This window comes from Centruroides sculpturatus, unplaced genomic scaffold (genome assembly GCF_000671375.1).
Source record: "Centruroides sculpturatus isolate CEXI.00-Female unplaced genomic scaffold, Cexi_2.0 scaffold1667, whole genome shotgun sequence".
NCBI classification, from domain to species: domain Eukaryota; kingdom Metazoa; phylum Arthropoda; class Arachnida; order Scorpiones; family Buthidae; genus Centruroides; species Centruroides sculpturatus.
The window spans coordinates 28,537-153,349 of record NW_019385794.1 but is presented as its reverse complement, the minus strand read 5'-3'; the positions used below and the strand labels follow the sequence as shown (position 1 = coordinate 153,349).

General features: G+C 31.6%; 4 protein-coding genes and 2 long non-coding RNA genes across 7 annotated transcripts in view; 3 read left to right on the top strand and 3 right to left on the bottom strand.

Moving 5' to 3' along the window:
* The first annotated feature begins 11,801 nt into the window (after positions 1–11,801).
* LOC111642173 (patched domain-containing protein 3-like) lies at positions 11,802–14,198 on the top strand. Its single transcript, XM_023388461.1, has 2 exons — positions 11,802–12,164; positions 12,982–14,198. Exons 1-2 carry the CDS (start codon positions 11,930–11,932, stop codon positions 14,196–14,198), a joined length of 1,452 nt encoding a protein of 483 aa, XP_023244229.1. The 5' UTR covers positions 11,802–11,929.
* A 10,674-nt stretch (positions 14,199–24,872) lies between these two features.
* On the bottom strand, positions 24,873–26,548 carry LOC111642174. The gene is made up of 3 exons (XR_002759517.1): positions 25,900–26,548; positions 25,528–25,617; positions 24,873–25,404 (listed from the first exon to the last, which is right to left on the bottom strand). It is a non-coding gene; the product is annotated as an uncharacterized LOC111642174 (long non-coding RNA).
* Positions 26,549–38,728: 12,180 nt separating this feature from the next.
* On the top strand, positions 38,729–40,423 carry LOC111642172. The gene is made up of 4 exons (XR_002759516.1): positions 38,729–38,930; positions 39,613–39,843; positions 39,938–40,063; positions 40,142–40,423. It is a non-coding gene; the product is annotated as an uncharacterized LOC111642172 (long non-coding RNA).
* Positions 40,424–41,031: 608 nt separating this feature from the next.
* LOC111642170 (ras-related protein Rab-9B-like) lies at positions 41,032–43,863 on the bottom strand. Of its 2 annotated transcripts, none has more exons than XM_023388460.1 (2): positions 43,570–43,863; positions 41,032–41,811 (listed from the first exon to the last, which is right to left on the bottom strand). In XM_023388460.1, the coding sequence occupies exon 2, from the start codon at positions 41,806–41,808 to the stop codon at positions 41,134–41,136; it is 675 nt and encodes a 224-aa protein (XP_023244228.1). In that variant the 5' UTR covers positions 41,809–41,811; positions 43,570–43,863; the 3' UTR covers positions 41,032–41,133. The 2 variants fall into 2 exon arrangements, with proteins under 2 accessions (XP_023244228.1, XP_023244227.1); XM_023388459.1 differs by lacking the exon at positions 43,570–43,863 and adding an exon at positions 43,145–43,469.
* Positions 43,864–49,677: 5,814 nt separating this feature from the next.
* Positions 49,678–52,141, top strand: LOC111642169 (protein sprouty homolog 2-like). Its single transcript, XM_023388458.1, has one exon. The coding sequence runs from the start codon at positions 50,074–50,076 to the stop codon at positions 50,917–50,919; it is 846 nt and encodes a 281-aa protein (XP_023244226.1). The 5' UTR covers positions 49,678–50,073; the 3' UTR covers positions 50,920–52,141.
* A 14,067-nt stretch (positions 52,142–66,208) lies between these two features.
* LOC111642168 (eukaryotic translation initiation factor 5B-like) overlaps positions 66,209–124,813 on the bottom strand; it is an 85,742-nt gene continuing 27,137 nt past the window's right edge. Inside the window, exons 3-9 of the mRNA XM_023388457.1 lie at positions 73,022–73,183; positions 71,948–72,079; positions 69,984–70,115; positions 67,481–67,557; positions 67,100–67,403; positions 66,723–66,884; positions 66,209–66,642 (exon numbers count right to left, since the gene is read on the bottom strand). Coding sequence (XP_023244225.1) covers positions 66,535–66,642; positions 66,723–66,884; positions 67,100–67,403; positions 67,481–67,557; positions 69,984–70,115; positions 71,948–72,079; positions 73,022–73,183 — 1,077 coding nt within the window. The 3' untranslated portion in view covers positions 66,209–66,534. The remainder of the gene's footprint in view (positions 66,643–66,722; positions 66,885–67,099; positions 67,404–67,480; positions 67,558–69,983; positions 70,116–71,947; positions 72,080–73,021; positions 73,184–124,813) is intronic.

The window sequence follows — 124,813 nt, the reverse complement described above, 5'->3', positions numbered from 1 at the left end:
AGTCTGCAATCTTGTACACCAGTATGATAAGTCCTATTAATAGAAATACACTGATATAGTGATAAAAAGAATAACCTGTACTCCCTTTTTGTTTTATTAAATTTTTACTTTGATTCTTGAGCGTTTGTGCCCATTATCATTGGTGTGATAAGCCCTTCCTATTATCTGTCTTATGGTTATAGATATTTTAATTAATTTAATTATATTTAAGGCTAAACGCAATTTCTGTAATGACAATACTGTATTTATAAAATGTTTAATAGGTAGAAATATAGATCCGTATGACGCTATTGGGACGGTAAGAGTTATCCCCCGAATGAAGAGGTGGCGACCCCCCTCTGTGCGAATAATAAATGTCTTATTTATTTGTCGAAACCGTGTCTTCTTCTTCTTGTTTCTTCAAATTCTATGTCACGACTTGGTGCATTTATAGACACTTAGCAAATAATTTCATCATCCACTTTTAATTCATACAGATACGCGTTTCGGGCTTTCGCCCCTCTTCAGTCTGTTACATCGATAGGTTGTGACTTGTGTATACAGTATCAGTCAGGCACCATAGAATTAGAAGAATAAATGTCTAATGAACCATACCCCTACGCGCGACCCTTCCCGAGATATAGCGCTCCGAAAATTATTCTATGTGACCGCCTGTTTGCCACAATTTACCCTGCGAATGAGCGGGTCGGCGAACCCCCAAGTGTGCGCGAGCGCACGTTAATTTTTTTTTTTCGCGCGGTAGTCTTACTTTTGACCACGGTGTCACGTGACCAGAAATGACGTAGGCGAATTTTCAGGAGCTTATATCTCGCGAAGGGTCGCGAGTAGGGGTATGATTCCTTTGACTTTATTGTTCGCACAGGGGGACTACAGTTTTGGGGGTCGCCACCCCTTCATTCGGAGGGTAAATCTTACCATTGGGACTTTAACGGAGCTGCAGAACATATTGATAGAAACAAAAAAGTCAAAGGAACCGTGCCTGATGGAAATTTGTAAAGAACGCCCACTAGGGGGTGTCCCGGGCTGCTAGTTGTTCAATAATACTGTAAATTTAATTGTTTATCTGTTAAGATTCATATAAATTAGAATTCCTCTTGTAAAATACCTTAAAAATGTTGTGTTAATTACAGCATAAATTGTCGGTCGGTAGAAGTGGTCACCTTATTTCCGGCACGTCGATTTGTAACAAATTCCTTCTTATCGGAATTATAAAAGAAACAAAATTTGGCATAATAGCTTGTGCATGAGGGGGATTGATGCAATTAAAATTTGGTTGTTAAAGTTCAGAGGGAAGAGATAGAGGGAAATCATGCGTCATATCTCGCGAGGGGTCATACTTAATGTAGATTTTACTCGTTATTAGTATTTACAATATACTTTTAAAAACTCATCACTACAGACAGAATTAAGCCTTATAAAAATCCAGCAATGGGTTGCTTAACTTTCCCGGCAACATTTGTTGTGATATTTTATTTAAAAATTTTAAAATATTTTTAACTATTATAAAATGGCAAAAAGTTTAATTTTCAGGGTATGGATGAGGTTTAAAAAATTATAAATGCTAACGAGTAAAATCGTCATTAAGTTCGACCCTACTCGAGTTATACACACGACCTCATCTATCTCCCGATCCGTACTTTTAAATCACAAAATTTAACAGCATAAATTCCTTTAATACACAAATCTCCTTGCAAAATTTCAGAAGTTTCCAACAGAAAACACACGAGTTATTCAAGGTCCCCCGAGTCAAAAAAATGTAAAAATCTTGGTGATTAATCGCCATACTTTCCCTCTATTAACACTCTATAACAGATGTCTCGAAAAGTTTATTTAGATTGCAGTCTTCCTGGAATTCTAATTTATTTTATTTCTCTATTACATTTTATGCAATGAAGTAATAATAAATTCTAATTGATTTTTGGGCTCAAGCAGTAACATACAGTAATACCCCGACTTACGCTACCCCGACTTACGCGAATCCGGAGTTACGCGATTTTCAAATCTCGTCGATTCGTCTTTTGTTTGAGCGCCACGCAACTCTTAATTACTCATTTCCCCCCCACACTATTGTTCGGCTTACATGTTCGGACGTGTTCGACATATAGCTACAATTTATTTTGTGTTATTTGTATGTATTTATATGCAAAATTATACCCCGACTTACGCGAATTCGACTTACGCGGTTATCGCTCGGTCCCACCTATCGCGTAAGTTCGGGGTATTACTGTATATATATATATAGTATTTTGGTTTACCATCACGTGCTATCAATGACGGATGTAGAAATCTTTAAAGGGACTGAAATAAACAATGTTCCTTACAAAATTGTTTACTACACGAGATACTCGGCTGTACTTGTGAAAAACATGAAGGAGAGGCCTGCAGTCCCTTTAAATCCGCCCTTACATGTAAGTTAATATTGCGATATTTCAGAGTATTGTTTGAGTAAAACAGAAATTAATACGAGTAAAATATACAGAATAATAAGCCGAAATATGAATGAATATGTAAAGATATTAATTAGAAAAGCAAACAAACCATGTCAATATTGAAACTATTTCTAAGATTTCTCATAATATATATTTGAAACGTTATATTTTTACGCCATCGCTGTAATACACCCCCTATAACACTGTTGATAATTCCGTGTTATATGAATTCCATGTTGTACGAGTCACTTAGATTTTACAAATACGTGTGCCGGGCTGTGAACTCCCTGCTCACGTATTTGTGACTCGTACAACATGGAATTCATATAACAAGGAATTATCAACAGTGGCGATCGGTCAACAAATGACTTCCCAGAAAAGGCACCTTGAAAAGTACAGAAGTACGAAAAATTCGGAGGTTTCTCTCTGTACGTATGGATGTTAGTGTGTGAGTATGAAGTTCACGATGTTGTTCGCCCTGTTTGAAGCTCAATAACTCCTTTGCTTTCCGTCAAAACTTTATAAAGAGGTTAGCGTATTAGGGGAATTCCTGTCCCGCCTATACACCAGGTAAACTAATGCCATTTTTTATAATTTTTATTTACGGATCATCCCTTTAAAACAACATGGGTAATAGCATATATACCAAGTTTCATTGATGTATGTTCGTCAGAACCACACTTCGTATGTATTTAGGGCCACAAAAGTCACTAAAAATAATTCTACAAGTAAATGACATATAACTGTACTCGTTTCTACTCATAATTTTTTTTAGTATAATGTGAAATAAATATATATCTTGAAAGTAAAACGATTTGTCGAGGGAATATGAGTTCCTCTTTCATTTACAGACATGGGTTGGCTTATCCTTCCAATATTGCACGCTTTATACAAATAAAATATGAAATAAAAACAAAAAAAATATTTGCAAAAACTTAAGCATTTACTTATAGAAATATAAAATGAAATTAGTAGACAAGAGATAAGAGAATAGGTAATTTGCTAAAAAACGGAAAATTTTTTTATAGTTCTAAAATTTTCCTTATAGAAAATTATTATAAAATAAAACAATAATCATATTGTATGTTACAATAGAAATAAATACATTAATTTTTCATATATATATATTTTTTAAATCAAGTGAATTTACATCAAGTAAATTACATATAGCTAATCGATTTTCGTGAAATTTAAATTCAAAATTCGATTAGAAATATACATTAGAAAGCTCAAAATTTCCTTTCTTTCATAATTTTCTAGTGTTTTTCTTATTGTCAACACAGTAGACTCTCGATCATCAAGCCTATCAATTACCAGGAATATCTTCCAATATGCGCTTTCGTTTCCATGAAAAATGTTAATTATGTCATATCTTTTTTACCTGTTTACTCGGGTTTATTTCTATTTACAGATTTGAATGTCTGCATTATTATTTTCCCTCCTCCCTCTAAATCGAATGGCTATAGGCTGACACATTCTTACTCAATAGGCATTCCCTCTATGCATCCTTCTGTACAACGTATGGTTGAATTTTCGAGAGTCTGTTGTATTCTTACATGGAATTTGTATACTACTTGTGCTACAATAGACCACAGAATCGTACTTAAATAGTTCTATTGTTACATAACGAAAGCAATAATCATACCGGATTATTGAATAGTGAATTTAGTAGAACTGACATACCGTATAGACATTAATCAAAATTTATGAAACAATATAACTTAATAGAACAATAGTTTACCTTGAGTATGTTGCTGATTATACTTGAAAAATGTTAACCATTCGTCCAACAGCTATAACTCATTTTATATTGCTTAAAATTTCACTTAGAAGAGTGGATTTCACGAAATATAGGAGAAAGTAAGGATTTACTTCTATAGTTATTAATTCGTTGAATTAAAGTGTAATTAATACTGTAGTAATTTAAATTATCTTGGATCTAGAGATGTAGTTTTGTCAGAACAGTGCACAGTTTTACGTCAAGTAGACGTCATTCATGTAGTTTTTTTTAATACAAAAGCGTAAAATGACGTCAAATTGACATATATTGGGCCCGCTCCTTAGCAGTAGTGGTTTTAAAAGTTATCTGACGTCATATTTAAAGGAAAAATTAAATTGACAACTCAACAATTCTCATACAATTGCTCAGTAATCGTCAGTTAAAGTAAGTAAGGATTTTGACGTATTTAATGAATTAAAATGATTTAGAAAATTCAAAATGACTAATTAATGAATAAAATTAATTTCGTAAGGTGTATTTTAAGTTAAGTTTTCATAATTTTTCGGATAACAGAATTCCGAAATTGTACACAAAAATTCATTACTCAATCATGTACAGTCGATTCCCTTATAACACTATTGATTTTTCCGTTTTATATGAATTCCATGTTGTACGAGTCACTTAGATTTTACAAATACGTGAGCTGTTCACAGTTCGGCACACGTATTTGTAAAATCTAAGTGACTCGTACAACATGGAATTCATATAAAATGGAAAAATAAACAGTGTTATAGAGGGATCGACTGTAATTGAAAACTTGATAAATTCTGAAATAAGAATATTCGAAATAAAGAATATTTAGAAAAAAAATTAGCTTAAATACTAACATAAAGGATGTTTTTGAAATATTTGGCCAATTTTAATAGATTTATACACAGGGTTTATTTCAGGGGAATTGCGGGAGGATTGAATATTATCTCTCTATAACCTCATATAATATTTGTAAAAACACAGTAAACATTATTGTTTCTATGTATATACAGTATATAAATTGACTGATAAATTGCATTTTTCATCCTAGATAATTGTTTCATTTAGAAAGTATTCCATAGAATATTTTCTAAAAGAAACAATGCTTATACAAGAGTAAATCCTGGATAAAAGTGGAGGAACGTATCCAGGATATGAAGCATTAAACTATAGTGAAGTCTATTTCCATGCTTTAAATTTAACTATTTAAATGAATCAGCAATTAAATAGGCTTACAAATTACAATTAATTAATTAATTAAACAGCCCATTTTAAAATAAACTTTTCTAACATAATAAAATTTAATTAATTAATCGAGCAAAGAATTCACCACTTATAAATTACGTTTTATATTATTAATTTAATAGTTTGTGGGTGTTAGGTGTATAATAATTTAATGTAAGTTATCTTAAAAAAACTACAATAAATATGTTTAATTATTTAAAATATTTAAGCTTAAAAGAAAGAAGAAAATATAGGGGAGACCGGGGCAACTTCGGCATGCGGGGCAAGTTTGTCAAGTGCTTTTTTAAAAAAACAAATTAAAAGGAGACTTTGGTTATAGGTTAGGCAGTTGAGTTTTATTGGTGGCTTGTTGAGTGTAGTGTTTTTATTGTTCTCCAACAAGCGTAGTTGAATTATCAAGCAAATTTTCATTTTCGTTGAATTCCATATAATATTTTTTTTCCATTTATATTGAATTGGCAGGTTTTGTTATAATTCCATGATAACGAAAGTTACTTTTCCTGTTAGAAGGATGTAACTTCAACTTATTCACGTGGCCAGATCGTGGCTTGGCATTCTGTTCTCAGGGTTGTACTTAATGTTTCGAAATCATGACTAGCGGGGTAAGATCGGCAACATAAAGCCACATTAGAAGCAAAGGATAAAAATCAAACAGATGATAAATGAAAACATGTTTGCATTTGTTATTCATGTATATATGTCTTTGAACTTGCATTTCGTTGTAATAATATTAAATGGGTGTTGGATTTGTATTTCTTTGTTTTAATAGTGAATTCCAACTTATACATTGTTAATAACATAATTTTATATACGTGCCTATCTTGCCCCATTACTGTTGCCCCTATACCAGGGGCAACTTTAATAAAAATAATTAAAATAATTACAACTTTACAAAAAGAGAGAAGTTGCCGATCTTGCCCCTATACCCGGGGCAACTTCGTCAATTTCTCTCTTCTTGTAAAGTTGTAATTATTTTAATTATTTTTATTTCCAAACTGATTTTAACCAGTTCTATAGTAAGGTAACATTCCAATAGACAATATGCAAAGCTTTTTTTTTCAGTTTACAGCAGTATTTATTACACAAAATTTAAGTAAAGCTTAACATGCCGATCTTGCCCCGGTCTCCCCTAATTGTCACTCTTGAACAGATTCACATGCTTCACATTTAATACACAAAAGATCTGGTAAATTGTTTTACTGTGGAGAAATATTAGTTTACATAGTTATTTCCACGTCTTAAAATATTTGTAGATTTTTATTATTGTAAATTTAAGGTATAAAAAGTTAATTTTATAGGAACGTAAACAATTTACCTTTCTTTCTATTGACTTATGAGGAAAATTTAATAAAATAGAAATAATAGGAAATTTATTTCCATAAACTTGACTTTCTACTTTCAAATAAAAGTGAAATTAAATACAGAATTTCTTTTTTATTTAGTAATTTTTGTCTTTATTAATATATTTAAAATTTAACTTGAAATTTTAATCGTAATTTTTCTAAAATTATCTCCAATAAAATTAGTTTTCGTAATTTCATAAATATTACGTGCAAATACTAAATTATATATAATTATTTACGGAACTTAATTTTTATATTATATAATATATTAATATATGTAAAATTATATAAGTAATTGTACTTAATTTACTTTTTTTTAGTGAAATTTAAGAAATTTGGCAGACGATTTGGAAGTAATTTACTTATAAAACTATAAAAATTTTACGAAATGTTTTGACCTAATTCAGACGTTTCTGTTTAATTCCTTTAAATATCACAATTATTTTTAATAATTGAAGGCTTTGGATTAAAAAAATAAATTGTTTTAACAATAGATTTAATATAAAATTTAAAAAAATCCATCTATATAAGTCTGACTTTTCCCAAAAAGCTATTTAAAAATCGAACCTCGCGACATTAAGATTGGATAAATACTGTAATTGCAGCATTAGACGATAACACAAATACATTACGTTAATTTCGATACAGTGGATTGACGGTCTGATAGGATATACAAAGCAACACGTGGGAGATTTGCCAATGGAGGATGTCTTCTATGAGGGATTTTTATGGATATTGGCTCATATTTAGGTGTTATACGTGTGAAGAAAGTCAGAAATCTTCACGGGATCAGCCAGTTTCGAGGCTCAATGTTTTGTGGTATTATCCACTCGGCCGTTGGTATATTCTTAGATTGATTAGAATGAAATTTACGTGATTATACATTAATAAGTAAAGGAAAGAAATGAAAACACCACTTATAAATTTAGATTAAGGATACCCCTCTCATGACATTAAATATAATGCAAATAATGTAACATGATATAGATTAAAAGTCCTGTTTCGCATCGTGGTGTTTGAGGAATGAATGAAGATAAATGCAAAATAACAGAAATGGTCATTCATAATCCTTCTGAATTTCAATTATATTATCATTTATTTATCTATTTGCTTCTAGGTAAATAGCAGCTAAGTTAGCAAACCTATTATATAATGGATTTTTTTAAATGAAACGTTTGGTTTATTTACTAGCCTAGAATATCCATTGTTTTAATCGCTCTAATATATTCCTTTATTAATTTTGAATAAGGAAATTTTGATTTTTTTATTTATTTATAAAATTTTTAAGTTTTGCTTATGTCAGAGCTACCGAACGAACCAGTTACTCCAGGTGTTCTAATCCGTGTAGTTCTCTCTGATCTCGTGTCACAAGGCATGTGGTGAGTTCGTAAAACAACGTTCGATAATTGCATTGTCTTTATAAACTCGTATGTGCCGACGAGTTTATAAAGTGTTACAATAATTACAATACCTTGTGTTACAACTTACTGCAATCCGTAAGTTGTAACACAAGGCCCGAACGTGACGTACTTGGATCGGACAGAACATCTCAAAAACTGGTTAAATTCCTTATGTTTAAACATTTCTATTATTACAACATTATTACTATTATGCTGTAAATAAATGTATGAGGATGTAATCATACAATAGATTGTAGTTTAAGAATCTATAATTTATTTCGTCGAATGCTATTGCACAAACCTGATGGCTATAATTTAAAATAATTATTTTAAATTATTGCAAAGTACAATTTTGAAACGTAAACTTTATTTTTAGTGAAAGATAATACAAGGTAAGATGAAGTTGTTTCATTTCTCCATTGTTTATACTCCTTGATTAAGAGTATAAACACTGCTTTAAATTAATAATTAAAATATTGTTGTTCGTGTACGCACGTCTCGTATCTGTAATTTGCCAGTGTATGTGCGTGTAATTTAGTGTTTTTCAATTTTTTTCTTTCGGCATCCCTACTTCATCAGTGTAAAGTTATTGCGCTTTTTGTACTATGTATTGCGGTAGCCCAGAAGTGTTCTTGTAGCATCTTAGTGTACGAAGCACTCAGAGCTCACCTATGGCCGAGTGGATAAAACTATTGAACGCTGGTACTGGTCATGGGTTCGCGTGTCGCCAATGGTCTTGCCAACCGAATTTTTTTGATTTGTGTCACGAGTCTAACACCGAAATAATGGCTATTATCCCACAGAAAATCCTCCCAGGATGGTGTTTTGTGAATTATTGAATGAATCAAATTCTAGTATATTATGATCGTCATATAACTGAAAGTTTTGTCATATAGGTCTGAAATCGTCCCGAAAATGCTGAAACAATTTTTCAGCAGTCTTGCAGGCGCTTGTTTTTATGGTAAAATGTAGAAAGTAATTTTAAGAAGGGTTTATTAGGAGAAATTAGCTGATTTGTCTCATACTATCATCCGACCATGCTCAAAGAAAATATGTTTGTGGCCTTTTCTAAGTTCGAAGGTTGGATATTTCACTGCCAATTACCGAAAAAACTATATGAGTCTAAAAGGTTAGCATTCATTTAGGAATCGCAGGCGACACACCATAACGATATCCATGTAAATAAGTCATTAAACAGTTTGTTGATTGTGTAACGTTAACTTACGTTGACAAGTATAAAATAAGTAGAATATACGTACAGTTACTGGGTAAACTTTATTGAAAGTAACAAAGAACAAAGTACCTACACGAGTGACCAGCACGAGGTCTAACACAAAAGTGGTTCTGGCGGAGAGGTAGACTAAGGATATATTCCACGAGCAGTAGACAAGGCTCAGCGCTATCTATCGGCAGTCAGGCCACCCATCTAACCACACGCACATGTGACAGATTGTACAACAATCGAGAATGCTTTTATACTTATGAACACTACTGTAAAAAGGCCCATTAGTGGATCAGGGGATAAAATCATCGAATACAAGTAGTCGGTCATGTTCAGCATCGAGTTATCCGGTATTTCAACCCGTGTATAACACTCGTACGTTCTACACGTGTAGCGAACTCGTGCGTCAAAATCTCACAGAACAATTTTGCAACCGACAGATAGCACAACAAGGATATCACAACTATGTTTTCCACACAAAATCCACTGGATTTTTCTTTAGGTTAACCTTAAAGCAACAGTATACAAAACGTACGGTACCTAGCCATTTGGTAACCGGCAAAATGTTATTAGGATAGTGACATCAGATATGATATGTGCCACTCTAAATCCTGCATCCCTTTCGTATTGCTGTTGAGTGCAATCTTTTTTAACATATACTATAGAAAAATAAAGCTAACTGTTTTGGTATTAAATTACGCAGTGCTGGTTTCTATTCTTTATAGTCAGTGATTCTATATACTTCGTGATAAATCTTCTTAAGATAATACTTCTTTATTATTCTCGTTGTCAGAAGATATGAAAAAATTTACCTATTGCCTTCGACCTATAGAACAATTTACACGTGCAATTTTATTGAACGAATTAATTTATTTTACTGTAAACATCTCAGTGCAACTAATGCATTATATGATGAAGACGTACAATTCTGTAAAGAACTCTTTTGTCATTAAGATAATGTTAATAAAAACACACTGTATTCTGAATAATGTAAAATAATATTACATGTAGTGTAAAGTAGTATTACATGTAGAATGTAGTGAAATATAGAATATTTCACTACATTCTAAGAAATCTGTTATCATAATTATATAATAATTTTAAGTAATTTTTGGAGTAGTCAATACTATTGTTAGAAATATTTTCGCGAAATATAAACGTTCTTTAACACAAAAATATTCATATTTTAGGCAACGAAATTAAGAGAATTCTTCAAGACCATTGAAACTTTAAAATGAACGTGGAGTGTGTAAGAGAAAACCTTTGCAATGTTTTCAAGAAGATCGGAAATATGGTCGGACGACATCCATATTATTTCATCGCTTTACCTGTACTTCTTTCCATTGTTCTGTCTCCATTCATTGTAAGGTCATTATCGAACAAACATTTTTATAATATAATAACTACTGATACTGGAAAAATAGCTGATACAAAGAAATTTGTAGAGAATACTTTTGCATACGATTCAGCTGAATTTTCAGACCAAATAAGAGCACCCGATTTCCCCCGCTGCCTCTTGATTTACTTCTTGAAGAAAGATGGCGGAAACATGCTCGATAAAAATGTTTTTACAGAAATAAGATCTGCCGACGAAATCATACAAAATGTAACATTCGACAGCCACGGGAAACAAATAGGTTATTCTGATTTGTGCGGTTTAAAAAATAATAAATGTTTCCAAAATCCGATTATCGAAGTAATGTCGGAGGTAGGTATAGACTCAATAGTTCAAAAAAGAAAGAAGTTAAAATATCCCATAGATATAGATTTATTATCATTATCTTATAAGATTTATTTTGTAAATTTGGGAGGAGTGACACTGGATAATGACAATTTTGTAGACAGCATCGAGGCCATGTTGTTACTTTATTCGACTGATGATAAAGACGAAGAAAAAAGGAATTTATTTGAGAAATGGTCTTTTTCTGTGTATAGCGCGATTCAACAATACAATTTCACCTATGTGATTGTCTTTCCAAATTCTCCTTTGTTTGTAAGAGNTGCACGAATTTCCTAAATTCTCTGCATGTATTAATTATTTTAAATGTTTAACAGAGCTATTTTCCTTTTACGTTTTCAAATACGAATCATTGTACACGTGTGAAGTGTCGAAACAGTCAGTGAGGAGTCAGAGATCAAGTTCAAAAGTATACGCTTTGACAGTCCTAAAATACAATTCCAGTACAGGGACTGGAAATCTTTTCTCAGTCCAGTCTATAGGAACTTGATCTATAGCTCCGTTTCATCACTTAAACTACAAGGTGTGATACATCTGTACAATCAGCAAACTTAGGAATACATTAGGAAGCATTATACCAGATAAGAAGCGCGAGAGTATTTACAAGAAATTGTTATGTACTATACATATATTCCCTATTTAGTACTTGGTAAGGTAATTAGATTATATATTATAAACTGTTTAATTACAGTGTAGTTATATTAATTATTAAAACATTATTACAGTTACTGAGATTGATGATGCATTCTTGTTGTTGGGATGTTGGAGAGTCACCAATCCCAAGCATAAAGTTGTGAAGCGCATGGAAGCGACATACTGTGAAGCAGGAATTTCTATTATGTTAACTTCACTTACCAACTTCATTTCTTATTGCATAGGAATGATGGGTCCATTTCCTTTTGTTAGAATATTCTGTTATTACGCAGCTACTTGCATTATATTCACTTTTCTGTATCAGATAACGTTTTTCGGGGGTTGCCTAGCGTTAAGTGGATACAGAGAAGAGAAGAATCTTCAGCCATTCGAATTTATATGTGGTAAGTAAAGTAATTTATGTCCACGATAAATTTTTGTTATGAATTTTGTTATAAAAGGTTTTTATATTTTTAATTATTATAAAATGGCAAAAAGCTTAATCCTGACGGTAGAAGTGAGTTTTATAGAAAAGTTGAAATGCTTATAACGAATAAAATGTTCATTAAGTCCTACCCCTTTATATAACATACGATACATAACAAACACCCCTTTATCTCCTCACATTGTCGGTTTTTAACAAACAAAATTTAATAACATCAATGCCTCTGACATAAAACATTACAAATCGAAAAAGAACCTGAACTGACAGGCAGTTTTTAGGCTCACACTCTCTGTAATCGGGAACTCTCTATCGTTGCACATATCTATGAAAATAGTGGCCGGATTATCACGAGTTTGGCTTACATTGTTTGAAAATAATAGAATAAAATTTATTTTAAATTTTTATTATGGCTAAAATTTAGACAGAAAATGATATATCTGATATGTATTCAGGAGACACATCGGACAGATTCGATATTTGCAGTGAGGATTTTACTGTTGTGATGTAAAGTATGAATACCATAATTTGGCAGCTTTTAGTGCAATAAAATTGTTTACAGTTTCGTGAGTGATAACGTCTAAACATTGTTATCTGAACTCGATTTTCAGTTATTAAAGCTATATTAAAATTTGAATAAAGCTATATTAAAATTTTGAACAGAATATTGTAACTCATTAAATATTAAATCTTTACCAGCAGTTATAAGAATACTTAAAATTTATTTTTAATTCAGACTGCTATTTTATTAATCTAGTTTATTGATTCTATTGATTTAGAACAACCGGAGGAAAGTCCTCGGAAGAACAATAGAATACGAGAAGAGGTTTCTATGGTTTTTTTTAGAGATGTATTAGGGAAAATACTTTCGAATCCAGTAGCAAAGGTCATCGTAATTTTCATCTACTTGACTAATTTATCATTTGGAATATGGAGTTGTCATTCAATTACACACGGTATTCAGTATGAACGTTTATTTCCCAAAGGTTCTTTACTTAGGAAAAGTTCTCAAATTAGACTCAAGTACTTTACAAGTCACGCCTATCCTTTCCAAATAATTATTAATGAAACTTTGGATTATTCAGATAAAAAAGTGCAAGAATCCATAGAAAATCTTTTGAAACGATTCGAGCAAAATCCTCATGTTGCAGAAGAACAATACACCGTATCATGGTTAAAGTTTTATATGGAGTTCCAGAGTAATCCTGTTGCAAGATTTTCGTTAGGAGGTTATAACATGTCGAACAAACAAGACTTCATCGATGGTCTTCGTAACGTTTTCTTCAGAATACACGCAGCCAAGTCACTATCTAATGACGTCGTCTTTAACGACAATGGAACCGACATCTTATACAGTCGATTTTTTGTCATGGGTAAAAATTTGAATTCTTCCCAAGTAGATGGAGACACTTTGAGAGAATTATGGGAAATTGCCGAAGATTCCGAGTTTCCCGTACTAGTGCATTCTCTTAAATCGAGCGTACTAGATCAAGGCATTGTAATTGAAAACACTATTAACCAATTGTTTTGGATCACAGCAGTTTTGATAACTGCGTGCTTCTTATTGGTCGTTCCTAACTTCTTTGTTGCTATTACTGTCGCCATTTCTGTCGTTTCTGCAATAATAGAAACGTTGGGTTTCATGTCGTTATTGGGAGTCAATCTGGATATCTTCTCTATGATGAGCCTTATACTGTGCGTTGGATTTAGCGTTAATTACCCAGCTCACATGTCTTATGCTTATGTTATGTCGTCCAGCAAAACTTCGAACGATAAAATGAAGGATTCTTTGTATCTTGTTGGTTTTGCCGTCCTTCAAGGATCTTTATCTACAGGACTGGGAATATTGACTCTGTATTCTGATGTATACGTGCTATCGACATTTGTCAAAATTGTCATTCTAATTTCTATAGAAACAGCATTTCATGCATTGTTTTTCATCCCTGTTGTACTTTCCATCATCTTTTCCGTGTTCAAAGGCATGAAGAATATTTAACAATTAATACTGTTACTTCGTTTTATAACTTTATACTGTATTAATATGTTTAATATTAATATATGGATATAGTATTGATATATAACCTTGTTAATAAAATTAACTGTTTTATACAAATGATGTTTCCTTTTATTATGGTTAAATAGAATTTAAACAGTTAATAACATTTTTTAATTTCTAGTTAATTATATAATGTCTGTATTTTCATCAGCAGCCCAAACATTTGATATAGCATTTCGTAAGATTTATTATTTTTCAACAAGTTAGCTCACTTACATACTCAGTCAGCTGAGATTGCACGAATTTCCTAAATTCTCTGCATGTATTAATTATTTTAAATGTTTAACAGAGCTATTTTCCTTTTACGTTTTCAAATACGAATCGTTGTACACGTGTGAAGTGTTGAAACAGTCAGTGAGGAGTCAGAGATCAAGTTCAAAAGTATACGCTTTGACAGTCCTGAAATGCAATTCCAGTACAGGGACTGAAAATCTTTTCTCAGTCCAGTCTATAAGAACTTGATCTATAGCTCTGTTTCATCACTTAAACTACAAGGTGTGATACATCTGTACAATCAGCAAACTTAGGAATACATTAGGAAGCATTAATCCAAATAAGAAACGCGAGAATATTTACAAGAAATTGTTATGTACTGTACATATATCTTGATTTTTCGGATGAGCAAAGAATTAGATAGTATCAACATCGGCACAGAAATGAACAGCACTGCACAAGGTACAATAGCCTAATTATTTCAAATGCACGTTTGTAATTTTAGTTACTACTTACTGGCAATGTTACTAAATTTCTGATGCACATAGCAAGATAGTCAATGAGGGTGGCATTATTATTCAGGGTGGCGCCAATATCCTATTTTCTTTTCCTCTATGAAGGAAAATTTGGAATAAGTAGTGATTATTTAGTACAGTTTCTTGAGTAATGACTAACCAAGTAGATAGTGGCATTTTACTCTCGGTAAGAATGTCTTTTTAAACGCTTGACTGAATATTAAAACAATAACGGCGTATAGCCGTTCACTATAGTGCCTCCAATTGGCCTATTTATAAAGTAGTATGGATTAATTAATGAAGACATTCCAAACAATTATAGTTTAGAAAAATGGAGTAAATACTCCTATATACAGGGTGGTCCATTTTAATACGTACACAATTACTTTAAAATACGCACCCCACAAATAATTATTGAACCAAAAATATTAGACATCAAAGGGGTCACAAGATGTGCTATCTGATTCATTATAGTTAGCTCTAGAATGGATGAAACAGGGTAAACTTCAATCCTTAAATGGAAATTCCCAGACTTTATTGCACATTAAGATTCTATATTAAAAAAAAGTCTAGTAGTAGTAATAGTCTGGCCACATGAAGTGTTAGGTTTTTTTCATGTTTGTAAAACCTAAATCGGGAGGTATACTGTCTCCACCCATCGTCCACGTGTCTGATTGCCATATACAAATAAACCAAACCAAACGAAAGCTTACTTATAGCAATGTTAAAATAATTTAATACATGAGATTACACGGAATTATATATATATATATATATAAACTTTTTATAGTTGTAAAATTTTCTTTATAGAAAATAACTCTGTCCGTAATCCTCATAGAATATGCAGTTTTGCAATTATTGTGTCACGTATGTTACTACATATGCAACAGTATTTCGTAGACAATAGAATTGTACATAAACGGTTCTATTACTGGAAAGCAATGACATTAATATTTCTATTGCCAATTACAAAAAAATTTCATCATATAATTACATAAGTAAAAGTTAATCTAGCGAAGCCAGAGTTTAATTTCTAAAAAGGAGTTTAAAGTTTGAAAATTGTTTTTGTGGAAACTACCCAGATATACAGGCAACTATTCATTTCGTATATTATATATATATATATATTTTCGTGACTTTATAATATTACACAATTTTTGTGTGCGTTTTAGCGAGGACTGTATTTACGTCGTTGGAATTCTTCACACAATTTTCCATTCCTTTTTTTTTAATTCCTGCTTCTACAAAAATACAATCACAACGACTGATAATTTGGAACCTGGATGTACGGATGTTATGTCCATGAATATATCAAACTTATCTTTTCAAAATTCATTGGATCTGGACGGAAAAGTTCACAATCAAAACAGTGACTCAAATAGGGATATTTTCCAGGGGATAAATGCAATGTTGGAGAACACGCTTGACTTGTCAAATCTACCAGAACAATATGGGAAAACCACCCAAAGCTGTCAGTATTCAGTGGCAGACTTGTTAGGCTTGAATGGAAACACTCATTCAGTTTTTCAAAGTTCCAATTTACATCCATCTTATGGAATGTCTAATGTGATGTTAAATTCTATGCAAAGTGGATTATCCAACATAATGTCTTCAAACTACAACACAAACAATTCAAATTTAAGAAGATATGATTATGGCAACGTTCAATTTTCTGATAACCCATTAAAAGCAAGATGTTACAACAAAGCATTGGAATAAATTCCACTGGTCTCGGAGCAATTAAAGCTTCCTCTTATCAATGCGAACAAAGAAGTCCCACTATTGAGCAGGCCATTTTAATGGGATGCGATGATTACCGAACAAGTCGTAGTACTTCTACTGATTTTGCTACTAAGAAAATAAAACCAGCAGTGAGTTGTTTAACTTTCCCGGCAGTATTTGGCGTCGCCATCTGTTTATATTTTATGATATTTTATTTTTTAAAAAAAAACATTTGTATTATTAATCAAAATAAATAACTAAAATTGTACGTGGCGCCATCTTTTATGATCATTTTGTTATAAAAATTTTATATATTTTTAATTATTATAAAATATCAAAAGATTTAATTTTGAGGGTAGAGATGGGTTATATATAACACTGTAAATGCTAATAACAAATGAAATCTTCATTAAGTCTGACTCCTCACGCGATCTGACAGGCGACCACCCTCTATCTCTCCATCCCCTTGACCTTATACAACGAAAATTTAATAGCATCAATGCCCCTTATATACAAGCTATCGTGTCAAATTTCGTTTCTTTATCTTCACCCAGTTCTAAGATATTGATTTTTTTTAAAATTGTTTTTTGGTATATTTAGAAATAAAGCGCTAAGCATTTAATAGCATTCTGATAGATTTACATACTTTTATGGAAAAATGTTAATGATTTATTACAAGTTTATAAAACAAAAAGCAATCTTAAATGGAAGTAATTGTCGTAAATCTCCCCTTACACTCTCATACTAGAGTTATTATTATCGATAATTTCTATTATCAATGATCATAGTGTAAACTAAGATCCTTTTTAATACGTTATGTAATGTCGATTAGTGACAATCAATGTGTTTTCTATTCTCATAAATAACCATTAAAATCATTTTAGTAGTAATAACGAAATAATATATGAATCTTCTCTTGCATTAATGTATAAAAAGAATAAGGTAATTCTAAGTAGATTGTATAGTGATGTTAAGAGTGTGCAGTATCTGCGTGTAAAATGATTAAGACTTAATATTATAGAAATTTAAGACAGTCTCTGCAGTTAAAAGTAGGCCATCTACTTCGAACTTATGTTTGAAGAAGTAATTCTTATTAAAATCCGGAAGACGAAACATAAAGGAAGAAAGTGAATTGAATGCATATTTGCAATTAAAATATAGAAGCGGAAATGCCAATGCGAATTGTTGGTGTTTAAATTACGTAAGTACAATTAAATTTCTTTGTAATTGCAAAACCATTTATTAGAATAATGCGTTATATACAGTAGAACCTCGAAAACTCGACCTAATGTGGACCGAAGGGTGGCCGAGTTTGTGAAAATGCCGAGTTATCGGGAATGGGGTTAAAAAAAATAAGTACGAGTATTTCCTCAGAAATACTGTACTGTACTTGTACAGTATTTACTTGTACAGAATATAACAGAGAATAAACTGCCCAAATACCCTTAAACAAAGGAAAAGTACGTCCTTTATGAAGGCATAGAGCCACTACATGAAAATGAAAATTAATGAATACACTGTGTACATATTAATTTACCTGATAAGACAGACCTCAGAAAAATACTTTATGAGAGCTTTTATACTTTTATAAAGCTGTCTATAATGAAAATTAATTAACTAAGGATTTTTTCGCCCTGCCAAGGTGTGGACCAGTTATCCGGAGTGCTAAGTTATCGAGGGACGAGTTTTCGAGGTTCTACTGTATCACACATAATTAATATAAATGATTGACTTTAGACAGTAAAAATAATTAATAATAGAGTATCTTCATTTATACTATCGCAAACAATAATTAATGTTGTGGGTAGGCTCTACGAAAGTTTGGTATATAAGAACAGGTGTTAGAGCTGGCCTCTATATCCCATAGTTTGCATTTTTGCTTTTTTTCGAACAAAATTCCCAGTTAACCTCATTCTCGACAGCATAGAAGATATTTATATTAAGAACCAGAAATTATTAATCATATTTTTAATTTAAAATGTATACTTTTTACTCCAAATTAGTAGTTCTGCCCGTGTACATCATACTCTTCCGATGTACACTGGCACACATTTATTGTTTGCGATAGTGTACAAGTATTGTTTGCAATAGGGTTATACTGGTCATCCATAGATTTTGAATTAAATTTATATGACATGCAGTGTAAACCGGATTTTAGTATATAATTAATCGGTCCTGCTGCCTGGAAAGAATAAACTTTACGTGTAAATATTTACACTTTACGTGTAAATATTTACACGTAAAGTTTATTCTTTCCAGATTTGTTCTCGGCTTTTACCTATCTAATTCAGTTCTCGGGAATAAGGAAAGACAGATAGGCAAATGCATTTAGGAACGAATATTTTCGTAACAATAAATTAAACGAATAAAGTCATCATCGTTGAATCTTATGGATTCTAAACGTGCTGTATTAAAATTCTCATATTTACACGTAAAGTTTATAGACAAAAGAAAGAATAAACAGTAAATATAGTGTATAATGCACGATTTCACACTAGACTATTTTATTTGTTATTTTTTTTTAAATAAAGTCTTTCAGATTATACAGAGGTGTTTGCAAAAGTTTAAGAAATTTGATACGTATAAATTAGGGCTTTATTAAAATTAATTATGTTGTCAATTCTTATAATCAAAAAAAGTAAAGATTGATTACCACAGAAGACAAAACATGAATTTTTGCGGTATTCTCTCACAGGAAGAATTTACAGCTGGAAGGAATTCAGTTAAAGAATAATCAACAAGGAATTTTCTATAACAATGGACTTTCAGTATGTTGGGTAAAGTAAGATAAAATTACAAATACAGTCGACCCCCTATAACACTGTTGATTATTCCGTTTTAAATGAATTCCACGTTGTACGAGTCACTTAGATTTTACAAATTTACACAGCCCGGCATACGTAATCGTAAAATATAAGTGACTTGTATAACATGGAATTCATATAAAACGGAATTATCAACACTGTTATAGGGGGTCGACTGTATTAGACATAATACAGCATGTTTTATCTTAAAATAAAATGATAAACATGAATTATAAATACTTGAGTATACTGACTTTAAGTTCGTACATTTAAAAACATTAAAAGATAGATGAATTTGTGAAATGCAGAAAAAATTTCGATATTAATTAATATCTATTCGTAGTTAAGTATTGTTAGGTTAATTAATAATACCAATTTTATTTACAACTGTTCAGTTCTAAGAAATGAATAATATTGTAAATAATTACACTAAATGAATAAGCATCATTTAGAGTGGCATGTAAAGTTAAATTTTATTTATTATTTTTTTTTACAGCTTTATCTGATTGTATGTTATGAGCAGAAATTACTATAGTAAATCTGATTAATCCCTGACACGTTGTGGATGACTGAGGATAGTATCTTTTAATTAATGTGAATTAGTAAAGATGACTTTCCAACAACCAAAAGGTATTTGTTTGACTTGTTTAATGGAACCTTGTTTAAATCTTTCCTTAATTTATGGTTTACAGTTACATACCCCGTGTAATTGTGAACCAAAGAAATCTTCAACGTACGTGCAGAAGTTGTTGAAAAAGTGCTATTTCCGAATAATGGAATTTTTTATATGGTTACATTTCATAGTGAAATTATGGCAAGCAATTCCAGTGTTAAATAGATTTGCTCCTTGCTCCGGTCCATATTCGTTAACAAAGAGTGGACTTACATTAACCAAATTAGTATATGCTTCCGCAATATTCGCGGCTGCTTCGGCATTTACATTTATTAAAAAAAACAAGTTATTTCTTAACATTAAACTAAGGCACCATTTCTTTCAAAGTAAAAAAGCATACCAAGCAATTAACAACATGTCTCTGCTAATGTCCGCAATTGTCATAGTATTTGAGTGTTCTGTAGCAATATTCAGTATATATCTATTTCCTATTTGGCAAAAATATAAACATTACAAAGGCGAGGAGTTCTTTTGTTTTATACAGTTTAGTATTGGTAGTAAATTCCTCTTTGGAGAAATAACATTTATCCTGTCGTTAGGCGCTATATATTGGTTTGTTTTCGTTAAAGAATTCGATGATTTGTCTGCAGAACTAACATCAATTCAACTGAATGATTACAATTTACGACGAAAAGTGAAACAGTTCATGCTACGTTATGAAGAAATTTGGAGATTAGTATCACAATTGAATAATAGAATGAATTATCTTCTGGTCATTGTTCATGTTTCTGTCACTTTTTCAACCTGTTTTTCTTATTACACGTATCTATTTATAGACACAAACGAAGTAATCAAGTATATTGCATTGGTCTTCGTAATACAGTCCAGTTTGGTCTGTATACTCTATGGATTATTTTCCTCCTGTTTGGCATTTTCGGTATGTAAGAGAAACCAATAGTATTTTATAAATTTTAATTACTTAAAAATAGTAACGTTTCGATTTTACAGATAGAAAATACCTTTCAAGATATTCGGTATATCGCTTTTTGTAATCTATCTCTGGTATACAAGTTAAAGGTAATTATGAAATTACCCACTATATTATAATGTATTCGTTTATTTTTACTTTCGTCTGATAATATGATACTTATAATACTGAAATATTTCTTTATAATTTTTAAAGAAAAAGAGTTGCTTAACTTTTCCGGCAACATTTCTTAGCATCATCTATTATCATATTTCATTTGATAAAATTTTTTATATATTTAACTGTTAATAAAATGGGTAATAACTTAATTTTGAATTCAGGGATGGGTTTTATAGAGTTGTAAATACTGATAACAAGTAAAATTGTTATTAAGTCCGACCCTACTGGAGATACACACGATCCCCTTTATTACCCCACCCCCTCGACTTTTAATTACCAAAATCTAACACCATCAATCTCCCTAATGATCAAACCATTCTGCAAAATATCATAAATTTTTGCCAAAAAGCAAAGGAGTTATCAAGCTTAAAAGAGAGTGAACAAAACCGTGTACGTACAGAAAAATTACCCGAATTCTTTTGCATTTCTCCACGTTTCACGGTCCCCTGAGCCCAAAAATGTAAAAATCTTAAGTGTCAGTTTTTGCCCAATTGCCATACTTTCCTTCTCTTATATATAACAAGTACACAAAGCGTACAACTGTACACTCATCTTCCAAACTATGGAATTTTATAGTTAATAACTAAAATCAATAACTTTGTAATTTAATAAAATAAACTAAATATAGAATATGCAAAACAGCTCCCAGATTTCCTTACATTTTAAATACTTATGTAAAGATATTATTTACAGATTCTGAATTTTATGAAGAGATTTGGGAATGTGGCATTGAGAATTTCAATAGGAGGATTTTTCGTCATCACTAAGAAATTTCCAATCAGAGTGAGTTTTTGAACACATTTTATAATTAATTATCAATTACTATTATCTACTTTTTTGATAATTTCTTGCTTAATATTTCGTTATCTTGGCTTTTCTATCTTAAAAATATTCTGGTTATTACAGTTGGTGAAATCGTTGCATTCTGTATTCTCTGGACTGTTAAAGATGAGAGATGTATCGTACCAAAAAAGAGCATGTGATGAACTTAGAATTTTTAACAGAACAAATATTACAGCAATTGAAGGAATGTGGTGATAATGTAACTAATAGCACATTTATGCGAATGTTTTCTGCAATATACTAATAAATAAAACATACTTCTTTAGTATGATGTCATTGAATTTTCTGTATTGCACATCACGACTTTGATTTTTATATACTGTACTTACTGTATATTAAAATAAAAAAGTCTTATTAATCAAATTTATGAGAATCAATACAATAAAATTCAAATAATTTTTATTCTAGAAAATAAATGGCATTGTATAGTTCCTGTAACGCTAGATTTTTTAGGATTAGTTTATGCGATAGCGCATGAGAGACGATATTTCGTCATTAGGAATTTTTTCGTAGTAAATGTAAAATCGATTTTCACAGCTTATTACTTTTCTTAAAACATAAGATCAGTGATTTTTAACCGGGCGCCGCGGTGCATTAAGATAACATAACGACACTTTAGGATCCCGCGAAATACATTTGCTGAGCGCGCCATTACACTTCTTACATGTATTACTAAAACTGCAAATAACATAATAACTACAGTGATAAAACGGTATGGTGCTGCAAAAAATATTACCAGATTTGGTGTGCCACTATAGGAAAAAGTTGAAAAAACTACCATATGTTTGAAGAATAACCAGATTTACCTTAATAATTTGTTCTCATAATATACAGTTACCTAATGAGTCAAAACAGCTCCAGGAATTTTTCAGGTTGTGGTCAATTGAGATATGTTTCTACCCTCACTCACAGTCGCCCCATTGTGGGATTGGTTGAACCCATTAAGGGCTTGCTGAAAGAGGTCCTATTAGTGTCCAAAGGTGGATAAAGTTAAAAATGAGGTTACAAAATGCTGTGAAAATAACCTACAAAACTAACTTTAATGCCCCATGTTGTATAAAATGTTTTAAATCTCTACAGTTTTAGTTTTAAATCTTTTAAGTACAGATACTCCACTGTTTTACCCCCATTATATTATAATGTATTAATATTTATGCAACAGAATCTTTTTACTTAAATAATTTTAATAGAAATTTATGAAAACACGAATATTATACACTGATTGTAGTTTAAAAGTTCAGCTAATTGTTTAACATTCTTCTAGTAAAGTTTGTAAATATCAATAACTTACAGTGGCATGGTGTGCTGTGTTCAATAAAAAGGAAATTACTAGATGAATATTAAATAGTTAATTGCCTATTTATTACTAATTTCTAAAACAATAGACAATCTTTAATGGAATTGCTTCTCGTTAATCTTCTTATACCTCGTATTAGAGTCATTATTATTTAAAACGTTTATAATTAATGATCGTAAAATAAACAAACTGCATGGGAATATGTTAAGTAAAAGGCATTAATTACAATCAGTGTACAACATGTTCTTTATTTTCATAAATACCAACTAAAATCATTTATATCGAGATAGATATAAAGATTCAGTTACATTAAAACATGTGAATAGTATACTATAATTTATAAATACTATTACAAAAGAAAACTAAATACAATTGCACGTTTATTTTGAACTACAGAACTAGCAAGCTACTAGTACAAACTACAGAAGATAAGTTTGCAATTGTATATTTCACACGCAGTAATATGACATTTCAATTTAAATACAACCAAATAAAGACACAATGCAACAGTTGAGTACAGTAGACCCCCTATAACACTGTAGATAATTTCGTATTATATGAATTCAATGTTATACGAGTCACTTAGATTTTACAAATACGTGAGCCGTTCACAGCCCGGCATACGTATTTGTAAAATCTAAGTGGCTCGTACAGCATGGAATTCGTATAACACGGAATTATCTACAGTGTTATAGGGGATCTACTGTATTCTACGAAATGAACGGCTCGAAGAACTCAAAGAAAAATATAAGATAGATTTTTATTTTATTTTACAATTGATCAAGCACTAAACGCACTTAATTAACTGCTACATTTTAACAACTTAGTCACTAAAGTAACTATTTTTTATTCTTATATAGCATATACAATTTACAAACCATGTCTAAAGAAACGTTATTAAAACACTACAAGGATTAAGAAAGTATTTTAATTAATAATGATTCTGTTGACATTTATGAATAAAAAATTTTGCAGAACTAAACATGAGAAAAAAAGTTTATTATAATTTCAGTGTGGTTCATGTTACATTTGCATATTTTTTTATAAAATATAAGTTTTGTTTGTTTGATTGTGCAATAATGCATTTTTCTAATAGCATTAAAATGCATCTTGTTACAATTTCTAACTAGGTATAGGTACATTTTAATTTTTACTGTTCTGTACTACTTGACTGTAACTTTTTACATACTTCTTTCTAAAGAAACGTTTTTATTATAATTTAAAATCATTCGGTTTTTATTTCAAGTAAAAGAGATATATTTTTAAAGAGTACATGAGACATAAATAGTAGAACGGGCACTGAGTAACTATCAGTATAGTGAAATAAACAAACTTACACAAGGACTATAGTGTAAGTTTGCTATTTGTAAACGCATGAAGATGCACAATAGAAAATTTTAAGCTAATTTTGAGCTAGATTTTTAAAAAGAAAAAGAATGTTTAATTGAATTGATGGAATAAGGAAACAACAGTTGAACAGTTTACCAATGGAGGCGTTATCCGATGGAATATTTATGGTAATGTGGTCCCTATTGTAAGCTAGATGAGGAAAACTGCACTATGTGGCCGATTCCGAAATTTTTTTTCAAAGAGTTTTAAATTTTCTTTTTTAGTTTTTACCAAACAAACCGTAAATTGTTTTAGAGCCAGAAAGTATACTTCAATAAATACAGTGAAATGTCTTTATAACTTGAATCTCATTGGTTTAACTGATAAAACTTCTCTCACTGAACATAAGATCAGTATATAAAATTGTAAGTCGTAATGTGAAATCCAATGACATCATATTAAAGAACCATATTTTAACTCATTAAAATAATACATTGTATGATAATGTTTTCTGCTTTATCAATTACATTATCACCACATTCCTTCAACTGCTAAAATATTTGTTCTGTTAATAATTCTAAGTTCATCACATACTTCTTTTTGGTACGATATATCTCGCATCTTTAACAACCCGGAGAATACAGAATGCAACGATTTCACCAACTGTAATAACCAGAATATTTTTAAGATAGAAAAATCAAGATAACGAAATATTAAGCAAGAAATTATCAAAAAAGTAGATAATAGTAATTGATAATTAATTATAAAATGTGTTCAAAAACTCACTCTGATTGGAAATTTCTTAGTGATGACGAAAAATCCTCCCATTGAAAGTTTCAATGCCACGTTTGCAAATCTCTTCATAAAATTTAGAATCTGTAGATGATATTTTTACATAAATATCTAAGAAATGATAAAATATAAGAGCATTTGTGCATATTTACTTGGTTACATTCAATTACAATGCCATTAATCTTAATTCATTCTGTAGTTTGGAAGACAAGTATACAATTGTAAGAACGCCGATTGGGGGGAGATTTTTATTCCCTACCATCGGGATGGTCTAAGGTCTATGCGTATGTGGGTGGCGGCTTTTTAAAGGCAGAAAAGACAAGTGTTTACAAAGGTAAACCGTTTATTCCGGACGATAATGCTTACATAATTTTTGTTGGCAAAGGTCCTTAAGTTCAGAACTTCGGGTTGTCTTCGTAAGTTGTTTTCGGTGTCGATCTGGTCCTACGCTGGAGGGGCCCCGTGACTGCGTCGAGTGAGAAGTTCGAGATCTGAAGTGACAGCACACAAAAGATGAAAGGAAACACGACAGCTGTCGACAAACGAACACAACAGGTAGTCTAGGTGGAAAAGTCTTAGTGGAAGTTTCGTTGTCCTTGATTTTTGCGTTTTTATAGGGTTTTTGCGATCGGCTTCTTGTCAATTGGATAGTTCTTACATCACCGTTTTCCAATTGCTCATACACCTGTCTCCAGGTGTAAATGGAGCTTCGTTAAGTTCGTGGAAAAGGTCGGCTGGAGATGGTTTATCCGACACCATCTTTTCGAATCTGATCGCGTTTAATTGTTGACTATGACACCTTCGCTCATCTAGACATTTTTTTATCTAGTTTCGTTTTGCTTTCTAAACTGCGTCTTAACTTTTAATATTTTAAATTTTCTTCTTTTTACATCTAAAATTTGGTTTTTCCGTCAACTTTTGATGAGCGTCGACGTCAAAGTCGGGTGTCGCCGATTCGACACTTATAATTTGCTTTCCTGACGATTTAACATAACAAATTTTTACATATCTTTCCTTTTTTTGGGGGGGGAGGGGCTATTTCCAGGGCCTCACACAATTTTACGTGGTGTCGTTTGTGAACTTGTGTATGCATGTTTATGAGAATTATTTGTAGTAGAAGTTCATCAGGCCGTTGAATTAAAATAAGATTTAAATTCAACTACAAGCAAATGCCCGATAGAAGTTGTTATATCATCGGTATAAATTGTTTAGTCATAAATGAAAAATACATTTTTTTACGCATTACAACATTTTAAACACGAGACGAGAGAACGAAGAAAATAATGAGTAAACGTATAGACGAATAAATTCATCATTACCTTCAACTTGTATTCAAAAGGTAGATTACTAAGAGCGAAATGTCGAATATCCTGAAAGGAATTTTCTATCTGAAAAAGAAAAAAATTGATATTTTATATTATGGAAGTTTACAAAAAACTATTGGTTTCTCTTACATACCGAAAATGCCAAGCAACATGTAATTAATCCGTAAAGAATACAGATCATACTCAAGACTATAGCAAAGAACAGTGCAATATATCTGATTACTTCATTGGTATCGATAAACAGATATATATAATAAGAAAAACTGGTTGAAAAAGTGGCAAAAACATAAATTATGATTAAAATATAGTGGATTCTATCATTTGCTTGTAATATGTATTTCCAAATTTCTTCGTAATGTAGCATAAACTGTTGCACTTTCTGTCGTAGATTCAAGTCGTTATGTCGAATTGATGTTAGTTCTGTAGACAAATAATCCAACTCTTTTATACCAACAAACGTAAATAAAAACGCAAATAAATAAGTAATAATTATTTGTCCAATAAAGGTATTAGTGCCTCCACTAAACTGTATCAAACAAAAGAACTCCTCGCCTTCAAAATGTTTATATTTTTGCCAGATAGGAAACAGATACAAATTGGATATTGCTATAAAACATTGAAATATTACAGCCAAAACAGATATTAGCAGGCACATGTTGTTCAATGCTTCATATGCTGTTTTACTTTGGAAAAATTGATGCTTTACTTTAAAGTTTATATTCACCTTGTTCTTTTTAACAAATTCTAATTCCGAAGCAGCCACGAATATTACGGATGCATATGCTAATTTGGATAATGTAATTCCACTCTTTGCTAAAGAATATGGACCGGAGCAAGGAGCAAACCTATTTAGCACTGGAATTGCTTGCCATAATTTCACTATGAAATGTATCCATATAAAAAATTCCATTATTCGGAAATAGCACTTTTTCAACAACTTCTGCACGTACGTTGGAGATTTTTTGGGTTCACAATTACACGGGGCATGAAACTCTAAGCCATAAATTAAGGCAAAATTTATACAAGGTTCCATTAAACAAGTCAAACAAATTTCTTTCGATTGTCGAAGCGACATCCTTACCGATTCAGATTACAGTTTGCCTTTCTCTGATAGCCACAACGTGTTAGCAATTACTGAAATTTACTTTACTAATTTCTAATCATAACGTACGATTAAATAAAACAACAAAATTGCTCCACAAATGTAATTTAAAGTTTACAGGTTTTTGCCAAACGGTGCTCATACAACAACTCTAGTCATTTGAGATCTTACATTTCTGCAAAAGCCTTGTTTTAACCTGAAAAAGTTTATATTAAACAAAAGGAAATAAAATAATAAATTCTTATAGACTCACTCGAAATAGACTCACAAGAACATTTGCTATCACAAAAATACAGAATCAAATTTTATCTATTACTGTAGCAGCAAAAATTGATGCTTTTTTACTTCAGATATTAAATTAAATTATAATTTATAATTGATCACATTCACGAGTAGCTAGAATGATGGTGACTATGGTGTTTTGTTTGAAGAAAAGAAAGAGGCACTTATAGAAAAAAGAGACCAGCTATATTCATTAACATTAGTATTCCCATACTAATGTTTGGAATACCCGCCTCACAATATAAAGTATTGTTTGCGATATTAATAATTCTACTTTATAATTAATATTGTTTGTTTTTTTCTGAAGTCTGCCATTTACATTCATTATGTATGATATATAATGCATTATGTCTATGAATAACAAAAAAGTATGTAATAATAATTCCATTGTGACGTATATAAGATGATTAACGAGAATTGATTCTATCAAGCATTGTGCTTTTTTGTATAAACTTGTAATAAATCGACTAAGTGCTTAACATTCTTTAATTAAAATATGTAAATTTATTAAAATGGTACCAGTTACTTAGTGTTTTATTTCTAAATATAGAAAAAAGTTTTATAAAATATTCACAACTGCATATTTAAGATTATAAGTATATTAATTTTTAGGGAGACATTTTATAATAGGCACGAAACGAAAATGAAGATCATTTTGGAATGTAACGTGTGCGTAATTTAATATCATTGGCATAAGCTATAACTGAAGATTTATGTTGGCCATGTACAGTACGCTATTAACATAAACTGAAAAACATTTTTAATATTCATTAAACATTTTTCTACTCTAGCTGATTTTTAATGTATTTATGTGTGATACTATTATTGAAACAATAAGTTTTGTGATTATGTATATATAAATTTATATAAGAAAACGTAACTCATGTCGTGATTTCTGCATTTTTAAATACCGCGTAAAATCCAGAAAGCTTTGGTTCATGTAAAGATTATGAATAAACAACATTAAAACCCGATATATTATGAACTACCAACCAACGCTATGTGCCATCAGGCTAGATAATCGGCTATAATCGGCACGTTAGGCGCCATCTCTTAATATTAATAACTACAGTTGACCCCCTCCTATTACACTGTTGATAATTCCGTTTTATATGAATTCCATGTTGTACGAGTCACTTAAATTTTACAAATATATGTGCCGGGCTGTGAACAGCTCACGTATTTCTAAAATCTAAGTGACTCGTACAACATAAAATTCATATAAAACGGAATTATTAACAGTGTTATAGGGGTGTCAACTGGTATAATTTATTAAGAGATGGTGCCTAACATCTTTTTCTTCTTCTTCGGAGCGGGGAGAGTTCTGCCTAACGTCTCCCTCTAGTACCAAATAGTTTCATAATTTATTAGTATTATAACCTATATCTAGTCCAATGACATACAGCATTGGTTGGTTTGTAGTTATTTAGATTAAAATATATCCTCTATTATTCAATGTTTTTAAATATCCTGATTCGATATAACTAGAATTTCTACTAATCGTGGTCTAATTGCTTTCATTTTATAATGATATCAATCGGATACTGTTTTCAGTATTGGCTTATCTGATAGTGTTTATAATAATTGGCACCCACGTTTATACTCTTCAAAATTGACACCGCGAACAAATGCGCACAGCCACTTGTTCATTGCAGGACTGGTAGAGGTGATAGACGTATACAAATGATTAAAATAATAAACAAAGATATGTAACAGATACCTGTTTATTCAGATGCGAATATGGCTCCCATGGGCAGCTATATTGGCCGCTAGTACGAAATCAACGTAAGCTGAGGTTTTAAAGAAACCACTTCGTCCCACAAATGATAAAGTGGTACTAGTGTATCTCAAAGCAGAAGACAAAATAGAAAGCGTAATAGAAGATATAGAGAAAGGTAACATTCCAAACTGATCTTCATTTTGGTTTCGTGCTGCTTTTAAATGACTACTTAAAATTAATTTAATTATAATATGAAATATGCAGTTTTGAATATTTTATAAAATTCCTTTTCTATATTTAGAAATTAAACAATAAGTAACTAGTAGCATTTTAATAGATTTACATATCTTAATTTAATGGAAGAATGTTAAGCACCTTAGTCGATTTATTACAAGTTTATACAACAAAAACACAATGTTTAATGGAATCAATTCTCGTTAATCATCTTATATATGTCACAACGGAATTATTATTACATATGTGTTTTTGTTATTCATAGATATAATACATTATACATCACACATAATGAATATAAGTGGCAAACTTCAGAAAAGACAAACAATATTAATTATAAAATGGAATCATTAATATCGCAAACAATACTTGATATTGTGAGACGGGTATTCCAAATGTCGATATGGGAGTCGGTCGTGGAGCTGGTCTCTTTTGTCTACAAGTGCCTCTTTCCTTTTGTAAAAAACAAAAAAAAAAAAAAAACACAGTCACCATTATACTAAAGACTCACGAATCTGATTAATTATAAATTATAATATAATTTAATATCTGAAGTGAAAAGTACAAAAATATCCAATTTTTGCTGTCTTTTCTTACAGTGCAGCAAGAATTTAATGCTGAAACGAATTCAGTTCAAGAATAACTTACAAGGAAGATTCTATAACAAATGACTACCAGTCTGTGGGGTAAAGTAAGATAAAATTACAATTATTAGACATAATATAGTATGTTTTATTTTGAAATAAAAAGATATACATAAATTGTACATACATCAATATACTAATTTTATGTGAATAAATTAATTTACTGTACAAAAGATAAATCTATGAAATGAGAATAGAACTTATTTACCAATATCTGCGTAAACATTGTTAGGTGAATTAATGAAGCCATAAAACTTTAAAACGGATTGGTGTTCAGCTACTTAATAACATCTCAAATGACTAGAGTTGTTGTATGAACACAGTTTGGCAAAAACCTGTAAACTTTAAATTACATTTGTGGAGCAATTTTGTTGTTTTATTTAAGTGTACGTTATGATTAGAAATTAGTAAATTAAATTTCAGTAATTGCTAACACGTTGTGGCTATCAGACAAAAGCAAACTGTAAACTGAATCGGTAAAGATGTCGCTTCGACAATGGAAAGAAATTTGTTTGACTTGTTTAATGGAACCTTGTGTAAATTTTGCCTTAATTTATGGCTTAGAGTTTCATGCCCCGTGTAATTGTGAGCCGAAGAAACTTCCAACGCACTTGCAGAAGTTCTTGATTAAGTGCTATTTCCGAATTATGGAACTTTTTATATGGCTACATTTCATAATGAAATTGTGACAAGTAATTCCAGTGCTAAATAGGTTTGCTCCTTGCTCCGGTCCACATTCTTTAGCAAAGAGTGGAATTACATTATCCAAATTGGTACACGCGTGTTTATTATTCTTCAATGCTACATTAACAATAAAAATGCTCAGCAAATAAACACATAAAAATAAAACACCTTAATTTGCTGTTGAGAAAATATATAATTGAAAACAAACGTTTTCAGCCCGATTAACAGGTCATCAGCAGGTCAAAAACGAAAATGGAACAGATACGTTCCATTTTCGTTTTTGACTTGATGATGTCGTTGTCTTGATGATGTCGTTGACTTAATGATGTCGTTGTCTTGATGATGTCGTTGACTTAATGATGTCGTTGACTTGATGATGTTGACTTAATGATGTCGTTGACTTGATGATGTTGACTTGATGATGTCGTTCCATAGAATACAAATATTTAAATCAACATTTAGAACAAAAAAATTATTTTAAAATATACAAGAAAAACGGAAGAACACATAAAATTAACACAAAATAAAATAAAATTCTAGCTAATTCTAGCCCGAGTTTTAAGTGAACTTTTTAACTATGTACAGTACTTCCACGCCGACGGCAGGCTCTCAGCATCATTTGTCCACCAGCGTGTATATTAAACCTACTCACGCCAGCACTACCCGCACGGTCGATGGATCCTTATCGATATAAAATGGCCGCATTTCAAACTTTGATAAGAAGTGCTTATTTATATTGTGATAGAATCGGTGAGAGGAATAAAGAAATTGATAGGATATTGCAAGTAGCCCAGACCCTAGGTTACAAGAAAAGCACTATTGTACGATTACTCAAGAAATATGAAAGAAACAGGGAGAGAAAAGACTTAAATACCGCTCCCAATAGGCGGTTGAAGTTTACATATAATATTAATTTGAATAGTATTATGAAAGAAATCGCTAATAGGAAACAAGCAAGAATGGTTTTAAAAAGAGCCCCAAATTTATATAATCTTTTAATGGAATTCAAATCAAGTTATAGGTTTTCGATAAATAATTATACTTCTTTTTCTACATTTAGATCCGTGCAGAAGGTGTGTAAAATGGCAAAAAGTAAAAAATGCGAGTACGTTCGGTTCGAGTAAGGATCTCTTTGCTTCCATCTGTCCATCGACAATAAGATCCCGTTCTAGAATAAGATTTGTCATAAATTATTTGCTGGATCTGGGCCGAGTTGGCTAATTGTAAGTGTCTATGGCAACTTTGTTGTATTCTACACCAAACACTTGGGAGATATTACGGTCTCGGTTTATAAATTGGCACAATATCTGACCGCGATTTCATAATAACACGCAATTAATAGCCGGACAACAGAAAAAAATGGAAATATTTATGTACGGTATTAGCGTGGAAATGTATTATATTTTGATGCCATTGAGATCGTAGCTACAGAAAACCCACATTTTTAGGGTATCGGGCATACATAGCCTGTATATTCTTGTCCAAGTACTCACAATCATGGGGTGTAAGTTGCTGGTGTCTTGACACAGCGAAAGCAATAGTATAAATGAACGTAGAAATTAAATTATCCAGTAATCTTACGTGATTACGAGGACGGGAACATCCTAAAATATGTAATCGAATTTACAATGACATATTTGATACATACATGACACATGGCAGAATGCAATTAATATGACGAAATTTACTAAAATTTTAAACAGAACTTCATTTAATAAATATATTTAATATGTCTTTTTTGAAAATAACAGAAAAAGATTTAGACTAGTCGATTTATAAAAGGCCCTTCCTCTATCGAATAAACTTAAAAGCACGGAAATCTAATGTAGTTTGAGAGTGGAATTAAATAGTTATTGTGTTGTAAATTTTCTCTTTGCATATTTAGGGAGGGATTGGATGTGGACGTGCGAAGATTCGTCAGTCCACACAATTTGGATTATTTTAAATTTCGAGGCAGCAAGATGAAGAAAGGCCTCTCGAAGCAGTTCGAACCCTCGACCGGTGCATTCGAAGGTTTGGACGTTTTTGAAAATAACATCAAGCCTGTTTATAGAAAAGCTGTGATGAAGGTTCGACCAATCTGTCAGATGACCTGCCAATGTTTTAACAGGTAAATTATATTATAGTTTGTATTTAATAAACTAATGTATATTGTATGTACGAGCTGTTTAACGGGAGGTTATTCTGAGAAATACGAGGAATCATCGTCTTAATTTTTCAATAAATAGTAATAAGTTTAATAGTTTCTTACCCTCGTGGGAAATTACACAAAATGTTTTCTAAGTGTTACCATTTTTAGATATTCATCGTAATTCAATTTGAAAATTATATATTTATTGTATTTCTTTCCTTGTTTAGTGAGAGATTGGTCGAAGATGTGGAGGATGAAGGAGTGAACAATAGAGAGAGCGCGGTTCCTCCACGAAACACCAAAGCAGACGAAGAGCCGGCAGAGCACGAAGACTGCATAGTGCAAGATAATCCTGGCCATTACAGGGATAGAAATACATTGAAGAAAGTCGGGTCGTTCTTAAATGTACTTTTACACAAAATTTGACGAACTGATTTACCCTGTTGTGATACAAAATGCATAATTCAATCATCGTCCCTTTGAGATGTAATTTTGGATTTTCCTGATCAATGTTTTGAAGGTACTTGTGACGATTTTCTCAAAATTTTTTAAACTTTAAGAGTAGATCTGTTCATTAAAACAACAATTTCCTTGATACGAGTGCCTTCTATTCTATATTTATGTAATTTTTTTATACTAAGCTTTTTTTCAATTTGCATTTTGGAAAGTTTCATTTCAGCATTGAAATTACTATTCGACAACAAAGTGAAATTGTAATGTTATGTCATTGATTTTTATTTTTGTAATTTTAAGTTTTTAATGCTTCAAATTTTGCAATTTTGTTTCATTATATATACTTTTGGGACAGCCAAAAATTTATGTTTTTGTTAAATTATTAATATAATGATCTTTAATTTTATAATTATAAAAAATCAGTGTAAAGTAATTTGCATATACAAATGAAATCATTTGCATTTTTGTTAAATTCATAACAATCCTTAAAAGCAGTGAAATGTTGATTATATATACTTTTGGGACACACTGATATTTACAATATTTTACACATTTATTTTTATGATCGGCAGCAATAAATTTCTCCCGTCCACTCTTTAACTTCAAATTTTAACCCCTGAAAATGTATCTAAAAGATTCAGTTATGTTACATTACAAAAGTTATTGCAAACACTTCAGGAATTTATATTTTCAATATTATTTTATCCTCTATTCTCATACAGCCTCGATATTTCAGATGTTTACTCTTGGTTGTTCTACAATATTGAAGCCTTTTTGCTCTTTTGGTTCTGTTAGAGAAAAACGGTGACGAAATTCTACAACTCGGTGCCTAAAACCAAACCATTTAAGACAAAAATAGATAAGAATACCAGAAATCCATTTAATTGAGATCGAAAAATAGCGCCAAATTCACTCTATAAACACCGTTTACATTACCACAAATATGGCGACTGCCACAATGCATTACGGTATTGTCCAAACGTTGTGTTTATAGACCTTGCAGGAAGACTGATGTAGTAAGAAATTAATCGATATAGCTATAGAAAAGAAATCAATATTGTGGAATAGTTTCAAACCTTATTCTAAGGACATTTTTCTATTGAACAAATATCAGTTTTGTTTCGGCCATGCCGGTAATCCTCGCGTTAATAAGCTGTTCTAATAGACATAAATGTAAAATAAAGACAATAATACAAGTTATACTTGAGTAATTGTTTATTTTTCAATTTTTTCAATCTAAATTTTAGACACGCCAGCATGCAGTGTGCTCCTGCAAGTGATATAATTTACTATAAAATAAGTGCGCTGTAGTTGTGGATTATACTTTTAAATGATAATATTAATGTTACAGCTGCATACAAAATATCTATTATATATATTTCATACAAATGGAAAAATCCTATGAACATTCCTTTTGTAGTTTTTTTATGGGTTGAATAATATATACGTTGCGTAATTTAGATAAATATTCTAACTTCAATATAACCAGAAACAAGAGATAATTTAAAAATCTAGAATGGGAATATTAATTACTACATAAATATGGGATTTCCACTGCAAAATTAAAAATTGCTATTACATATTTTGTGTCTAGTTGCAGCAATTTAATACATGTCTAATGTTTCGGTAGTTGCAACACAGTCTTGCACAAAAGAATAAGAAATAGATTTGAAAACAGTAAAAATTAAAATGGGAAAATGTTTATAGAATAGTTATTAGGACATACACATATAAAGAAAGTAATGGGTAAAAAGTAAATGATAGTAATGAAAGAAAAAGTAAAAAATCACGTAACAATTGCAGTAGAGTCTCTATAATTTGTCACTCGTAAGTCGGATAAGAGCAGTAATCTGACACTTCGACGAAAAAATTTTCCTATTACCACTTAATGTATACGACAGAGAGACCGGTGTACAGTACACTGTGTGTATACAGTCTGTCGCTAATTGTTTGTTGCACACGCGGTTGCCACATAAAATCGTAACTAATCTGTGAACCATGTGCGGTTTTTTACTGTACAGTGCGTACATATATGGAAAATCCAATAATTCGACATTCACCGGTCCGAAATATGTCGGACTACAGAAACTTTACTGTATTTAAAGTATGGAATAATCTGCCGGTAGAATGTGAAAAGTACTAAATTGGAAAAGTATTTATGTGGAAAAGTGAATGAAAAGTGGCGAATTACAGAAAGTGGAGGCACAAAATAATTGAAAAAGTGAAGAAAAAAACGGTAAAATTCCTTATGCAATGGAATTTTACCGATATTTTCATGTACAGTACGTGTAAATATTGATTGTACTGTACGTAAACCATTTAAAGTGAAGAGTGAACTGCATAATAAGTATTAGTTTATTATTTATTGTCAAGTTCTTGAACAAAATCGCAGACCGGCTGATAAAAACTATTGTAAGGCTGAACTTCATACCGGAATTTGAAGCGGTTAATAAAGTTTTTATGGTGTGAAATTAATTCGTATTAAATGATTACAATAACCGATTTAGTAATTATATAAGCATAAACATGGACGAAAAGCGTAAGAAATAATTAATAATGACTTTGTTCGTGTATTGATTTTTTTTCGATTTCTTATACATTTCCATTCATTAGTTTCCTTTGTGTATAGATTCAAACTGTAAAACAAAACAGAAAATGAGATTTTTAAATATTTGTTTATTGATATTTCATTTTTTAAATGCAAATCAACAATTAAAGTCTAAATTGCGTGCTTATCTAATTTTAAGCATTGCAGAAATAACCACATCAGAATGTAATGATAACAAACGTACTCATTTACGTGAATTTAAAGGTGAATATAAATTAATATCTAGATGCTTTCTACGCTGTAGTGTTTTCTCTACTTTAATTACTTATACAGATCACAATATTAACCCCGAAAATTATTAAGAGTATAGAAAATTCATTAATAGATACAATTTACAAGGTATTATCTTGTTGATAACATTATTAAATTAGTTATGCAATTATTTTATGTTAAGTGTCTATTGAGACTTGTACAAATTTTGAAATCTGCACAAAAATAACCTAACAATGTGCAGAAGTTCAAAGGTGATATAAATAAAGTTATTGTTAATAATGATTTGTACATATTGCAGATACGAGCCGCTTAACGTATACGACCTCAGGCTCATCTATTGATATATATATATAATTGAGATGGATTAATAATAATAACAATAATTTTCAGAGCCCAAACGGTTAACAATTTGTCAGGATATTTTTTTTTTTTTTAAAANTCGTACAATAATTAAACAAAAAACATTATACCAGTAACTAGTCTATTCAATGCAGTACGAATTTGGCGTTAGCCTTGTCCCTCGGCATCGGAATTTTGTAGTGAAGGGGGCGATACTACGTTGAAGGGGGCGACGATTCGTTAGAGGTTGAGAAACACTGGTTTAACTGGTTTGTTATACTGGTGTGTTTTCAGATAATATATTCCAGTTATTGAGATGTTTAATAAGTAACTAATAATTTAAATATTGCAATATTGTATATTAAATATATATTAATCATTATTATACATAAACCTTTATACTGGGTTATCTTTATTATGATTGAATAGTAAATACATGAAAATTTCTTAAAACTAAATGTAAGACAAAATAGTTTAATATAAAAAATAGTGAGACAAGAAAATATTCTCTCCTCTTATTATTTATAATCATAATACAGTTGGTCAGGACATGGAAAATCACTTGTACTTTCTCAGCTGCTTCAGAACATTTGAAGTATTGTTTTTTGCAACATATTTCTTTCTACGTACTGTCTGCATTTTATGCTGAATCTTGATTGGATGATACCACTCAGTGCTTAAAAATTGAATCACTGTCTGTTGTCTTTTCTGAGTGAATTGTTTATTTGATATTCCAAATGTAAGCAGAATTGCAGTGTAGACATTGTGCAGTGAGCAGAGCATTCTGCTCACTGCATGATGTCTGTAAGCAGAATGACTCATTTTCCTCAGATGACATTACTGCTTCACTAGCACTATCTTAAGGCACAATGTCCATTCCAGTTCTCCCACAGTAATCCTGCATAGGTTCTGTTTGATCAAGTCTAAAGTTTAAAAACTGATTATAATCATAAATTGAAATAATCGATTTTTATTCTTTTCTGATTTATTATATTTATTACCTGTTTTAATTAAATTAAAGCAATTTTTAATAAGATTTGAATTGAAATCATTACACAAAAAATAACATATTTGAATGTTTTTCTATGCTGATTTTATATAATTTTTTAAAATTTTAATTCTTTCCACCTTACGTATTTTTTCTCAGCCATTATGGGTTTGACCAAATCCTCAATTAATTGGCCAGATGTTGAGAGATAGATGCTACAAACAGTGGTAGCTCAGGACTTGAATTCAGTTCATTCCTAGAAAGAGTTTGAATTCCAGAGCTATTTTTCCCATAAGGAATAATGTAAAGTAAATTAAAAAATCATAATCTAAGCTAAAATAACACAATGTCCTAATTAATGCATAAAACAATTAAAATAATAATAGATTAAAAACAATGAAAAAAGTAAATAATGCAATAAAATTAAGGAAGTGAACTGAACGTGGCTGTGTTCATTCAATTCTTATTCTCAAATTCATATCAATGGCTTTAGAAAAGTAATAGATTTTCATTCTTTGTGGTCCAAAATAAAAATTAACACAATCTGTCAACATTGCCACATTATGTGAACCCATTGTATTCAAGTTCCAAGAAAAGTTTGAATTGGCAAAATTTCCTCAAAAAAAGTGTTCAGATTTCAAGTCGTTCAATCTCTGGGGCATTTGAGTTCCAAGGTACCACTGTAAATGAGTTAATTCATTCGAGAAGATATCTGAACTGACTTAGACTTAAACTTCAGACCACAAAAGTTACAGGCCTTTACAGCCTCATCATCCAGTTGTTGATTTTCTATAACTGTTTTGATAATAAGAAAAAATTAATTGTATTTGGTAAATTTATATATATTCCACTTTTAGGAAGAATATATAAAATTACCATATAACAACAAATTAACTTAAAGTATAATGTTCAATTATGTAGAATACTCTAAGAATAAATTTTTTGTAAATATATAATAATAAAAGAAATGAACTAAAAGGAATTTTCAAGAAAAATATTTAAGGAAGAAAATAAAAGTGAAGCAATTTTGAGAAAAAACATTGACATATCAGACGAAAAATGATACTAATTAAATATATAATTATCTTTTTAGACTTTTATTTCCCTCATTTCTTTGTGTATTTTTATGTCACCTGGAATAATAATCTGATTTAATATTACTTAAAAATTAAACATATATAATATAATAGATTTTTTGTTCTTACCAGGATCTCAAATGAGTAAAAGCTAATATTGAATAAATATACAATTACAGTATATATAAAATTTTATTATTTATTATGTTTAAATATTCAAATATAGAACTTAATTAGTTGTAATACTATGTTTACTGAATTATATAAATTTTTTTTCCAGATATTTAATGATAATTTAGTTCATAGTGATTTACATCCAGGAAACATTCTTGTACAAAGCCTACCAGTTTATGAAAAAGTCAATTCTTTTATAAAGAGACAATCTAATGTTTTAGCAAAAGTTAAATATTCATTACAAATTGTTATATTAGACTGTGGACTTACATCGTCATTGAATCCTGTTGACTTTGTAAAATTCTGTAAAGTATTTAAAGCAGTGGCATTAGGAAAGGTAAATATTAATAACTTTGTTATGATGATGATGATGATGATAACGATTGGATTAATTTAATACAAAATTTAATTTGTATACAATATTACATTAGGGAAAAGAAGTAGGTGAAATATTTTTGAGGTTTTCTGTCCACGAGTGCAAAGAACCAGAAAAATTTATGGATCAAATGAATGAAATAGTTACAAAAGCCAGAGAAAGCACACTTTCATTAAAAACAGTAAGCTTTCCTTTTAAATATTTTATAAGTAAAGATCTATAAATATTACTAACACATTCTAATCTCTATTTATGCTAGATCAATGTTGGTCAATTACTGAATAGCGTTTTTAATCTGTTGACAAGTCATCGTGTCAAACTAGAAAGCAATTTTGTCTCCATCATGATTGCGATAATGATAGTTGAGGGAATGGGTAGATCACTTGATCCCAATTTAGATATCTTGCAGGAAGCAACCAATTACCTCCTTTAATACAATAAATGCTTAAAAAAGTTTTCAATTTATTACTACAAATTATTTAAATCTTTACAAAGATTTTTATAAATATATATGTTTCGTATTTTTATATGTAAATATGTACTGGTCAAATTTCAATGTTAAAATATATTAATGAAAAATGTTTACTGATTTATCATCATAAAATGAATTAAGTAAAAAAAAAACCATCAGTAATTTTCAAAATAAACTAATCTCAGAGTCTCACTAAAAATTTTTTTGATATTGACCGTTGTGTGAGCAATTATAAATGATTCATGAATTTGTGTAGTGAAATGAAAATAAACAGTAGCTTAGCATTTATCAAGGGATGAATTAAGAGTGACATCATAACAAATAGCTAGTCATTAAAATTTCTTAAAGATAACTATGAAAAAAGCAATTTACATATGCAATTTTAATAGTTTTTAATAGTTAAACTTTAAGTTTGTTTGTTTTTAGCAATAAGGAATATCTTTTGCTTTTAGATTTAGTGAAACAAACAAATTTTAAGGAAAATATTACAACTTTTGAATGACAGTGATGAATTTCAATTGATATTTTACAGTATTAATTAAAAACCCCATTATTAAAAATTAAATATAACCTTTATTTTTTTTTTTAAATTATTACAAAATTTTAACATTTTAATAACATTCATTTCAAATATAATTTCAAAACAAATGCAAAATTTGAAAAAAGTAACTCAGTGTATAAAATTACATTTTTTTTAAAGTATTAAATAATAATATAACTTTAATGAACAGTAAATAACAATAATTGTCTTTGGTAAGAATTTGTGATTATTATAAAATTTAATTACAACAATTTGAATTTTGTGAATGATCAGTTAATATCACAGTTTCACCTTCAAACTGTTTCTCATTTTTGTTTTCCATTTTCAACCAGTTTTCAACTGCTAATCTAAAAGCCAATGGCACATTTGTTGCATCTTTAGCACTTGTTTCTACAAACGGCGGACATCCGTTATTGGTTATCCACGATGTCAGGAGTTCAGTAGTGACAACCTTCTTTTCTGAGTCTAAATCTATTTTATTTCCTATAACCATAAAAGGAAAATTTCCTGGATTCCGTATATCAGCATAATATAAAAATTCTTTCTTCCATACACTCAAATTTTCAAAGCTTTGCATATTGTCTACACTGTATGTTAGTATGCAAATATCGGTACCACGATAGAAAGGAATCCTCAGACTGTGGAAGCGTTCATTGCCAGCAGTATCCCAGATTTGTAATTTATATACATTATCTTTGATGTAAACATCCTTCTCTAGGAACTCCACACCGATAGTACAGTACGTATCAAAATTAAACTGATCTTTGACAAAACGACTCATTAGACAAGTCTTCCCAACATTACTATCACCAAGTAATACTACTTTCAGCAGGGGGCACTTCTTTCCCGAGTGATTATCATATTTATTTTTGTTTGATATCATTTTTGAATTTCGTTCATTAGATACTTTCATCGTCTGTAAAACATATTTTTAGTAAAACTTTGTTTAATAATAATAATTTTATTTAAATATAGAATAATATCAGGTTAATTTTATAAAATTTAGAGATGGGTAAATACTACAAAGTATTCAAGATTTCAAATATAATGTTAGAAAAAATACCATGAATATCTCCTATATTGTGCCATATAGAAAAAAAACCTCTGCTTTAATTTACAACAAAAAAAAAAGCAGACTAGATCCTGAGTGTTCAAATTTTTCTTTTTGTAAATAAAACCCTGCAGTTGACAAAAATGAGATCAATTATTGTTTGATCTACTGTAGTTGAGATAATAGTACCTAAAAAGGCACTGTAAAAGTCAAAATAAAAAGTTTTAAATTTCATTTCTTAGAATTTAGTAAATTGTTTTTCTTTTTACTTTTTATTTTACTTTGTTAATACAATATATAAATATAAATAAAGCAAGTTAAATAGCAAATATTAAATGAAATTATTAACTAAATAATTTATATAAGATCAATTAAATTCATTGAGTACAGTATTATGATACTTAAAATATTTGATTTTGAGAAAAGTGATATTTGCCCATCTCTAATAAAATTGTATAAGACATAATAATGTTAAAAAATTACTAAATCAAAGTGAGAAATCAAAAGCCACCATAGATGAAGAGAGAAAAAATTGTCTACTTTGTTACTAAGGTTGTTATTGATTTTCAATAATATAAGTTAAAAATATATCTTGCCTAGACTATTCCGAATTCTTTAATATCATTACTATTAAATGTAAATTTGGCTATATAATTTGCTATTCCATAAAGCCGCTTAACAAAAATGGAAAAAACCATCATTTACTTGTATTTTTTGAGGCAAAAGGCAAATCTATTAGTTCAATTAAAACTCTAGTTCCAACAGCCGTCCCAATTCCGTTAAACGAGTACCGGTCCGATACCAACAAACCTCATTAATGATTAACTTAAAATCATAATCTGTTTTACGAAATTATTTTTAAGTATCTAATAGTATATTTACATGAATAAAAATTATAACAATCGACAAACCTTTTTATAACAGTGCCCTATAACAATCTTCACGAATGTTAACACTGTTATAAAGAGGTTTGTGGATTGTTGTTTTAAAAACACAGTGTTAAGATTAGTAATCGTTTTGTAATAAAAATTATTCCCAATTGCCGGTAATTCTAAACACGGTAACAAAATATATAGCATTGACATAAATTATAACATCTAATTTGTTGTTGATGTAGGCAATATTCAGAATTCTAGAAGCAAAATTATAGATGTACAGTACAGTACTTATTGCTATATGCTAGTTAATAAAAACTCACCCACATTAACAGCTGAAATTTTTAAATAAAAACACATATAGAATTTGATAGAAGGTATGTTTAGGTGTACATATGGAGGTAAATTATCTAAAACTAACTTCAATTGCTTGCATATACACAAATTAGCTAAAATTCTGGGTAGAAATTCCTTTTAGGTACTATATTTTCTACATTTAATATGAAACTCCCATGATATAAAAATTATAAGAGTCTACCAATAATTTTAGGCATACTATCCCATTGGAAAGTTTCATTTTCGATTACAAAATAGTCATAGAGAAAGGAAAGTAATAAGATGACAGGAAATTGAATACATAGAACACGTTTTGTTAAGGACGACCTTGAAAATTATGAAATAACTTCTAAATTTATATATTCTACGCGTAACTATTCATTCGATTTAAAATAATAATAATATATTTTACCTGTTAATGACAAAGAATAGCGAAGACGAAAAGCCAAAAATGAAAGTAACCCCCACGCGCACACCACCACTAACAAGTTTAATATCGATTTCTATAAATTGTCTATCAGGTGCGAGTGACTAATAAAATACATCAATTACAATGAACTAACATAAGTAAATAACGTGATAATATTCCTATAGTAACAATACTACAACCGATACGATCCGCGATGCTTCTGTAAGATTAAAAACAAAGGAAACAATGATTCGAAGATTTGCCGCTAGATGGCGCCACGCACAACTTGGTTTTATTATATTTCATTTTTCATTCATTCTGTTTATTCCGTTTAATCGAAATTGATTTATTTTCAACTTATAAAAAATAAAAGCCAGGCTCACAATAGGCCGACCGGGTGGTGAAGGACGGGCCCGACATATCCAATACAGAAAAACTTGGGGTTGCTGGTCCGGATTCGATTCCGGCTTCCCCAGAAAAATAGGCAGTACTGTAGTGGCTTAACCATCTCGACCCAATGGTATTATTGGTCTTACTTATATAAGTACGGTATATTGTGTTACCATTATTTTACTGGAAAAAAATTCGATACAGTGTATGAAATCTGATATTTGGAATTGGAATAAAGTAAAAGGAAGAATCGGTTTTCATAGGCCATTGTCCTACAACTTCGCGTCCGAGAAATTTGTGTTAATTGAAGCTATTGCTATTTAATATTTAGAAATTTTGATAAAAACATAAATTTTAAAATATCTTTGTGAAGTCAGTTTTCTTAGATGCATTGTTTTTACTTAAGGGTATCCTCAACAAATATCAAAAGTGTAAGTATTGATGCTATCATCATGATTGGTCTTTTTGCTTTTTGCAGCTATACACGACCAATATTTGACCTAATTATTTTTTCTATCTAATGAGGAACGTTGTTGCATTTATTAAATAAATAAACTTTAATAATGTATGTTGAAACAGGACTTAAAAACAAGTAGAAATGCTAATTTCTCATATTTACGATCAACACATTGATTGTGATTATTTTCAAATAAGCAAATTATTTTCAAATAAGCAGATTTTTTATAATAAAACCTGTTATTTAAATATGTAATTTTGAGTTGTTGCGAATTCGGATTGTCTAAAAAACTTTATTTACCTACGTAAATTTCTCGGGGGGTTAATAATCACTCTTTTATTAGCTGTTTATCATTGACAATTACCAAGATTAAGAATTAAAAACAAAAGATATAAATAATCCAATCATTTTTCTGGTTTATTTCGAGGTCTGATTTACATTTATTCTTTATTTAAAGTGACATTGCAGTGACACATGGTAGTCTCTTCCGCCAAAATAAGAAAAGAAAAAAAAAAACGTGTGATTCATTCTCCTAAAATTCCAGTTCGATGAATACTTCTACTCATGAATGATTATGCTTTGTATCTTCGGATTATCACTAGGAAGTGACAATACGTACCAAATGTTTTTACTTCCATAAATCGAGTCTTTTACCCTCGAATAGTTTTCTTTTCTCTTGTAGTCCGCGCTATAGTTCTGATCACTTTATCTTTCTCTTGGCATGGAATATTGGCGTTGATTTCACAAATCATAACGTGCAATAACTACTTATGAACCATATATATTAACTACTTTATTTCATAAAGTATTCGATTCTCTATTATTTAAAGACTCTGTCGGAGCATCTCGACTTCTCTTTATATATTAGAGACAACTTCTTGTTACTACATTCAAAATATCTTCCCACTCTTCCTTTGGCCTGCGTTTTTTATCGTCTTAGACCGCAAGCCACAAATTTTCTCAGTGTAAATTACTTAAAACGTTCCAAAATTATAGTACCCTTGCATTGTTTTAAATATAAAAATAATATTCATTTATATTTTTCGTAAACTTGCGTTTCGTGACGCCAGATGGCGGGACGCATTTTCATCCCTTGGTGTTTTTCAATAAACGTCAGAACAACGTTACAGATCAATAGTTCCTGTTGTTGTATCTGTTAGTTCGTTGATATCCCTATTTATTTTTCCCTATAAAATATAATTGAGACGTTTTTTTCCTTTATTTCTCTTTCTTATACAATTTATTCGAGAGAGAGAGAAAAAAATACACGCTAAAGTTCAAGCTTTCTTAAATGATATAAAACACATTTCTTATCTTCTATTAAAAGTAAAGCAATAATTAAATGTTTACTGGAAATTTTTGATAAAATTTTAAAAATCGGTAGTATATTTACAATTAAAAATAAGGTAATATCGGCAGCGATACTTTAAAGAAAATTCGTGAAATAAATGAAGAATTAAGTATTTTTATGGCATTTGACATCACACTTTTTACAATAAAATGTATTTTTTCTCTTACTTAAATCTTCCGTGCCGATTCTTTAATAACAAAAAACATTTCCCGTCACTTACGTGTCATCTCACACTTGGTTTTTTTTTCAAATGGTCGTAGTTTCTCCAAATTTTAACCATTTTTTCTCTTATAATCGCAGACATCTGGAAGATTTTAAGAAATTGAAACTAGCCCTTAACTAAGAAAATTTTCCAGATTTGCTTCCTGTCAACGGGGGTTTGCGTATTCTATGTAGGAATCCGGATGTGCCATCTCTCCGCCCTTATTCGAATCTGTTTATATTTATAGACCTAATAACTTATAATTGCTCGATCCATATTGTTTTAATTAATGTTTTCTCTATGCAATCCGAATCTTTTTAAATGTTTTTTTCATCGGATAATGCGGGAAAATACCCCACTTCGTGGAATAAAAAGCTTAATTTAATCGAAAGAAAACAGCAGCAACAAAGATAACCCTTAAAACTTATATAATTAACATCGCTTAAGCTTATATAACCGAGGGTATAATTTTAAACAACTCCTTAAAATAGCAAAAATAAATATGCGAGGATAATTTACATTCTGAAACTGCGTTATATCTAACTAAAATGATAGGTTTTGCTCTAATCGCCCGCTTTAAGATGGTTCCAAACCAGCGTTTATGTTTAATTTCTTATGGAAAACTGATATGAAAGTACCATTAACTACGATATTTGTAATATTTGTAGAAAAATAATCAGTTTTTAATTAGTTCCTATAATTAGCGGTGTCGTCTATCCTCGTATACATCTACAACTATTTATACTTTAGTCCAGTACGATAAACATAAACCTGTATTGGGTTATTCATTCCGAAATAGGGAAACTAAACCTATTGGTTGTTGATCCCGACGGGTGCCAACTGAATGTAGTATAGTATAACATTATTCGAAGCAGAGACCTGCATGGTGAGAAAATGACGCATTCTTTCTAATTTATCGGGTAATTTATAAATTTGGGTCGATGTTTAACGCGTTTGAATGATTCCAAGACAAGGAGATTGCCAGCAACGTCGACGTTATAAGCGAAGGTTTCTGAGATGGAAAGATAACTAAAGTAATTGTACTTTCCACCAAACGAAAATTTAATAGTAGGCAGTTTTATGTTTATTTTATCGAAAGAGGGAGATAGAACAAACCGGCATTTTATTCCCTTCGGTAATCCTAAATCAAATAAACACGTCCTTACTTTTATTGCGAACAAACTTCTTAAATATCCTTGAAATAGCGGAAGCTGTTTCGTTCGTTCCCCAATCTCGACAGGAAGCGGGCTAGAGAAGAGAATCCCCCTTTCTCGCATTTCTTCCTGTTTCCAATTTAAAACCTCAATATCGACTTTATTATTATTATTATTATTGTTATTACATCCTATGAAGAACGAGTTTCCGATAGGGAAATTTCTCTTTAATTTGTAATTGTTTCTGGAAAAGTTAGTTATGGTAGAAAACAATGAATGTAAATAAAGACGACTTCCTGTTCCATAGGAAACGCCTGGCCTACAGGCAAGGTATTGTGCATTTATGAATGAACGTAAATTAAGGCAATGGAACGATTGTCTGTAATTAGAATGACTTGTTTCGAGCGATGTAAAGTGTAATTTACATCGTTTACTCTGTATTACAACGCACGAAGAGGAATTTTTGGCCGTGTGCCCCTATCTGTAATTGCCAAACTCTACTGTATGTAGTGTGTATGTATAGGCGGATGCATTATCAGCTCACCTATCGATAAAACAGGGTTATATTTAAAATTTGTTTTGTAAACATCCTACTAAACACGTTAGTAGTGTTTATAGAAACGGTCAATATTCATTTTAAACAGGATACGGCCGCGTATAAATGCATATTTTGCGATATAATTCGTATTGTTTTCGTCAAAGAAAGGAAGAGTGTCGAATGTATGCCCCATATTCTTACTATCGATAAAGGGAGAACGTTTCTTACCATTGAAAATCGGAGTAAAAGTGTTTACTGCTATAGAAAATAAGGAAAAACCCGAGTCTTTCATACAATTGAGTTAGGGGAGACCATGTTTCCTACCATTATGAGAAAGCCTAGCCTAGTTTTGGGGGAACGCGGGAACATAAACTTTCTCCGTAGGAAAGGAAACTGTGTTAAACGATGGAATTATCTGTATACCTTTCAATCGAATTTCTAAGATATTCCTTTCTTTAGACGGTCAGGCGATTGTCTACGTAATTAAAACATCACACGCTAGAATGGTTCCTTAGACCCGTGACCCGTGACACTTTAAAAAAACTATATAAAAAATCACACCGAAATTATTTTTAAATTATCAAAAAAAACTTTTAATTTCTCACTCAACCTATAAAATATGTAGAAATGAATGATTTCCCTACATCGACGGGGATAAAATTCTTTGGCAGCACGAATTTTCGGTAGCGCGTTTAAGGTCCTTCCAGTTTTTCATGGCATTTTTTCCCTACGACCCGTACGTAATGGCCGCCCGTAGCGTAACCACCGTCCAAGCAACCATGACCTACGAGCCGAGCCAATGCTTGACGTGATGGCAAACAATGGCCGGATATAAGATTCGCATGCACTTCCGGCCAGCGACTCGCTAATCCTACCAAGCAAGACATGCGAACAGAACAAAATGGCGTGTGGAATACTCTATCCGAAATATTCTAATCAAATTTCCAGGCTAAGAGAGGCGCTATATTATAATTAAAAACGACACGCGGTAATTAGCGAAACGAAGGGGGGAGAAGAGGAGGAAGGGGTGGCGTAACATCGTTTCGTAAAACCATCCGGGCCGAGACGAAAAATTAACAGATGTCGAACCGAACTGGAATTAGTATTTGCGTCACATCCGGTCACAGGAAGTCGTTTCTAGTTCGGGTACCCCTAGCTAATATTAGTATCGGAGTGGAAGCCATGTGGTGCACATATAACCTACATCTTGCACGGATTAACAAAATATTTAGACGGGACGAGACGGGTTACAATAATTAAAAAATTAAAAAAAAAAATACTTCGATTTCCTCCCGAATCGGTAGCGCGGAATCGCGTCGATAATGGTTCGAGTTTCGAAACAATTGTCGTGGTGGAGCCGACAGAAACTTTTTAAGTACCGACAGAAAAGGGGGAAAACCCCCACACTACTGTATTTTACTTCGCGTGTCTTTAACTGTCTCGTGCACCTGCTGTCCCATGACGTCATGGCCAAGTTATCCACGTGATTTCGATATGCCAATCGCCGAATATATTCCGATTGTCTATTGTTCGACGTTCATTAGACGTATCGAGGTGCGTGCCGTTTTTCACACGCATCGTACGATACATGTCGTGTCGGTAACACATCCAACAGCAAAAGGACGCTATCAATGCCTGTTAAAATTTAAATTTTCCGCCTTATAAAAAATATAAATGTAAAAAAATAATAATAATAAATAAATAAATAGACAGCCATACGTTGTGTTTGTAGAGTGACGCGTAGACGGATGTTACGACCGGTTAACGCGCGCGCGTGTGTGTGTATATGTATATATAAATATGTTTTTTAAAAAATTGAAAGGAGTGTTTAAAAAAAGTAGGGCGAAAAGTTCGAAGGTCACTCGGAGCGGAAATACGGAAAAACGAAGAAACATTAAAGAGCGGAACGACGTTAGAAAGCGGCGTACGGGCTATTTGCCAAGTTTAGTATAAGTTACGTTTTCATTGAGGAGAGCGAAGGAGAGAAAAGCTCGGCCACCCCATTCATAAAAACGTCATCGAGGCAGCGACGTTTCTCGTTGGCCGAGACTGTTCCTAAGGAGTGGTGCGATCGACGTTACACGGGAAAGATAGTCGGCAGTTTCCTGTGCAGCTGCACAGTTCGTTGAGCATGGGATAGACGTTCTAATACACAAGAGTGGCTAACTATTCTTTGTGTGGAGTCGGCGTCCGGCATTCTAGTCTCTAGGAGTACGCCAGTTACAAAGCGTGTGTACGATCATCGATCGAGTCGGCGCGTCGTACACGAGGCCTAACTAGTCGCAAGGTAGACGTCGGTCAGGAGCTACGTCGATGCCATGACGACGACCGGCTCCGCTGGCAGAGTCTTCGACACGGTAGGTGACGCCGGCGGCGAGTGATCGCGCGGCCGACGGAACGTGGAAAAGGCCCTCCATGGCCCAACATGGCGGAAGGCTCTCCGGATGCAACGTGGAGACGGCGCAGGCGGTCGGCGGCGCCGGCGTCATCAGCCTGCTGCAGCCGCGGCCGGGCATGGCCAGGAGACAGAACGACTACATCGAGACGCCCCTCAGGCCGCACTCGCGCTGCAAACGGCAGCGGGCCGAGTGGCCCGCCGCCAAGGATTCGGACGATTCCGGCTCGGCCTCCGACGGTTCGGCCACCGCCTTGAACGCGTCGGGCCCGCTCCGACCCAACGCTCCGGCGCGCGCCAAACAGGCGCTGTTCGGCGGCGGCGGCGGGCCGCCCGTCACCAGCCAGCCCTCTGCGGCCGGCCCGCACGAGGAGAAGGCGCCGCCTTCGGCCCGATTGCCCGAACCCGGCATCCACCGGGACTCCATCATCTGCCGACAGTGCGGACGCTGCAAGTGCGAATCGTGTCGGAGCCCGAAGAGGTTACCCGCCAAGTGGATCTGCAACGACAAGTACCTGTGTTCGGCCGACAACTGCATCGACTACTGTTCGTGTCTGTGTTGCGTCAAGGGCCTGTTCTATCACCTGGCCAAAGACTACGAAACGGATAACGAAGCCTCGTGCGCCGATCGGCCCTGTTCCTGCGTACCTCACGAGAGGTGCCCGCGTTGGAGCTGCCTGGCTTTGGCCTCGCTCTTTCTGCCTTGTCTGTGTTGTTACTGGCCTCTGAGGGGTTGCCTCAAGACCACCGAAACTTGCTACGCGGCCTATTCGGGCCGCGGGTGTCGATGTTCGCCCGGAAGGACGGTGCCACCCATCGAAAAGATACCGGAGAAACTTCTCTTGGACACAAACTCCGACTGTTAACCGTGCCATCAACGTTCGCGGGATGAAACGTCGGGGGAACGGGGGAATTTCCCTCCCCCACCGGGTAGGTACGGACGCGAAATTGTACAGAAGCAGTTTACGTGCGGAAGGAGAAACGCGACCGGCCCGCCACCGTGTATATAATTCTGAGCAAAAGAACATTAAAAAATAAATAATGTCGGGCCGGACGCCCCCTCGTCAATTTTGTTCCTAAAATGGGTTTTCGGTGGATTCGCACGTCGTGGAAAAGTTGCAGGTTTTTACGCGGACGGACGAGTGTAGTAGAAAGGAGGATGTCGAACCCGACCGGATGTAACGCGTCCTACCACCATTATTAACAGGACGTGTCGTCTTTTTAACTAATTTATTAATAGTAAAACAACGATTAGACCTATTACGAATAGGAACTATCGCGTACGCGCGTATATTTTTTTCATCGAACGTCTTTTAGATAGACATTTTCGATGAACGTTGCCTCCGCTTAACTTTCGAGATATGTCTTATCCTTCTAAAAGTCGTGTTTGTTCCAAGGTCTAAGATAGCGCCCGACGATAGCGGGAGGTAAAAATCCAATATTATTATTATTATTATTTTTATTTGTATTTTTTAACTCTCGTATATAAATTGCGCTCTAGTCCCGACTACAATTAGATTTTCTCTTATATATATATATATATATAAGTATATGCGTTAATCGGACCGAAAAGAATCCGCAACGGGGGAGGGACGTGGCGAAAACTGTCACTGGGACGAGCGGTCTTGCCGCCTTTACACACGATGTGATTGATATACGATTGTCGAACCCTCTCTCGCATAAACGGATGCGAACTGTTGTAAAGTTACGTTAACGGAGGACGAAAAACTTACCATTTTGGAGTTGGATAGAATACCCGTGACCCCGACGACCCGCGTAGAAAAAAATATAAAAGATTTATATATGTGGACCGGCCGAAATTTCCACGGGCCTACGTATTCTGTAAATATGAAAATAATTCAAAAAAAAAAGAAAAGATAACTCTACGGCCGGTATTTTTATCATTAAAACAAAAAACAAAAAAAAAGATATTTATTTTGTCTCGATCGGCTGCGAGTTTCTATATTTGAAGAGAAAAATATGTTATATATTTATTTTCGAGAGGTACAAAAAGAAAAAAGAAAAAAAAAGAATTAAAAAATGCTTCGACGAACCGAATTTTGTCAATAAAGATTACTTGTAGTCTTTGCTACAGTTTATTTCTGTGTTGTGTACGTGGAGAAACGCGTCGCTCGTTCGTGGAACTTTTTGGCGGAGCGGAGGTTGTAGACAGCTGGCACGCGTGGGAAGTCAGACGTTGGCTTCATTCAGGTGTGGCCGCGCGTAGCCGCCAGCCGCCCCGCTCCGGTGAGCGCACCCCTCTTTTAATATATATATTTTTTTCCGAAATGCGCCGTTAAGTTTCGCCAACGCATCGCGTCCGCGCGCGAAAGCGCCGCAACCGATTACAGATTATATACAATCCAGACGCGCGCGACCCTCTCTCGTTTACTGATTGATTCTTCCCGGTAGTTGGTCCCGACCGCGCTAAAACGGCCGCGTAACGTCCGTCTTCGCTAGTTACGGTGCGGGCGAGATGCCCCACCCGATCTAATTGGGGGAAAGGCACGAGTCGGGTTAAAATGAAATCGTATATTTCCGAGATGATGTTTAAAAAAGTATAGATGATTGCGAAACGTCTTCTTCGAATTTAAAAAGCTTTAAGAGCTTTCTGTTTTGAAAGATCGGTTTGATCGATTACGAAAGAGGTCACTTGTTTACAAAGTACGGAATTTTCGAAATGTGTTTAGAGACCTTTTCGAGGTCGCTAAAAATCGGTTAGTTCCCCCTTTTTTTCCTTTCTCCTTTTAATCTGTAGGCCTAACCTTAAACTCGATTATTCGTATTTGTGTCGCCGTGTCCTTGCCCATATTACGTCTTTATAAAAATTTAAACACGTGTAAAACTCGCAAAATCTTCACCTCCGAATGGAGAAGAACGTGGCACGGGAGTAATTGGCGTAATCGATGGAGGTATTTTTTTCCCCCTGCAGCGTTATTCGCTAATTCGAGATCGATGTGCGGAGGTAATTATTTGTTATTAAATTTAGGAAGGGCGACCTAAATATGAGCGATGCGCGCGATCTTTAACCCGGACCACACCAGGTGGTAGAGCGAGGAGGGAGGACGCGAGGAAAGAAGGGAGAGCGGTCGGGATATCCTGTGGGTGGAGGTGACCTCCCGGACTTCCTGTCGCCTCGACAACCATTCTAGCCTCCAGCCACGATCGCTTGAATTGGACTAACAATTGGTCGGTTAGTGCTGCGACCATTAGCACTTTCTACTTCTGCGATTGTTCTTTTGTCATCGAAATCAATCCCTAAATAAATAACCCGAACATTTTCATTTCCCTTTTACCGTAATTCGCCATACTCTATTTTTATATACCGGCATACAGAGATCGGTGTCGTCCTCCTCTTAAACACTCATTTTCCATCAAAATTTCTTACTTCTTACGCTTCTATTATTCTCGTTCTTTTTTTTTTATTTCGTCCCCCTCAAAAAATAAAAAATTGAAATTTTATTAAATTGCAATTTGTTACTTTAAAAATTATTTTAGTCGTATTTTATTATTTTATTTCTATCGACTAATTTTAGGGTAATGTTTATTAGGAATTAATTGGGATTTCAGAGGAAAAGGAAGTGATTCTTCCTCCGAAATCTTAATTCCTACTAAATATTACCCAAAAAATCTATTACCGAGAGCTTTCTTGGTATGTTTTTTTACAGATTTTTAAAAAAAATGATGATAATTGTACAGAGACTGAAGTTATATTAAAAAAAATCCCATTTTCACCTTTAAAAACTTCATTATTTTGATTATATGCTTTATAAATATTCGTTTTTTTAATAATAATTTACAAGTTTGAGTTTTTGTGTTTAATTTTAGTAAATATTAAAAACAAAGTGGAAAAATCTCTTAAGTAAAGTCCATAGTTTCGTTCGATATTCTCAGATTCTGTGTTCGTAACGATCCTAATTTAATCCCGACATGGGAAAACAAACAAGATGTAACAGAGAATTAACCGGTAAAAACCAAGGTTTATCTGGCTAATAAAACGTCGAGGAACGTAACAGAACATTATATATACTTTTTGAAAACACGAAATATTTTTTTGAATTAGGGGGTTAAAAAAATATAGCGGGTAGGATTGGTCATCCGCGGATTGACGTCACACGCTCAGCACGTGCGCGATCAGACGAATCGTCTAGTCTTTGTGAAAGAGGAGGCCTAACAGGTCTCGGCGGCCTTGAGAGTGTGATGGCTTTGACGGATGTTAACCCCTGCATTGGGAGGGATACAGAATGTATTTCTTTTACAATGTCCCTCTCGGCTATCTGTTAAAACGACACGCAGCGGTAATGTTGTGGAAACCGCGTACACCCCTTTCACCTCTAACATCCGATAATTCTTTTTCTATATATATATATATATATATACATGATCTACCGGAGCCAAAGAAACGTTAACGATTTGCGAAATCTTCCTTAGAAAAATTCACGTGTTTAACAAGAAACAAATTTATAGTCGGAAGGGAAATTTGACCTGATTTTTTTTTTTAAACGTTCGATTATTCCGACTTTTTTTTTTAACGGTAAAAGTAAAAATGCCGGAAGGTTTTAAGGACAGCGCATTCCCATCGAAGGAGTTGTTTTCTTCTTCGTCGTCATCTCGTGTTTGTATCTGGGAGTGACTATTGAATTGCACTTCCCCAATTAAGGATCTCTGACATTGGGAACACATGTTGATGGCAATCGCCAGACGGTAAATTAATGACGTCGAATAAGTCGATAGAAGAGGAGGTTTCGTGTTCGCTTACACCCGATCGAAGTTTAGAACAGGGTGTGACCCGTCCTCGCGCGTTTTTCTCCCTCCTTTACTACGTCATTGGAAAACGGATTGGAATCTTTTTCCGCCTGTATCTACCAGAGACGAAAGTCCATCCTATGCCAAGCTAATGACTCAAACTTGTTGGAATTCGATTAGATATCGGAGTGTATTTTTTTCGTTCTTTCTCCTGTTTACACACGTAAACTTTGATAAAAAAAAAAAAGTGGATGTCGATAATGCCTTTCGAACATCTTAACGAAATCATAAAACTATAGGAACCTTAGATCGGGAATAGTTTATCCAATCACTCATCCTCCAAAATAAGCATCAAATTCTCATCTCGTTGAAGGCATCGTTTAATTCGAATCACGGGAATATATCTTAGGTTGTATCTGGACCGGAAGTGGACAGGGCGGGTCGACCTTCCGGGCTATCGATACTTCGATTCCCATAGGAGAGAGAGAGAAAGAAAGAAAGACTCGACCTTCGAAACGGTTCCAGTTAAAGAAAAAAAAATCCGAAGGTCGTTTCGAGAGGGAAATTTCCCTATCGTCGACTTCATTCAAAAATACAGCAGCGGTGTCACCTGTTTCTAGGAACGTTACGCCGTACGCGTGATCGGCGTCACGTTTCTCTAAGTTGGATTTAATTATCTCATATTTTTCGATAACCTCATAATTTCCCAGTCGAAATTACGGAGAAGGTTGACGAGGACATCCAACTCGACCACTGTTCGTCAGTCTTTCGACCCGACGCTTGGAACCATTCCAATATTTCTTACTCGGAAATTCTTATCTAATGAATTATATAAATAGTATTTTACAAATTTTAATTCTCTTCTTCCTGTTTTCCCTTTCTCGGCTCGTTTCCCCCCCCTTCTCGTCCCTCGCCGAAACTACGAAAATTTCCCTTCCAATTTTCTTAAATCATTTCGCACGTGCGTAACGGCACGAGCATCTTTCTGGAATTTCCTATCCGCGTGACTAACCGACATTAATTAATATGTTTTTTCGAACCGCCAAATTTACGAAAATTATGATTTAAATTCTAGCGCGTGAGAAATGAACATTAAAATGTTTCGGATAGAATTAATTACGCTCTCGAATTTTCAAAACATGCTAAAACTCCCGTCGGAAATCGTTGCAAATTGCGTTTTAAGCTTCCCCCCTTTTTTTCGCTGGTGTTTATTTTCTACTGCATATTAAAGATTCCAAAGTAACAAAAACGAGCCGTGTAATAGGATAATTTTAAATAATAATAATTTTTATCCCGATTCTTTTCCACACTTACCGAATTTCAGTGGCCTTAACTCCATTACAGAGTTAATTTCCCTCTTTTTTTCCCTAACTGTTTACAGCCATTTATTCATTTCCTAGTACTCATTTTAATGTTAAGAAGCGAGTAAAAAAAAAGAAAGTTATTTTTTAAAAAGAGAAACGGAATTAACTATTGTAAATCTTACTTTTAAATGTTTTTTTAAAGCATCCAATTAAAAGTGTATTTTTAGTTTTTAACGCTAAACAATAACAATTATCGTCCGTAAACCCAACCCCGATTAGATAAAACTATTGTAACACTTCGTACCGATTTAAATTATTATTATTTTCCTTTTCTGTTTAAAGCTTTGTCGTAACTCTCTCTTTTTTTAAATTTCATAATGGGATTTGCGTGCGTAATTCCGTAACAGGAATGGCGCGTGCTTTTCGTATTAAAGTGCGCTTGATGTAACTTTTTAAGAAGAATCGATGTTTTTGGCGTAGGCTTGACCACGTTCGAGGTTAGGCGCCCCATTATCCGTTACGTCACATATGCGTCACAAGAAACTTGAAATCAAGGTCGGTATGCCGTACAGTTTTATATATGTACGTATATACTGTAAATATATATATATATATATATACGCCAAACTGTAAACAAATACCGTCGTGCACTAATTGGTTCCCGGTGGCGTTTTAACTAACTAGAGTGTTAGGGAAAATCTGGAAAATTATCACCTTTAGTATGAGGAAAAAATGAAAAAGTATCCTGGTTAGTTTAAAATAAAAAAAATTCTGAATAATTAATTATCTCGGTTAATTTAAACAGATGAAAGAATCTAATTAATATAGAATTAATCTGGAAAAGTATATGTCCCCGGAAAAATCTGGAAGTATGTGTGTTAGGATAGAGAAAATGTGGAAAAGCATTCGTTATTATAGAGAAAAGCTAGGCGAATTTGGTTAATCCGAGCAAGTTTCTTAAAGTAACTATTCCAGAAAAATCTAGAAAATTATAGGCGTTTTCAGATTAATGTAAGGGATAAATATATTAAATTAATATAACAAATATTTCTGTCATCTAATCGACGTATAGAAAAGCTTCTAAGTATAAATATTGACCAATTAATATAGAGAAAAATCCGCTGTTGGGATTCTCTGGAAACTCTGGAATAATTTATGTATTGCTGTTAATATAAAGAAAAATGTGTAAAATTATTTATCGCCAAATAGTCTAGGGAAATATCTGTAAAATTATCTTTAGTGTGATTAATATGTGGGTTAATCTGGAAAATTATCCGTCGATAGATTAATATAGGGAAAAAGTATCGGAAGATTGGCATATCATAACGTCTAGACGGATTTTTCCGAGGAAGAAATAGTCGGACATCAGTATAAATTTTACAGTTTATCCGGTAGTCGAGAATGTTTAAGAACGTGACGAAACACCCTCGACGATGTAAGGCCATAAAATATTTCTCCACTCGAGGTTAAGTTTCCGAAATTTTCGAATTATTTGGAGAATTTCCACCCACGAATGATCGAGTGGCCGTTGCGAAATCGAATATTAATAAATATTTCGTGGTCGTAGATTATGGAAATTCGAATTGGTGACGCGTAGAGACGACTCGGTTCCGGAAGAATCGGGGAAATCGTTTAAAACGCGCAGCACGCGTCGAGGGAAAAAATAGGTGCGTAAAGAGAGGAAACTCGTAAATCTATTTTTTGACGCGGTAGGGTTTTTGCCCTAATCGTATCGTCTGTTATAAATATTTTGGTTTGGAAGGACGGAAACGTCGGATATTTTCGCCACGTTTTCCGTGTCCGAGCCATCGTGACGGGAATCGATTTCCAGAATTCTTCTCTAATCGGTGTCAAAAGCGATATAAAAGCGTAACATTTAACACCGATTACGGGAAAAAACGCTAGAAATATACCAACGTTTTCGTAAGAGAAGTCGCAATTTGTCTGTTTTATAGGATAAATACCAGTTTTTACAGGGAAAAAGTCAGTTTATCCTATTTTATAGGACGATATAAGAGTAAACGCGCTCCTGTTCCGATGGAATTTTTAACTAACGATATAAAATTTTTGGTAGGGAGGAGACGAAAAAAAAACAAGACAAACACACGAACTGGTGGTTATTAAACGAATCCCCCGCATCTTAGACAGCTAGTCATTAGGATGACATCACCCCCGACTGCGGGACCGAAGCTTCGTTTCCTTCCATTAATCAAGCCAGACGTTCACCAGGTGTGCTCCGAGTTCGTTCGAAATCGGCGGGAGAACTTCGACTTACTTAAACCTAGCAAAAATAACACTGGAATAGGAAAAAGTGGGTTGGTGAAAGAAGGAAGGAGGAGAAACGACCAAGATCCGCGTCGAGTAGGCGATTCCTCCCCCTACTCGGGAGGAGGAAAAAGGAAAAAAAAACCGTTAAGGAATGTCGTCCTGCCCGTGGTCGGAGGTGGACTCGGACGCCAAAAACGGTCCCCGGGGTGTGACAAAAGAAAAGAACGAGTCGGGGGTGGACCGGAACGCATTCCAGTCCACGCTGCTTTGGGGCGGGACGGGGAGGAGCCCGAGCCGAGGGGGGAGAGACAGAAAAAGTGTCGTTGATTTGCGGGAGGCGACAGGTCAGAGGTCGTCACACGCGAGGACGCCCCACATAAACCATTCCTAATGGGCGAAGCACGCGCTGGTTTTAGCCACCTTGCCCCGGGCCATGGGTCACGTGTAAGCGCGTGCCTTGTTGCTAGGTGCCGAGCCCGCGCCGTTCGGCCGTCGTCTCTTCTATTCTCTCTCTCTCTCTCTCGTTCAATCTTTGCTCCCCCTTCCTTTTATCTGCGAGCTTCCGTCGGCAGAGACGACCTTGGCAGGTCGTCATGGCGACCGACTCCCCCATTTTTCCTCTTTTTTTTTTTTAATTTTTCTCCCAAGAAAACTGAAATTCTCGGTTTCTGTTTAACCAGTGCATTTATCTGCTAATAAACCGAGATTACTTCGGGTTATAAGATCATTTGCATAAAATTATCTGATAGTAAATTGCCGAGACAGCTTTTTTTACGCGTCTATGTATACGCGTATCGAACGTTTTGGAAATGTTTCTGGACGATGTTGGCATCAGCGATTCTTTACGCTTCGTCTCCGAACGTGCCCATCTACTATATATCTATCAATTTAAACTACGGATAATAAAACACGTCGATACTTAAACGCGCAGAATCTTAAAAAATAACTAAAGACGGATTTCCACCGCAGAACACGTCCTCGAACGCACTTAAATAAAGCGATTTTTGGAAAAACTTCGGCGTTAAATCAACAGATACGATTTCCGGTAAATAGGAAAACCAACCGGATATCCGGTAATTGGAGACAAGATACGTCAGACGTGTACGAAGTCGAATTTACAATATCGCCACGTCTCTCCTGGCCGGAGTCACATTTTCCATTTTTCGCGCTTCCACTTTTATCAATCATCACGAGTTTTATTTTGTTCACTTATTTCTTGTTATATATATATATATATTTATTTATTTTGAAATATATATAACTTAAGAAACACAATCAAATTCAAATATTTTATAGAATACAGCCTATATAACCTTCAAAGAAATATGCTGTGTATATTGTACTAGTCTTTTTATACATGTTAAAGGCGTGAAACCAAATGTTTTTTTAATACTAAATTTGAAAATAAAAATAGTTTTTCTTCGTTGAAAATTTTTCTGAAAACGGAAAACTTTCCCTGAAAAAATTTCGATTTTTAGAATAAAATACTGCGGTTTGTCATATAAATTACCTAGACGAAACTGAATAGCGAAACGAATTTTTAAAGCGCCACACACGGAAAAAAATTCCTTAATAATAAAAATTTTTATTATTTATTTAAATTAAAAAGTAAATAAAAATTTCGAGGGCATATCTGAAAAAGAAAATTAAAAAATCTAAAAGAGTTATACGTAACAATATATCCATTTGTTTATACGTATCTTCGAAGAGGATAAAAAAAATAAAAAAATAAAAAAAAACTCCAACCTCTTCGTTATAATAATTGAAATATGGGCCAAGTTCGTAAGCGCGCGAGCTGGCTCGGACATGGAAGAAATTCTTCGAAACGCGATGTCCCACCTACTTCCTGCTAGTTTGGGTTTATCGCTGCTGGCTATCTAGGAGAACGCGCCCACCAGCCTGCCAAATGCCTGCAACGTCCCTTCTCCATCAATGACTGCCGAATGCTCATTCATACGCGTTCTCTAGTCCTGCTGGGCATATCCTCGTTAACGAGGACGCACGGCGGCATTCGGAAGAAAAAAAAAAATGCCTCTATCGTGAGTCTGAAGGGGGGAGTCGCGCGAAAAGTGGTAAACAAGCGGCTACCCCGTTTTGTTATCTGTCGTACGAGGAGACAGAATATCAAAGCCGTCGTTCAAAAACAAACAAATCTCGTCGGCTACATCCGGACCGGCGATGTGCACGCGTTTAGATTCGTCCCGATTGGTCGATTATCGGAACGGAAGTGGACCGGTCGACGTTATCGAGCTCGGGAGGCGCGCTAGGTACGGAGGAGATGTCAAGGACGAACTTTTGCTTCGAAACTGTGTAACGTTTATCTACTGTAAGCGGCTACCATAGATGGATTTTAATTGTGTTATTACACAATGTTTATCACTCGTCCACTACTACAATATATGTACGTTCTAACCAATCGGAAATGCGTTTACACGTAAATAATGAAAAAAAAAATATATATCGCCTCTTAGTGGATTGAGTGCGAAGTTTTTATTATTATTGAGTTTTCGTCGGTAATGGCGAAAATATACGATGTATATGCTGTAAATGCCCGTGTTTGTTTTCAAACAACTGTATTATCCTTGTGAATGAATTTATTATTATTATTCTGGCGCGCATTCTACAACGTTGTAGAACCAGTTGTGCCTACAAATTCTTCGACACCGACGCTAATTTCCAAGAATTAAAAATTAAACCGGTAGGGAGGGAGGAAACAATAAAACCAGCTAGACGTTTGAATGATTTGTTACGCGTAACATTTTTCAATTCGTACTTTTTCCTGAATGAAAGCGGCGGCAAACGTTCGATATGTAGTTCTAGTTAAAGGTTACTATCCCTGTTCATTCAAAATATTCTTTTTTTTTTTGTTTCTGTTTCTTATACATAAGGCTGACGACCTCGATATTTAGTTCTTGTTCATCAGATGTTGTGTCAGATAAAACCGAACTTAGAGGTTTGGAACCGGGACCGGTTTTGTAGCTTAAAACTAGGGCCAGGCCTAGATATCGCGCGTTGGTTTCATTCATCCAACAGGCAAATGTAGGACGTGCGCGAAAAGGTTATTTGCCTCTCGAGTACAATAATTAAAGGCGAAATTTTATGTTTTCGGATATTCCCTATTTATTTATTTTTTGTATTTTAGTAGACCCGCGGTACTCTTCCTTCTGGCGTAGATTGTAACTCGAAGATGGTGGAGAGAAATCTTCACGCTGTAATGAAATCAATTTCTGTGTTTATGCCGGACGACCGTCACGATTCTATGGAGTGCAGATGGCCGGAAATCGGCAGGACACACATCACTGATGTCATTTATTTCCACCCCTCCGCTCACAGTTCACCTCCCCCACGCCACTTTTCGGCGCGGAAACACCTGCCGATCGGACCGAAATCATTGTTCTCTAAATGCGGGGATTGTTTTGGGTAAGGGAGGGAAATATGTATAAAAAAACAAGTAGGAAATTTTTTTTTGTAAAAGGGAAAATAGCCATTTTGTTTTTTTAAATCGGAAAAACGTCGGAAGTTTTTTTTATTAAGCAAAATAGGAATTTTTAACGAAGAAAGGTGTAGGAAGAATTACGGATTTTAACGTAAAAAGAATATTTCTACGTTTCTTACGTGAAGATTAGTTTGCTTTAAGATAAAATTCGATGCTAGAAGAAATAAGTAAACGAATTTATCGACCAGTTAACAAAAATATTTGTCACCGGAAATGGGAGAAAGCGGGAACTGGTGGAAGCACTTCCGGTTGACGAAACCGAAGCTGGATTCCCACAGAAACTTCGCACCGTAAAACTCGTTAATGAAATTCTTCGATTAGCAAACGGGACGTTCGGGGAAAAAAAGTGGAAAGAACGCTTTTTTTTCCTACTTCCAATCTCGTTCTTGTACGACGAAGAGCGTCGAGGGAACGACACGGGCGAGCGTCCAACTCGTTTCTCTCCCTCTTTGAAGAGATTTACTACGTGTAAGAATGGCGATTACGTGGCAGGAATAATGTTCGGTTCCTGTTAGAGTTGACCAGAATCGCCGACCGGAAACGGATTTACGGTTACCTAATGCAACCGCCGTTCGCTTTAATTAATACTTAATGGATTCGAAAAAGAAATTTAAAAACGAAAGACGAAATTCCGCTCTTTTGTACGTCGAATGATGGTAAACGATGCGAATTTCCTTCGTTTAATTCCTAGCAGGGAAGAATTTACCTATTTAAAGTAAGAGCGCGGCAAAGTAGTAAAATTGCAAAATCATTTAAAAACAAAGAAAATGAAAATCATTCTCCGCATTTATAGCAGATTTTATTCGAGTCACCTTTCACGAAAAGGGAGCAAGTCGCCCGGAGAAAGATGCGAGAGATCCTCATTCGTTTCACATTTCTATAATATATGACAAAGAAATAAATCTCACACGACGAATTAACATTTAAAGAATGCGATTTTTTATGTCCTGTTCTATCTTCTCGGATGTAAACAGGAAAAGATGCCAAACCTTAAACGAAGGAAGGCGTGTCAAAATTTTATTTTATATCTACATAACTTTACAATAAAGAAATAAAATCAAATTTAAAGTTTTAAAGGCAGAATCGACGATACCGTAAGATGTTTTCTTGACCATAAACCAGTTATTACATTAGTTAAAATCGAACGGAAAAAACAATATTTGTTCCTACTTTCTACCAACGGAAACATATTTTTAAGTAGACAAAATGTTTATATTTTCAGTCATAAATATATCAAAAATGGGATCGAAGGAAATAATTTTATTCGTGTAAAATATTATTCAGAATATTTCACATACACGGGATTTTCTACGTTGTGTTAGGTACGAATTATCAAATTATAAATTTATTAGCCTTTTTTCCTACCGTTTCAGTTCGATAAATGAACTAATTTATGTAATTTAAAATTATTCAAAAGATAAAATATGTTGTAACAAAGAGAGACGTTTCTTCTCTTTGGTTTTCTTTATCCAAAGACCTTCGCTTTCCCGCTCTTTTCGAAAAATTTAATATTTTTTGTTGTGGCCCGAAGGCAACTGACCCGCATATCCTGCCTAAACTAATTTTATTCGTCGACGAAATCCATCGATAAAAACAGAAACATTTATAATTTAATTCGAGAAAAAAATCCGAACAAAAAGTTTTTTAAATGATGTCTTAAGTTTCGGATAATTGCACGCAACGAAGTAACATTTAATCGAATCGAATTTCTTTTTTACACCAAAGACGATGGTAATATCGCGGTAAAAAATGTAATACGTTAAATGCGATAAATAGAGTTTCCGCGTTGTAACGTCGTTTACTACATAAACGCGTAGGGACAGACGGACGGACGAACGGAAGCGAAATTAATTATACGGCAGACTATTCGACTAGTCTCGTGTCTGCCATGTTCTAAAGGGAGGTTATTTGGCGTATGTTTCGTCATCGGGATATAAGCATTGGCGTCGAGCCCTTCGACCTCCGACCCGGAAGGCAAAGGGCTTCGCCGCGCGTCATCGGCGTGCGGCGCGGAGCCGGGGTCGCCGGAGCGTGACGGAATAGACGCGAGGCGGCGGGCCCGAGACAAAGGAGGGGGCCCGGCCGCGGGTATTGTGCCCCGACCCACCGGATGGAAGGGCCGTTAAAGCGCCGGGGGAAACACTTCCGAACGACTTCCGGCGCGCTCCGAGGGTGGTGGGCACGGCACCGGAAGCGGCGGACAATGGAGCGGGGGGAGGGCCGCTGCCCGTAATTATTCGCGCTCTTTTGTCGGACGTCGGGGAAGACGCCCCGATTTATCGACCCACCTTAAATCATCCGCCGGCCCGGCTCTCTTTTGGCGCTTTACGGCGACAGATGGCCGGCTAAATTGCCTCCCATTACGGAAAGGGATAGCCCGACGCCCAAATTGCCCACTTACCCTCGCACTCAGGACCACCCCTCGTCCGTTCGATTCCACGCTTTTCTCTCTCGTCCTTCGGTTTGCACGCGGCCGCGGAACGGAGGCCCGCGTAAATTCTTATATTTTTCCTACGTCCGAAGACAATCCACCAACTTTTCCATTTAATAAGCTCACGAATCCAATCTCCGAAATTCCACCTTAATTATTCTTTTCGAGTTTTAAAAAAACAAACATTCGAGAAACAATTATGGCCTAAGAGTTTTCGAACGCCAACTAAGACGGCATTCGTAAACTTACCGGTGCACTCGGTACACGATAGAACAGCAACAGCCAATTTAAGAACGCTCCAACGTAATTACAAACCAATTATATCTTAATTTAATCGAAGTAACAAAAAGAAAATTCGATAAAATTTCATCCAAATAATTGAAATGACGAAACATATAAATAAAATTATCGAAATAAATATTCTAATTATATAAAGCTGTTCAGAAACGGTCCAATTATTCATAATACTGTAAATGAGGAAAGTGATGTGATTTTTACGTGAAAAGCTACAAAGTCTTTCCTTATAAAGAATAGGCCTACATTTCTGTTTACTACGAAGCTGAAGAAATCCATTTATTAACGATAACCTTTCGTAAAGGGTCAATACTTTTTTACTATTTTGTAATAAAAAAGAATTTTTCTGAATGACCAGTTTTATGTCATTCGTACTTCGGCATCGTTTTTATCTCCGGCCATTTGAATAAACAAGATAATCGGTCCGTTGCTATAATGTTAAAATACGAGCTTCGTCAATATTAATAAGACAGATAAATATTTGTGTTAAGCGAAAACAGGATAATTATTTTTATGTATAATTTCTAAATTTAAACTTACGAGTTAAATTTTTTTTTTTTAAATTCTCAAAAACAAAAACGCCAAAAAGTGGCCTAGTAAAATTTTATTAAGGAAACTCGTCGACCGAACAGATTTTTTGAAGTAATCGCCTAACATTCTACGCTTCCTTCATTTCCGTTTCCGGTTTCGCCACGGGCTACCAAAATTGGCACGGAGCGCGGAAGACTCCGGCACCGAATTTGGTCGCAATATCGATGGGAACCGAAGAAGAACGGTAAGAAAAAAACACGAGGGAAGTCTAACGTTTATTAAAACCGACTCGAAACTTTAACGCCATTCAAAACGCATTCCTCCGCTATTGCGTCGAGAGAATTCGCCGCGTTCGCGCTATTCCTTCCGCACCGAAAAGGATCGTCTCCACAAAGAAACCGTGTGTCTCTCTGACGGGATCACTCCACTTCAAAGTCCTCCCCCGAACCTTTCACGTCTACCGCTCGGACGCACGCTTCGTCTCACACGTTTCTTTTACCGCCGTTCTTTTCTTTGCCGTTTTTTCTGCCTTCCTATAAACTTACGATAGCTAAATGTGTACTTACGCATCCGCCCGGTATTATATATTAAAAATCGGACGTAAAAAATAAAACGCACAAAAAATCGCGACACCAGAGGGGCTTCTTAACCCCGACGTCAAAACTTTTTGTTTAATGAAAAGAAAGGCCGACCATTTTCAATATTTTGATGCGCAACTTTAAAATAGTTCAGCGAACGTATCTGAAATGAATTGTTAAAGTCTTGTAATGTTATAGCGACGCGTTAATCCGTTTAGGCGCGAATTAAACAGCAAAAAATCAAACAGTCGTTCGTTAAAATAAAATAAAAAAAATAACGCCTATTGATCGGGTGTTCCGATTTGGTCGATTCGCTTCCTCGTCTCCTCGGAGGCGGAAAAAACTCGACACCCACGAGCAATAACGAGATGTTTATCCACTAATTATTGACATTCCGCTCTACGCCACGTTCCTATTTTTTAAGGCCGGAAGAACCCATCTTCGGGGGCTCTTTCGGGGCCTCAAACGGCATCGGGGTTGGCAAAAAAAAAACTCTTAAAACACCGATTTTATGTACAATGCAATATTTTATTTTCCTTTTTTTCCGAAAACCAGGAAAGAATTTTTATCTGATTCATTAATAAATCCCATCCCTCAGTTGTTTAAGTTATTTGTAGCTAGTACATTTTTTTTGGTCGTTTCTTCGTTTTAAAACATAAAACGTGATAAATGCCAACAGAAAAAAATAAAACAAAAGGGTCGCGTAAACGAACGATGGTGTCGACTTACTTATGTATGTATACACACATAATTACAAACTTTTTTGTACATACATATACGCGCGAAACTTTACGTCGATGTTCGAGTTCTCTTTCTACATCTCTCCCGGTACATCACAATATCTGGAACATCTTTTTCAACTCGACCATTAATTGCCAGTCCGGCTTTTGCAGATCGTCTCGAAAGTAGTTTTTACAAGCATCTATGGACTGACGCGTGATCTGAAACGAGCACACACACAGGAGAGGGTAAATAGACGACGACGATCGCCGCGGTAATTAAAATTTTAAAAGAAACTCACCTTGCTGACCAGAATGTCGGTCTCGTCGAAATGTCTCCCGTACATTTTGGGAGCCTCTCCCGAATGCGGTTCGATCTTGATGCAGATTTCCTGACCTTTTCGAGCGGAGTCTATCGATTTATGGTTGAGCTCCAGAGTGGTCACCGTCCCTATATCCAGAAACTAGCGGGTACAAAAAAGAAAAAGAAAAAAAAAAATTGAGATCAGATAACTCGAACACGGAGTGTGGGAGCGTTTGGTCTGGTCTAGTAGCGACACTAATCGAGAAATTGTAGGAGAGTACGCGAGACGTACGACTTCCCGTATGTCGCGGGAGTTTACAAGTGATAATAAATTTGATTTAAGGGCGAATCTCGGATTTCGGAAGAGTCGTTTACCTCTCGACTGGGTACGCAAATAGGGGTTCCTTCTCTGACGACGCCCGCTTCAACGGACACTCCGATGACTATCGGATCTCTGCTGTTAAAGATGTATTGGGGCAAAATTCGAAGCTTGCAAGGGAAGACGGCGATGTGCTTATACTCGTCCCTCTTTTTCTGATGCAGCTCATCTTGATAGGCAGTGAAACGGTCGAACAGATGATAGATGATGTTGGCTTGGAAGATTCGGACTCCCAGATTCTCAGCTAACTCTTCGGCATCGCGCTCTACCTTAACATCGAAAGCTAGAATAACTGCGTACCTGTAAGATGCCAATATACGGTGTTTATATACTTGAAAACGACTTTAACTTTTATCGAATCATAAAACTTAACTTACTGTGTCTCGTGTTCTAACATAATGGAAGCTTTCATAACGTCTTTCTTGACTACTGGTCCGATTCTCACACCAGAATACTATTTAAAAAATGAAGAATACGTCAAGATATGGATAGATTAAATACAGTACCATAATCAACTGGCTCGTTTCGCGCAAGTCGCAACATGGATGTCATTAACAACGCGCAAAAATTCTATTTTTCTTTCTTTTGATATTCGTCGAGAACGAAGGAAAGGGGAAATCGCTAATCCAAAATGGTAATGCGACGGTTATAAGATCAGGGGGAGAAAAAGGGCGCGTCGCTTCCGGCGCGCGACCGACAGACGGTCACCGGACAGAAAAGAAAAGGGAGAGACGAAACGGTGGGGAGAAAAGGGTCTAAAGTTAGAGCCGCCGGTTAATAGATGCGTCCTTCGTTTCCATTCGGTCAAGCATGGATCCTCCCCCGCTGCGAAACCGTTCACGCTTCCCACCCACCCTTTCCGGAAACAATCTTCCGGAATTCTGCCAGTCATCCGGAAAGAGGCGCTTTTGTGCCAATGACAAGGCAAAAAAGATTAAAGAGTCTCTTGGTCTCCGAAAGCCTACATCTGTTGCTCCTTTGAAGGACATTTAAAAATCTTATTTAAAAGAGAAAAAAAATTAAACGATTTAGAAAAATGACGCTTTGAATAGATTACAGAGAAGAATACCTATTTCACAAGCTTCATTTTATATATGAGAATTCGTTAATAGAAGAATCTACATATTCTTGATCTGAGAAACGGGATGCATCGGTCCATATCAACGTCAGCAGGAAGCATTGAAGCGTGTTTATTGCCAGATATATATCCGAAACGTATACGGGAAGTTGAATATCCGGAAGTTATCAATATATACGAAATGATATCCGAAGAATCGGATAGCATATTCTGGATCTAATAACAGGAAATTTGCTACTAATCACCGTTTCCCGTTAATGAAACGTCCAAAGAGAGGCAACACCCATCGACCGAATTTCAAAACTATAGTAACAGCGGATATCAAATCTAAATCTTTCGATAACTAATGGCGATTATATAATGCAAAAAATTTCCGATTTTTCTATTTTCAGAGGAAAATAAACAAACAAATAAACGAAAAGCGCATTCTTTATTTGTAAGAATATGATTTATATTAGATTTATCTACCTTCTTAGTAGTCAAATATATAAAGAATGTGAGCCCATTCATATAAACTGTTGGATTTATTATATATTATAAATATTGTATCTTCAATTATAAAAACATTATATAAATCAATCAGTGGCGCACTCAGAATTTAATCTGTGGAAACGGAAAAACATTTTTAATGAGAAATTCAATAATATTCCCACCTTATGTGGCCATTAATTCATAAATAGCACAGAAATAGAAGACACGACACAATATAAATATATATAAAAGGTAAATTTTAATTAGGAAGAATTTTGGAAAATTTTCTGTTCTTTTTCCTTTTCAGGGTGCCAGGGCCCCCTGGCCCCCTCTGGGTGCGCCACCGAAATCAATGTACCAGAAAAATAGCAAATATTTTCTAAACCTAAGTTGATTAATATAATTTAATACAGTACTATATTTTGTTATAAAAGAACAAAACATCGATTTTAAATTATTAGTTTTCTATAAGAAATACTGTACTCTCATAATTACATCTAATCCTCATTAACGATTAAAAATTCATAATTTTTTTGCAAAACAACATGAAATCAATGTGCATAAATACTATTTAAAATTCGAACTTTCAGCGGAAGGAGAGAGAGAAATACATGAATGACCAGACCGGATATCGTTTAATCTCATTAACTAACTAACACGTGTAAGCATGAAAACGAATGGACTTAATGCGATTAAAATATAAAATGAAAGTTATGAAAGTTAAATCTCTATATTCTGACTCAGTGAAATGTGGAACACGGTATTCTAGAGTATATCATTAAAATTCTGTCAATAAACCATTCTCAGAACTTTAACTTATTCTGAGAATATTTTCTCTGTTGTTTCGTTCAAATCTTAAAAATAATTAAATCTGGATAAACATTTTTAATGCGGCATCTTTTTTTTATTTATTAGATTCGAGATATTTGCCTAAATATAGTATCCTTTAACAGCATTCCCAAAGTTATGTGTTTATACTGTATCCACATCCGGCATTCGGTTACCTACCAAACCGTTACAAGTTTGCCTGCAAATCTTACATGACTAAAATCAGCTCGTATGATAATCCCAGTTTCAAAATATATCAATGACAAAAAAAATTCCCCTTATTCTGGTTCGTTAATAATGAATTTTAATTTACAGTTTTTATCAACTTTTTAAAACTGAATAAAATAGATTCAGATACAATTAATATTTAAATTTAATAAAATAAAATTCAATTTCAAAATGGCAATAAAATATTTAAAAATATGACTAAATTTCAGATATGATATACATTATTTGATTTCTCCTATCTTCGAATGGTGAACTTTCTCACAAAAACCACTCACCGGAATTTTTGACGTCCTTAAAAATTCCAATAATGCTTCTAAGGAACCTAGAGTGGATGCCTGAACGTAAACTCCTCTTTCTGCTAATTTGATGGAATTAATTGCATCTCGAAGAGAATTAGCAACTTCTTCCTGGAAATGAATAAATGGTAATATTTATTAATTTTATATTAATATATAACAGTTTAAAATGAAAGTTTGAAGAAATGATAGAGTTTTGCATCTATAATGCAATGTTTTGGGCATTTTTTTCATAGAGGTTTCATATAACTAAGAGGTTTCAAGTACCTAACAATTTTGTGATTAAAATTTAACTAGTTTTATCTTTTTCAACTACATATCTAAATACTATTTGGTAATAGTAAACATTTCTAATTATTAACAGTGGTTCCAAATTATCAAAATATTTTTATATTTCATAAAAACAAAAATATTTCAGCAATTCACATAAAAAGCTTTTATCTTACTTCTCTCTTTTATCTATATTATATTCAACGACAGAAAAACTAGGTTAATTTAATTATCTTGTTTTTAAAAATAAATAAAAGCCACAAGTTATTTATTTTACATAATGATTGCTAGCAAATACAGGTATTTGATGTAACAATTGCAATGATAAGATAATTATCAAGATCAATTATGGAAAAATCAAAATTTTTTTAAAAAAGTAAAATCAATTAAAAGTTAGTTGAAATTTATCAGAATATAAGATTTTAAAAATAAAATTTAACTAAATCCTATAAATTTATAATTATATATTATTATTTTCAAATCACACTTTTCACCATCTCTCTATATACAGACAGAGATGACAATGAAAAAAATTACTTCCCTTAACAAAAAGAATGGGATGCCAGAAATTTGGGTGGCCCATCATCAAATAATTTAGTCACTGCCGTGTTAATGCTCATGATCCATCTTTGTGATAAATGATTTACTCTGCCATCCTGTGACAATTAGGCATTGTCTTGTCCAGAAAATATTCAAAAAACAGGTTTAAATGCATACTTTTTTTTGGTCTTAAAGAATTTTTGATTTCAAAAATAAATTAATCTGGAATAAGTATCATGACAATGCTTTTAAATTTAATTTAAAAATTTTTAATTACTAAAACAATTCCAGAAAATATAATTAATTTAAATTTGAAGTTTAAAGTAATTCATTATTAATCAAAGTTTGATGCAAGTTTATTATATAAACATTTCTATAAAAGTAATAAAAACTTAAGATTTAATTATTATATAATATATTAATTAAAATTATTCCTAAATTTTATTTTTAAAGTTTATTGCATTTAACAAAATATATAATAATAATTATCAATATTATAACCAATATTCTTTTTCACAATAATCAATACTCTGCAAATCCAATTAAAATATTATTAATGACTTTTTCCTCAAAATAAACTAAACATAGTTATGATCTTTTTTAAACTTTTAAAATTGATATTACATAAATGATATTAAAAAAGTTATTCATCAATTTTGTTAAAAATTCCAATAAAAGTATATTCTAAATTTAATTAATAGAAAAATAAAAAATATGGAATAGTTCAACCAATTGGTTCTTCTGAAAAAATTATTTTGGCTAATTTGGTTTGATTGAACAATTCCATTAGACAGTATAGATAATCAAAAATAGTTAGAATATAAATATTTTAAGTTCAGATGAAATGAATGTAGCAAAAATAAAGAAGAAAACTAATGCAAACGAAATGAAATAACAATTTTTAAAATCTCAATCTTATTCATTTCTTGAAACATAAATATTTACATTCAGCTGTAAATGGTTCATAGTTAATAAATATGCTAATTTAACTATATATCTTAATAAAAAGATAGTTATTTTAATGATATATTGTCATTTATCAACATGAAAATTACTTTAATCTTTATTCTTCTAACATATATCTTATTGTATGCTTATTTCAAATTAAAATTGTAAAAATATAAATAGGTAACCTTTAAAAGTTCTACTTCATCTGGATGATAAGCTACAAGTAACTGAAGACCTGCAATAGCTTTCTCAAGATCTTTTCCTGCAATTTTCACTCCTTGTGCTCCTTCTACTTCTCTAAAATCATTATATGGATTCTAAAATAAAATAATAATTGTTAATCATGCAGATATAATATTCCGTACACTCACATATGTACAAAATAATCGGTTCTATCTATTCATTCAATTTTTCAGACATACACGTCTGAAAAATTTAAATAACTGATAATTTTAGATTATTAAAATATTTTAACATTATTATTTATCATTTGAGAGCCAGATTTAAAATGTAATACAGGCTAAATATAACAGTTATATTATAATTGCAGGGTTTTAAATTTTCTTAACTTTTTTTTTTTTAATTAGAAGAATGTTTATCATCATCTATTTATTGCAAAGAATTTTATTAATAAAACAATTTCATTAATAAAAGCATTATAATAAAACTCAAAAGTATAATATGCTACCCCTAATTGAAACTTACCAAGCAAATCATTTAGTGTTTGCTTGGAAGGTTGCATCACAGATTCAAAAGTACTTTTATTTACAATGTTCACTACTTCTTTACATCAATAATACTAAATCATTACATTAGCTTTACCATAAATATTTCATTTGGTAATGAGTAGTCTTGGGAGAATATAGAAGCAATTAGTACAAAAAAACAAAAATGCTTATACTATTCCCAAACAACTATATACTATTACTACTATTACTAAAACAACTATTACTACTTCCCAACAATCTATATAATACATATCAGGCAAAATTACATGTTTGTACTAACTCTGTTATAATGCAGGAAAAATGTTATAATTAAAAAGAAAAAACTTTAACTGATAAAAAAAAAATTTGATCAAAACTTAAAAGTAAGAGTAATTGTTATATTTAGCTAACTTTTCATTGCAGTTTAAAAAATATAGTCTTCAAATAACTTTTATAAATCTAAGATAGCTAATTAAATGATGGCAAAATATCTATAAAATGATGGCAAAATATATATAGGAAAAAGACAAATATATAAGTCAATATATTTACCTTCACTCTTAACTCTTTCAAAGGTTCAGGCATAAGCAATGATCTGATTTGTGTCACAACTGGACCTTCTTGACCAGCAACAACAATAGTATCACCTTCTCTCAATCTTCCATTAACAAGAATAACATCAATTGTGGTACCTAAACCAGGGATTGCTTTCACCTGAAATTGTTGATATAAGAATATAATTTATTGAATTTATAAAACAGTAATCAAATATTTACAGAAAAAATATTAACTAAAATATGGATAAAGTAATAAATTGGAATAAATCTGCAAAACTGAATCAAATTATTCAAAATTCATAAGCAACTGCTAAGTATTTTGAATCTCAGCAAAAAAATATGAAATTTTTGAATAAAAATTTTTTGTATTGCTATTTTACAAAATTTTAAATATTTACTACAAAATATACATGTATCTTCAAATAGGTTTTTAACATTACCACAATTATCATTCTGAATTCCTTCAACATTGTCAAACTGACAAAAAAAAAAAAAAAAATAACAAATTTGTAAATATATACCATTTTGATGTTTACAAAATTCTGATGCTTTCAGAAAATTAGATTACAGAAGAAAAACAAACATATATTTCAGTTTCAAAATTTTTTCTTTTTAATAACAGAATGAAGTCAATAAACTAACCATTCTATCAATCATTCAGTGATGAAATAGAAATTAAAATAATACAGATGCAGAGGCATGCATATTTTTCTTTGAAATTGTAAACTAATAATAGAATAAATGCAGGAGTAAACCTTTAAACAAGAAGGTCATCCAAAAAGAATCTATTTTCTCCTTTTAATGGAAAACAAACAAAATGCAAAAGATAGAAACCAGATAGCATCATCCCTTAGGACAGTTTCTCAGTGTGAAAACAGGAAGCTTATTTATATCCACACTCTTTATAAATTATTTTTCAAACTCCTGGTGACCTTCTTAACAACTTTATGTAGTCATTTTAACGATAATACCTCATATCATTTTGGTCAATTAAGTTACAGATGTTTGCTTAGTTTACAGTCTTCCAACATAATTTCAAAGAAAGAAATCACACTTTAAATGTTATCACAGCAATTACTTAATAAATGTAAAATGAAATATGAAAATATGTCATTTTAAACGTTTTTTCTATGTTTTAAATCATTTATTACAATTAAAAATAAAAGTAATTTGATATAAATAATAATCCTCATTAAAAATTATTATTATTGGACTATTTTTATAGTTTGAATATAAACTCCAGATAACCCGGATAGTATTTGCTGATAATATCTTTCACAATAAACACGCATCATTTTTAATTCAGAAGTACACCTGATATTTTATGATAATTCAAGCTTGTTTTTCTTACTAATATTTATGTTAGAGATAAATGATAAATTCACAAAATGGCCTTGGTGTTTGTAGAAATTAATGCAGATTAATTTATCCAATAAAGTATACATGCTACATTTAAATTAGAATTTTTAAGAAAAATTATTCTAGGTTATTCATATGTTATCAATTGTCCTATCAGTTATTATACTTCTTATCATTTAAAAAATAAGAATGTCACAATTATTCATTTACACATTACGTAATTCATTTCATTATTAAGAAAAGTACTTTAAATATTTTTATATTAAAAATCACATGCAAAACAGATTATCATCATCAATAATTTTAAAACTTATAAATATGGTATATCATTAATTGTATTTTATTTAAGAAAAGGATAGGAAATATGAATCAGGCTCTTATAAAGGACGGGAGGAACCTATTCTTAATAAAATATTTATATATGCATTTTATTCTTTTTCCATTCAAAAATATGCCCTTGATGAATTATTAATTAAAATAAGTGCATGTGTATCACATTATCATCACTTGTACATTTTTCATTATTTTCTCAAAATAAATTAAATTAAATACATTTTTTAAAAACTATTAAAACTTTATTCTTATTTTTTCTATGTGGAGAATTTATCTTTTATTTCAGTTAACCTGAATATATAAAAATTATATTCAAATTTAAAAATATAAATTATGTAGAAACTTTATTTTATATTTCAAAGATCTTGTTTTTTTCTAAAAATTCTACATTTCATAATTAAATAATTCATCAAAGCTACAAAACAAATTTTTCTAATAAGTCCAATCAGAAAACTTATAAATTAAAAATAAAATCAAATAAAGACCTAAGCTGTTGCTGTAAATAGAATTTTCTATTTATAAAGGTTGTGGATTTAAGAAATACAATTTTATATATTTTTTAATTATATGTTTATTAAATTCTTATGTTTAATAATTTAATCATTGGAGTTTGAAGACCAATTCACAAAATTTTATTAGTATGAATAAGTATTTAATAAAAATTATTTTTGTCTTTAAGATAAAAAAAATACTTAAATTTAAATCTAAACTTCAATTTAATTTAAAATCAAGCCTAAATTAAAAAAAAATAAAATAAACACTAATTTTCTGAACAATTTAAAATTGAACTTAAAAACACTTTAAATATTTCAATCAAGTCAAATTATAAGTCACTTTGGATCAAGTCAAACTATAACTATAAATATTTAACCAACAAGTTTAATTCAGGAAAACAAATAAACAAAAATGTGTAAATATTTTTGATTGAATAGGTAAACTATTTCAGCTATAATATTTGAAAAAAAAAACAACAAATTTCAAGAGTGAAATTTAAATAAAACTCTACTATTCAAATTTTTAATATGGTATTAATGATGATTTATTTAATAAACTGTAAATGTTTCTTAGTTGTTTGTCATCTTATCAATAATTTCAAACAATTTTAAATTGATCTGAAGCTAAAATATAAATTATAAATTAAGTAAATAATATTAAATGCTTTAACCATTATAATCATATACAATAAAGCCCCCAATTATCCAAACCTTGATTAAATGAAGTTCCACATTATCTGAGACCAACCTATAAATGAATATATTATTTTTCTTATACTACAATTCATAAAAGAAAGTTTAAAACAATAACATGTATTAAAAAAGGATTTGATTCTGTTACCTCTTATCATTTAACTTCAATTTGAGACAAAACCATTTATATTAGAATGTAACTACAATAATAAACATTTAAAAAAAAATTATTGTTCTTATATATACTGTAATTAAATTCACTAAGGTATAAAAAGAAGCTTAAAAATGCTACTGTATAAATCTTTTACATTTGTAATTTATAATCCAAAATGGACACGGCTATCTGTTTTATCTAAAATTTTGGTTTTCTGAAATAGCATCAGTTCAATTACCTTGGATAGTCAGAATTCTACTGTATTAAAAATAAAAGTGTTTCTGAACACTACATTGTATAAATAAGCAAGCAACATTATAATCAGTCATTACATATATTTCTGTATGGAAATGAACTTTACAAAAGAGCAAAATTACTTTTTATTACATGATGGAATTTATTTCAAACTGTTACTGAATGTAATTTATGAAGTATTACCTAAATATAAGTTAACATACTACAGAAGCTACAAAATTAAACTTCTTTAGTCTTGCAACTTATACAATGATAATATGTACTTATCATCATTCTGGGATGTATTATAATTTACTATGGACATAACACTTGTAAAAAAAGGTTTCGTGGATTGTTATAATTGCAAAAAATATTAAGCAATATTTGGACATCAATGACTAATTGATTAGAACTGATATTTTATTATGTAAGTTTAACTTATGAAATCTTTGGATATGATATACATATCAAAAATATATTAAAATTTGAAACTGTTACTACAATATTTACTTAATTGCTTTACTCAATCTAAAAGTTGTTTCTCTGTAAGCAGCTTAAAACAGAAATTTACAATTATTTCAACAACTACATAATATGATTCTAAATTGAAAATCAAATGCACTATCTATTCCTGATATCCATGCACTTGATTATGATTTATTGATGAGCCTGTTTCATCTCTAAAATTGTGCTGCTGTCAATGACTGCACACCTTAGAGGTACGAAGGAGTAGCAATTTCAGGAGTTGTCAGCAATGTCAGGAGTTGCAATTTGGCACAGAGTATTTGGTGAACAAATCATGCACACACAAAATAAACCAGACTTGTAGGTAGTCAGGGGACTGAGAACCGGGTCAAAAGAAAATATGAAATGTTTCTACAAACAGGCACGAGTGAGAGGTTTGCACATGCGTTGTTTACGCTCTCCAAGACATAGTCTCACCCCCAAAATAGCTTTGCCATTTTACTTGTATTCAATTAATCCCAAGCAATCAAAAATTATAATTCATACATTTTTTTCAATGATTATGACAAAATTTTGATAATGTTAAGGAAGCAAACAGTGATTAATTTATTTATTGGCACTGAAAATAAATTTCTAAATAAGCATTCATCTATTTGTATATGATATGGCAGAGTAATGCATTGTATTTTTGAATTTTTATTAAGATATAATAATTAAAAAAAACTATTTTGATTTTTACTTTTAACATGACAAAAAAAATATTTTAAAGACAACAGCAAATAAGTATGTAATAAAAAAGAAAAAATTGATTAAGTGGATTTAAACATAAGTTATTGTATCATCATTTTCTAAATAGACAACTTTCTCAAACATTTAACATAATTAGAGTTTTGCTAATTTATTAAAGTTTAAATTTAGATTTAAATTTTAAAAATCTAATTTTGTTACTATATGACTCTTCATAATANTAGGAATGACGATAGGAAGATAAGTGAGCTTCCGGTATATATCTGTTCTGATTTCCCCTTCTTTGCAAGTTATAGATAAATCCAAAAAATTAACCTTGCTTCTACTTTCTTGCTCCAGCTCCAGAGTTAATCCATATGGACTGGCGTCGATCAGATCTATAAACTGGTTAACTCTGCGATTATCTTTCCACAAAATAAAGATATCATCCACATACCTTGTGTAAGACAATATGTCTTCCTGGAACAAGGGGAGTATATCTTTTTTGAGTTTACGTGACAGGACAGGATGTGACTCACTGTAAACTGGATATACTACAAATATGACACAGAAGATGTGATACATACAAAAGCTAAATATATTAACTTTAAATAATTCTAAAAATCAACAGGTCTCATTATATGAAAAGTTTTAATATCAAAATTGTATTCACTAAGTTTTTCTCCTGAGAGGTCAATACAGTACTAGCTACAACAGCTGATTAAAAAAATCATCAATAAAAGAAGTCAAAAATATGTAAATATGTATAATAGTGAAAGTCAAATCTTTCACACCACCCCTACCTTCACATTTGAATTTTGGTTAAATTGAAAAACAAATAATGTTTAAAAGTAACTAAAAATTCTTGATGTTAAAATAAACAGAAATATTGTTCAAATCTATTTGAACTTTTTATTTAAACGTATTTGTAGTTTATTCTTATTTTGTTTCAATGTAGAAAGAGATTGGCGAGTATAACTTATCCTTTGGGAATCGAAAGGCAAGTTTATTTTATTTTTTTCTTTAACATATTTAAAAATAATATAAAAAGATAATAATTGAATATACCTTTAAATATCTTGTTGAATAAACAGAAATATTGTTCATTTCTATTTGAACTTTTTATTTAAACGTATTTGTAGTTTATTCTTATTTTGTTTCAATGTAGAAAGAGATTGGCGAATTGAATCTAAGTTGAAAGTGGTTAACAAGCAAACCAGGTTAAAAATCCCTNTAAATTTTTAAAAATCTAATTTTGTTACTATATGACTCTTCATAATATCTATTATGATAAGAATAAATACCTAAAATAAAAAATAGTAAATACAAACAACACTCCAAAATAAGAATGAAATCTAAAATAATTTCAAATGTCAACAACATTTTTAAAAATCTGCAAAAAAAAAAAAAGAAAAAGTGTGACAGGACAGGATGTGACTCACTGTAAACTGGATATACTACAAATATGACACAGAAGATGTGATACATACAAAAGCTAAATATATTAACTTTAAATAATTCTAAAAATCAACAGGTCTCATTATATGAAAAGTTTTAATATCAAAATTGTATTCACTAAGTTTTTCTCCTGAGAGGTCAATACAGTACTAGCTACAACAGCTGATTAAAAAAATCATCAATAAAAGAAGTCAAAAATATGTAAATATGTATAATAGTGAAAGTCAAATCTTTCACACCACCCCTACCTTCACATTTGAATTTTGGTTAAATTGAAAAACAAATAATGTTTAAAAGTAACTAAAAATTCTTGATGTTAAAATAAACAGAAATATTGTTCAAATCAATTATATTATATATTTTATTTTAACATTATGAACTAATTAATTTTATAGATATATTTTTAGTTACTATAAACATTATTTGATTTTCTATATATAAAAATATAAATTCTGAAGTTACTAAAATTTTTACAAGAATCACCATTATTCTTATTATTTTTAATATATACTGTAGTTTAACTGACATTTAAATATTAAAAATTCATAAAATAGTTAGTATGTTGGTTTTGTGAATCTACAAAATATAGCTCATCTAAATATACAAAAAAATATTATTTCATGCATATCAAATGTACAATAGAATTCTCTTATTGTTACAATTGATAGAGAACAGACCCTAAACTGATTATTTTGTGATTCATCTCTCCTGATCAACCAATATCATTAAGCAGGATAAATAGACTAAAAATCCTTGTTACTAATACTTACAAAAAACTTTGGTTTTATTAACTCTTATATTAAAAGATATGTTAAATATATGTTAAAACAATTAATTGTATATTATGATAATTATAATCAAAACTTGATCACAATAAACAAATAAGTATATTTTAACTTACATGTTTTGAGATTTATGAATTGTGTTAACATTAAATGACTGATAATAATATCCATGATTATAGTAAGTGGATTTTACTGTAATTCATAAAAAGAAAAAAATTGCATCTTTTGAATTTATTTTAAGCTTTAGCTTACAATTACATTGACTATATTCTTTTACACACACACTGTAAAACTGATATCATATTAGGTTTCATTTTTCTGGAATATCAATTAAATTTTTTAATCAAATAAATTTAAATTAAATTATGGATAAATGTAACTAACAATTTTCTGATGAACAACAATTATGAAAGGTTGCGTTTTCTTTAGAAGAATTTTTTCAGCAATTTAACTATTCATTTCTAGAAAAAACTTTTATTGTTGTTTTCTTTCATGGATATCGCTAATCTAGTTTCATGAGTTATATTCAAATGACAATAGAGAGTAGTCATCATATCATTAAATTTAAAATTTAAAATTTTAACTGTAAAGATATTAATAAATCCCAATTTATAGTCCAACTAATATGTAGCTGTTGTAATTTACAAAAGAAAATAGTATTTTTCAATTTGTATATTGAATGCTATTATATGAGTATATATGGAGTCCATGTATACTCATGTAATAGCAAATATTTTATACAAATAACTGTGTTTTGCACAATTATTTATATTGGATTAACTACAGCAGTGTTTTTCAACCTTCTTGAATACGCAACCCCTTTACAAGTTAAAAAATTCTGGCGACCCCCAGGGCCATATTAAAACTATATCAGTGATTTTAAAAACTACGTATTTAATTTTCTTTCTGTTAAGCCCTAAATATGGATCGTGAAACCAATTGTACTGTAAAATAAACAGGCACAGCCTTCTCACTGAAATTGTAGTTTTTTTTCTTGTAGTGTAGGACCTACAAACACTTGTCTTTTTCTTTTACCCGCGACCCCCCGCGTAAGGCTTTGCGACCCCCCTGGGGGTTGCGACCCAAAGGTTGAAAAACACTGAACTACAGCATACTCTTGATTATCCATGCATGCTTATATCTTGATAAAAATTTACATCAGGAATACAAATATTAGCATTAAAATAAAAAAATCATCTGCATTATTATCTCTTGCTATTTAATTTAATATAAAATAAATTCATGGGCTAAAACATTGATATAACAAATAAAATAAAATACTTTCGTGCTGGAACTACACTATAAATAAAAATCAAAACCTTTAAACAATCCAGCAAATCGTTTTTTAATATCTTAAAAACGCTTTTGAACGTATTAAGCGATTATCCTCAGTTATCATTCTGAATCGAACGAAGAATTCAAAATTTTGTAAAACAAAAATTCAAAAAGTGGTTACATAAATATACGTTAATGTTTACCAAGCTTAAATAATTGCAAAAATTATACAAGATAATTAAAACAAAATAAAGAAATAAAATAAAATATATACATCCAGTAAAAAATTATTTTAATTAACCTTCCTGCTTACATAAACTACATCAACTCATCATAGAAGGATTTCCATGCCAATGACAATCCATCAGCATCCCTATGATTAATGCAGTTTGTGTGCAACTGCACCTTGTGAATTTCTACTTTTCCAGATGTTTCATGGCCTGCCTGGATCTTGTAGCCTTAATGATTGATGCCTGATCCCAAAAGACCTCGATATTCTGCTGCTTGGCAAAGGCAGCAAGTACTGTAGAGTCTATGTTTTTATTCACTGAGTGCTTATGTTCAACAATTCTTTTCTTTAAGTTTCTCATGGCTGCTCCTATGTATACCAGATTAGAGTTAAATCTACGGTCTTTTAACAGTATAGAGTATACTCCTGCCATCATGTTGCATTCGTAACTGCCTTTATTGTTCCTTAAGAGCTTGTATACGGTGGGATTACACTTGTAAACTATCTGTGTATTTTTATTTCTGGTAACTTTCTTAACCATTCCTTTGAGGAACGGTATGTAATTGAGCACGACTCTTTCTTTATGCTGATTCCCTCCCTGAGATGGGTGGCGCCTCCGACAATTTGCAATGAGAGCATCTATTCTTTCTCTATGGTACCCTTGCTGTATCGCTATGTTTTGGATATATTCCAATTCTTTGTAAGTGTCGCAGATGCTGGTGCAATGTGTGTGTGCCCTCCTTATCCATGAACAAAAAAACCGCCATTTTTATATGCTCAGGGTCTGCGGAGTTCCTAGGAATGACGATAGGAAGATAAGTGAGCTTCCGGTATATATCTGTTCTGATTTCCCCTTCTTTGCAAGTTATAGATAAATCCAAAAAATTAACCTTGCTTCTACTTTCTTGCTCCAGCTCCAGAGTTAATCCATATGGACTGGCGTCGATCAGATCTATAAACTGGTTAACTCTGCGATTATCTTTCCACAAAATAAAGATATCATCCACATACCTTGTGTAAGACAATATGTCTTCCTGGAACAAGGGGAGTATATCTTTTTTGAGTTTACGCAACACTAATTCGCAGAGTATAGCTGACATGGGGCTACCCATCAGTATGACCCATGCCTGTAAGTAAGTTTTATCTTCAAATTGAAAGAAAGATGTGTGGCAAACTAAATCTGCCAATTCCAAGATCTGCAAGATACCACATGCAGATCTTGGAATTGGCAGATTTAGTTTGCCACACATCTTTCTTTCAATCTGAAGATAAAACTTACTTACAGGCATGGGGCATACCAATGGGTAGCCCCATGTCAGCTATCATACAAAATCGTAGCCATGTATATGCCAAGGAAAAAAATAGGCATTTTCCTAAAATATGCTGTCCAGTTATCACTAAGGCTTGGATTTTTAAGACCTAAAAAAAATGGCAAAATAAACAAGTATTAAAGCCCTAAACACCTGAAAATACAACCTAAAAGTTTTGGAAGATAAACATTAACTGAGGTTTATTCAGATTTCCTTTAATCTCATATAGTGTTTTAATTAACATCTTTCATACATGACATTGTTAGACTTCACAATTTGCACTGTATTAAACAAATTCATGCCTAAATGCTAATTCCATCAGTAAACGAACAAATAAACTTTAATGTTCAAAATCCCTGACATCCCCCGCCTATTTGCTTTTGCCAAAACACATAAACCAGGGCAAAAATTAAGGCCAGTGATCGATAAAGCCAGATTTTCCACATTCTCGTTACAGAAACATCTCCATCACTTGTTACAACACCATCTTGATGCATACAGCTTTACTGTCTCTGATTCCAATGCACTACTCACCAAACTTCATAAGATATATTTAAATGAGAATGAATATCTTACTGTATTCGATTTTGTATCAATGTTCCCTTCCATTCAGTTGGAATCATGTTTCTGTGCGCTAAGAGATTTCTTTCTCAATACTACACCTGACATCCAGAGATTCCATTCCCAAATATTAGAACTGATGCATCTAACATGCTATTTGTCCTTTTTCTACTTTGATGGTCAAACTTACATCCATAAAAGGGGAGTACCAATGAATAGCCCTATCTCGGGGATCTGTGCGAACTTGTCTTACGAAAATTAGAAGAAAGAGTCTTAGTAAACTTACAATACATTATCCTTAGCTATACACAGTATGTAGATGACATTTTGATTATATGATATAGGGAAAGTGTTAAAAGTTTTTAACAACAACACCTACAGCCTAACACCAGAGTTAGATCAGGAAAGTCACACAAAGTTAATTATTTAGATGTCAAGATTTGTATGACAAATAAAAATATAACCACATCTATTTACTGCAAACCCATATACATTCCTCTTTCCATTCAGCAGACCCTTACCTATTTAAGGTAGCGGCATTCTGGGCCTAGTCTCAAGGGCTTAATCCCATTGCTCGGAAACTTCCGACATCTACAATGAACGATGCTATACACGTCAAGTGTATAGCATCTGCATACAGGTACCACCAGTCCTTAATAAACAAGCTATCTACCAACCAGCTATCTACGATAACCTACCACCAACACAAGGGTTAATGATGCAGAGTACAATCAGGTTGTTATATCTTACGAACTGTCCCTCCAACAAATTTATAATAGAATTGCTAAGGATTTAAACTTGTGCTTAACTTATAATAGAAAACAGAACATTTATTGGCTCTTATCTAATGCAAAAGACAAATCCGATGACAAAAAAAGCACCAGGAGTGTACCACATTCCATTGCAAGATGAACATTTCAATAGACGTATGACATACATCGGATCCATGTACAGATAACTAGAAGCTAGAATATGGGACCACAAGTATAATGTGCCCAAGGGAAACCAAACCCGGGGTTTCTCTATGTTGGGATGAAGCTACTCTTTTATACAGGGCTTTTGACCAACATGACTTAAGTTCATTGGAGACTCTTGAAATTTATATAGCAAGCATGAAGGGAGGTTAAATTAACTCCAACTATATTCCGGTTCCACAATCCGGAATATAGTTGGAAAGTGCAGTGGAAGTATTATTTACAATGCCACAAAACATAATGATAATTTTTGATGTGTAATTTTGCATTTAACTTTAAGCAATATAAAGGAAACAATTTTCCTTATCAAACATCATTTATATGCTAACACCAGGCTAACTTTTACAACACCATATATTATATTATTAATGAATTTTTTATAGCTTTAGTTAAGAATAATTTATTTATATGTTTTAATACATAATTATTTGTGTATTCTAAAGTGTTTAAATGTTTAAAAATTAGAACACAGCTATATTTGAAAGCTAAAACTTATCAAAAAGTAGAACTGTTTTCTCTGTTTTATGCATTTTTTCTGATGAGGGCCTCTGAAAGACGGCCAAAAACGTTTAAACATTTTTAAAGTTTATTTGTTCGTTTACTGCTGGAATTAGCATTTAGGTGTGAATTTGTTTGTTTACTATTTAGTTCCAGTTTGTGTGTGACAGTTTATTTTGTCTGATTCACTGTATTACCATGTGCTTATGTAAATTTTCAAACTTGATTGTTCACCAGTAAAACTTTGTATCTGCTAAACGATCTTTCCAAATCACATGTCCTCCTGAAGATCATACCCGAAGAGGGTGACATCACTATATGAGAGCTTGGGTGCATCCTCTTCAAATGTAGCTACTTCTCCATTAAAAATGGCCTCAATTTTCTTCATTGTTTTAAATCCCTTGTTCATTGAAAGAACTCCTTCAAGATTTATAGAAATAATCTGTACTACTGGACCATTGGTTTGACAGCTCTGTCTGGTATCAGCTACAATCACACAGTCGAATCCCTGCAGTTTCCAACTGCACAATTGCAGCCGGCAGTCTTCCAAACTGAGATTTAAGATTCACTTTTCTAAAACGTTGTATAATTATCATTCTCACATAGTTGGATTATCTATCTTAAAGCATACAATTGATTGGTTTGGTTTTATTTGATTATACTACAAGTGCTCAGCGGTTTTATCCACTCAGCTATCAGTGGGCATATACAATTGAAAGTACTGTACATGAAATTAAAAAAAAAAAAACTAGCATTTACTGAAAGTATAAGTGAAGATTTTGTCCTCATAGGTCTCCCTTTCAAAAACATGTGCCAAAACTTCTATTGTTTTGAGCTGACCCTAAGGGTCAAGCCAACTCCTAGTACAATGATGGACAAAATTAAAAAAAACTGATCATTTCAAAATATGGTGGAAAAGGCTATAAAATCCCCAAAAATTACAAAAAATGACATTATATCATATTTTGGTTTAAAAAAGACTTATCCTGAAATTCTGTCCAAAATATGACTTTATAAGACCTATAAAAGCTTTTAATTTACGCTCAACATGATTTGAAACATCTCTGTGAAATCAGAAGTTCAATCAGTCAAAGGCCTAGTTATTATGAATGGCTGCAATCATTCAGTTAGTATATTCTACTGTGGAACAAGCCGGGATATAACTGAGCTCCTCCTCCCTATCCCTTGTGGTCAAACAGTGCTGCTTGAATGTTTTTTAATTAATTAGGAACAGCAATTAACTATAAAGAAACAAACTCAATTTTGTTGGTGTGGAGAGTGTTATTCAAGCTAACCTAACTTGCTGTAGTGGTAATCCTTTAACAGACATGTGCAAACCTTCTTGCACTTAAATGTTAATTTAAAACTTTCTGTTCCAGTTTTCAATTTGCTGTTCTATTTTCTATTCTCTAAATCAAATCTGATAATGTCCATTCTATACAGAAAAAACATTTGTTTGAGTAAGTGATTTTTAGTTTTTGTTGATTTTTGATGTGCTTGATTTGCTTTACTCATAGTTTTAGCTAGTATCTCTACCACTGCCTATCTATATACAGTGGGTGATCAGTTAACGAACATAATCCATTCCAAGACTTAGTTTGTTATCCAAATTGTTCATTAACTGATTATATATATATATATATATAAATGGACGTGTTTGTGCCTATACATAACTCTGCAGCCAAAACTACACATCACACATGAATGGTGTTTGTGTGTGGTAGTAGCCCCAAGTCTCACATCGTGCACTATGGTGTTGCATCTCGATAGCTATAAGGGTGTGGGAGATATGGGGTTGAAAGTGGTTGACTTCAAAAATGTGTGACATTTCAATAAGAATGTTCCAGTTTTTTCTATAAAGTTCCAGAACCTGGAGGTGAAATTTGGTACACAGTTAGGGTATGTCGTGAAAACGCACACTAAGAAGAGATTTCCCCGTGGGGGAGAGGGAGAGCATTAAGGCTTAACCTGAAGAACGGCTTCTACTGTACTATTTTAGATGCAATTTTTTTGTTTTTAATTACATTTAGTCTTCTTTGAGTACTTAAGGGTATTAAATTGATAACATTTCAGACATAGTTATAAATTTTGATTTTTTAACCAATTGTTCAAACCGTTTTAAATTCAAATTTCTTTTTGCATATTGGTTCGATTATAGAATAATTATAGAATAAATGTTCCAGAAAATTTATCAAATTAAAACAGTTTGTTTGATTCTCAGCAATTCTCGTCATTCTTAGCAGTAGGTGTTAAATAACAATTACTATGGTTGTTGAAATATTGAATGTAAATAGGGTTTGCTTGCAAAATCTGCACGAGCGAAGCCGTGGGTAACAGCTAGTGTAATAATAAAAATACACGTATACACAATCTTGCATTTTTATTAGTCATGTTTTTTTCTGTTTGTAGGGGTTAAAGAATCTGTCCAATGTTGATTGCTTTTCTCTCTTCTTCAGGATTTTTCGGAAGTAATTAATAGCATTGTCATCAGAGAGATCCCCAAGCCTATTAACCTCAACTTTGTTTGGATGCCATTCTAAGACCGTTGTTCTGACATCCTCCCACTTATTCAAAAGATGTTTAATAGCAGATGTTGGCACTGATCCTTTTTCATCTTCCTCTTTTTCAGAAGAACACACATCTCGCCGAGTTTCTTGGTGTTCTTCATTTAAGCGTTTTTGCAGTTCTTCTGTCGTCAGATCAGTTTCAGATTCCATTATGAGTTCTTCAATGTCATCTTTATCCACTTCCAATTTCAGATCTTTAGCAGTTGTCACAATTTCATCCATAATTTCAGGGACATCATCTCTCTCTCCCTGAATGCAGGAAGGACACAACTTTTGCCAAGAAGAATTCAACTGTTGTTGAGTGACTTCTGACCATGCCTTTTGAATGAGCCGTATAGCTTCAAGAATATCAAATTTTTCTTTCCAAAATGTTTTTAATGTCATTGTTGAGGAGAACTGGCATGCTTCAAAACACCAACGAAACAGTGTTCAAATGTACAATTTCTTGAAACCTGCAGTAACATCTGGATCCATTGATTGAATCAACAAAGTGATATTCGGAGCCAAAAACTGAACTGTCAGCCAGGGAAAATCTTCCAGCAAATTATTTTCAAGGTCTTTTGGATGTCCTGGTGCAATGTCCAATAGCAACAGTGCTTTCAATGGCAATTCATTGGTCTGAAGGTAATCCTTGATGCTTGGAGCACAAACTTCAAACAGCCATTCTTTGAAAAGAGCCTGCATGATCCATGCCCTTTTATTTGATCTCCACATCACTGGCTGTTTTTCTTTAATTATGGAATTTTTTTTGAATGCTCTAGGGTTCTCAGAGTGATAGACAAGAAGTGGGATAAGCTTCATATCACCACTAGCATTAGCTTCCAAAAGTAATGCCAATTGGTCTTTCATGTGTTTATGCCCAGGAATATTTTTCTCTTCTTTCGTAATGTAGGTGTGGTTCGGCATGTGCTTCCAAAATAAACCAGTTTCATCATAATTGAAAATTTGTTTAGACAATATTCTTCTTTTTTTTAATGAATTCTTCAAATTGAGACTCACTAGCAGACTCACTATGAATTACCACATGTTTAATGCCAATTCTCCTTATAAACTTTGCAAACCATCCAGTGGTAGCCTTGAATCCTATCTCCTCATGTAGTTTGTTTCTTCAGTTCTTCAAAAATTTCTCTAGCTTTCTCTTGAATGATAGTCATACTAGTTACATCTTTTTTCATTTCCCTTTCTTTTATCCAAATTAAGAGCAATCTATCCATTTTTTCATGGATGGCACATCTTTGTTTCTCAGATGTGATTTTCGTTACTCCTTTAGCTTATTAAGTCTTCTTGATTATATCTTTCTTTGCTAAGATTGTGACTACTGTAGACCTGTTCAAGCCATACTGCTTAGCAACATCAGATATTTTCTGCCCACTCTCTACCTTGGCTATTGTGTCTTGCTTGGTTTCTATGGTGAGCACAGTTCTTGACACTCCATCTTTTTAGGCTCCATACTATTATCAGTTTCTTTTTGAAATAAAAAGTTCAGAAAAGCACTCACAAAAGTTCAGAGAACAGAAATCAACTAGTACATGAAAGAATTATGTAAATGTGAGGCCCAAATGTAATTTGATATAATTCGAAATTTTGGTGTTAAATGAATACCTGATAGGATAATTAAACTCTCACCTTTAGAAAATAAAAACCGATGCAAAACTTATGGAGTGCCCAACAGTCTCACAAGACTATAAAAAAATTATTTGTCAGAAAAGTAAACGAAAAGCTGGAATTATAATGGAGAGTTTCAAAGTCTGAAGAAACACTATCCAATTGGTATCAGGTTGACATCAATGTTGATGTCTCCCGCGCTCTGAAAGGTTTTGAATTGTTACCTAAAGACAAGGGAAAATCAATCAGTTATTTTCTGTTGCTTCTTTTTATGTTTGTTCAGTGAAGTTTTCATTATCCAATCATAAAAATCTTTCGCGAAAGTGTTTGTTATCGGATTTGTTCATTAACCGATCTGTTCGTTAATTGATAATCCACTGTATATGGGTTTTTTTTACTACAACTTAGTGCCTTTATAATTAGTTTGGCATACTGTAGTCCAATAAGAATCCAACTTTATTGTTTGATTATTAATTCTACCATTCTTAAAATGCTCTTTCAGTTCAAGTACTTCCCTTCTCATATGCAGAATTTGTGTGTCCTATTTTAGAAAGACTCATTTTAAAGTATAAGAAAAAATATATAATATACAAAATTTTTTTATTCATTTGACTTGTCACCCCAACATTAAATTTTTGATTAGGAATTAAATGAGAAATGACATTCAATGTACCACTGTCCCTCCCATGATCCAACTTAGCAATCCCCACCAATACAATGCTTGTCCATTCCCAGCATTGCTACCACATATAAAGTTTTTGCATCGTGTGTCTAGTTAAAGACCAACAATGTTTGGGTTTTAATAAAATTTGGCAGATTGTCAATAATTAATGACTTTTTTAATAATATAGATGATTTTATACAATATAAGAGTAACAGACAATTGTGGATGTTTATCTCAAAATTTGTAAAATATAATGTAGATGAAATTGAAACTTCTCATATGATAACTAATCAAGCTGTTCAAACTGGACAGGAGACTGAATTTAGAAATTAATGCAGCAGATATTGAACAGCTAATTGAAATCCATGAGGAAGAATTAGCAAATGCAATACTGGTGGATATACCACATGAAATTAATAATCTTAGGATGAGTGATGAAGACACAGACAATAATACAACACCCAATCAAACACCAGTCAAAACATTGGAAATTAAAGGGTTTGCATTAATTTTGAAAAATAAGAACCTTTTCAATTATTATTAGAGTGAGATCCTGACAAACAGGAGGGTCACAGTGAAAATAGGAATTAAATAAGAAATAACATGCAATAAAACACTAAGTGATGAAAAGAAGAAGGTGGCTGTCTAGTTAAAATTGGATTTTTCTTAGATTGCCATCAAAATAAAATATGTAACTGTGTTTTCTATAAATATATAAATTTATGTAAATCCATTATAAAATATATATGTGTAAGTTATATCCAAGCTTTTAGTTGTTTTTTTTTTTTTTTCGTTAGTTTATTGATGTGTATGCATTTATTTAAAATTCAATTCAAAACTTATATACAAATTAAAAAATAATGTATATGTTACTGTGAATGACCGAAATTAGAGAATGTCGATATTCTCCGGTGAATGTCGACTCATACAAAATACATCGGGGAAAGACCGAATATTTGGTTATATTATTACACATTGAAACACTCACTGGTGTATGTAAACAAGCACAGATAAGCTTTGGTGAAGGTTGAAACGACATTCGAGAAACCAATGTCAACAGAGTGGCCACAGTCTGACACCAAATCCTTTGTTGGGAGCCGGAGGTAGGACAAGATCGTACCTCTTTTCCCGGCAACGGTTGGTAGAAACTGCCCACTTTGTCACTGGATAGTGTTTTTGTTCTTTTGATCCCGTGAGATGGGGATCGGTTTGTCATGTCGAGTGGTAGAGGATGACAGGGGTCGTCGGTAAGACGTCGGCGATATCCGAATAAAAGACACCATTAACAGATCAATTCGTAATGACGTAATGACAATCAGTTCGTAATTTGTAAAGAAAAGTTACTTTCCATAGATGAGATTTCTTCTCAAGAAATATCACTGAGAAAAGCAGCTGCAGCTAATTTGAAAAATGGAGGGCAAGGCTATACACTCTGTCATTGCAAAAAGAAGTGTACCAAGAATAAATGCAGTTGTAAAAGCAAGGGACACTTGTGCAATTCAAAGTGCCATAACAATTTAAGTTGTTGTTAATCACATAATTTATGTGTAAGTTTATTATTGAATTAATTTCTTTTCTGATTAAGAATGTACTGTTTGTTTTAGGTTCAACAGTTTATTTACATGTGCTATTACTTAAGCTTTCTCCTATTTTGACATATCAAAAAGTTGCATTTTTGACTTAACATAATAAAAATATTTTTATTCAACATTCACCATCAGTGCATGCTGAATGTCGACATTTGCTGGTGTAAGTGAGAAATAACGATATTTAGCAAATATTTCATACATACATGAAACGACTGTGTGAATGCTGACATTCACCGGAGAATGTTGACATTCGCCAGATATCGGTCATTCACAGTAAGATACAACCATTATTTGATGAAATGCATTATGTATGTAATCTGGGGTAAGCCTCCACATTGAAACCTAAATTTAACAAACTAATTTGGACAAGGAGATGGTGTCCATTAGAGCTGAATGTCAAAATAACTGACTTTCAGCTCTAATGGACACCATCTAAAGTAGGTTTTCAAATGTGTATGTTAAAAAATTGACAAATTAGTTCATTTATCTGTTTTTACTTACATAGATATAGTACATTTGTGTAATTAAAACTATGTATATATAAGAAGTTTAATTTTACAGAAAAGTTTTCTATATGTATTATTGCTTATGTACCATACTTAACCGTAGTTCTAAGACTGTAATAAAAAAGTACACAATCTAAATCAAAATAAATAATCAAAAATTTTTAAAAAATATACTTTAATTTTATTTAACTAAACAAATAAATAATGTTGTTAAAAAGAAAACAAAAGTACAAATAAATTTTCTATTTATTTGTCTTTGGATGATGATGTATCAAGACACTTCCATTGTAATGTGAAGTTAAGAGCAGTGATTCTTGAATTTGAAATAACCTATTAATTTAATTATATATAGAAAGCATTTAAAAATTTTCATATATGACATACAGATCAGAAAATTTGTCTATTAAATCCAGGTTTTACTGTATTGTTAGTGTGTTCATATTTCATAGATACTTAAGAGTATAAAGAATATTTTAATAAATATTTTTCTTATTTATTTTATAGTTATAGATTTTGTAATTTATAATACGACACAATAGAAATTGTTGAATATTGACCTATTATTTTCTATATTAATATTGATATACAATTAAAACACAGAATCAATAATTGTTATCAGAGATTTTATATTAATCTACAAAATAAAAAAACAATTTTAGATACTGTATTTGTTTTTATTCTATTGCTTTTTATTTTTTTTACATTAAATGATTTTAATTTTTACATACATTTTACTTAGTTTTTTAAAATATTTAAATAAATCTGTTGACAAAAAAAATATATTATAGTTATATTTATTAAGTATTTTTTTTAGTTAGAATAAATTTGAGAGTAATCATAAAATCTTTTAAAAATATGATGCAAGATCTGACAAAAGGTGCATCTTATAAGTGTTTATATCTGCAAAAGGACAAAAGATGTTTTTAATATCAAGGTTATCAAATAATTTTACACTTATAAAATATCTGATAAAAGAAGATATTCTAATGTTGTTTATTTCCAAGATGTAATTTTAAAAATTTAATACTATCAATCATTAAAAAAAAAGGTAAGAAATAAATATTTTTTCAGGCATTTAAGTTGTATAAATGCTTTAATCTATACTAATATTATAAAGAGGTAAAGTTTGTAAGTTTGGATGTAGGAGGTAATCTCTGAAACTACTCATCCGATTTAAAAAATTCTTTAACCAATATTTAGAATGGATCTTTGGGGTGGACATAGGCTGTATATTATTACGTTAAACATTCATATAAATTAAAAGAAATCATCTAAGTAAGCATTATATTTTTGGTGTCAGCGGGTGGTGAGGGGCAAGACGCATACGTATACGAGATAGGTAACCGCACAGTGCAGTCATGTGGTTGGTGAGATATGCAGTGCACGTGTCCAAACTTGTAATATAATATAGTAGAAGGGTTAGAAGTATGAAATAATCTAATAATCTTAATCTTTGTTGTTGTTATTTTTTGCCCGAGCAATGTCGGGCTCGCTCGTCTGCTAGTAATCAATAAATTTAAAGTACAGTGGAACCTTGCTTAATGAGCACCTCATATAACAAGTGTTTCAGATAATGAGCAAAACAAATTGTAAAAAATTGCCTTGCTGAACGTGATGAGGAGAGGAAAAGTCCCGAATTGTGTGCATGTTCCATCAGTCTGTGTTTAACACTCATTCTGCTAGCATCTTAGTGTCGCTTGTGATCACATATTTTTCCAAACTTGTCTTCACATATATTACTTTTAAACATCAACAACCATAGCCTGTTATATAGTAAACATGCCAAACGATATAGCCTTTACATAGCCCAAGAATTTGGCATAATTAAATATTGGAAATTAATTAATTTGACTAGCAGTAGATAGTTATGCTGCCATCTTGTATTAAATATAATGACCAATTCCAAATTAAATTTTAGAAATGTCTGAATTAAAAATTAATTAATTATTATTAAATTTAATACGAGATGGAAGCATAACTGTCTACCTCTAGTCAAATTAATTAATTTCTATTGTTTAATTATAGCCTTTACATAATCCAAGAACTTGGCATATCGTTTGGACTGTTTATCAAGCATATTATCTGTGATGTGTTTTGTTTTCTGCAAATCAAATTCTCATTCCAGGTTGGTTCATTCTGTGCTAAAAGAAAAGATGATGATGATTTGCACTCCTTAACAATGCACATTGTACAATTTTTTTTGAATAAACGTTATACATAAAATATTTGAGTATTTTTTTCAGTATGGAATGCATTATCATATTTTACATTAATTTCTGTGGGAAAAATTGTTTTGCTTAATGAGTATGATTCTGGAATGAATTATGCTCGTTAAGCGAGGTTCCACTGTACTTTCCAATTTATTTGGGACATCATGTAAATTAATATCATTTAATTAAGTATAAATTATATTGAGTAATTAAGAATTATTTTTATAAAGATATGAAGCAAAATTTCAAAAACAATATAATGTAACAAGCAATTATTTATTGTGACACGTCAAAATGCCTAGTTGCAATTTTTAATCACATTTTCAATTTATTTCATTTAAAATATATGCTCTTTACCTCAAATTAGTATTGTAGTGTCTTCATGTACATCATATTTTTCTGGTAGCAATTGAATCAAGCTGGTCATTTAACTAACTCCTTTCAGAAAAAAAATTTTTGAATTGAAAAAACGTGACTTCTGATTTGCATCAAAAGTTTGTAAATAGTAAATTGGGGCCTCCTGCCCCTAAGCTTTCCATATCTGGTCTTGAATTTCATTTATCTAACACTGTTCTCGAGATTAAGGAGAGACAGACAGACAACAGTGGGAATTTATAGGTCTACAATTTTTTAAAATTGCAGCCCATATATTAAATAACTAGTTCTGTTTTCTTATTTGATTTCAAATCATGCATGTTTTAAAATATTTACATATAAAATTTTTATTAATTTTTGTAATAAAAAATATATATGCTATTAATATTAATAAGAGATTATATTAATTGCAAATTATGCAGTTACCAGATTGTACAACACTAGCTATATTAAAATAAAACTAAGTTATTATTTAAAAACTCTAAATTTTACTTTACCATATTAAACTAATTTAAGGTTAACATGAAAAAAAAAATTCAAAAAAATTAAATATAACCAATTATCATAGAAACAAATAATTTAATGTTCATATATATTATAAACATTTAAAAAAATTAACTAATTAAATATTGCATAAAACTATAATATATTGTTTTTTATTGAACAATTAATTAGCAAACTGATGACTGATTGACTAAATAATATTTTAATGATTTTATATATTCTTTTCAGATCATTTGAAAATCTCTAATTTATTTATATTAGATTAATTATATTTATGCTCTATTTTAATTTTAAATTTGAAATTTTCAAATTTTTGAGATCGTGACCAAGTCAATTTTGATTATATCAAATTCAGTAATCCTTTTTTAATAAATTTAAGTTGAAAAAAATTGATAAAGTAATTAATTAAGCTTACATTGAATTAATTTAATGATAAAAAAATTAAATTTTAGCAAAAAACTAAAACTGTTTCTGCACTTAAGATTAATAAAAAAAATTAGACTTAATTAGACTAATAAGAATAATTAAAATTAAAATTAAAAATTAATTTGACTAACATGAGATATTAATAAGCATATGAAACAGATATCCAATTAACTAAACATTACAAGAAGGCCAATATGGTTCATTGAAATTTTAAGTTCTTGATAGCAACATGATATAAATGTAATTTGTCATACTTTTATTAAAAAAAATCAAAATCAAAAATAATGTTTTTACATTGGGTTTTCAAAAATAATTTATCAACTAAATTTTGACAAACATACAATAATTTCTTTAATGGTGAATATAAATATTAAGTAGAACTTTATTTTGAAAACTTTTTTATGACCAAGAGAAAATTTCAGAGAAAATTCTTCAATGCAATATTGTGATTAATTTTTAAAAAAATTATTTCTTCAAGTCAGTGTAAAAGCATTTAAGACAATAATATGTATCAATTGTTTTTTCATATGCTTATTTTATCTTTAACATATACAACAAAATATAGAATCAATACTCATTTAATTTTAGAATAAAATTAAAAATAATAGTGAGGTTGAGGCCGAAGTTTTAAACGTGAAAACGTGTACGTCGGACGTTCAGCGCCGCCTTCCTGTAAGCCTAGAAGTTTGACAATGGTGTTTGGAATACCGAGCATGATTCCACTGACTATCCAAACACCATTGTCAAACTTCTAGGCTTACAGGAAGGCGGCGCTGAACATCCAACGTACACATTTTCACGTTTAAAACTTCGGCCTCAATCTGGCTAATAAATTTATTAGCTTAATTTAAAAAATATATAATTTAATACTTTTAGCATTATCCATTACATTTGATTTGGTGAAACAAAAATTTAATATACTTAATAAATTTAATATTAATTAATTGTTTATTGTATTAAGAAAAAATCTTGTTACAGGGGGTTTACAATATATATTATAAACATACAGAAAGGTTAATACATATTCGTATATTATTAAATATTTGTTAATACAACAATAAACTAATTGTATATTACATATAATTTGTTCACTTCACAGCATCTTGTTTTAACATTTTTATAATATATACAAAAAAATTATGAATATTATACATTTGACTTAAAGAAATACTATTTAAGCTAGATCTAAAATTTTCTTCATGTTTTGAATTAAAAATCTCTTTTATTCTATATTTATATTGCGCTTCTAGGATCTTTGGACATTCAGTAAAAATATGGTAAATATTAAAGATTTCGGATTTACACCAATAACATTTTTTGGAAAAATCAATATAATAATTATCTATCAATAAAGATTTATAATTAAGTCGAATTTGGATCATCGTTCTTTTAATATTTAAATTTATATTTATCATAATAATATTCATTTTTGATGGAAAAATTAATATATTCTTATACCAATAGTGATATGTTGAGTTTAAAATAGCATCTTGGTCCTTGACAATAGATTGAGATAAGGCCGATTCCATCATTAAAGTATAAGCATATTTGCAATTATCTTCTGATGAGTTAAGCAACATTACTGATATTCCATAAGCTTGTATTATTTTAATAAATTTCTGATACCATGAGACATTATCAATTGATTTAACTTCATTTTGATTGGTTGTTAATTGAAATAGAAATTTTATGTTGTCGTCTTCAGTATTTAGTATTCGGAGATAAAATTTAAATAAACGTTTCAAAAAAAATGGAAAAAGTTGATAACGATTTGACTCTGATCTGACTGCATATCCTGGTACCGTACGTTCGACTTGAAGTATTTTACGTAAAAAAATAATTTGAAATTTTTCGAAATGTTGGTAATAATCTAGTGCCCATACAGGACTAGCGTAAAAAAATACTGGAGCAATAAAAGAGTTAAACATTTTCATATGAGTTTTTAGATTGGAAATCCTTAACTTTGATGATAAATAAATAACATTGTTTATGAGTAAATTTATTTTACTATTAAGCTGAGTCAATTGGTAGTGAAATTGGCCATTCCAATTAAAATATATTCCCAAATATTTTATTTGATTCACTACTTCTATCGGTTTATTGTTTAAATAAATACTTTTTTCTTGTTTGGATAATTTCACATTATTTCTAAATATGAGAATTTTTGATTTTTCGATGTTGATAATTAGATAAATTGATTTTAAATATTCATTTAGTATATTAATTTTACGTTGTAGACTAATTCGAGTTGGAGCCAAGAGAACAATGTCATCTGCATATAAGATATAATGAAAAGTACATCCTTTTATAGAAATACCTTCATTTTCGTTATTATATAAGTCGTCAATCTCGTTTATGTAAAAATTGAACAAGTAAGGCGATAGAGGTTCTCCTTGGAGAATTCCACGATGAATTTTTAAATTCGGAAATATATGATTATTATGGACAATATTAACTGTATATGATGAAAATAAATTTTTTACTAAGTTACAAAATTTGGTTCCAGCGCCTTTCTTTTTTAATTTGTTTACCAAGGTAGGAACATGCACAGAGTCGAAAGCTTTAGATATATCGATAAAAGCTGAAAAAATCTTTCTTCTTTTGTTTTGCAGATATATTTGAATAATTAAAGTTAATAAGAAAATAGCCATCTCGGTACCTTTTGATTTTGAAAATGCATATTGGAATTTTGAATTTAGATCCTGCTTCGATATCCAATCTCGGAATCTAGTAGTGAATATTGAAGTAAAACATTTTCTAATTACAGATAATAAAGCTATAGGACGATAGTTATTTGGTTCAGATCGGGTTCCCTTTTTATAAATCATAAGGATTTTCGCTAAATTCCAAGATTTTGGATAAGTAGAGTTATTATAAAAATAGTTATAGAAATCAAGTAGTACCTGCCTGCCCGTCGGCGGAAGAAGTTTAATAAATTTGGTGGTAATTAAGTCTGTTCCGGGAGCTGATTTCATTTTTAAATTCCTGATTGATAAATCCAGTTCATCTGGAGATATTGTGATATCTAAGGCTTCATTAAACGAAGTTTTTGTATCAGGCATATAATCAACTGTGATTTCTTTAAATCTATTAAAAAAGTTATCCCATTTAGGCAACTCTATTTGTATAGATTGATCATAGTTCGAGCATCGTAATTTCTTAATCGTATTCCACAAGAATTCATTTGTTTTATCTTCAAGGATTTTTTGTTGTATTTTTTTATAATAATTTGACTTTTTTGTTTTTAATAAATTAAAATATGTATTTTTACATTGACGATATTGTCTAAATGCCGTTGGAGTAGATAATTTTCTAAATTGATGTAGTGCTTTAGTTTTTTTCAATCTTAGATTCATACAATCTAAGTCATACCATGGATTTTTTGGTCCTATTAATTTCGTATTTTTGATCTTTCTCGTATGGATATATTCTTTTATTATATTTATAAATTTAGTATATTTTTCATTATCTTCAGTTATTTTTTCGGACAGTAAGTAGTTCATCTTTTCACTTATTTGCTCTTGAAATCGTTGGTAATAATAGACATTTAACTGATAGATTGGTATAATATAGTTTTCATAATCCACATCTACTAGTGTAAAGTAAGAATTAATAGGAAAATGATCCGATAAGTCACAATTTAGTACTTGGATTTTGGAGCATAAATCAACTAGAAGTTCTGAGCATATAAACAAGTCTATTGTAGAGCTTCCTGAAGTGGCTACACAAGTATATTCGGATGGATAATCATTTTCTATTCTACCATTGAGAATATATAATTGCGCTTGAGTAGTCAGTTTTAGTAAGTCATGTCCCATTTTATTTGATTTAATATCTTTGGATTTGCGAGTGTTTTGGATTTTTTCATTTGGTCCTTTATATATCAAATCCATGTTCTGTGCTATACGGGCGTTTAAGTCTCCAGTTATTATAATATAAGGAAAAGTAACTCTTAAGGATTCATATATCCGAAATATTTCAAAGAGAATTTTCTGTTGTTCGGGAGGAACATATACTAATACAATAACCAAAGTTTTATTTTGCAAATTGTTTGTTTTTAGTCTATTAGACCACAAATGAGCAATAATATAATTGTTATTTTTCTGGGTATATATAATTTCCCCCATTGATTTTTTAATTATTAAACCTAAACCTCCAAAAGGACGTCCCGGTCCTGTAGGTTTTTGAGCCATTTGCGTAATTATATGATAATTTTCATTCTGTTTGATCAGTGATTTAGGAAAAGTTGTCATCCAAGTTTCTGTGATAGCTATTATATCGGATTTCTTTAACATCAGTATAAAATCTTTTGTATTAATTTTATTCTTAAGTCCCTGAGAGTTCCAATTAGTTATCACAAGATGGGAAATTATATGATTAGAGGTAGATTCAGGGAATTTATCGTTATTATTATATATATCGGGTAAAGGATTTGGTAGTTGAATCTTCTTAAAATTTAATTCTTGTATTGGGGAAGCAAAATTGGACCTTTGTCATTGGTTAGAATTCTCGGAAATAGAAAATGGTTTGAAAGAATCCAGGTGTACCAACCCTTCCAATACATAACTATATGTCAAAGAAAAATTATCCAACGATATGGTATCGCCTCGGAGTTTAGGATATTTACCAGTTTTTCTTAGTTCACTTAGAAAAGGAATTAGCTGTTTCCGTCTTATTCTAGATCTTTTAGTGAGGTCCTGTGCTATTTGGGTGTCTTTCCATTCGCTCTGTGTATTTTGTTGTTTCATTTTTATAAATCTTGAGTAAATGTAATCTCTTATTTGAGTATTTTTAATGATTATTTTAATTGTAGGATTCTGAGATTTTGTTATCGGAATAATTGCTATTATATCGTCCATTGTGACTTCCTGTAAATCTAATGTTTCGTTAATTAAGTTGAACACTTCTAGTTTGGTAGGACTTTTTTTGCTTGGATATCTAAATAACATTATATTACTGCGATGTTGCATATTAATCATATTATCCATTTGATATTGCATTATTTCATTTTCTATTTTTAACGTAATAATTTGTTGTTCAAGATTTATTATTTTATTATTCATTTTTAGATTTTGATTTTTAGTTTCTTGAATATTATTGCGTATCTGGTCCAGATCTTCTTTAATAATGGTCATTTGGTTTAATATTCTAGTATTAGAATTGTTAATTAGTTCAGAAATTTTGTTCCATAGAGTCATACTCGTTATATCGGATATATTTTCCAATTTTCCTGGTGAAGAAGATAGCATATTAAATGGCTCACCTGATAATTGCGTCTTTGGAAGTGTCGTTTCAGAGTTCGAATTTATATTTGCAGAGGATGTTTCTGGAGAGATTCTTTCAACATGAGTATTGTAGTCTGTAATTAGCTTGGTATTAGTATTCGGAGCAGATTCTTTCCTGTTAACTGACTTTGACCTTTGAAGTGGTGGTCTACCTCTTTTCACTGGCGAACGTTGCATATTAAATATATTATTAAACTATCCAACACTAATAATATTACTGCACAACACAAAATCAAAAAAAAATTTAACTATTTTTAATTAGTAGAATAAGTTCTTTGCCTGTTTTTGAGGTGAGTGGAAAAATACGCCAACAGCCTCGGCAGACAGAAGCGCCCCCCTTAATAAATTTAATATACTTAATAGTGTTTATGAAATCCACACTATTATTGTAAAAAAAAATATCAATTATCAGTTTGGATTAATAATGTTTACATGCTTCAAAAATAATTTTATCTTTATGTGTGAAATACTTGCTATATTTCTTAAATGACTAAAGTTTGTAATTTCATTAATTTATTTTTATTAATGCTGGTTTTTTGAAAAATATTGTGTGTATGTACAGCACATTCAAGGGAACAATCCCCCTTTCTGTCCAAGTTTTTTCTCTAATCCCCAGGGGACCCCAAATTCCATTATTCACAAACAACAGAAAATTCATGACTTCTAGCCTATTCTGCAAATATAAAAAATTAATAAATGATATTTGTCCATTATCTCATGCAACTTTGTCCTGTATTGACTAACACTTGACCCCAATTGCAACCAGCACAACCTTGTGGAAGTGCTAATCTGACATTGAATCATAGTTTGAAGGTTCTTGCATAATGTATGATGCCCATTTTTTATAGCCTGTGCCCTCCTTTTTGTATACCCTGCAGGTGCCTCTATATATCAATACATTACTTAGTTTAATATATAAAAATAATAAATGACAATAATTGCACAATGCAGGTTAATATTGTGGTATGACTGCTAGTAAAAACAACTAGCTACTTATGCCCAGCATTGCTTGAGCTTTTGAGATGATGGGAGATAAGTGAGGTTGAGTTGGGAGAGGGTAATAAAAACAGTGGTCTAAGTAACTAAAATGTACACTTATTAACCTGAGTATTTACAATAATGAAACTGCAAAATATAAAAAAATTGCTTAGGCTAAAGCTAACAGGGAGATAGGACCCTGACTTGTTTATCCCCTAGATTTAACATTATATCTTTGCCACTTTGCCATGCATGAACCATTGCATCTTTCTCAAATCTCTTTTCAGTGACATCATCTGTACAATAAGACCTTTAATTTAATATCTGCATTATATTTTTAGCCCCAGCTGTTTACTCAAACTAAGTCAGAAAACCTAAAATATAATATTAAATAAGAAAGGTGTTTACATTTCTTATTTAAAATTATTATACTTTAATTAAACTTCATTTAACATCAGAATGATGATGATAATTGTAATCACTAGGAATGAATGAATTTCTACACTGAAGAATACCACTGGAAATGTAAAAATACAACAAGTAAAAAATTATGTTTACCTTGAATACTAAATTCTATCCCCTCCATATTAATGTATTGTTTTTCCAATGTATGAATTTCATGAAACATGGAAGAGGATAAAGAATACATAAAATACAGAAAAGAATACAAATAGAAAAAAAAATCATCCTGAGGAGTGAAAAATATCTTGAAATCATAAAAACTAACTGAAAACCGAGTTAAGACTGTCTAAAAGTCAATATCCCAAGCCTAATTCTTCTCTGCAGAGCTTGAGATATTGTTAATAATAATAAAAAGCTATAGGCTTTTGAATGATCCTATTGATAAGGGAAAAAAATGAAATCTTAGATTCATTAGTCATACAAAGAGCTTACTAAGAATTATAAAACAAAAAGAGCTACATTCTATTAGAATGATTGGTGAACATGAAAAAAAATAGTAAGGAGAAAGTCAAAAGGATATGTAGACAAGTGATGACAAGAGAAAATATGAATTACAACAGAGCATCGATTATCCAAATGTCAATCAACCGAAACATCAATTAACCGAAAGCTTTCCAGTCAGCAAATTTAAATTTCCGCTATTGCTGTGGCACTACAATCTTTGGCTATGTCTTAGGCTACTCCAATATTATTTTTGTTGGTGTGCGTGTTTTAGCTGAAAGCACTGGTGCAACCATGAGAGGGTACTTAAGGACATGCCAGAATTTGAACAAATTTTAACATGGGATAGGTTAATATAATTTTTCGTACATAATTGATTATCTGAAAAATTGATTTTCTGAACAACCCCAGTCCCCAATTGATTCGGATAATCGATGCTCTACTGTATATAGATTTTGTAAGAAAATCTTGAAACAGAACATAATGGAGATTCACATGGTGGTAGATTTTGTAGAAAGAAATAGCAAAAAAATTATATTGAAAATAAAATTAACAAATTCCATAATGCATACAGAAATGTTTTAAAAGTATAACTTCCCAGGGTTAGTTATACAAAGGAAAAGGTTCATATTGTGGGAATTTTTTTATATCATAAATTTCAATGTATGAAAAAAAAAAAATTTCAAATATAGCTTCTTGCAAATATAAAAAACACAAACAATGGAACTAATTAAAACCATTCCTTTACTGAAATATATTAATATATTTCAAGAATGTATATCATTTGTAGTTTTTTCATCTACAAAAAAATGTACTGCTATATTGAAATTTAATATTTTATCTTAATGCTCTCAAACCAGAGTTTTGAAAATATACTATAGAATAATAATAATAATACTCATAGATTCAGTCATTTTACGGCAAGCACACAAACAACACAGAAACATATACATGGCATATATAGACTACAGAAAACCATTCGACAGTGTTCCACACAGTTGGCTGCTACATATTCTACACATGTACAAAATACATCCATCACTCATTGCATTCTTTGGAAACACTATGCAGCACTGGAGAACAACACTACATCTCAGGGTTAGTAACACTTCCATACAAACAAACGAAATATTCATTAGGCGAGGAATTTTTCAAGGAGATTCCTTGAGTCCTCTCTGGTTCTGCCTAGCCCTGAATCCATTATCCAACATGTTAAACAACACGCATTATGGCTACAATATCAGACATGAAAAAACAACACAGTTTACACTCTCACATCTCATGTACATGGACGACATAAAACTTTATGCATCCACACAAAAACAACTTCATCAACTCCTACAAATCACACATTCATACACTAAGGACATACAAATGGAGTTTGGCCTAGACAAATGCAAAAAACTTCACATAGAAAAAGGAATCCTGAAGAAAGAAGATTTTGCACTTGGAAATGGAGACGTTATTGAATCCATGGAAGAGGGCGAGTTCTACAAGTACTTAGGATTCCAACAGGCCAAACTAACAGAACATACACAAATAAAGCAACGATTAATTAAAGAATACCAAAGTAGGTTAAACGCTATACTTAGAACACAGTTAAATGCAAAACACACAGTTAAAGCAATAAACACATATGTCATCCCAGTACTCACATACTCTTTTGGAGTTATACATTGGACTCACACAGATCTCGAGCAACTCCAAAGGAAAACAAGAACAACACTTACTAAGCATAAACAACATCATCCTAAATCCGCCACAGAAAGATTAACCCTTCCACGTAAAGAAGGCGGACGTGGCCTGATTGACATAGTTAACCTTCACTACAAACAAATACAGTCACTGCGAGAGTTTTTCTACAAGAAACAAGAAACATCACAGTTACATAAAGCAGTAACTCTAGCAGACTCAAATAACACACCATTAAACTTACACTCACATCATACAGACATGACACAACACATAAAAAGCATAGACACCATCAAGCAATCGTGGGCTCGAAAGGCACTCCATGGCAGGCATCCTTATGACCTGGCCCAGGATTTTGTTGACAAAACTGCGTCAAACAGCTGGTTAGATCGGGGATGCCTCTTTGGGGAGACGGAAGGATTCATGATTGCCATACAGGATCAGGTCATAAATACTAAAAACTACAGAAAACACATACTCAAAGATACAACACTCACAAATGACACATGCAGAAAATGTCACATCATGCCAGAAACTATACAACACATCACTTCTGGTTGCAAGCTCTTGGCACAGACAGATTACTTACATAGACACAATCAAGTAGCAAATATAATACACCAAGAGCTTGCAAAGAAACACAAATTGGCAGACATCCACGAACCATACTACAAGTATATTCCACAGACAGTATTGGAAAATAACACGCACAAAATGTACTACGACAGAGCCATAATCACAGATAAAACAATTTACCACAACAGACCAGACATCACACTCATTGACAAACACAATAAAATCACATACATTATAGACATAGCCATTCCAAACACTCACAATGTACAAAACACATGCACTGAAAAAATTAGCAAGTACACAGAACTTGCCCAGGAAATAAGGCATCTGTGGAGGATGGATAGGGTGCTTATTGTACCTGTCGTTCTCTCCTATACAGGTGTGATACCACACACACTACACAAAAGCCTGGGAACATTACAATTAAGTAGAAATACATACATCACTCACACTACAGAAGGCCACTATATTGAATACATGCCACATTGTTAGGAAATTCCTGAATACAGAAACACACACTGACACACTTATTTAATTTTAGTTTTGTTTTGGTTGATATGCCTTGACTGTGATCCGGCATAGTACACAGCCACCGGTGTGAACAGAGTATAACTCACAAAACCCAACATAATAATAATAATAATAATAACCTGAATACAGACACACACACTGACACACTTATTTAATTTTAGTTTTGTTTTGGTTGATATGCCTTGACTGTGATCCGGCATAGTACACAGCCACCGGTGTGAACAGAGTATAACTCACAAAACCCAACATAATAATAATAATAATAATAACCTGAATACAGACACACACACTGACACACTTATTTAATTTTAGTTTTGTTTTGGTTGATATGCCTTGACTGTGATCCGGCATAGTACACAGCCACCGGTGTGAACCGAGTATAAATCACAAAACCCAACATAATAATAATAATAATACAGCGGGTGATTGGTTAATGAACAGTTCGGGTAGCAAACATGATCTTGGAACAGATCATGTTCCAAGATCATGCATAAATATAAATAAACCCTTAAATTTAAATACAGTAAAATCTTATTGTAATCATCTTGAATTCCACCTGTTGTATACAAACAGTGCACTCAGCAGAGAGATATGACAATATTAGTGGTAAAATAAAATTGTTGCACCTATTGTATATTGATGTTGATATTCTACTTAATGTTATCAGTTTGTTAAGTAAATAAGATTAAAATTAGGAAAAATTCTGGTTTTATTGACTAACATTAAAAGGACATATTAAAACAAAAAATGTATAATGTAAAAGATTTATTAATTAAATTAGCAATTTGCAAAAATGACATTTATCTGGAAATTGGAGTGGTGAATAGCAAAAGAGCACTCTGGGGAATAAAAAGTTACTTGGTGAAAAAGAGTATCACAGAACAGAATTCTGTCGTGGTCTGATACAATTTTACAGTTAAGAACAAACAAATAAGAATCAAGTTGCTCGAGAAACTCGATAATAAAAATTCTGTTTTTTTTTTTTATTGTCAATTATCCTTTATTTCAGGTTTGTACAAAAAGTTACAGTAAGCAAAAAAGTAACTTGGTGAATAACATTCTATTTTGGCAAATGGGAGTTTACTATAAAAAAGCCAAGGTGATCCCTCACCTGCAATTAACAAACTTTTTTAATATTTTAAAACTATTAAAAAATATATTATTGTTAATGCATTATTTATCTTTGTATATAGAAAAATATATCAAGTATTACTTTTGTTTTTTAAATTTTGTTGAAAAACTTCAGCAATGATTACAAATATCATTTAGTTTTAAAAAAGTGAAAAGAAAATATAAAAAAATAATAAAACAATTTTTATAAATGTAATTTCTAAAATAGCAATTATTATTTACTTTTCCCCATACTTCATTTTATATTTTATTACTTAACAGTTATCAATATTGATAAATCTCTGCATACTTATTAAAAAACAAATGTTTGGAATGTAATTTCACATCTTTTTATGCTAGCAAAGGAGTTAATGAATGTTTTGAATCATATTTAAATGGCAAAACTAAGACAGCTTTTGAAGACAGCTGAATAAAATGGATCAAGGCTGCAACAACTTTGGCAATCCATTAAACAAAAAATACACAGTATCATAGGGAAAATGATAAAAAAGAAAATTTAACTAATTGAGATCATAGTAGAACTCATTTGTTTTACTTGATACTGTGCAATACGATCTTGAAAATTTTTCTATTAAGAATATAAAATTGGACAGTAACATAGTAATTAGATATAAAACTAACATGCAATATAAATACATATTTCTTCTAATTTTGATTGTAGTTTTAAATGTTAATTTTATGACTTCCCAATCTTAAACATGTTAATATTTGAAACAAAATAAAACTAACATGAATACAGTCGGCCCCCCTATAATTATGATTCCTATAAAACTACGAAAAAATTGTGACCAGTATCCGTAAAAAACAGTAAAAACCCCCTATAATTACCTCAAACGTCATCGGGCAGCCGAACTACTTTCCCGCCGTCCGAAGTGTGGCGAGATTTCTATCGTCTGGACAGTATTATATAAATTATATATAAATTAGGTACTGTACATATAATTATATATTAATTATATATAAATTAGGTACTGTATATATAATTATATATTAACTTATTGTAACTTTGTTATAATTAAATATATAATTTCCGCCGTCTAGCGTGGCGCCACGCTACGGAGATTTTTACGCTAACTATCGTCTGTCAGTATGTAAATTAGGTACCGTAAGTCTAATACAGTACTGTAATTTTATACATTTCTTGTGAAAGAAACATTTCTTATTCAACGGCGATTAAAATTATTTATATTAATGATGTCTCCGAAGTTCTACGAAGTTTTCACAGAAAAATAAGTTGTTAGAAATCGGCCGCTCTTTGCTGAGCTGTTCCGCGACGAAAACAATGTTGAGCAATGGCAATGTCGAATGGTGACACTCGGTAAGTAATCCTACAATTTTTTGTTTATAGCGTAGTTTATACGGATTATTCCCAAAAAAAATATACGTATTTTGGAAATGTTGAGTCGGATTAGTCTAGAATCGATTAATTTTATGGAAGAAAATCTTTCAAACAGCCGTAGTCCGTAAACTTGATATGTGTTGGGTTGTGATTGGAAGGATTCGTAAGAAATCGGATTCCTAAAGAATGGAACGTATCTCTATCTTATAGGGGGGTCAACTGTATACATTATTAAATTTTATTCTTAACTTACATAGGAAATTAATACTTGTAACAAATGAAATAAAATTTATTTACATTAGTTTTCTTATACTTTTATTACATAATGTAAATGAAATATTCAAATATAACATTAAAACTAATGCCATACTAAGCAGCATTTATTTTTAAAGTATTCTTATAATTATAAATATAAATACTGCATTTTCCATTAATTTATTTAATTTAAAATATTTTTCCTGATAAAATATAAATTAAACCATTACTGATTATACAACAAAATTATAAATCTTCATCTTAATAATAATAATAAAAATTTTAAAGTATTAAAAATTTTACAAATTAAGAACTTAATAGTCCTGAAAAGTACACGTTCAGATTTCACTGTAATATAAACCAAATTGCATATGAAAAGAACAAAAATAAACAAGTTATTTAAGATTAACTATAGTTACACAACTATGCATATAATTAGAAACTGAGCAACCATTATTTTCATTTATTTTTTTCAATAGTCTGTTTATTTTCAACTGTTTAATTAATCATTCTCATCTATATAAATTAAATAAATAATATTAACCAAGAATCAATATTACTCAAAATACAAAAACAAATTTTAGAGAATAACAAGCATATGCAGCAATGTTAGAATTATTTTATTAAATAATAAATATAGATATAAAAATAATTTAAATAATTAATTTTAGCATTAATAAAGAGTAAAATATAATAAATTTCCAATCTTCTACAAATTCTTTAATACAAATAGTTTGAATGTGATATTCAAATAAAACAATTTCAGTACCAACATGTAATCTGTTTACTGTTTCAAATTTTTAATGATTCTATTATACATTTAAAACCACAAATTAATAGCAAGATAAAGCATATCATTATGTTAAAATGTATTTTGTACATTAAAATTATAAAATTATAAAGACATAAATGACACTAAAATTGAAACATGAGAATTTCATCCTTACTCCTAGAGTTTACAAAACAAGCATTTTAAGGAATCTGTGAAATATACATGTATTTTGTAATTCAATCAATGATATATTACTTTCTCCTTTGAGTTTCATTTTTGAAATATGAGATGTATACCCAATTCTTTTTACACAAATTTTTTACATAATTTGCTTTGATCTAAAATAAATTTGCCTTTTTAAAAATCTCCATTTTATTTGACAATTATTACAAAAAAAAAATACTAAAAATATTTACTTATATAATATAATAAATTTCATTTAGTAATTTTGATATTTGATGAAAAATATTCAGTCTATTTAGTCTCAAAATTTTAGCCAAGAAAGACTTTTCTTGGCTAAAATTTTGAGACTAAATAGACTGTAAAATTTTTTAGTTCTTGAATTTTCTTATTCATATTATATTTGTAGTTACAACATTGATGCTGTTTGGATTTTTCTAATAACTATCCAACACACAAATAAACAATGGTAAACTTCAAAATTCTCTACATTTTAGGTCACTGTTCTGTTTCTAGCACTCAGAATGCTTTCTACTACAATTTCCTTCTCTTTGCTGCATATTAATTAATTAATGATTATTACATTTTCATTGTAATTCATTTTTTTAATCTTAAAAATTTACAAATAAACTAGCAGTTTTGAGTACATACTAAAAAATCCTTTTAATTTGCATAAATATTTATAAAATTGTTAAGCTTCTTAAAAAGAAACATTAATTGTTATGCTTCATTTAATATTTGAGCAATATAAATTATTATATTAAAATTATTCAATTTTTAAGTATATTATTTAGTAATGTGAATATTATCCAAATTGCATTAATTATAGTTAAAATATACTAAATACAACAATTACAGAATAATTAAAAATTGTATAAATTTATATATAATTTTTGCTAAACTAATGCAAATTTTAATTGAAAAAGACTAAATTCCTAAAATTTATGAAATAAAAAAATTTTTTATTGCTGGTATAATAACTATACTATACTTTATTATTTTTAATATTAGCAACTAAAGTATTGCATTTACATATACAGAAATCATTGTAGATTAATTATATTTCAATCTCTTATTACCAAAGAAAATCTGCAATGAAGACATTGGATAATTTCATCAATTTCCTGCCTAGTTACAGAATCATCCAGTTTCCATCAAGGCTACTAGAATTATTATAGTATTTGAATGTTAACATCTTTATTTTTATATAATTTAGAATTTTTTTTGAACAGTTTAATACAAAAAATAATCTCCAAATATAATGTATAAAGATGGCTTTATTCTTAATCTTTTTACATTTATTTATTTTATGACATATTAAAATTATTATTACTATATTTTCATGTGATTATATTACAAAAAAATTTTTTTAAACTAAATTTCAATCAGCATTGAAATTCTTTTGTACAAATAAAAAATTTTTATCTCATTAAAATTAACTTAAATTTACTGATAGAAACAAAATCATTCATATATCTACAATTCCATGGAATGAATTCAAAAGGACTGGGCTTCCCTAACTGTGTGTTGCGGCACTATCCTAGGGGAGTAGCAAAGACAATATGCACAGGTCACCTGTGCGTGACGTAATGAGTAAGTGTGCTGCAAGGTGCATCTCATCACCCTGCTCTTCCATTTCCCCACTCTTTCGTTTTTCATCATTCAATCTTTTGTTTTCGTTGATTTCAAGCGTTGATGAATCAGTGTTTTGATTTCAAATGTTTTTTATTTAATTTATGCATCATAAAATGGATAACTTTATTCAAATAAATAGAAAACATGTTGAAGACTCAGAAGAGTAAAAAAGAAACTGTAGAAAAATGAAAAAGTAAAGAAAATATGCTGACCAATATTTAGATTTTGGATTTACCTATGTTAGCAAAGGAAATGTGGAACAACCCCAATGTGTTGTTTGTCGTAAAATGCTGGCAGCTGAAAGTATGCTTCCTAATAAATTGAAACGTCATTTAGAAACAACTCACAGTAATTTACAAAGAAAACTGCAGGATTTCTTTGCAAGAAAATTGCGAGAACTGAAACATCAGTCGACATCCTTGTTTTCCAGAGCATATATTTCCTCCAAAGCACTGCTCACTGTATTGCCAAATTCATGAAACCATACACAATGGCTGAAGATCTTATTTTACCTGTAGTGACTGATATGGTATCAGTGATAATTGGAGAATTGGCGGCTAAAGAAATAAAAAATATTCCTCTTTCTGACAATACGTGTTTCTCAAGAGGGGCGATATCGCCCCATGTGGGCGTTTTTCCATGTTGAGGGGGTGATTTGTAACAATTTATATTTTAGAGGTTCTTTTAAGTTCTTTTAAGAAGTGTGTTCCATCTAAAATATACTGAAGCTTGTCTTCAAAAGGTTGAAAACATTTTGTTTATATGAACTGTTAGTTGAAGTTAAAGATTGGTAAGCTGTATTTTCAATAAACATCTTCAGTTTGGAAAGTATTATTAAAAACAAATTTATATTATTCCAAATTTAATTTTTTTCATGAAAAATATTATTTTAGCACTTAATATATTGACATATCATTATATTTTTAATGTTTCTATAACTGTTCAAGTTTCAGAAGTGAAATACCAGTTTTTCTGTAATTTCATTCAGACAACCCACAGATTATCTGTGTTTAAAAGATAATTTAAAAGAGAGTGTAAGTTACGTCATGGATAGATTATATGTCAATTTTAAATTGCAATTATAAACTTATCAAACAGCTTTTTATTTGTAAAGTCTTCAAGAGTGTCTTTAGAAAATGTGAAAAATACTTTACACACTCTACACATATTTATCTACTATTGTGATTTTTCCTGAAACAAAAACACACATTCATATTTCTGAAAACTGCACTTGTCATCAACCACATTACTACTACTCAAACTTTAAAATGCAATATTTGAACATTTAAAAATTAAAATTGTACTGCATTTTAAAGGTTTGAGTAGTAGTAATGTGACATATATTCATACTTTGCTTTTAGTTCTCTCCTATTTATTTTCATCACATTTACTCCATGCTTTGAATAAAGCTGTCTAATAATATTAATTAAATTGTATGTTTGAAACTGATAAAATTCAAGTAATTTTCCCTTATCTATAAAATAAACTCATTTCAGACAACTTTGATCGTTAAAACCAATGATACAATAATTGTCATTGAATTTTAATGAATAAAAATTATTATATACATTTGAAACAATAGCCTTAGCTTAACACTTCCACTGCCATAGCTGTCTCTTTCTTGGATGATGGAGGAAAGGTATCGGGTCCCAGGATCTCTCCAGATGGAGGTGCGTCAAGTATTTGTGTCCAGGCTGAATCACAACTCATCTGTAAAGAGAACTGCACCCCACTAAAGTTTGATCCAAGGTTGATGCTGTCTGCACTGTGCTAAATGCACTTTCTTGTATGCTGAAGTGAGTGTGATGCAAACAGTGAATCTTCTGGCAAAAAGCCCTCTCTCATGAAGCCTCCAGAAAACCTTGAAACTCAGGTCCCGTGGCAGCATGCAGCTCACGAGATAGCTGTGAAGCTGTAGTAGTCCTGTGGCACTCACTGAAAGTGCTAAATACAAGGCATGTTTTTAAAGTAAGTACAGTTTTAATATAATGCCGCTGGAGCGCTGCAGTCAGCACTTAGCGCATGTGCGCTGTGTACCCATATCTGTTGGGAAGCCACAAACGCCATTACGGAGCCAGTCGACTGTGTTTACTGTTGTTTGTGTGTTATTGAAATGCCACTGCTCATTGAGAATCCCGCCGACTGCAAAGTGCGTGCCATTATTCGTTTTCTCAATGCTAAAGGCTCGAAAGCAGCTGAAATTCATCGCCAAATCAGTGAAGTTTATGGTGAAAGCATTATGAGTGATGGAATGGTACAAAAATGGGTTAGGGCCTTTAGTAATGGCCGCACAAACATTCATGATGTGAAACAAAGTTGGCGACCTTCAGTCATTATCGACGATTTGATTGAAAAAGTGGACTGTAGAGTGAAAGAGAACAGACGATTCACGATTTCATCTTTATCTAAAGAGTTTCCTGCAGTTTCAAGAAGTGTTCTCTATGAAATTGTGACCGGACAATTAAATTATCGGAAGTTGTGTTCCCGTTGGGTGCCGAAAATGTTGACGGAGGAGCACAAAACCAAACGTTTGGCCAGTGCATTGACTTTTCTTGAGTGCTACAGTGATGAGGGAGATGATTTTTTAAGCCGTATTGTTACAGGCGATGAAATGTGGGTAGCCTACGTTACACCAGAATCGAAGCAACAATCCATGGAATGGTGACATTCATCATCTCCAAGGAAAGTCAAGTTCAAGCAAACAATTTCTGCTCAGAAAATCATGTGCATGGTGTTTTGGGACAGATACAGAGTGTTGCTTGTTGATTTTTTGCCTCATGGTGAAACGATCAATTCAGCTGCATACTGTGAGACTTTAAAAAAACTGCACCGTGCAGTACAAAACAAAAGGCGGGGCTTACTGAGCAAGGGCGTCATTTTGCTCCATGATAATGCTCGTCCACATACAGCAAATCAAACTCAAGACCTAATCACATCATTTGGCTGGGAACAATTAGACCACCCTCCATATAGTCCCGACCTAGCGCCGAATGACTATCATTTGTTTCTGCATTTGAAGAAGCATCTGGCAGGGCAGCGCCATAACAATCACGACAAAGTCAAAACAACCGTTCTGCAGTGGTTGTCTCATCAGGCAGCAACATTCTTTGAGGATGGAATATAAAAGCTGGTCCCACGATACGATAAGTGTCTCAATATTAATGGGAATTATGTAGAAAAGTAGTGTAAAATATGGGCTTTCACATAAATAAAAATTTTGTTTAAAATGTTTGCTTGTTTTTTTTATATTTCAAAACGGTACTTACTTTAAAAACATGCCTCATAACGAACTTCATTGGCCATCATTGCTATTGGATGACCTTTCCTAGGCCTTTTTGATATGGATCCAGTGTCCTTAAACTGTTTCCACATATTGCAGACGACACTGGATGTTACATTAAGCTTTGTAACAACCTGCACTTGTGATTGGCCTGCTTCCAATCTACCCACAATTCTCCACCTCATTCCATCATCAAGATGATCGAGGCTACTCATTTTACCTGACTGCTTATGAAATTGAAAGAAAAAAATAAAGGATGTGTCACGCCTACTTAACAGTTTATGATATCAATGTTATCAACTTATCCTAACAGCAGTGAATAATAACTTGTGCTGTATGAGTGTCATTGTATTTTTAATGTTGACTGATGAGGGGCTATACGCCCGAAACGTGTAAAAGTGCCCATATCAACTGAATAAAGTGGATAAACGCCAAGTGTTTTAATAATAACACAGTCTTGTGTTCAATAGTAAATGAAAGAAAAACAATGAATGTCGTGAGGAAACAAGTGAACTAACTGCAAACAAAGCCATGTGTGCATTTCATGCCCTCCACTGCCAAAGTTCTGACCTGCCATGCAAGCTTACGTATTCAATACTAAAAATTTGTATTCTTATTAAGTGGCATAATTTGTATTTTTGGTTTTTTGTTAAAATCGACAAAATGTACAAATTCTCTTGATTTTGAACACTAGTGTAATTGAAACTATTATTAAATAATTTTAGAGTTAAAAATACAGTAAAATAAATTACCACACAAGGTTTTCTAAACAGCAATTGAATAAGTGAAACAATCTCTGCATTCTATTGGAGGACCTGACCATACACTCCACCAAGTCTGTCATATAAGGAAGCATATTTTTTGAATGAGTTGGCTGTATTAGAACAATTTTTTTAATCACATTGCATTATTTGTTTTATTTATCATATTTAATACTAAATATCAAAATGCTATATATTTATTTTAATAAAAAGTTGCATGTATCTAAAAGTGTAGAAAAATTTGTATTTGCTTGTAAGTACTTATTTAATAATTAAACACTTTAAAGCAATGAAATGCTGTATTACACAATGCCAATTGTTAAGTTACTAATTTATAATGAAAACAGCAAAAGGAACTAGCTGTCATGCCAAAGGACTGTCAATCTAGCTGATCATCCCCTCACTACCTACTTGTTATCCTTTGATACTACACAGTTTGGCCTTTTTTCATAGATGTTTTTAAAAGGTCAACATGAAATGTTTATTTGGATCACTATTCAAAATTAAATAGTGATCCAAATGAAGAATGCAGCATTTATGCAAAAGAGCATTAGAAAATGCAATTAGATGCTATTGGGATCTTCATGCAGAAAAGAAGGGGGAAGAAAGTCCAAACATTATTAGATAATTTTTCTCTTTCAGTAAAAGCACTTAAAAATTTAGTTGCAAAATGAAGTAATAAAAATTACAATTTCATAGTTTTACAATTTTATGACCCATTATTAAGTCAATTCTAATTATTTCTTTAGTGAAAAAAATCTCTCTTTAAACAAATTGTTATTTTTCCTATTAAATATACTCCCTGATTAGTGCAGATTTAATTATTGTAATAATTTTGTTAAATGAATTAACCATCCGAAGCAGATTATTCTTTCTTTCTTTTTCCTTTTCTTAGTTTTCATACTATGTAGAACAAATGTAATAATACATAGGCTGTTTTTTTTTCAAGCTCTGATGGTCCATAAAAAAAAGACAAGTGTAAATAACAAAATGAATTTATTACCAAAAGTTAGGTACAAACATGGTTACTTTTCAACATAATCACCATGAAGATTGAGGCATTTGTCATATCTGTGGATGAGCTTTTTCATCCCCTTGTCATAGAATGTTGCCACCAGTGAATTGAAATGGCCTTAACAATGTTGTTTTGAAGATCGTCATTAGTTCATTAGTCTCAAACCTCTGCCCTGCTAGCCACGTTTTCAGTTCAGGAAAGAGGTGGAAGTCTTCACACATTAAAAAGTTTTAAGCTGGGTGGAAGTCTGAAAGGTGAGTCTTCTCCACCTTTAAACACCCAGCATATAGCCCCGATTTAGTGCCGAGCGACTTCCACCTCTTTCCTGAACAGAAAAAGTGGCTAGGAAGGCAGAGGTTCGAGACTAATGATGATCTTCAAAAAAATGTTAGGGCCCATCAAGTCATTGGCGGCAACATTCTATGACAAGGGGATGGAAAAGCTCGTCCACAGATATGACAAATGCCCCAATCTTCACAGTGATTATGTCAAAAAGTAACCATGTTTGTACCCAACTTTTGGTAATAAATTCATTTTGTTATTTACACTTGTCTTTTTTTTATAAACCATCAGAGATTGAAAAAAACAGCCCTCATATATTTATTACTTAATTATATTAAAAATAATGTTCTTATTTAAAATTCAATAAGAAAAATTTTGATTATTTTTCTTATTGAATAAAATTTTTATTTAAATAATTAAAAACAAACTATTTGAATTCAAACTAAAAATAATCTAAATTGTAAAATGAGAGTAGCCAAGTTTTAACTAAGGCATTTGCTAATTAGAATATTCTAATCAAGAGATATTTAGAATAAAAAAAAACTTTCACAGTGTCAGCTGTGAATCTGTCACCTTATCCCAGCATTTATATATGCTATTAAATGAAGGATGTGGCTATTTATATATATGATATGTATATGCAATTGTATACATACTGTATGTATAAATAGGCACTTTGTTAAATGAATAATTTCTATATATTTGTGCTTCTATCTACTTTGCTATAATAGGTTTATACAGTGGGTGATCGGTTAACGAACAGATCGCATAACGAACAAATCGGATAACGAACACTTTTGTGAAAGATTTTTATGTTCGGACAACAAACACATGATCGGATAACGAACACCCCACAGAACAAACACAAGAAGAAGTGACGTAAATTAATGAATACCGATTGGTCTTCCCTTGTCTTCGGGCAACAATTCGAAACTTTTCGGAGTGTGGGAGACGTCGACATCGACGCTCAAGCCGATATATACCGATCGGATATTATTCCTCCGAACTTTGAAACTCTTCCTTGTAATTTCAGCCTTTTATTTTTCTGACAAAACAATTATTTTATGTATTCGTGAGACTGTCGGGTAGGCACTCGNGTTTGTTGTGGATGTTTATATTTATATACACTATAAAATTATATTTTGATATTTATAAAGACTTTATTTTAACAGATATGTTATATGGTATTATTGGACTGCAATTTGAAAAAATTGTAGACCTATAAATTCCCTCTGTCATCTGTCTTTCCTTAATGTTGAGAATGATGTTAGATAAATGAAATCTGAGACCAGCTATGGAAAGCTTAGAGGCAGAAGACCCTGATTAACTGTATGTGAACTTCCGATGCAAACCAGAAGTCAAGTTATTTCAATTCAAAATTTTCCCCTGAAAGGAGTTAGATGACTGGCATGACTGCATTGCTAATGGGAAAGTATGATGTACAGTACAAGGGCAAGCCTCTAGTAATTTAAGGTGGAGAGGATATATTTTAAATTAAATAAATTAAAAATAAATAATCTAATCTATACACACTGTAAAATATACAACTTACTTACGACTCGAAACCAAAACAGTGCATAGTTCAATATAGCTTCACTAACATTTTCGAACTTGTCTTTTATTCACCTGAAGAAGAACTAAGTTTGAAAACATTAGTGAAGCTATATTGAACTAAGCACTGTTTTGGTTTTGAGTCAGAAGTAAGTTGTAAATTAAAAATATGATATAAAAATTGCAGCCTGGCATTATGACGATGTCACAATAAATAATTGCTTGTTTGTTGCTGCTACTGCTGCATTAATGACATAGAATGCATTTTAGTCTTCAAATGTAACACACTTTACAATCAAGAGTACAGTGAAATTTTTTTATTCCAGAATTTATATCACACTTTGTTGCTAATTGTAATAAGTTTAATTTTAAACAGATGGTTTAAAAATAACTAAAGGTAACTGACATTCTAAGTTTTTATTTTATAACTATAAAATATAATTTTAAATTAATTCTTTGTGCTACTATCTCCTTAATTTTTCAATTCTGTTTTTATCTTGTCCGTGTAGACTTTGTTTATAAATAGGACTTATTATATTGGTGTATTATACTTTGCTAATTCAAAACTACACCAGTATAATAAGTGCTATTTATAAACAAAGTATATGTGGACAATATAAAAATATAATTTTAAATTTTTTCTGAAATAAATTTATTTAATATAATTATAAGAGCAAATATAGCAAATTTCAATACATCTTAAATAAAAAATTTTGTTTTTATTCAAGATGATGCTTCATTAATACTGTATGCTACAATTTTAATTCACTTTATTCTGTAATTTTAAAAATAAATTGAAGTGCATTTCTTGTTATATTGTGTAATAAAATAATAATGCTGTAGTAAAAAATTCAAAAATTTTTTACTTTAGTAATTGTATTCTATACAGATAACTATAATTAATTTGAAATTGTTTTATTACATAAATTTTCTCAAAAGAACAAGTGAATTAAATATTGTATAATAAATTACTCAGCTCCTTAATAATAATAAATCATCCAACACCTGATGCTGAGAATAAATGTTTTCTCAGCATCAGGTGTTGGATGATTTATTATTATTAAGGAGCTGAGTAATTTATTATACAATATTTAATTCACTTGTTCTTTTGAGAAAATTTATGTAATAAAACAATTTCAAATTAATTATAGTTATCTGTATAGAATACAATTACTAAAGTAAAAAATTTTTGAATTTTTTACTACAGCATTATTATTTTATTACACAATATAACAAGAAATGCACTTCAATTTATTTTTAAAATTACAGAATAAAGTGAATTAAAATTGTAGCATACAGTATTAATGAAGCATCATCTTGAATAAAAACAAAATTTTTTATTTAAGATGTATTGAAATTTGCTATATTTGCTCTTATAATTATATTAAATAAATTTATTTCAGAAAAAATTTAAAATTATATTTTTATATTGTCCACATATACTTTGTTTATAAATAGCACTTATTATACTGGTGTAGTTTTGAATTAGCAAAGTATAATACACCAATATAATAAGTCCTATTTATAAACAAAGTCTACACGGACAAGATAAAAACAGAATTGAAAAATTAAGGAGATAGTAGCACAAAGAATTAATTTAAAATTATATTTTATAGTTATAAAATAAAAACTTAGAATGTCAGTTACCTTTAGTTATTTTTAAACCATCTGTTTAAAATTAAACTTATTACAATTAGCAACAAAGTGTGATATAAATTCTGGAATAAAAAAATTTCACTGTACTCTTGATTGTAAAGTGTGTTACATTTGAAGACTAAAATGCATTCTATGTCATTAATGCAGCAGTAGCAGCAACAAACAAGCAATTATTTATTGTGACATCGTCATAATGCCAGGCTGCAATTTTTATATCATATTTTTAATTTACAACTTACTTCTGACTCAAAACCAAAACAGTGCTTAGTTCAATATAGCTTCACTAATGTTTTCAAACTTAGTTCTTCTTCAGGTGAATAAAAGACAAGTTCGAAAATGTTAGTGAAGCTATATTGAACTATGCACTGTTTTGGTTTCGAGTCGTAAGTAAGTTGTATATTTTACAGTGTGTATAGATTAGATTATTTATTTTTAATTTATTTAATTTAAAATATATCCTCGCCACCTTAAATTACTAGAGGCTTGCCCTTGTACTGTACATCATACTTTCCCATTAGCAATGCAGTCATGCCAGTCATCTAACTCCTTTCAGGGGAAAATTTTGAATTGAAATAACTTGACTTCTGGTTTGCATCGGAAGTTCACATACAGTTAATCAGGGTCTTCTGCCTCTAAGCTTTCCATAGCTGGTCTCAGATTTCATTTATCTAACATCATTCTCAACATTAAGGAAAGACAGATGACAGAGGGAATTTATAGGTCTACAATTTTTTCAAATTGCAGTCCAATAATACCATATAACATATCTGTTAAAATAAAGTCTTTATAAATATCAAAATATAATTTTATAGTGTATATAAATATAAACATCCACAACAAACCCAATATATAGCAATAATTATTCCTATACATGCCATATAACATTGGGTTATAATAGTGCTAAATTTATTTTTTTTTGTTGTTAAGTTCCATCGAGTCGTCGTCGACTCCTGGTGACTTCATGGACAAGTCTTCTCCATCTTGATCTTTCCCTTGTTGTCTCTCGTAGCTCATCCAGCTTCATTTCTGTGACTTTTTCTATTTCTTCTATCCATCTTATCCGTTGCCTTCCCCTCTTCCTTCTACCTTCCACTTTTCCCAGCATAATAGTCTTCTCTAGGGAAACTTCTTTACGCATCACATGTCCAAAGTAGGTCAATTTTTGTTTTAAGATTCTTGACTCTAAGGAGAAGCTTGGCTTAATTTTTTCTAAAATTGAGATATTTGTTTTCTTTTCTGTCCATGGAACTCTAAGTAATCTTCTCCATACCCATAATTCGAATGCATCTATCATTTTTCTTTCCTTTTTCCTTAGAGTCCAGCTTTCACAGCCATATAATGTTACAGGGAAAACCATTGCTTCTACAATTCTTTTCTTAGTATGAATGGAAATGTCTTTATCTTTCATTATCTTGGTGAGATTTGCCATGGCTGTTCTGCCAAGATTAATTCTCCTCCTGATTTCTCCTTCACAACTTCCATTCCTTTCTATCTTTGAGCCCAAAAGTATGTAACTTTCTACCACTTCAATTCTTTCACCATCCACAATGAAATCTTTTAACTCTTTAGTTGACATTACTTTAGTTTTCTTTACATTTAGCTTCAAACCAAATTTAGCACTTTCTTCTTTTACCCTTATGATAAGTTTTTCTAAATCTGCTTTGCTTTCTGTCAAAAGGGTGGTATCATCTGCATATCTTATATTATTAATAGTTTCGCCTCCAATCTTGATACCAATGGACTCTTCATTTGTAGTAACCATTCTCATGATATATTCAGTATATAAGTTAAACAGATATGGAGACAAAATGCAGCCTTGTCGCACCCCTTTCTCAATTTTAAAGCATTCAGTTTCTCCGTATAGAGTTCTTACTTTTGCTTCTTGTTCATTGTAAAGACTCATCAATAAAGATATAAGGTGTTCAGGAATTCCCATGCTCCTGAGTACTTTCCATAACTTGGAGTGATCCACACAATCGAAGGCTTTACTATAGTCTATAAAACAAAAGAAGGCGTCCTTCTGGTACTCTTTTGCCTTTTCTAGAATCCATCTGATGTTGCTAATTTGATCGCGAGTTCCTCTTCCCTTTCTAAATCCAGCCTGTTCCAGTGGCAATTCTCTTTCTAAATATGGCTCAATTCTCTTCTGTATTATTTTTAACAGAATCTTACTTGCATGGGGAATTAGTGCGATTGTTCTATAGTTGGAACATTCTCTTGCATTGCCATTTTTTGGGATTGGTATAAAAATGGATTGCTTCCACTCCTTTGGCCAAACCTTCTTTTCCCATATTTGTTGGCATAGCTTTGTTAGTATTCTAATTCCTTCCTCTCCAGCTGCTTTGAGCAGTTCCACTGGAATTCCGTCAGTTCCTGCTGCTTTCCCAATTGAAATTTGGTTGATTGCCCATTCCACTTCTTCCTTCAAAATTGATGGTTCCAAAGTAAAATGTCTTCCTTCAATTATTTCTTCTATATTATTATCTGCTTTATAAAGCTGTTCTGTATATTCTTTCCATCTTCTCTTTATTTCACTTTCTTCCATTAGATCTTTTCCATGTGTGTTCTTTAAAATACCAAGCCTAGGGGTAAATTTTCCAACGACCTCTTTAATTGTTTTGAAGAGATCCCTTGTACGTCCTTTCGCATTATTTAATTCAATTTCTTTGCATTTATTATTAAAATATTCTTCTTTATCCTTCCTAGCCTGTCTTTGGAACTCTGCAGTTAATTTTTTAATTGTTTGACGATCTCCTATAATTTTCATTTGTCTCCGAGTGTTTGCAATTTCTAAAGATTTGTGTGACAGCCAAGGCGATTTCTTATTTTCCTTCTTCTTCTTTCCTATGCATTTATCAGCAGTATGTTTAATAGTGTTTTTTAAAGACTCCCATACTTCATCAGGTTCCTTTCCTGATGTATTAATTGTTTTGAGACCTTCTTTTATTTCTGAGATGTAAGATGGGGTGATATCTGTAGCATAACATCCCATTATTTCCCTTCCTTTTTTCTTAGCTTTCAAATGGAATGATATTTTTGATATAAGGAGTTCATGATCAGTCCCACAGTCAGCACCCGGTCTGGTACATGCTGATTTGATTGCATTCCTCCATCTCTTGCTACCTATTATATAATCAATCTGATTTTTATAATTTCCATCTGGTGATGTCCATGTATATAGTCTTCGTTTATGTAATTGGAAATATGTATTTGCAATAAAGAGGTTATTTGAAATGCAGAATTCCACTAGTCGTATCCCAGCATCATTTCTTTTCCCAAGACCATATCTTCCAACATGTCCTGGAGTCTCTTCTTTTCCTACTTTTGCATTCCAGTCACCAAGAATAAAGAGTGCATCTTTTTTTGGTAAATTATTAACTGTTTCTTGAAGCTTTTCATAAAACCCTTCAATTTCTTCTTCTGTCGCTTCTGTAGTAGGAGCATAAACTTGAATGATTGACAGATTGACTGGTTTTCCCTGCATCCTCAAGACTATGATTCTGTCACTAACTGGTTTATAACCCAAAATAAAATTTACTAAATTCTTTTTTACAATTAGAGCCACTCCATTTTTTCTTAAGTTATCATGTCCAGAATAGAAGATCCTAAAGTCATTTGAATCAAAGTGTCCCATTCCTATCCATTTAAGCTCACTGACTCCTAACACTTCTATCCCTATTCTTGTCATTTCACTTTTAATTATGTCTAGTTTTCCAGCATACATGCTTCTCACATTCCATGTTGCAAATATGTGTTGTTTGAAGAAACTTGGAACTTTCTTTTCGTGTTTGACTGCATCAATGATTAAACTCCCTTTCAGCTTTGACTTAATCATGCCATTATGTTCAATCTTAGTCAGTGAAGTTCCTTGTTCGTCCCCAGTAGAAGTTAGAGTGCTTTCGAACCCGAAGGTCTCATCCTCCAACACTATATCTCTATTATGAAATTCCTTGTCCATGTAGTTTTCTTGGCAAGATTTGAGGAAGTGGTTTGCCATTGCCTTCTTCCTTGCTAAATTTATTAGCAAGTTATAATTATTACCGAATTATAGCCTGATGTTATATGGCATTTGGAGAATTTTATAGTGTGTTACAGAATTCAAAATTTGATTAAAATTAATAAAATATAAATAAATAACCATATTCACAAGTAAAAAATAATTTATACTATTTTCATATGCCATGTAAATCACATTAAGTCATTAAAAAATAATTAACAGATCATAAATTGAATTATACACAACTAAGTTCATACAATGTAATGAAACAATGTTTTGTTTAATTTGGATTATTTGTATTGATTTTTCACAAAAACTAAACAACAATAGTAACTTTATAATGGAAATAGCAACATTTAAAGTTTAAAATAGAATATATTTAATAATGATATTAAAAATATAATTTATGTCAAATAACAGAAACATAAATCTTTTAAAATGTAATAATTATAGACAATCTAATAAAGCAATACAAAGTATCAAAAATTACAAAGAACAAAGAAAGTATTAAGCATAATTTAAGAGACTGTTTCATAATGCATTAAGTTGGAAATATTTTGGGAAAAAATAACAATAATAAATATATATCACAGAAAGACAGTTATGTAATATCACAGTTTCATGTCTACAATAAACATTCAAAGAAATGCTGGCTACATTTTTCATAGAAAGATGAATTGTTTTATGATAATGAACTATGATCATAAAAGGAAAAATAAAAAACGGTATATAAGGACAAAAAACTTAACAAATTGAAAAGAAAGTTTAAAACAATGGTCAATAAAGAATAAAAACTATGCAACTATGCATCTTTAAAATACAGGTTTCTTAATCCGGTTCCTTAACATTAAACCTTTTAAAGTATAAAATAATTATAGAAAGATTTTGGTGACTTTCTTACACTTTCATATCTTATTGATTACAATAACTAGATAAAGCCTAATTTCTCTTTAAGTTTACTAATTAATTATTACTTTGAATTTTTGTATTATATTTCACAATCATTTACTTTAGGTATTTCTACTAGATGTGTTAAGATGCAAATTTATAAAATTAATAACATTTTTTGGTGTAAATCCAGTGTTTAAAATTCAATGAATATTCATTTTTATTTAGTTTTTAACAATAAATTGTCTGCAAGAAATTTTTAATGAAATCTTAATTTCACTTGTATTTTTCATCAAAATATTCATTTAACTATAAGTTCTATAAAATCAAATAAATGGTCAAAATTTAACAGAAATTTGTGAGTTATTTGTTAAATTTTATTAATACAAGTATGTAAACTAAAAACTTGCACAATTTGGTAGACATTTGATATGTTTTATAAAAATAAATTTGAGAATGTGCTAGAATAGATTGTTGCCCAGACTCCATAGATTTAAATTTGTGTTGTCATGGCAACAATATTCCAAATGTTAACAAAATAAAGTAGCTTAATGAAGAGCAAAAAAGAATTGTAGCTGGTAAATTTTACAAACATTTTACACAGTCAAGTATTTTTTGGATATGGAAATAGCAAGAAAGATGATTTACAGTATCATAGAAAGGCTGGAAAGTAGTAATAAGACTGTTAGTAGATGTCCAGGGAGTGAGTGAAAGAATTAAAACAACTACTAGCCTAGCGTTCTCTGTCCGTAAAATATTTGGGCTCATTTCGAACATTACATTCTCAATTCGAATTAGTTCTGCATCGCTAATTGACTACACATCTTTACCACAACACCGGAGAATAGTAATATAACTCTTTCAAACCTGTTATCGGTGCGTCTAACTCTTAACGATCCAAAAAACGAACCAAAACTAATGTTTTCGAACCTCTATAACGGTTCTTCTTCAGGCTTTTTTCGAATCTCTGATGGAAAATGCAGCTCGTAAAAACTTTACATTCGAAATATGTAAGTTCGAATGCACGTTTCCCGTTTCCGTCATTGTATGTCATGCGCAGTCGACTCCAAAACGGGCAATCATAAA

Bases quoted from the DNA above. Each gene is read 5' to 3' on its own strand.
- LOC111642173 (XM_023388461.1), top strand. From the start codon at position 11,930: ATGGAAGCGACATACTGTGAAGCAGGAATTTCTATTATGTTAACTTCA. The intron at 12,165-12,981 runs GTAAGTAAAGTA...CTATTGATTTAG, and splicing joins GCCATTCGAATTTATATGTG to AACAACCGGAGGAAAGTCCT.
- LOC111642169 (XM_023388458.1), top strand. From the start codon at position 50,074: ATGGCCCAACATGGCGGAAGGCTCTCCGGATGCAACGTGGAGACGGCG.